The sequence below is a fragment of the Gossypium hirsutum genome, chromosome A03 (assembly GCF_007990345.1).
Source record: "Gossypium hirsutum isolate 1008001.06 chromosome A03, Gossypium_hirsutum_v2.1, whole genome shotgun sequence".
Taxonomy (NCBI): Eukaryota; Viridiplantae; Streptophyta; class Magnoliopsida; order Malvales; family Malvaceae; genus Gossypium; species Gossypium hirsutum.
Genome location: NC_053426.1, coordinates 109,222,524 through 109,366,702, shown reverse-complemented (window position 1 = coordinate 109,366,702; position 144,179 = coordinate 109,222,524). Strand labels below are relative to the sequence as shown.

Genomic DNA, 144,179 nt, shown 5'->3' with positions numbered 1-144,179 from the left:
AGTTGAATAATTAAAACGTAAATTTATTAATAATTTAGTGATATTGAGTGTAATTTACTCTTTTATTAGATTAATCCCTTAAATGAAATATATTTTATTAATATTATTTATTATTTATAATGTTGGAATTTAAAATTTATTAGAAAACTCTAGGAATTTTGGTGGAAATTAAATAATTGAGAAGGTGTTCAAAACATGTGATGAAATGATATATGGAAACATCAAAATTCAAAGCGAAGAAACAATGCATGTTCCCTCCCCACTTCCTCATTTGCTAGCCTTTACACCAACAAAATAACATTATTATATTTTAAGTTTAAAAAAGAAAAAAGAGGAGTGTTGTCAACGAGACGACGACGTCAAATGCACTCAATTTAGTGGAATCATTACAATTCTAAAAAAAGTTAACTTCTTCTATTAGTCCATATAGTTTGTGAAAGTTTTGGATTTAGTTTATGTGTTTTTATTTGATCAAATTGAGTCCTTGTATTTTTCGAATTATCTAATTTTAGTCTTTATGCATTTTAAATTTTGAAATTTTATTCCTGTTTAATGTTTGGTTAATTTTAATTACTAATCATATACTATTCATCCAGTTGTCGTCAGATTATTTTAAGTCCCTATACTTTTCAATCTTAAAATTGCAGTTTAACGCAAATGACAATTTTTAATCCATTAACTAAATTTTTAGTGAGTAATATCTAGTAATAGTAAGCTAACATGACATGACATCACACATATAATAATATATTTGGCGGATCAAATTTTGGAAATAATATAACTTTATTTAATGAATTTAAAAATTATTATTTGACAAGGATTAAAATTTTAAAACTTTAAAAATACAAAAACTAAAAATAACCAAATAAAAGTATAGTACAATAACTAATAACAAAATTTAACCTTCTAAAAGATGCACTTGACTTGATCTAGACCACCACGTTAGAAATCTTTAAAAATATATAAAAAATGTTAAAAGACAATTATAAAAATATTCAAATATTATTAAAAATATTAAAAATCAATAAATGGCAAATTAAGGTGACTAAATGATATTGGAGCATTTCAAAGAGAACTCACAATGTTGTTGCGCAACTAAGCATACTTGCTAATGGTCTTCGGTAAGTAAATTAATTAATATTAAAATGCTACTGATTACTTTTTTCATCGGACTTTTTTTTACCTCCATTTTGATCGAGAACAATAGCGCCTATCCCACGCTCCGATAACTGTTCGTGGAGATGACGAGTTGGCACCGTCGATGGGGACAGTGTTAGTGTTGCCATTTTTAAAAAATCAGATCACATTTAAGAATACCAAAATCTTAAGATCTAAATATAGAATAAGAGGATTAATTCACAAATATAAATACTATTATATTATATACGAATACAGTAATTGAAATCGCAAGCATAATACATAATTCATAGGCAGTAATATAGGTAATTGTATAAAATTTACCTTTATATAAAGAACAAAATTTCAAAATAAATCTAAGGAGAATACATAAGCTAAATTTTATTTATACTATCATCGAGAGAAGGAAGATCTGGATATGCCTACAGTACCATAGCGACCATCAACACTCCAACCGCAAGAGATCCAGCAGCACCAAACCTAACGGCACTATTCTCCGCTGGTCCCGGAGCTCCGGCAGGAGGTTCAGAAATTGAAGTGGGACTAGCATTCGGTGACAGAGCAGAAGGAGATGGAGGTGACTCAACAGTTGCTGGAGACGGTGTAGTCGCTGACGGAACCTCCGACGGAGACGGAGCAGATATTGTAGGAGGTGAAGAGACCGGTGTCGGAGATTTCTTCTGCGAAGAAACAGGGGACGGCGTCGGAGATTGTGCTATAACGGAGCAAAAAAGCAATGCCACCGTGATTAAGTAAACAAAACGAGAGAGAGCCATTGCCGTTAAAAGAAATGCAAAGAAGGATTTAAAATAATGGAGATTTTTAATTTTCTTCTTTTTTGCCTTAGAGTACGTACGAGGAAGGGGAAAGGACCTCGGGGGGGGGGGGGGTTATATAGATATCAGGATTCAATAATAACCGTTGGATAGTTTCTATCACGGATCTCTGGGAAATCAAACGGTTGTCATTTGCTGTAGTAAGAGGGTTTGCTTTTATGCTTTTATTGCTTTTGCTTTGGCCTTGACTGATTGGCTTTGGCTTCTTTACTACTTAGATTTTTTGTGCTTTTTAGTAACGACTACAAAGCACGGTCGTGGTTTGCATCTTGACCGTTGATGTGGGGCATTATGATTAAATCTGAACCGTTGAAGTTTTTGCTGAGTGGGTCTACATGTTTGCAACGGTCGAGAACCTGGAAGATCTAACGGTTCTAATCAACTGCAAAAAACAAGTACTGTACGGATCTACATGACACCACCTGGAAATAATATTTTAACGAATGATTTATATCTGCAAACGAATTTAAATTTGGATACTTGTAATTTCTTTCTATTGAAAATTTGAATTTTGAAGTTATAATTATTATCTTCCATGTAATTAACAAATGTAGATAAATAATAAATTTGATTTTTTAAAATTCAAATTCAAATTCAAATAATTATAAATATATTAATTTTAATTTTTCTCATGACATAAGTCTAATTTATTACATCGATATATTAATTTTATAGTTGATGCATTATAAATGATAAGCAAATAATTAAAATATTTTCCAGGCATATTTGAAAACTTAAATTTTAAAAATAGTGTAAATTAAGTAATAAAATATTTAAAAATATAACATTTATGACTTGTTAATAACTTATTCAATTGTGATTTTGAAAATTTTAAAATATTTTTAAATTTACGAGTTAAGTGATAAAATCTCATATTGTGATTCACTGTTAGTATATAAATACTTTTACAATCACCAAATATAAATTCTAGATTAAAATTCCATTGTGAAAATAAATGTAAAGTATATGCTAAAAGCATTTTTCATTTTAAATTTTATTAACATAAAATTGGAATTACAACACTAACAAATGAGAGACATGTTGTTTAGAAAAAGAATGAATGGCAATGGCTCTTCCTTTTGTATAGAAATCATATTTTCTACATGGAAGCATATGCCAAAGTGAATGCATAAATCTTCATATTTTTAACCAAGTTCAGAGATGTGATGTATTGATGTCAATTTGTAGCAATGGATCATGTCAACGAGTTGCCTACATCTAAAAGCAAGCCCAAAGCAGCAGCAGCAGATTCTAAGATTCAGATGCAGCATCCGTCGGAGCAACCGTGTTACCATTGCCGCCGATAATGAGACTGTTCAAACTGCCGTTAAAATCTAAGCCATATACGTGACCCAGTTTAGCTCTTTTTGTTTCCAAGTATCTCCTATTCTCCCTTGTAATAGGAGTTAGTAGTGGAACCCTGCTTGCTATTGTTAATCCATAACCCTTGAGTCCACTGTACTTGGCCGGATTGTTAGTCATCAGTTTCATCGTTCGCACGCCAAGATCCCTCAGTATCTGCAAAGAAGAGTCGGAGGTTAAGTTTTGACAAATATTTTTGAGAGGTAAGAAATAAGTAAAATCCATCAGAGCAAATGGGTAAGCCCACGGGTGTAAACCAGGATTCGGATCCTTCTCGATTTATTATTTACCGAACTTTGTTTTTAATTCCATTCATTATTTCTTCGTTTTTGAATTAGATATATACCTGTGCGCCAATGCCATATTCTCTTGAATCAACGGGCAATCCAAGTTCCACATTTGCTTCGACTGTGTCACGACCAGCGTCCTGAAGATTATATGCACGAAGCTTGTGGCCCAAACCAATTCCCCTGCCTTCATGTCCACGAAGGTATACCAAAACACCTCTGCCAGCAGCCTCAATCTGTTTCATTGCAAGGCCAAGCTGATTCCCACAGTCACATCTAGCGGATCCAAATATGTCTCCCGTGAGGCATTCCGAGTGAACCCTCACAAGAATATTTTGCCCATCTCCAATCTCACCCTGTTTACCCCCGAAAAAAGAATCATGCCATATTCTTCAGAATGAATGCTTTTGATCTAAGAAAACCCAAAGTCTAAAAGAATATATAGAATGATGATACATATGGAAATAGAACAGGAAATGTGATGAAAATAGATTAAAACATTTCTGACTTGACTAACCACAAGGAAAGTATTTATACAGGATTTACAGATAATACGTGGAAGTGAAACTTCCTATAAGAATTTACTATCCTCACCTTAACCATTGCTATATGCTCAATCCCATCCAATATCGACCTGTAACAATGGGCGGTGAATGGCCCCCACATAGTTGGAATCCGTGCAGCACCAGCAAGCTCAATTAATTTATCCCTCTTTCTCCTATACCTGTCAAATCATAAGTAGCATTAGAAGTAGTCCTTTCCTTTATTGTTCTTCAAGAACTCAATAGACAATTGATAATAGTTTTGGCAAATTCAACAAATGCAACTTAACCATAGGATGCATGAAAGATAAGTAGAAAGCACAGAGCTGGATATGATACTCATTTATTTACCTAATTAAATCAGCTATGGATATAATTTTCAAGTTCTCCCGCTCAGCAAATTGGCGAAGCTTTGGTAATCTAGCCATGGATCCATCATCATCTACAACCTCACAGAGAACTGCAACAGGGTCCAGTCCAGCTAGCACTGCAAGATCAATAGAAGCTTCTGTATGCCCAGCTCTTTTTAGGACACCACCTTCCCTATACTTCAGTGGGAAAATGTGACCCGGTCGGTTGAAGTCCTCAGGTTTGGATTCTCTAGAAGCAAGGGCCAATACTGTTGTTGCTCTATCATGAGCTGATACACCAGTTGTAGTACCATGTTTTGCATCCTGCAAATTTGATTTTCACGGAACAGAAAAGTTAAGACCCATTGAAATTGTTCAACTATATAGTCTTGAAGCCATCTTTCTGGAACTAAAAGTCTAAAACCAACTAGTCCTCAATCATACGTTGTTTAAAGTATTATAAAATGGTGTATACAAAACTGTTCTATGAACTTATAAAAAAAATATAGGCAATCACGATCATAAATATCTTCCACGCATGTAATATTATCAGCATTCAGATTCAGCCCCCAGTAGGTGGCTATAATTTTCAAAGCATTAACAGTAAGAAACAATTAAGCCTGAAGCTTTAGGTTAGCATCATTGAAGGAACTTCTTTCCAAATAGAAAGTGAAATTATTCATGTATTTGGATGTGGATATGAGACAAAATAACATACCACTGTAACTGTGAATGCAGTGCGGAGTTTCTCTTCATTTTCTCTTTGGTTCACCATCAAAGGAAGCTGCAACCTCTCCAGATCTTCCTCTAGCATGCTCACACAAACGATCCCAGTTCCATGCTTCACAATAAAGGCCATTGCTTCCGGTGTCGCCAACTCAGCTGCCATTATAAGATCTCCTTCATTCTCTCTGTCTTCATCATCTACAACCAATACCATCTGCAACATTAATTCAGATTAGTAAACGAAAGGACCAATATGCAGTAAAATAAAATACAGAAGTATTATCAGCTCAGGGAACAAAAAGAATCCAAGAAAACAACAAACCTTGCCCTGGCGAATGTCCTCGATTGCCTCAAGGATGGAAGCAAAACCTTCAGTTGGACGATCCAAATCAGAATCATCATTATCAATCGGAAAGCCATTACTTGTAGAAGCAGCATCGGCCGCAAGAGTTCCAAATGCTATTGCATCTTGTTGTGCTTCAATCCCTACCGATTTATCATGGAAGAGGGTACCATTTGTTGTAGCATTATTGCCATTCGAATAAGACAGGATGTTGCCTTCTCCAGATACAAGTGCAGCTCTAGTTTTGCCACCACTTTTAATAACAAAGGATGATCTACTATCCAACCGCGTCAAGGCCAAATCAGGTAAGCAGCCATTTGTTAAGAATAGATTTGTGCTGTGCAATCCATTAAAGAATTTGAAACTTTTGGATGACCTGAGCAGAAAGATAGTTCAATAAGAATTTCCAACAATCAAACTGTACTGATAATTGTAAAGACTGCATACAACATTGATAATGCATTAAACATCAATCACTTGGGGTGCGTCCGGACAAAATCCCCCCAAATATTTTCTTTGAACAAACTCTAGCAACTTCAGGCAGAAATTGAGCATTATTAGAATCCTATAAACATACCCAAGAAAGTTACCTTAAAAATTGTACGTAGATATGAGTGGAATGATCTGATGATTGCTTATCAAATTGATCAAATGTGAAATAGCAGCAAAAACAAATAAATTGCTTATCAAATTGATCAAATGTGAAATAGCAGCAAAAACAAATAAGCCTTGTATAGGTTATTCTTTTGTTTGGCTTACTAAAGTTGTACCTTTTATTTCTTTCTAGTTCTAGCCGTTTATTGAACACTAAACACAAAGGCATTTATCATTCAAAGAATTCGTAAATAAAATCGCCACATTGCTTTCCAGCCAAGGCTAAATTTGTATGTAAAGACAGGACATTTTTGACAAAATGGCTAAATTTTTAAGTTAATAGGTAACAATCTCTGGTTGCAAGGTATGGGACTTGGATAGCACTTTAGAAAGTATAAGATTCCCTTGTGCATTTATACAAACTTAGGCTCTCTTACCCTAATAGCTAGCTTTTCAGGTGCAATCCGCCAAACATTCACCGTATCTCTCAGTTGCTAATAAGCAACACTTGCGATGAGCTCAACATTGCAATGTCTGATCGAGGTTCGAATAAATAAAACTAGTGTCATCTGCCGCTCTGATGGTAATACCGGAATTACAGCATTTGTCGAGGTTAGATTAAGCCAGCGCAAAGTCAACCACCGTAAACACCAAAACTGCAAAAAAGCTTGGCGGACTAAAATATGCCTAATGGTAAGATATAGGACAAAGCGTGATGAACTAGTATATACCTAATCCCAAGGTATAGGACTTGGATCTCACATAAAGTACGGAATTTCCTTAAGAATATGGACCTAGGCTCTCTGATCCTAACGCCTAACTTTTGGGTGAGATTCTTCAAAGTTTCATATCACCAGCCATCGGAAACCTTGAGTCGTTTAAAATTAAAGTCAACGACCAATCAAAATAAAAGTGACAGACCAAATCCAATATAACCACAGCGTCTGTATCAGATCGAAACGGAACAATTACTCCCTAAAAATAAAAGTTGACATTTGATTCAAAATTTGAAAGGAAAACCAAATAATAGAAGGAATCCATATTGGAGCAAAAAAAAGAAATGCCAAAGAGAACACATAAGAAACCTAACTTAAAAATAAAGGATTAAAACAAGAATTTTAAATACAAACTATTAGAGCCAAACCCGTAAAAGAAACAGACAAGAGAGCTTACTGAAGACGAGAAAGATCTGCAGTTGAAGGAGAAGATACGTTGAAAGAAGCCATTAGCAGCCAAACGAAGAAGCTAAAAGAATTTTAATGGGAGGAATTTCGGTATTGTAATTTTAAATGTTTGGTCCTCCATTTTTATGTTTATATGTATATATTTATAGAGAGTGCGATGGGAAGGAAGTAAAATGGAAGGTAATTCACGAAACAGCGGCGAATTGTCGTTGTCTAGTTGAGGTCTCAGCCCTTACCTGCGGGTGAGGTAATGACAGCTTGATTGTTTTGATAGGTTTTTAGTCTTACGTGTGTATTTGACACGGTGGAATTCTTTTCAAATTCGTGTAATTTTTAAATTTTAAAAATTAATTAATAATTAATACTTTTTTATATTAAATTTCTTTATTTTTTTATTTTAATAGTTCATGTAAAATAGAGAATCAACATACTGTCTACATTCAATAAAATAAAAATAATATTTAGTCCACAAATTTAGAGTATAAATCTTAAATTATACATGAACTTCGATTTATTCAATTTAATGTATAATTGTATACATTAGCTTTAATTTAATGCAATTATACACGTGAAACTCTAATTGAGGTTCAAATGTATACTTGAAACTTTAATTTTGACATAATCATACAATTTAAATAGATAAATACATTAATTTATTTTTATATTAGATAAATATAATTTATTTATTATGCAATATATAATTATAAAATGACTTTATATCAATAATTGTATTAATAATTTATAATAATTGGATCAAATCAAAATTTTATGTATAAAAAGTACACAAAATCAAAATTCATGTATACATTTGCACATTAAACCTTGGTTTATATGTAATTTTGAGATTTATCCCATAAATTTAGTATTTTTTTTTCTAATTTGGTTAATGAATTTTTTTTGTTCATATTAATCCAAGAACTTGACAATTCTTTTCAATTTTGATCTTCAATCGTTAAGGTATGATTGTGTGGCATTCTGAGATTGTGTCATATCATCACTTAAAAATTCTTAAAAATATATATAATTGAAAAATGTATAATTTTTTAAGAAAAAAAAGATAATGATGTGACATAATATCAAACTATAACACCATCATACCTTAACCGATTCTGTCATCAATTAAAAATTCTTAAAAATATATGTAATTGAAAAATGTATAATTTTTAAAAAATAATAATGTGACATAATATCAAATTATAACACCATCATACCTACATATATAATTGAAAAATGTATAATTTTTTTTTAAAAAAATAAGATAATAATGTGACATAATATCAAATTATAACACCATCGTATCTTAACGGAATCTAAATTCATAGACTAATTTGGAAAAATCTATCAAATTCTAAAGTTAATATGAAATAAAAAAAAATCAAAGGACAATCTAAACAAAGTTATCAAGTATTTAAGGTGTTAGTAAAGACTTGTTAATCAATTCCCCAAATGTGTGTTATGTATATATTTTTTATAATTTATTTTCTTTCACTAATATTATATTTAAGTGTATAATTAAGTTTATATCCCGAGTCAATCAAATACTTATTTAATTGAGAAATGACTAAAATAAATATTAATTTGAACATAGAACACTACGATGATTTAAGCCTCAACTTCTTTCACTAATACTTTTTTTGTCCAAAAAATTCGAAGTCAATACTTTACTTAATAGATTTCGAATTATTTATCGCACCGCTATTTCCTTGAACTCTTTTTAAGTGAGATTAGAAATAAGTTCCAATTGTTGAAATAGGAATTTTACGATTATTTTTTTAATACAATCAGTCCTCTCTATAACAATATTTCAGTATAACAATCAAACTTTCAGTAGAATCGATTTTTTATATTTTATTTGAATCCTCTATAACAACTTTTCACTTATAAAAGCAACATCTATAATTATGAAGTATTTTATTTATTAAATTAATTTTCTACAACAATATATTGTCTGAAATTTTAAGTAAAATTACAACTATTTCATATAATCAACTCTATTAATTATAATTTATTCAATTAAAATAATGTTAATTAAAATATTATTTCAATAAAGTACTTAAATTTTATATGAAAAATATATATTAATAATTTTTTATTAAATAAAATAATATTCAATTAGTGGAATTAAAAGACATCAATTTCATAGACTATTAAGTTTCCTAATTAAATATTCTGCTATGGAAATGGAATATCATAAACTTATAAATTGATTACTTGAATTTAATAACTCATGATAAATTAATTACTTTAATTTGATAACTAATACTAATTAATTGGACTTATTAGATTTATGAACTCCATAATTAGTCAAGTGAAAGAATGTAAAATAAAAGACGTAATGATGCATGCACCCGATGTATGTATTTTAATTTTGTTGATTTGCTTCCCATTTTTTCTTTTTCTTTTTCTTTTTTAGTAGAAAAAGACAGCATTAAGATTATAATAGATAAACCATAATTAAGAGGAAATAGACCCATTGTGATCTCTTTCCAACAAGCTCATAACCGAAACCGGTAGGGCTCTAAATAAATGTATCAAAGAACTACCTATATCAGCACATTTAGTCATGTGATCTGTAACACCATTAAGAGTTTTCGGGATATGTCCGATAAGAATCTCCTAATTCTGACACAATACTTGATGTAACAGCCGCATTTCCACTTTTTTTTTTGAACATAATTCTCACTTTCTTAATTTGATAGAAATTCACGATATAAATTCTATGATAACTTTACAACAATTGACTTTCTATAATAGTGTGTTGTCATAGGTAAAATATTAGCAAATAACTGAAATTGTTATAAAGAAGGTTGATGGTATATAAAATAGAGGATGTGCATATTATATTAATTAATCGTGTTAACTATCTAGGATCATGCCTGATTGAATTATAATTCAGTCTTTTTCTTTATTTCAAATTCAGTCCTGAAAAAACTCAATTTAATAATTTCTTTATTGTTTAAATAGTATTAACATACTTTTTTATTCAACTAAGAAAAAATTTATTAAATGAGTCAAAATTTTAAAATTAGATATATGTTATATTAAATATGTTTAAATATATAATTATCCATTATATTATTCTTCTATGTTGAAAAAGGTGAAATTATTTTATAAACCTTTCTTATCATAACATTCATTGTTCCATTCTAATTATTTACTGACATTTCAACAAATTTTCCATGTTATTAGCACATAATTTTGCTAAATTTTTTATCTTGAACCCCGAACTCAAATTCTTAAACCCTAAACTCTAACATTGAATCGTGAACCTCGAACTCGAACACAAACCTCAAAGTTCAAGGTTCAATACTTGATGTATGAGGTCAATTTTAAAGTTTAGGTTTAGGGTTTAGAGGTTAAAATCAAAATTTGTGGTTTGGGTTTCGAGGTCCTAGGTTTGATGCCTAGAATTTAGGGTTTAAAATTTTTGATTTGGGTTTGAGGTTTAAAATTCACGATTCACGATTTGAAGGTTGGGTTTATAATTGAGGGTTTAAAAAATTTTGTTTGGAGTTTAGAATAAAAATTTGTCTAAATATGTGTCAATGACGAAGAAAAAATTATTAAATAATTAAAAAAAATCATTCACAATATTGTGAGAAAGGATGTATAAAATAATTGCGTAAAACATCAAGTGATATATAAAATAATAATAAATGTAATAATGAAATCGTGTAATTGGCCCACATGAAGATTGAGATGTGTAGCACCATCACCATTCACTAGTCAGCCCACCAACCCAACTGATTAATAAAAATAAAAAAATGCGGCTAGTTGGAAATACTAAATTCATGGCTGACGTTCTCCATGTCTTTTCATCCATTGAATGTTGCAGGAAAACATAAATTCAAGGAACCGGGAATCAATTCCAATAAAACTAAGATTATTCAAATTAAATCAGTATTTAGGGTAATTTACATTTTGGTACTTGAATTTATCTTCAAAGTTCATATTGGTACTTTTTTTTTGTTCAATTAGGTATTTAAACTTTTTTTACCCAATTAAGTATCTGAGCTTGCCTTCATAGTTAAAATTAGTTCAAATAACTAACTACTAATTTCAACAAAAAGAGTACCAATTTAAATCAATAAGCCAAGGTCATATATCTAATTGGACCTAAAAAAACCTTAGGTACCAATTTGAATCATGAAGCAAAGCTTAGGTACTAAAGTAAATATTTATCCTAAATTATTTTTATGTTATAAAAATAATATAAAAATATATTTGAAAAAACTATAAAATAAAATCATTTTATTAAAATAAAGCTAATATTAATATAAAAATTAAGCCTTCGAATCTAAAGGCGGCTGTTAAACTCCGCCCTACCTTCTTCTCCGAAGCATCTTAAGCTAAATATTATGTTGACTGCTCCCTTTTTTTTTCACATAGCCAGCCATCATTTTTGTGGTTGACTTTTACCGTTGACAAATGACCTTTGAAATGTTTGAACATTATCGGTTTTAATTCTTGGTTTTTTTAACACAGTTAAGAATTATCAAACTAATAAATTAAAATATAGGGTAAACTATTAAAATAGTCATTTTTATTTACTTCAAATTATAGTTTAGTCATTTATGTTTAAACTATTACGTTTTAGTCACTTACGTTATCGTATTGTAACATTTTAGTTAGTAAACCATTAATTGTTGTTAACAATGTAACCGTAAACTGATGTGACATGTTAAATCATCATTTCAAATAAAAATTTAGGTTAAATTCTACAATTGGTCCCTATATTTTTTCATTTTGAGCAATTTATTTTTTTCTTTTATGTTCTTTTAACTTATTTTCTTTTTTTTTCCTCTTTATTTTTCATTCTCTTCTGCTTTTTTCTCTGTTTTTCTCCCTTCATAATTTATTTTAATGCAGTTTTCTATGTTTTCTGTTTGTTAAAACTAATTCACAAGCTCACCTCACTTAAAAAAATAAAAGTATAAGGACTAGTTTTAACAAATGAAAAACATAGAAAAACTATGTTAAAAGAAATGGAGAAGGGAGGAAAACAGAAGGAGAAGTAGAAGAAATAGAAAATAAAAAAAAAGTTAAAAGAACATAAAAAAAATTAAATTGCTCAAAACGAAAAAATATAGGAACCGGTTGTATAAATTTTTTGTTTGAAATGATGATTCAACGTGTCACGTTAGCTTACCATTACACTGTTAATGGCAATTAACGGCTCAGTAACTAAAATGTTACAACGCGATAATGTAAGTGACTAAAACGTAACATTTCAAATATAAATAACTAAAATATAACTTAAGGTAAACAAAAGTGACTATTTTAATTGTTTACCCTAAAATATATCATATATATACATAACTTACATGTTATTTATTTGTATAGATTTAATAAAAATATTGTTTTTTTAATATAAGGTCAAAGCTAAAAGATTGTGTGAAAAAATTTATATTTTCACCCAATATCTTAATTAATTCTTAAATTGTGATTTTTATGACACTATTTGTCCACAAATTGTACCGAACAAGTTTGTGAAGTGTTATTTGTTTTGGAGTAGATGAATCTCTTAATAGATTGGTATTGTCCTCGGTCAAGTTGAGTTAGGGTTTGGTCTCTCAATTTTGGCATGAAACACTAATGCTTGAGACAAGGTTCACAAAGTGAAAGTGCTATGAGCTCAAATCCTACTATTTGCAGATGTTCACGTCCTTTTGATAGGTGACCAACGGATCCCTCACATGTTGGATTAAAATCTTCAATTATGAGCACATATGTATAATGTATAATGCATAATGTATAATGAATAATGTTATTATAAAGTGTGATATACAAAATTAAATGACCAATTATGTTATAAGTATCATATGTATTAAAGTGTTATGGAAATAATGTTTAGATACCATAAGTTGTATTTATAATTTGATGAGGGGCCAAATTATAAATACTAAAAATTGATTTAATAATCAGTTATTTAAAGAGGTAGTGATTCCCAAGAAATAGGGTTATCTATTATATTTTTCCATTCCAATAAGAGAAAAATTATTTTTTGGAAAATAAAAATTTGTAAGATCTGAACAAATTTTAATGAATTGATGAATTTATGTATGCTTCCGTATCTAGTTTTATTTATGATCTATTCTTGATGATTTTATTAAATTTGTATAATATTTTAACCATTCTAACATCACATCCTCTTTTAAGTAGTTAAATTTTCATCATAAACGAAAAAAAATCTTAACCGCTTAAATCGTAGATAATGCTAATTTATTAATAAAATGAAGAAACACCATGTAAACTTAAAAAAAGAAGAGAAACCGACCCCTCTACAAGTAGTATGTCTCTTTCATAAATCGTTCTTTGATGATTTTCTTTTGGTTCATTTTCATTGATGTTTGACCGATATTCTTATTATTTGGTAAATAATTGGCTGCTGCCATTAATGCATGTATTCATAATAAATTATTCATACGGTAGCAATTATTGCCCACATAACCCCACTAAAAGAACCGCTGAAAGTAACCATCGGATAGAGGAAATGAAACCCAAGGCAACCAAGAAGGGCTTTGAGTCATAGGCTTCAACAAGGAAGGGACTATCTTCGACCCACATGCACCGAGGCTGAGGTGCTGTCGCACATCAGTTTCGGCAAAGGTAAAAATGTCTGTTGATTGCTTGTTTTTCAGATCCCCTTATCGCCCACATATATAGTCACTAACGCTCGTTTGAATCTCTCTCTCTGGACAATGTCGATGTGCTCCAAAACAGGATCACCAAGTCTCCAACAGCATGCAGAGGGCATCCTTCTGAAACTGGGACATGACGGCGTCGGCATAGGTCGGTAAGTAACTGTTGAACCTTCACCATGTCACCAGTTTAACCTTGGTTGATAAATTATTATCCCATAAGCTATGAAAATTTTGTGTAGATGCATGTTGAGTATGAGATGCAGCACTCAGCATCTTGGCCCAAAATGGTAAAATATCATATAATAGTAAATTTTGCACTTTGAGTACCTCAGAATTTATAATTTAATTTTGATCTCCCATAAAAAAATTTCCGATTACTCCCCTAGAGTACAATGGTCATTCGCCACTATCCCGGTGCTACCAAAAATTTATAATTTCTTTCTTTTTATATAATTTTTAATAATTTTTTTCTATATTTTTATCTTTTATGATAAATTTATAATAAATTTTAATATTTTTAAGACTTTTCTATATTTTTTAAAAATTATTTTTTATATTTTTTAATAAATTTCCATTTTTATCTTTTATAATAATTTATAATAAAATTTAATAATTTTTTATATTTTACAAAGTTTTTTATGTTTTGATAAATTTTTAATTTTTTATATTTTCTGTATTTTCTATATTTTATAATAAATTTTAGTAAATTTTTATAGTTTTGTATACGTTTTCATAAATTTTAATATTTTTCTATATTTGATTTTTTCAAATAATTTTTTCTGTATTTCTAAATTGTAATATATGAATCCAAACCCTTGTAATATTTTGATCATTGTGGCTCAGTTTGGTCCATTTCATATTTTCTCATTAATGAAGCAAATCTTAAACCCTATCGAAATGGAGATAAAAAAGCCCATATCTCAAGTATTTTCTTTTTTCAGATTGTGTTATCTGAAATTGGGCCTTAGGAGCCTGTTGTTTTGTTGCCTAAAGTTATGGAGATCAAAATTTTACTTAATACTGCATATTAGATACTTAAATTTGACAACTAATCCTCGAGATGGACAGTTTGACAACTGTTAGTCTTATTGGTCAAAGGAATCCAGAGTCTTCTTCAGATGTTGTGATCCGTGCAATATACCAAATACTACAGAGAGGATGGATTGTTCGTCTAGAGCATGTTTATCAGGAGGCAAATGATGTAGCCGATCTATTGTCTAATAGTTCAAAAACAAAGGAGTTTGGATATCATTTCTTCAATGAACCTCTAGAAAAAGGCAAGTCAGATTTATATGCTGACAGAGTCGGAATTACCTATACAAGGATAATTAGGCAGTAGCGATTGTTGTTTTCCTCTATTATGTATAAAAAAAATTATATACCTAAATACAAAATTCTTTTATTAATATTGTTTACATAATAATTGGGTTTCAGGAATAGTTCATACCGGATACCGGTTGTGCCGAAAGTTGTAGAAAGAGATTTCCATAACAATCCTTTTATTGATGGGTTATTTATAGGCTTCTCCTCAGGGTTCTCGAGTCTTTATTTAAAGGTCCTTTTTTTTTTCTTCTATTGGGTTGATGAGCTTATAGTGAACCTTGTACACGTTTTCATACACCATTTGAAGTAGGTTTTAATGTCACCATATGACGGACGTCCACAGCAAAGGCTGTCCAATGGGCGAGCCATATTTACTTATGGTCAAAAGTGATTACCTAACAAATATTTTAAGATGCGCAACTTTTTTATAGTAAACGACAATGAGATAGAAACTACTATAAAAAGGTACGGCTTCTGACGGGAAAATTAAGCAAATATGTCTAGAAAATTAGGGAATTGGGTCGATTTTTAAGAAATTTAAAGAAATAGATCAATTTTGGGAGTATCAGTATATAGGTGGTGAAAGTACGTGTTATTGGATGCGTCTTCGTTTCTGTGACGGGCTTACAGGGTGTGCTTTTGCTCTGTAGGCCTGCTATGTTAGCATCTGTCAAGTAGGTAACATTAAGTTTAATTAAGGCCGTTATATAAAAAAAAAGGAAAACATACAATCGTCATATTGAAATTTGAAAAATCAAGAAAACTTCAATGATTTTAATCTTGAGAATCCTGAGATAACTTGTCAGTTTTAAGCTTTTCTTAAATTCTCTCGTCTCCTCCATCAGATGGCAGAGTCTTCATGTAAAATGGATGTTGGGAATTCTAGGCTGGAAACATCTTTTCTTATTTGTGTAGTCATATTCGATCTTTTCAAACGTTTTGAAAAATGTTTCATATTATGTGGTAGAGTTTTCCTATAAGATGAAGATGATATGGGAAGGGTTCTTGAGTTTAATTTCAAGCAAAAGATTTACATGTTGAGAAGGAAGCTGTTGATATTAAATATTTGAAATTATTTTATTAATTTGCTTGAACAAAGGTCATATTTGTTGCAGCAAAAGTTGGAAAATCAGCCAAACAAACTACATTATTTTGAGTAAGTAAATAATTATTTGTCGTTGTTATCTTGTTTAAATTTGGTTAATAACTATTTATTTTTCTATAATATTATAATTTTTATTTTTATTAAATATGTGAAACAATTCACAATTTTTTTTTTGCAAAGATGAGTAAAAAATTAAAATCATTTTTTATTACAACGATCAAACTTTTTACATATTGACATCGAAGTCATTTTTGTATTTGCTCAATCTACAGATTTAGCTTTCAACGAAAGCATCAAACTAACCAAACTTCTGTCAATAATTAGAAGAAAAGCCTCGGATTCAAGCTAGAGGAGAATTTCAAGCTTGAAATATAGAAACCTAACGTCAATGAACCTTGTATGATATGATACATTTAAGCTAAATGGCAACACGAATGTCGAGTTAATGCTTAATGCGCATTGCTCAATTGGGAACGTTGTAGTAAAGTTATGTGTCCAATTTGTCGATGTAAAGGAAGGTGGTCCAAGTTCGTCAACAATTCCAATTAATATGCTTAAGGTTTTGGCTAGGAATAAGAAGCAAAAAATCCAAAAACACGGTTGTGCGATGGTTTCACATTATTGTTGAAAAGCTCGTATTAGGGAATGCCAGAATCATCAATGAGAAGATATTCCTCGGTTGAAGCCTTCGATTGCAACTTTGGTGTACCATCAAAGTTAATTGTAACCCGAACACGAAATCCCGACACAACATACTATGGGCACCTTTGATTTCAACATCAATATGTTGATGTCCTATGTTGGAAACCGTTATGTGGGTGAGCCATAAAGTTATACGAGAGGACATTCTGTAAGTAATATTGGTTTTAATAGAGGGTTGTCGAAAACATATGATGTTCTCCTTACCATTTGCACCGGTGAAGGGACATCTATTCTGGTACATTATAACAAAGAGGAGGTAAAAGTGATAAAAACCGATAATGATCTAATCTAGGACTCTAACTATGATGATTCAAAAATTACATTATTTTTGAACCAGAGACCGTTCTTACTAAACCATATTTTACAGCGTATGAACCTCCACCCCACATGCTTATTGTTGACATTGATGCTCAACATAAGGTAGAATTTATAGAATTGTTTCATAGAAGATCGGGCATACAAGTTTTTCTACAAATTTTGGTAATTTACAAGTTGGAAGGAAGTTTTCCTCCAAAGATGTTATTGTTGCAGCAAAGCGATATAATATAAAAGACGGAGTCAATTTTCATGTTAAAAATTGTGAGTAGGAAAATATTAGATGAAGTGCACAAAGCGTGACAATAGATGTTTTTGGAAAATCATGGCATCAATGAAGAAGACGAGACCATAAATGGTAAATAAATATGACGCTCCATATACTTGTGTTGTTGGAGGTATGTCATGGGATCATTCGAGATTAGATTATGACATTATCTCTTATATTGTCTTACCTTTGGTGAAAGCAAATTCTAGGATTCTCATTCTGGTTTTGGTTGCTAATATTTGCACTGAGTATTATTACATTGTGACTTACTACAAAGCATGAGTTGCAAAATAGAAGACAATGGAAAAAATGCACAACGAGTGGGATAAATCACAATGAGTTACAAAGCATGAGCGTACTGAACTAATATGTCCCAAGTACCGTATTCGATTTGCAAATAAAGCCTACATATCATGAAGATCGAATTATCCAAGGCAAATGAACTTTCAGTCATCTTTTTTGGACATTCAAGCCATGCATTGATGCATTCTGATATTGTAAGTCACTTGCCTAAATTAATGTTACATTCATGTACGAGAGATATGAGCATCACTTGTTGTCGATCGTTGCACAAGATGATAACTGGAACATTATACCAATAACATTTGTAATTGTTGAATGAGAAATTGCGAATGTCTGGGACTTCTTCTTGACTAACTTGAGAAGACATGTCGTGTTGCAACCTGAGATATGCACCATTTCTGATAGGGCACCCGGAGAACAGGTTGTGATTGATCGAAATGGAAGCCTTTGAGATCATACACACTATAGATATTGTATATGACATATCGGGGCCAATTACATAGGTCAATTCCACAATGATGTGGAACATTGACATGTTAACATGAGCACATAGTAAATGTTATTTTTTATAAAATTCTTTAAAATATACATGATTTTAATTCATGGATATACTTTTTATTTACTTCGACAAGGTATGAGCTCGTACAACATTGATTCTATGACTTGATTACGACCTACCATTAGGAAGTCAATGTACTAACAAATTTGGTAGCAATTTTATAATGGGCAAAGACATGTCCCAATATGTTTCATTCTTCATTGGTGGAACTCATGTTTCAGAACATTGAAAATATGCTTAATTCTATACATACTGTCAACATATTCCATGTAAGCAAAAACACATGCTGCAACTAAATCTCCTAATCGACCACCTTTGAAGAATATCTACATAGTATTGCACGACAATATGGGACCTATATGTTGCCCAAAAAGACTCATACACCTAACCATCATTGATTTTTCTTTTGTACAATTAGCATCCGTAGCCCGTGTCAGTTTCTCACAAAATACGCGTGCTGCATTCATCATTGCAACTTGTTTTCTTCCCATCTTTACAAACAATCTCCTTGACCGATACATTGTCAGCATAAGGATCACTATATTTAGAAACATGGTCATTATCATGTGCAACATTCTCAGTTGTCCAACCCATAATGTTGAGTACCAGATGTCTTGCACTATTTGCTCGCAAACCAAATGTCGATAACCTATGTGCCAAAGGTTGCACGTCCTTAACCAATTATGAACCAAGTGCTTTGTACTAATATGTATTTTCAGGAAGATGAGATGCTAAATGCTGTTGGACATCGATGGTTTAATTGACTCACATGGATCCATCATCTCGATAGTCGATGGACTAAATTAAAAAGCAAATAAAACAAGATGAAGTTTTTTAAAGCCGATTTGCAGTCATCAATCAAATAGTCCTTTTTTTTATTGAATTAAAAAAATTAAAAAAAAACGAAATCGATTTGCTTAAAATTAATTTTCTGTGGTCACGATTCACATTACCTTACAATCTTACATCATACCATATTCATCCATCACTCCTTTTTATTGAATTAAAAATGAAAAAAAAAGTCAAAATTAGTTTTTTAGTAAATTGATTTCTCTTTATGAGAAAATGTGTATCGGTTTGGCAAATAATTAAAAAAATTGTATTAATTTAGTAATATTACTAATTTAAAATTTTTATTACTGGGATAAAAAAAATCCCCTTCTAACGTGACTATTTTCCACGCAATAATTGTTTCTTTGCCTAATGTAATGGCTACAAAAATTGGAAGATAAAAAAGATAAAATGTTCTTTTATCCATAAAAAAAAAGCCAAGAAAAAACAAAACACATTTGCCCTCAAAATATTTAGGATAAATTACACCAAGGTCATTAAATTATTAGTAAGCTTACATTTTGATCACCTAACTTTAAAAAATTATAAAATGACCATCGAACTATTTGAAATGTTTTCATTTGAGTCATTAGATTATTAAAATAATTGTTGTAAGGCATTTTTTGTTTGCATGAATTGAAAGCTCTCATTTCACTTCTTTTCTACAATTTAGTTTTTTTCCCTAAAACAAACTAAAATTTAAACAATTTTCTTCTCTGGTCTCCAACATTATTCGTTAGATTGACTTGAATCTTAAGCATGTTTTTTTACTTGTCAATTGTACGAATCCACCGTATTGATCGTCGAATTGTCACTTGGAGCTTGCTAACTAGACTTAAAAAAAAACTTAATAGCCGATAACTTAAATACAAAATTTTAAAATAAATGACTAAAATATAAATATATTAATAATTTAGTGAGGTTAGATGTAATTTATCCGAATATTTATGAAAATTTCTGTCTAAGCAAACAGAGCCTCAAATAAAAACCTCAAAAATATAAAAGCGAAAAAGAAAAAATGTAAAAAAACCTTCCTTCCGTAGGAAACTAGACAAACCCGACCCAATTCACCACCAATCACCAGTTTCAGATTCACCACTCACTTCGGGATTTCCGTTCCCTTTTCATTTCAATCAAAAGTCACTCTTAGTCGGAATCAGCCATCGTCTTTTCCTTTACTTGATTTTCAGCTTTTTTCCTTCCATTTTTTCTCAATCCAAACAATGGAGAGCTTAGCCCTTCAAGCTTTCTCCACTGTTACCACCACTCCCTTCTCGCTTTCCTCCCGGTCTTCGCTTCACCTCCGGTCTAGACCCATTACGAAAATTTCCCAGCCATCCATTTTCCCTTCATCTTCAATCCCCACCCTTCGATCACCGCTCAAGCCTCTCTTATTACTTCCCGAACGACCCAAGCCCCTCATTTCGCCTATCCGGGCCGTTTCTCGAAACGACAGCACCCCACCTACTGAAACGACCACCTCTCCTCCTCAAGGAGCCAAACTCTTCCCTTTGTTTCTCTCAGTTTCCATTGGTCTAATTGTTCGTTTTCTCGTTCCCAAACCGGTCGAAGTAACCCCACAAGCCTGGCAACTTTTGGCCATCTTTTTATCCACAATCGCCGGTCTAGTCTTAAGCCCTTTACCCGTTGGAGCATGGGCTTTTATAGGTCTCACAACTTCCATCGTCACCAAAACGCTGCCGTTTGCGTCCGCCTTCAGTGCTTTCACCAATGAAGTCATTTGGTTGATTGTCATTTCCTTCTTTTTCGCTCGTGGATTCGTGAAAACGGGGCTCGGGGACAGAATCGCTACTTATTTCGTCAAATGGTTGGGCAAAAGCACGTTGGGGTTGTCTTATGGACTGACTTTGAGTGAGGCCTTGATTGCGCCGGCGATGCCTAGTACTACTGCTAGAGCTGGTGGGGTTTTCTTGCCCATTATTAAGTCCTTGTCTTTGTCTGCTGGAAGTCGGCCTGGAGATTCGTCATCTAAGAAGCTTGGGAGTTATCTAATTCAATCGCAGTTCCAGGTTTGCCTTAATTTCTAGTTTATTACTGATGATCATCTAATTTCTTATAATATTAGTTTGAATTTATGGGTGGGAATAATTACTATTTAATTTGTATACTGTTAGATTATGGAATTAGACTTAGTTTACTCTGTTAGATTAATCTGGATTCTGGGTTTTAATATAGCTAGACTCTTGCATTCCTCTGTCCCATTTGAACTAGAGAATGCCCTTGGTTTATTTTGTTTATATTGTTAGCTTAGATTCATGGGTGGGAAACTGGGAATAATTAATTTTATACTGTTAGGTCCTGGAAATAGGCTTTTGTTACTTTATTAGAGTAATCTGGATTCTGGGTTTTCATATGGTTAGGCTATTTGATTTGTATGTCTCATTTGAACTTGTGATTATCTTTGTTCCTAGTTGCATTAGTAGTTTTGGGTCTTTGACTTATGCATTACTCGTGGTTGTCTATGACAGTCTGCTGGCAACTCCAGTGCTCTTTTCTTGACTGCTGCAGCTCAGAATTTGCTATGCCTCAAATTAGCAGAGGAGCTTGGGATTGTCATTTCAAGTCCTTGGGTTTCGTGGTTCAAGGCGGCTAGTTTACCAGCACTTGTTTCTCTACTGCTTACTCCATTGATTTTATACAAGCTTTATCCTCCCGAAACCAAAGACACACCGGATGCCCCTGCAATGGCAGCAAAGAAACTAGAGAACATGGGTCCTGTCACTAGAAATGAATGGATCATGGTTGGAACAATGCTTCTTGCAGTTGCTCTATGGGTCTGTGGGTAAGTCATATGTGGCAGTTCATCATACAAATTCACCTTTCTTTCCATTTGAGCTGAGAATTTGATGTCTTTGCGTCCTATGTTTGTGTGTACATGAAATATATGTTACATGAAATATATGTTTGTATAAAAATGGAATAAGTATATCTTGATTAACTACCTTGTTTGCTTTCCTGTTAAGCTGTGCTCAGCGAGGATACCATCTACTATTACCTATGATGCTTATTTTAAAAAAAAGAATGTGATTATAGAGGAAGTTGTAGATGCATCTATGAAATTAAACTCCAATCAGTTGTGTACTCCAATGTTGAGGGAATGATTTATTTCTAGAAATGAGTTTGAAATATTGAAGCATAATTGCCCTCCTATAGTTCAAGGCAATAAAAATGTTTCTTAGTAGTAACTTGCATGCACGTGTGCACTAACTATTTTTCTTATCATTTATGGTCAATGTCCATGCATGCTCATAGGCAGCGAATTTGTAGCTATGAATTTTGTGGTTTGATGTTTGTTTCAGAACATGTAATTTACAATTTCCTGATTTGTCGATATTTCCTGAACCATGTGCAGTGAGAGTCTTGGTATACCAAGTGCTGTGGCTGCAATGATCGGTTTGTCAATACTCCTTTTGTTAGGTGTGCTCGACTGGAATGATTGCTTAAGCGAAAAATCAGCATGGGATACATTGGCTTGGTTTGCTGTTTTGGTAGGCATGGCAGGCCAATTGACAAACCTTGGGATAGTGAGCTGGATGTCTGGTTGTGTAGCTAAGGTCCTTCAATCTCTCTCATTGAGCTGGCCAGCTGCATTGGGTGTTCTTCAGGCATCATACTTTTTCATCCACTACCTATTTGCAAGTCAAACGGGTCATGTAGGTGCATTATACTCCGCTTTTCTTGCCATGCATTTGGCCGCTGGAGTACCTGGCATATTAGCAGCACTGGCTCTTGCTTACAACACCAATCTTTTTGGTGCCCTAACACATTATAGCAGTGGTCAGGCAGCTGTCTACTATGGAGGTGTGTCTCTTTTTTCCTCTCTTTTTACACATGCATATGAGTACCGTGCCTTTGCCCAAACAAGGCCTACTTTTGTCCACTCGGATTTTGCACCGGCAACTGATGAATTCATTTGTTTTTGTTGACAGCCGGATACGTAGACCTTCCCGAGGTATTCAAAATGGGATTTATAATGGCTTCCATTAATGCCATCATCTGGGGTGTTGTTGGAAAATTCTGGTGGAAATTTTTGGGCCTCTACTGATTGAAACTTACTCCTTCAATGTCATTCTTCACTGTCGTAAGAAGTAATATTTTTTGGGAACACAATTGAGCTCAAATTGAATTTACTTCCATAGAAAATTTTCATAGTTACAACTTTGCCTAATTTTTTGACTGCTCTATTTTCAACTGTTTGTTAACATTTCAGCAGGTTTATATTGCTTATTCAATTCAGTCCATAACTGTTGTCCTCCCATATCTTGTGTGTTTATGTTTTTACTGGAGATTGAGACCTGTTCTCTCATGATATTTTAGTGGCCTTGTAGCATTAGCCCCCAATCCATATGTAATAAAAGGAAAGGACTGTTCACATGACTATGAAGTTTTCCCTTTTTTGGGATCCGTGAGACCAACTCCTTGGGTTTCCGAAATAGTGTAAAAAGATAAAAGAACTGCTTCGAGTAATTGCTATTTGAGCCGGACTTGTTTTCAGTTGAATTGGAAGACTGAAAATTTGAGATTTCACTTCAAAATAATTTTTAACAGAAATATTAGGGTTTTCATTATGTTTTGTAAGGAACAAAACCATTTCTTCAAATTTTCAGAAGATGACCTATTATAATTCTATTTTGTTTTTTTATTGTGACCAATTAGAGACAACCAACACTGTCGATCTCCATTAGGGTGAGCATTTGATCGAATCAAGTGAAAAAAAGTTCGAGTTAATCAAGTTAACAAGTTTTATTTTATCATTTTAATTTAATTTGAAATTTTTTTGAATTGAGTCAAGTTAAATGAAATTTGAGTCGAGATGAATTGAGTGAAGTTATTTGAGTCAAATTAAAACCTTGTTTACAATATAATTAATTTCATGTTAGGCACTTAAACTTGAAACCATTATTTAAAAATTTTTTCAAAGCAAAATAAGAAAAAAATACTTAGCATCATAAACTTGAACCATTTTATAGGTCTCAAAATTATTATTTTAGAATATTTTTAAAATTTTAACTTTATTTATATATTCTTTAATTTTTTAAAAAAATTTTGTATTTTTTTTAAAAAATAAAAATTTGGATTTTTTCTAAATGTTTTGAATTTTAAAAAATATAATGAATTTTAAAAAAAAATTGTTGAGAGAAACCAATTAGCTCATTTTCAAAATTGTCAGGGACCAAAAATATATTTATACCAATTTGTTATTTGAGTTATTTGTAAATATGCAAGTTGACTAGAAAAAATTGAATAACTCAATTCGATTAACTCGAAATTTTTTCTGAATCGAATCAAGTTTTGGTTAGCCCTAATCATCACATCTACCTTTTGTCAATGGTCGGTGAAGTGGTAGAAATAGTATAAGTTATATTACACATCACAATGAGCATAGATTAAAAATTAATCAACTAAAGTATCCAAACTTATAATTTATGAAGAAATGAACCCAAAGGGTTTTTTACCTACATAGTATTAAAAAAAACTAAAATAATACAACATTAAAATTATATACGAGAATGATATAGGCAGGGTGGTGCCGCCTATGGCAGAGGCAAGACCACCCTGCCACTGACACAATCTGTTAAAAAAAATTGAATCTGAAAAAACTGTTAAAAAAATGAATTTGAAAAAAAAAATATCGGTCTTGCCTCTATCAGAGGCGACACTGGTCTTGCCTCTATCAGAGGCGGCACCAGTTGATGATGTGGCAGAGGTGGCACCCACTCCCCAATCCCCTATTTAAACCCCTCAGTGTTAAAACGAAACACACAGCAGTGAAAAAGAAAAACTTCCAGAAGAAGAGAGGGAGGGAGAACAGAAGAAAAAAAGAAAGAAGAAAAAAATTCAGTAAAAAAAAGATTACAGAAGAGAAGAGAGGGAGAAAGAAGGAGAAGAAGAAATTAAAGGTATTTTTTTGTTATTTTTAAATACAACAGATTTTCTGAAAAAAAGAAAGAAGGAAAAAAATTTCAGTAAAAAAAAAGATTACAGAAGAGAAGAGAGGGAGAAAGAAGGAGAAGAAAAAATTAAAGGTATTTTTTTGTTATTTTTAAATATAACAGATTATAATAAGAAAAAAATATTTTGTTAGTATTAATATAGTTTATTTAGTGTTATTTTTATGTTTTATTTTGTTTATTGTGATTTTTTAGTAAGTTTTGTATTTAGATTACTTATGCGTTTTGTGTGAATGTTATGTTTTATTTTAATATATTTAAAATTGCATATTGATTAATTAATTTTTTATTTAAGTAATTTATTTGCTGTTCGAAATTGTTTTGAGAAATTTTGTTTATTTTTTTAACAAATTTAGTATTGAATATGGATAATCAGTTTTTCGTATGCGTTTATTTCGATTGAATTATCTTGACAAAAACCGTTGGATGCATATTTGTATGTCGGCAACAAATAGCAATGAGATTTAATAGAAATGTCTCGTTGGATGATATGAAGGGAATGATTAACGCAAAAATTGTTAGATGTTGTGGGAGAAGGATCTCGAAACTTTTTTATAAGTTTCTAATTTCGACAGATCCCATCAAATTCACCGAAATGGAACTTGTAGACGACGAAGACGTGGAGACGATGATCGCTTTTTACTGTGGGAATGAGAGTGACAAAAATGCACCGATTCACTTATTTACTGAGTTAGCCGGTATGGAGCAAAATGATGATCTCAATGCATATGTTGAAGAACACGGAGCTCAAGAACTGTGCATGGTGGCTCTAATATCGTACGTTGAAAGTGAATCGACTATACGTGGGATCGATATCGATCTTAATGTTACACCCGATATTAATGTGGTTGGTGATGATGGATACGATAGTAGTGATCCTTGTGATCAAGAGGTCGATAGTGATACTGATCCCAATGTGGACGATGTCCCCGATGATATTGACGATGAAGACGTGAATGACGATGAAAACATTAACGCATCATCAGTCGGGAACCAGATGCGACGCATTGTGATACACAATAATCCTGGGCCACACATGTCGCTCATAGACCCCGATACGGCGCATGCAGCTGAGTTCCCGGAGTACCCTGAAATATTTCCTGCTCACCGGCTGGCCGTAAGTTCGGAACCTGAGGAGTTGTTGGTAGGCCAGAGATTCGAAAGTAAAGAAGAGTGTGTTTTTGCTATTAAGTGATATAGCATGAATATATCAGTGGATTACAAAGTTGCAGTGTCTAAACCGACATTATATATTGGGGAATGTTGGAAGTCGGCGGAAGGTTGCAATTGGCGGGTATGAGCTGCATCTATTCAAAATTCGCAGATGTGGGAGATACGCAAATTTATTGGGCCTCACACATGCACATCAACACGTATGTCAGAAGATCATCGAAAACTTGATTCCAAAACTATCTGTACGTGTATCATGCCAATGGTGAATGACATGCCGACAATTAAAGTTTCAGTACTGATAGCTGAAATACAGGCACGATTTCAATATCGAGTATCATATCGAAAGGCGTGGATAGCTAAACAGATGATAATGGAGCAATTGTATGGGGATTTCGATGCGTCGTATAACGAGCTACAGGGATGGATAGCCGCTATGCAAGAGTACGTACCGGAGACTGTAATGAGTTACAGACACGACCTTATTACAGCCCGGATGACCAATTACAGTCAGGAAAAAAAATTTCATCGGATGTTCTGGACTTTTGATCCATGTGTGTGCGCATTTTCCTACTGCAAGCCGTTTGTGCAAGTGGATGGGACCTGGCTATATGGAAAATATACACAGATCTTACTTCTTGTGGTTGCTCAAGACGGTAACAGGAACGTGCTCCCGATAGCATTTGCCATCGTAGATAAAGAGAACATGAAATCGTGGGAATTCTTCCTTACCAACCTGCGGAGGTATATTATTAGCAACGATAATATTTGTATCATCTCCGATAGAGGGAAAGGATTAATTGCTGCCATTAGACGTTTCGGTGTACCATGGAGATCCGTTTATTGCATTCGACATATCGCAGCTAATTTCCATCGAGATTATAAGAATGCAGACTGGAAGAGACAAGTTTTGAAAATGGGTAAATGATTACCTTATATTTTCAATATAAGTTTTAATGTTTTAGGGCAATACTGTAACTTATCTTTTCTTTATACATATACAACCCATGAGCTAGAGCCACACATTTTCCGCCAAAGAATGATTTGACTTGAGAGTGACATGGAGGGTCAAACGAATACATCTTTTCGACAGTGGTTGGGTACTATGGAGCCATGGCTCAAAGTTTTGACTAGGGCTTTCGTTATGGTCAGATGACCACAAACTTAGTGGAGGGGGTCAACGCTGTGTTGTTGAAAACACGACATCTTCCAATTTCATCTGTCTTCTCGACTACATTCTACAGGTTGGCTACTTTGATGCCAAGAATGGGTCAGCAACAAGTCAACCAGATGGAGGTAGGACACGTGTTTGTCGAAGATGTTAGAGATGCAATGGTTGTAAACCATCGGATGGTGAGGTCGATGAATGTAGAGATATATTCAAGACGCCTTGAAACGTTTCGTGTTACGGAGACCATTGGTCGTCGACCCGACATACTACCTAGGTCCTATAGAGTTGATCTCCGGAACAGACAGTGCGATTGCAAGAGATTCCAAATACTTCATTATCCATGTGTGCATGTCGTGGCAGCGTGTGCTAAAGTAAACCTTAATATTGAACAATTTATCGATGATGTATACACACTTGAGCGTACGTTACGTGTCCGGGAAAATGAGTTCCCCGTCTTGCCTGACCTGTCTACGTAGGAGTGCCTCTGACGACTTTTGAGCTTGTCTCAGACAGAGGGCTACGCAGGAATCCGAGAGGTCATCCGCAATCATCCAGGATTCACAATGAAATGGACATTAGGGAGAAATTTGACGGTAAGCGTTGTGGATTATGCAGGTTAGCTGGTTATTCCCGGAACAAATGCTCGCAGCGAAACTATCATGTTGGACAATAATCACGATCCGGTAGGAATTGAGCTTATGTTGTAATGTATTTAATTTATATAAAAAAATTATATTGCAAAGTTTGTTCCAATTTGATTAATGTTGTAAGCTATTTAATTTATATTAGTAGACTAGATTTGTTGCAAGTTTTAGTGTTTTAATGTTAAAAAATATCCAAATTAATCTAATTTACATTATGGTCAAATATTGTTCCACTTTTCAAAGTTCCAATTAATCTAATTAAATATATCAAAAAAATACAAACTTTTTTTAATATCAAAACCCCAAGAGACCCCCTAAAATTGATGGTGTGGTCCTAGGGGTATATTTCTGCGGAGGTCGACATTCACGTTATGGGTGATTGTGACGACCAACATCCTCTTCAGTCGCAGGTGAGGGTGTCCGATACATAGAACAAAAATCATATGGATCGAATGGCATCGATGAACTTGAGCCGGGAGGAGTGCCATGCTACGGTGGATGCAACCCAATAGGAGTGGAGTACTGCAGCGGATAGGGGCCAGGGGTAGTGCTATAATGAGGTGGATATGAGCCGGGAAAAGTGCTATCCTGCGGTGGGTACGACCCAAAGATATTAAACCCGTAATGGTATCCGCCCCCTGACGAGCCCGGGAAATAGTTATTGTCCAATAAATCTGGATGATAAGAAGTATCGGCCGAATGTGAATGCGATGACGAGCCCGGTAAATAGTCATTACTCTGGAAATCTGGATGATAAGAAGTATTAGCCGAATGTGAATACGATTGCTCAGATTCGGCCTCCGGCTCTGGGTCAAGCTCGGGATCTGGCTGTGGATCGGGCTCTATATCGGCCACTGGCTCGTATGCCCCAAATCGCTGCACGTGCAGGGGGATTATAGTCGACTGCCCACCAAGTAAATATGACTTCCCCATACTCGAGTACCATTGTATGTACTCTAACGATGGTCGCAAATCGGAACAAATATCCATCCGAGGTCTTCGAGCCATCCGATTCTTCCACACCGCAACAAAGCTCCGATGCGTAACCCCTTAATGCTGTCCATGTTTCCATCTCTTGTTGATGCCGTGAACCTCCCCCACCTACATTGGCAGATCCGGGATATACTGGATGCAACCAAACTGTCGTAGTACTCGATCCCCGTGGTACCATTCGACTACATTGAAACTGGTAATTGGTGCATTAATACACCACAATTGAGAATCAACGTAGGCAGACGAGGGTATAATAGCCTCAATTTCTGGTCTACGATATGGTATCCATATAAACTGTATGATTAATACCATGGTTAAAATTTAACACCGTTCGAGTAAGATATACAAAGCAATTACATGTCACGAATATTTGAATAGCTTACCCCTTCATCGGCATGTTGTTCAATCATTAAACGATATATCGGGACAGTGTACGACCTCCCGATACCCTGATAAATACTCCATCTATGAAAATAATTTTCAAGTAAATATAGTATCGTTAGAATAGTATCATTATAAAGAAATTGTCAATTGCTAACAAGTTAAATTTTATCACATGTTAACTAGCGGGAATACGTATGGTTGGTGACTAACCGATGCCAAGAATGGCATCCGATAAAGAGCCCATGATTGCAACAATACAAAGCATCCACCCATGTCTACGGTATCAGACTTTGTCGTCCGAAAAAGCTCACGATACAACATAGCGAGAACTGCGGAACCCCAACTATATGAGTGAACATTACGCAAATCAGCTAACAGAGGTAAATACTGGATACGAACCTTGTTGTTGTTGGAATTGGGCATCAATACACCCCCTATGATATGCATAATGTACGCTCGAGCTGCGCACACCAATTCTTCTTCAGTGGCATTAACCGATAAATGCTGAAAAATGGCTTTTAGCTATGTAAATTTCAACTCCAAAAAAGTAGAATCAGCATCGCCGGGTGAGGCTCCTAGTAGGCTATAACAAAGTGCAGCCGGCTCAGCTATCGCACTTACGCCCGTGACAGCATCCCCGTCGATTGAGAGCTTAAAGTGCAATGCAACATCCTCCAGAGTGGCAGTGCACTCCCCACACGGCAAATGAAAAGTGTGGGTCTCCGGTCGCCAACGCTCGACCAATGCGGATATTAAATCATACCGCAAATCAAACGTCCGGGTCAATGCTGCTGACCCGAATCCAGCTAGCTCCAAGTACGGCATCAGTCGTGCATCTGGTGGATATCGTAAACCATTCACCCGGCCCCTTAATACGTGGTACGAGTCCTGACAGTGTTAAATTACAAAAAATAGTTATAATAATATAATTTATTTCCTTAAATTACGTAGATCTTTTTTTAATGGAACCCGTGATTAACAAATAACAATATTTTACCGTCTTATTAACAGTGTCACATATGTGAGGAACATCCTTATTGATCAATGAATCCATTGCGATGCCTGCAATTTCAAAATAAATTTCGATTATTAATTTTAATATTTGATGGATTTTAAATATTTATTAGTACATAAATTAAATTGAAATATTAAATAAGAAATAAAACAATATGCTATTTGGAAAATAACTATTATTGTAATGACATACATGTTTTATTAGGTATAAGTATTTAAATTTTTGTTTTTGTAATGTGAAATATGTGTAAATATATATATAATCATATTAGTGAATCTGCTAATACATACTTTACCCGGGTAAAGTGTTCATTATTAAAATTAAATTGAAATATTAAATAAGAAATAAAACAATATGTTATTTGGAAAATAACTATTATTGTAATGACATACATGTTTTATTAGGTATAAGTATTTAAATTTTTGTTTTTGTAACGTGAAACATGTGTAAATATATATATAATCATATTAGTGAATCTGCTAATACATACTTTACCCGGGTAAAGTATGCATTATTAAAATTAAATTGAAATATTAAATAAGAAATAAAACAATATGTTATTTGAAAAATAACTATTATGTTTTATTAGGTATAAGTATTTAAATCCCATAAAATATGGCTTTTTGACCAATCTTGTCTCCCTTAGCCGGCCACCTCAATAAAAAGGGTCTAATTGCCATTTAGAAGCCCCCAAGAGTAAATACTTAAAATTTGAGAGATTAAAGTGTAAATATAAAAAAGTTGAAGGACTAATAGTGCAAATATTTTAAGGGTGGAATGATCTAGAAACCAATGAAAATTGATGAATTAGGACCAAATTGAATAGGTGTATTTCTAAAATATTATGAATTTATTTTTTAAAATATACTATTTTAGTATTTTATTTTTTTATCTTATTTTAGTACATAAATGTATAACTTTAGTGTTTTTTTATATAACCCTAATTTTGTCCCTTTATTATTTGTATTTCTAAAATATTCGAATTTTATTTTTTAAAATATACTATTTTCGTATTTTATTTTTTATCTTATTTTAGTACATAAATGTATAACTTTAGTATTTTTTTATATAACCTTAATTTTGTCCTTTTATTATTTGTATTTTTAAAATATTCGGATTTTATTTTTTAAAATATATTATTTTCGTATTTTATTTTTTATCTAATATTTTAGTACATAAATGTATAACTTTAGTGTTTTTTATATAACCCTAATTTTGTCCCTTTATTATTTGTATTTCTAAAATATTCGGATTTTATTTTTTAAAATATACTATTTTCGTATTTTATTTTTTTTATCTTATTTTAGTACATAAATGTATAACTTTAGTTTTTTTTATATAACCCTAATTTTGTCCCTTTATTATTTGTATTTCTAAAAGATTCAGATTTTATTTTTTAAAATATACTATTTTCGTATTTTATTTTTTATCTTATTTTAGTACATAAATGTATTACTTTAGTGTTTTTTTTATAACCCTAATTTTGTCCCTTTATTATTTGTATTTCTAAAATATTATGATTTTATTTTTTAAAATATACTATTTTCGTATTTTATTTTATCTTATTTTAGTACATAAATGTATTACTTTAGTGTTTTTTATATAACCCTAATTTTGTCCATTTATTATTTTTATTTCTAAAATATTTAGATTTTATTTTTTAAAATATACTATTTTCGTATTTCATTTTTATCGTATTTTAGTACATAAATGTATTACTTTAGTGTTTTTTTAAATAACCCTAATTTTGTCCCTTTGTTTATATTTTTAAAATTTTTGGATTTTATTTTTTAAAATATACTATTTTCGTATTTTATTCTTATATTATTTTATACTATTTTTCTTATTTTATTGTATTTTTTTCATATTCTATTTTTTCATTAAGATATTTTTTTCATATTTTCTTTTTTATACTATTTCTGTAAAATAGTATAAAAACCATATCATATAAAAATAAAATAAAAAATCAGAATATAACATGCCAAAGAAATTTTATAAAAAATATATCTAAAACATACTTAACAAATAAGTTACATAAAATAATAATGATAAAACGATCTTTACATATAACATACATAAGTTTTTTGACTTCAATAAAAATTAAAAATAAATTAGAAATGAATGAATAAAAATATAAAATAAATACAAACATACCTTAATATATATCTTTTTAATCAAATAACAACACCTTGCAAAAAAATAAAATTAAAAATTAAATCTAAATTAAATTAAATTAAAATCAACAATAAATACTTGCTTTAAAAAAAAGCCCTTTAAAACCTTCTTTTTCCTTCCTTCCCTCTTTTCTCCTTCTCTTTTTCTTTTTCTTTTTCTTTTTTTTTTTTCTTCCCTTCCTTCATGTCTGTTTGGTTGCTCCTTCTTCTTTTCTTCTTTCTTTTCTCCCCTTTCTTCTCCCCAAATGAGTTAGGGGACCATAATATATAGTCCCAAAGGGGAACAAGCCAAAACCCCCCAAACCCCCCGTCACCGAGTGGTCACATCCGGCCAGCGGTGTCGCCACTGGCACTGGCACCACCGGTGCCGCCTGTGGCAGGCACACCACCAGTGTGTTTCAGCTTTTTTGTTTCAACTTTATACTAATTTTTTACTTGTTTTATACTCTTTTTTTACTTGTTTTTTTAACAGATTGTGTCAGTGGTAGAGTGGTCTTGCCTCTACCATAGGTGGCACCATCCTGCCTATACCATTCCCGTATATAATTTTAATGTTATATTATTTTAGTTTTTTCTTTAAATACTACGTAGGTAAAAAACCCGAACCCAAATGATAGATGATGTAAACATACCTATTTGACCTATTGATCAATGATGCAAATAATTTACGAAAATTCTTGCTTTTTTTTTTCGTTAAATTGTTTAACCAAAACCTATTGAAAAAAAAATTAAGCCTAAGTATGGATTGGAAGTTGGGAGTGGAAAAAAAACGAAAATCCTTTCCCTCGATTAGATAAAGTAAGGGAAGTTAAGTATTCCTTGTTTTTCCTTGAGAGTTAAAATTTCTATTTATCCCAATTTGGGGGGACTAAGGAAAGAAAAGTAAAATAAATTTTAAGATAATAGTTTTATGAAAAGAATATAATTAATCATCTCTTTCTTTTATAAATAGTTTTACGAAAAGAATATAATTGTAAAAATTCATTATAATTAATCATTTATTAAATTTTCTTGATCCCTCGCAATATTTTTTCCCTCTTCTTTTTATCACAAATACCGAAAATTCAACCACCAAAACAGCCACACCTACATCAGCCACCAACATTAACCAAACCACCGTCAACCCCCCATCAATCATCCCTCTGTTCTACCCACTTCCTATGTTGTCAATCACTTCACGCAAATTGGTTCGTATATTTCTATTAACATGGGGTTCCAATTACCCATTAAGTTGATCGGTAGTGCCAACTGCCTTGTTGAAAAGCCCAAAGTGATCTACTCTTCCTTAGTTACGATTTATTGTCTTACATTGAAGGGATTCTACCATGTCCGCAACTAACCGATCCAGAGTACCAATCTTGGCTGTGGCAAGACAGTCTTGTCTATCATGCTATCATGGCATCTGTTGATTCAACGATCGTTACAATCATAGCCACGTCAGAAAATGCTCGTTGAGTCTCGGGTATATAATTTGCATGAGACTCTCAAACAAAATTTTAAAGGTGCTAACCCTATCACTCACTATCTTAATGAGTTACACACGATTGTTGATGAGTTAGTTATATCAAATTATCTTATGCAATTTGAATATGATCCCATAAGTATTAGCAGTTGAGAAACAATCATCTCTTTTGAATAATTTCATGAAAAATTTTCTATTCATGAACTAGATTTGGCAATCTTTTTTTATGCAACTCCTCTGCTATTCCCATGGTTCTTTCTTGTTTTAGTTTTAAGTCATTACTAATGTTTCAAGGAGTTTATTAAAGTTCTAATATGCTTCTAGTTTAGGTAAGATATTTACTTTAAGAGCAATTGTCTGGAACTTTTGCTGCTGCAAGCCTTCAACTTCAGTTCGCCTGCAAGTCGAAGAACACATTTTCCTATTGCACCAGTCATGTACTAAATCCGCTTTTTATTTTCACCCAAATATATATATAATATATATAATATATATTCATTCAAAATTCCAGAAAATAACGCACCATAATTTTTTCTTACTTTTTAGTTGACAACTTACGGATAACCAACACACTGTCCATTGTCATATGCCTTTAGCCAATGGTGGGTGGTAGGATAAGTAAAACATTTTTCAAAAGTAATTTTTATTTTTTTATAATTTTTATAATTTTATAATATCTGAATAATTTTAAATTTACAAAATTTAAAAATTAATTAAACTATTTATATTATCATATTTTTAATTCATCTGCGCCATCAATATAAATTTAAAGCTTAATATAATATTTGGTTTTTAAACTTGGTAATTTTTCTTAATTTGATACTTAAACTTTTTTCGGTCCAATTTGATACTCAAATTTGACACTTTTTCTTTAAGTTGGTACTTAAACTTTTTGAGGTCCAATTTAGTACTTGAACTCGACTCTTTTTCCTAATTTGGTATCTAATATTTTTTTAATATTAATTCGTTTAATGAATTTTCTCTAAAACTGACTACTTTTGTAGCATAACAAAAAAATTTCAACACCGTTATTGTTTTGCGTAATTTTTTTAATATTTAATAAATTTAAGTACCAAATTGAATCTAAAAAAAAAGTTTAGGTACCAAATTAGGAAAACATGCCAAGTTCAGGTACTAACTTGGGTCCAAAAAAAATTTAAGTACCAAATTAGGAAAAATATCAAGTTCAGGTACTAATTTGGGTAAAAAAAATTAGGTACCAAATTAGGAAAAAGTGTCAAGTTTAGGTACCAAATATTATTTTAAGATTTAATGGCAGTAAAAAATTAGATGAAAAATGACTCACTCAACTTATTGTTGAATTATTTTGAATTTTGGTTATATTAAGCCTCCATATGACGGAAGTAAAAAATAATTAGATTTAGGGTAAAACTCGGTGGTGTAGTTCCATTCGAGTTTAGAAATCTGCACGCACTGGAATCCCTCTCTCTCGCAAACACCAGCATTAATAATATATCCACAGCACTTGAGATACTACAACACTGCAAAAATTTGACTACATTGGTCCTTGGTTTGAACTTTTACCAGGAAGAAATGCCTAGTAATGTGAATCTGCAATTCACGAGTCTTAAGGCACTTATTATTACATTTTGTCACCTGAGAGGTTCTCTTCCAATTTGGTTGAGTAGTTCTAAAACGTTGCAATTGCTGGATCTGTCATGAAATTCATTGGGAGGTTCCCTTCCTTCTTTGATAGGCAAGTTCGAATATCTCTTTTACTTGGACTTGTCTAACAATTCCTTTTCCGGAGAGATACCGGAAAGTTTAACTGGGCTAGAAAACCTTGTCCACAAAACTGCTCTACTGAAAGAATCATCTGAACAGTTCACACTGGTGTAAAGCAAAGAGCAAGGTAGGCCACGTTTGGCATACAATTATATATGGAGCTTCCCGCCGACTATTGATTTAAGTCATAACATGTTTAGCGGACCAATCTGGCCAAGTTTTGGGAACTTGAAGAACCTTTATGATTTGAGTTTGGAAGAGAACAACCTTTCAGGAAGCATTCCAGATAGCATATCAGGGATGACAAGCTTGGAAGTATTGGATTTGTCTCGTAACAATCTCTCTGGCGAAATACTCATTCTCTAGCACGTCTCAGCTTTTTATCTGTATTCAAGGTGTCATACAATAGGCTTTACGGGGATACACCCTCAGGAGGTCAATTCATGACATTCCCTGAATCAAGCTTTGACGGGAACCAGGCTCTTTGCCCTAGATTACTGGCACCATGTCAAAGAAAACAGATTCCTCCACTTGTGTCCCCTGGTAAAGAGATGAAGATTGTGGATTGGAACTTTGGAATTGGAGCTTATTGAAGCAATGGTTAGCATGTAGCAATCACATGTTTTATTATTATTATTATTATTATTATTTGGATGTAATGATGTAACTTAGTTGTATTCCAACTAAGTTTGTTAGTGGTAGTAGGTGGTGATTTATTTTAAGTGGATGTAATGATGAAACTTAGTTGTATTCCAACTAAGTTGTCAAGTTGTAAGCTTGTATAAATAGGCTTTATGCCATTTTAAAAAAAAATGAATGAATTCAATCAAGATTTCATCCATATACTCTCTATTTTAGCTTTGCTTAAAATTTATTTCATTTTTCTTCTTTGTTTCTGCCGCAAGTCTCGATTCTTGCTCGGCAAGCTTATTGTTGAACCTTGCTATTTGTTGCACTTAGCTCCAACAATTGGTATCAAGAGCCTATTTCTTAAGGGATCTGTTATACAAATTCATGGCTTCATCAAGCTTTTCACCAGCTGCACCTCAAGTCTTCAATGGAGAAGGCTACCACATATGGGTGGTTAAAATGAAGACCTACCTACAAGCTTTCGATCTGTGGGAGGTAGTCAACTCAGATGTTGAACCAGAGCCACTTAGAGGCAATCCAACAGTGGCTCAAATCAGGCAGCATGCTGATGAGAGGACCAAGAGGCACAAAGCCATGTCTTGCATCCAGAACTCAGTGTCAGATGTGATTTTCACAAGGATTATGGCCTGTGAATCACCAAAACAAGCCTGGGACAAGTTGCAAGAGGAGTTTCAAGGGACAGAGAGGACAAGGCAGCAACAGTTGCTGAACTTAAGGAGAGATTTCGAGAATTTGAAGATGAAGGAAGAAGAAACTATCAAGCAGTACTCTGACAGGATTATGGCTGTGGTTAACAGCATAAGGCTCCTTGGAGAGCAGCTCAAGGAAGCTAGGATAGTGGAGAAGGTTATTACAACTCTGCCCGAGAGGTATGAGGCAAAAATCTCATCTCTCGAGGACTCAAGGGACCTGTACACCATCTCCCTGACAGAGTTGATCAATGCTTTATATGCTCAAGAGAAAAGAAGAGCAAGCAGACTGGAGGAGCATCAAGAAGGTGCCTTTCAGGTAAGAACAAACACTGCCTACAAAGGCAAGAAGGCCTGGAGAGACAAGCCAAGGACTGATGTTGCAAGAAAAAAGGGTCAGACTTGCAAGCACTGCAGAAGGGCTGGTCATCCAAAAGAAAAATGCTGGTTCAATCCAGATGCTGTATGTCAGCATTGTAAAAAGAAGGGTCATGTTGAGAGAGTCTGCAAGAGCAAGGCCAAATCAAGGCAGAGTCAGTTTCAACAGAAGAAAGCTGAGGCTCAAGTAGCTAAGGAGGACAGTGACCAAGAGGAGCAAGTCTTTGCTGTGTTATGCTCAGCTGCTCAAGAAAGGTTCTCATCTGGTTGGCTTCTAGACAGTGGATGCACCAACCACATGACACCTGATGCTGCAATCTTCAAGTCTTTAGACAGAAGCTGCAGAACTAAAGTCAAGATAGGAAATGGACATTTTATTCAAGCTGAAGGCAAGGGTGATGTGCTGATATGCACCCCCACAGGTGCCAAAGTGATTTCAAATGTGCTTTTGGTGCCTGAAATTGACAGAAACCTGCTCAGCATAGCTCAGTTGCTAGAGAAAGGTTATTCTGTTGTGTTCAAAGACAACCAATGCCAAATCAATGATCCAAGTGGATCCAAGCTGATGGCAGTTCCTATGGCTAATAAGAGCTTTGTAGTTGACTGGACCAGGGAGTCAGACATTGCCTACACAGTCACATCAGATGAATCCAAGCTTTGGCATCAAAGACTGGGACATGCCAACTTCAGATCGATGGCTCGAATGGTCAGAGAGGACTTGGCTGAAAACTTCATCAACTCAGTGGATCATGATGATGTGTGTGAAGTGTGTCAGCTAGGAAAGCAAGCCAGACTCCCATTTCCCTCGAATCAAGCCTGGAGAGCCTCTGAAAAACTCCAACTGGTGCACACTGATGTGTGTGGCCCTATGAGGACTGAGTCATTAAGTGGAAACAGGTACTTCATACTGTTCATTGATGATTTTTCAAGATATTACTGGCTTTACTTCCTAAAACAGAAATCAGAGGCGGCCTCAGTGTTTTGGAAGTTCAAGACTGCTGCTGAGACTGAAACAGGTTGCAAGCTGAAGTCCATAAGGTCTGATAATGGGACTGAGTACACCTCAGCTCAGTTCCAAGCCTTCTGTGATAAGGCAGGCATCAAACATCAACTTACCAACACATATACACCTCAGCAAAATGGTGTAAGTGAAAGGAAGAATAGGAGTTTGATGGATATGGCCAGGTGCTTGATGATTCAGAAGAATCTGCCTAAAGCACTATGGGCAGAGGCAGTTAACACTGCAAACTACATTCAAAATAGGCTTTCAACCAAGGCCTTGGATCAGAAGACTCCATTCGAAGCCTGGTTTGGATTCAAGCCATCACTGGCTCATCTGAAGGTCTTTGGATGCATCTGTTATGCTCATGTACCTGCTGTCAAAAGGGACAAATTGTCTGAAAGGGCTCGACCTGGTATTTTGGTGGGCTACAGCACTGTTAAGAAGGGCTATAGGATCTTGGATCCTTCAACAAAGAAAGTGTTAGTCAGTAGGGATGTGGTATTTGATGAAAAGTCATGTTGGAACTGGGAAAAACATGAACCTGAGGAAGTTTCAGAAGGACTTGCAGCAGATCAAGCTGAGCCAGATCAAAATGTTCCTGAAATGGACATTGATGATGAACCAGTTAGAGGAACAAGACCATTGACTGAGATTTATGAAAGAGCTCATGTAGCCATAGCTGAACCAAGCAATTTTGAAGAGGCTGAAGCTCAGCAAGAGTGGAAGCAGGCAATGGCTGAGGAGATTAGCATGATTGAGAAGAACCAGACCTGGGAATTAGTTGAAAGGCCAGTCAAAAGGAAGATAATTGGGGTGAAATGGGTGTACAAAGCCAAGCAAAATGCTGATGGTACCTTGAACAAACTGAAAGCAAGGCTAGTTGTCAAGGGGTTCAGTCAGAGGTATGGCCTGGACTACCTGGAGACCTTTGCACCAGTGGCCAGGCTAGACACCATCAGATTACTGATTGCCTTAGCAGCACAGCTCGAGTGGAAGATCCATCAACTCGATGTGAAATCAGCCTTTCTGAATGGTTTCTTAGATGAAGAGATCTATGTTGAACAACCACAAGGGTTTGAGATAGCTGGCAGAGATCATATGGTCTACAAACTGAAGAAGGCCTTATATGGCTTAAAACAGGCTCCAAGGGCCTGGTACAGCAGAATCGATGGCTACTTGACTAATTTGGGATTCGATCGAAGCAAGAGTGAGCCAACACTGTATGTCAAGAAGCAAGGGACACAAACACAGCTCATTGTATCCTTATATGTTGATGACCTGCTTGTGACAAGAGGAGATCGAGCAGTGCTGGTCGATTTCAAGACCAAGATGCAAGAAGTATTTGAAATGTCTGATCTAGGGGAAATGTCTTATTTCCTTGGAATGGAGGTGACTCAAGCACAAAATGGGATATTTCTAAGTCAGAGAAACTTTGCCACAAAGATTCTGACCAAGTTCTCCATGCAAAACAGTAAAGCAACTAAAACACCTGTTGCTGTTGGAGAAAAACTATCGAGCCAAGGTGATTTTGAGAAGGTTTGTGAAACAACCTACAGAAGTCTAGTTGGTTGTCTGTTATATTTAACTGCCACTAGACCAGACATAATGTATGCTGTAGGATTGCTCTCAAGGTTCTTGCATTGTTGCAATAAAAAGCATTTACAAGCTGCTAAGAGAGTGCTTAGATATGTCAAAGGCACTTTGAGCTATGGTTTAAGGTACAGCAAGGAAGGAAATCTGAAGCTGGTTGGCTACACTGATAGTGACTGGGCTGGCTCGATAGATGACATGAAAAGCACCTCAGGGTATGCTTTCAACCTTGGTTCAGCCATGTTTTGCTGGAGCTCGAAGAAGCAAAGTCTCGTGGCTCAATCTACTGCTGAAGCAGAATATGTGGCAGCTGCAAGTGCTGTCAACCAAGCCATTTGGCTAAGGAAAATCTTAGCTGATTTGAAAGTGCATCAAAAGGAAGCTACTGAGATCTTCTGTGACAACCAATCTTCAGTTGCAATTGCTAAAAATCCAGTGTTCCATGGAAGAACAAAGCATTTCAGCATCAAGTTGCATGTTGTTCGAGAAATGGAGCAAGCTCAGGAAGTGAAGCTGATCCATTGTAATTCTGAGGATCAACTTGCAGACATTTTGACTAAAGCCCTTAATGTTACAAGGTTCGAATGTCTAAAAAGGAAGCTAGGTGTTTGCTCCATGCAAACCAAGGAGGAGTATTGAAGCAATGGTTAGCATGTAGCAATCACATGTTTTATTATTATTATTATTATTATTATTATTTGGATGTAATGATGTAACTTAGTTGTATTCCAACTAAGTTTGTTAGTGGTAGTAGGTGGTGATTTATTTTAAGTGGATGTAATGATGAAACTTAGTTGTATTCCAACTAAGTTTGTTAGTGGTAGTAGGTGGTGATTTATTTTAAGTGGATGTAATGATGAAACTTAGTTGTATTCCAACTAAGTTGTCAAGTTGTAAGCTTGTATAAATAGGCTTTATGCCATTTTAAAAAAAAATGAATGAATTCAATCAAGATTTCATCCATATACTCTCTATTTTAGCTTTGCTTAAAATTTATTTCATTTTTCTTCTTTGTTTCTGCCGCAAGTCTCGATTCTTGCTTGGCAAGCTTATTGTTGAACCTTGCTATTTGTTGCACTTAGCTCCAACAGAGCTGCAACTGGTTTTCTTCTCACTGTCTTCTTTTGCTTCAAATTAGGCTGGGTTTTTCCTAAAGGAAGGATATGCAGATACTGAGATTTGAACTGTAATATCTGCAGGATGCCATTTTTTAAGGGTGATTGCATGTACCAATTGAGATAAGCCTCGGGCTAATAATGCAAACAAGCATATTTATAGACAAGCTTGAGAAACTAGATTTGAAAATCTTTTTTCTGCAACTCCTCTGCAATTCCCATGGTTCTTTCTTGCTTAGTTTTAAGTCTTTACTAATGTTTCAAGGAGTTTATTGATCAATGAAAACCTGTAAAGCAGGCTATTAAAGTTCTAATATGCTTCTAATTTAGCAACTTTATAAGAAGAGGTAATATATTTACCTTAACAGCCACTGCCTGGAACTTTTGCTTCTATCTTGTAACTTTCACTATTTTCTTCCATCTCATGGCTTTCACAATGCTCAGTCAGATACATTTCTTTTTACTCTTCAAGGGGTGAATTATGTTGTTTATATATTGAAGTTCGTTCCAGTCTAAAATATATCAAAATTCGATCTATCGTGAGCTTGTGTTCAAAGGTGGCAACTACAGCAGCATGCAAACCAACATGCAGCCATGCACCAGCATGCAAGTGACCAAGCAAAAGAATCAGCAGCATGCTTTTGTCCAGAATGTAATTCGATTGATGGATTTTTTGTTGTAGTTGACTTTTGTTAGTTTGGATGTAATCATTTCTTCTTGTTCAGCTAAGGTTTAATTATGGAATTAGCTGTTTTTTAGTACTAGTTTTAGGTTGACATTTAGCTGATTTTACAGCTTAGACACTTGCACAAGCAAGCGTTGTTTTCTTTCAATCTAATCCTTCTACTTATGTATATGTAATTTGAACTATTCAAGGAATGAGAGTTGCCAATTTGTTCTCTCAATTTGTTTATAAGATTTGCTTCTGTTTTTGAGCTTTCAAACACAAATTTCTTGTAACAGCCTAATTTTTAGTGATGTCGGAACAGTGATTTGAGATTACTAAATCCGACAAATGAGTAGGAAATATTATTAATTTAGTGAGTATAAGTTAAACGTGAAATTAGAAAAAAATTTAAAATAGTGAATAATGTACTAAAAATATATATATATTAAATTTTGAAATAGTCAATTAGAGTAATGCTATGAAGCCTACTTGAAACTTCTGCTTTGCGTGTCACTGCAACCTGATTTCATCTTTGGAATCTCATCCTCTAACCTTATTTAGACTTTTCAAGAGCTAACGTTTTATGCTTGGCAGTTGACTTGAAAACCACATCAATATAGCAATATATTGCTCCAGGGTAACATCATCATCATCAACATCATCCTGTACATGTTACATTTGTAATAAAGAAGCAACAGCGATGGATCGTCCGAGCTCTGAAAAAGTCATGGAGCTTTGCCTCCTCAAAACATTACGTGGGAAAGCCCCCAAAAAATAAAGGAAAACATAAGTTGATTCAGTCAATGCAAGGTCAGAGTTGTAGCCCCATCCATGACAAACATGTGGCAAGCTTAGAAGACGCTTAAACAGTAAATTTACCACAAGGAAGTCCGGTGGTCACATGTGAGATCACCCTCTTAGTAGACTAACCGGACAATAGATGGTTTAATTTTAATTGGAAACATGAATAAAAAGATTTATCCTATCGTAGATATCCTTGTCCTATCAAAGATATCTCTTTTACGATTCCATAATGAAGTGGGAACCCTTCAAGAACAGTAAGCCTAAACTCTGTTAACATTCTTCCAGCCCTCAACATTCAAACTCTCTTCATAGTTATTCTCCATAATCTCCAACTCTTGGTCTCGACTGGTGAATCAACCTCCTCAGCAGTCATTCTCTTTCCTCTATACTTTTATATTGTTAAGCCCTGTATCAACATTAACTAAATAATAATAGATACCATACCTTCATCAGGACACAGTAAAAAAAACAATAATAGCTCCTTCATGGGCGTCCCAACTATGTCTTTGGTTTTCATTTTGTTGGCTGTCATGCTTCAGCAGATGATACAGGCATCTCAAGAACCAGCATGCCATATGAATGACTTAACGGCCCTCAAAGGTTTCACCAAATGTTTAGAACAGGATATTGGCGGGTGGAACTGGAGCAGCTCCAACTGCTGCTCATTTACAGGCATCACTTGTGACAATTCCTCTGTTATATATGGAAGAGTGGTCGGGTTAGAGCTTGGGAACAAAAGACTTACAGGCACTATATGTGAGAGTTTGGTGGGATTGGAGCAATTCAGAATCCTGAACCTCTCGCTTAATTCTCTCCATGGTAAAATTCCTGCCAACTTGTTTCGTTTTCGGAACCTAGAAGTCCTTGACTTGAGTAACAATTATCTCGTCGGTCCACTTCCTTCTGCAATTCATTTACCATCAATTAAGTACTTGGATCTCTCAAAGAATTATTTCTCTAGCTTCATCAGCATGCAATTCTGCACAAGTTCATCTCATATCCAATATCTTGATCTTGCACGTAACTTCTTCGGAGAAGGTTCGATATATTTGGAGAATTGTACTTCATTGCAGTATGTTTTCCTTAATGGAAATGGTCTGTCAGGAACTTTCCCTGAGAATTTGTTCCGGCTACAACATTCCGAGTTCTGCACCTTCAACAAAATCAGTTTTCGGGGCCACTGAGTTACGGACGGAATTGGGAACCTTTCTAACCTTGTTGAATTGAATATCTCCTTGAATGACTTTAGTGGAAGTCTTCCAGACGTTTTTGGGAGACTGAGAAAGCTAGAATCCTTCTCTGCCAGCTCAAATAGATTAACTGGATTATTGCCTGCTTCTTTGGTGAATTCGGCTCCACTTTTGAGGATCGATCTGCACAACAACAGTCTTGACGGTCCAATCAGAATAAATTGTTCTGCAATGGCCCAAGTCACCTCACTTCATCTCGGTTCTAACAATTTCCAGGGGCCAGTTCCTGCTAGTCTATCCTCTTGCCAGAGCTTGACAGTTCTGCATCTTGCACGCAACAAACTCGGTGGTGTAGTTCCATTTGAGTTTAGAAATCTGCATGCACTGGAATTCCTCTCGCTCGGAAACACCAGCATCAATAATATATCCACAGCACTGGATATACTACAACACTGCAAAAATTTGACTATATTGGACCTTGGTTTGAACTTTTACCAGGAAGAAATGCCTAGCAATGTGAATCTGCAATTCACGAGTCTTACGGCACTTATATTCCATTTTATCACCTGAGAGGTTCTCTTCCAATTTGGTTGAGTAGTTCTAAAATGTTGCAATTGCTGGATCTGTCATGGAATTCATTGGGAGGTTCCCTTCCTTCTCGGATAGGCAAGTTCGAATATCTCTTTTACTTGGACTTGTCTAACAATTCCTTTTCCGGGGAGATACCGGAAAGTTTAACTGGACTAGAAAACCTTGTCCACAAAACTGCTCTACTGAAAGAATCATGTGAACACATCTCTCTCATAAAAAGCAAAGAGCAAGGTAGGCCACGCTTGGTATATGACAATATATGCAACTTCCCACCGACTATTGATTTAAGTCATAACAAGTTTACTGGACCAATCTGGCCAAGCTTTGGGAACTTGAAGAACCTTCATGTATTGAATTTGGAAGAGAACAACCTTTCAGGAAGCATTCCAGACAGTATCTCAGGGATGACAAGCTTGGAAGTATTAGATTTATCTTGTAACAATCTCTCCGGTGAAATACCTTATTCTCTGGTACATCTCAGCTTTTTGTCTGTATTCAATGTATCATACAATAGGCTTTACGGGGATACACCTTCAGGAGGTCAATTCATGACATTCCCTGATTCAAGCTTTGATGGGAACCAGGCTCTCTGTCCTAGACTAGTCGCACCATGTCAAAGAAAACAGATTCATCCAGTTGTGTCCCCTGGTAAAAAGATGAAGATTATGGATTGGAACTTTGGAATTGGAGCAGCAATTGGTTTTCTTCTCTGTGTCTTCTTTTGCTTCAAATCAGGCTGGGTTATTCCTAAAGGAAGGGTATGCAGATGCTGAGATTTGTTATACCGAATGTCATTTTTTTAAAGGTGACTGCATGTACCAATTGAGTTAATCCTTGGGTTCATAATGTAAACAAGCATGTCTAACAAGCTTGAGAAAATATTTTTTTATGCAACTCCTCTGGTATTCCCATAGTTCTTTCTTGCTTGAGTTTTAAGCCTTTACTAATGTAAACAAACCTAAAAGTAAATTTTGAGAGAAAAGTAACGAGTGATAGAAGAAAATAAATGGATTAAGGATTTTTGGATTTTAATAGGTAGAAAGAGATTCATTTATTTTTATATAACATAATTTGTTTTTTAAAGATTTTGGTAGAAAAATAATGTTATTTGATTATGAATAATAAAAAAAAAATTTGAAGTCATGTATTGACTTTGGTGAATTCTGCTTCACTTTTGAGGATTCATCTGCACAACAACAGTCTGGACGGTCCCATCAGAATAAATTGTTCTGCAATGATCTGAGTCACCTCGCTTCGTCTTGGTTCTAACAATTTTCAGGGACCAGTACCTGGTAGTCTATCCTCTTGCCCGAGCTTGAAAAAGCTTCATCTTTCACACAAAAAAATTTGGAACTAAATTGGTCCTTGGTTTGGACTTTTACCAGGAAGAAATGCCTAGCAACGTGAATCTGCTAAGGCACTTCTACATTTTGTCACAAGAGAGGTTCTCTTCCAATTTGGTTGAGTAGTTCTAAGATGTTGCAATTGCTGGATCTGTCATGGAATTCGTTGGAAGGTTCCATTCCTTCTTGGATGGGCAAGTTCGAATATCTCTTTTACTTGGACTTATCTAACAATTCCTTTTCCGGAGAGATAACAAAATGCATCTCACTGGTAAAAAGTAAAGAGCAAGGTAAGCCGCGCTTGGCATACAATGATGTATGGAGCTTCCCGCCGACTATTGGTTTAAGTGATAACAAGTTTACAGGACCAATCTGGCCAAGCTTTGGGAAGTTGAAGAACCTTCATGTTTTGAGTTTGGAAGAGAACAACCTTTCAAGAAGCATTCTAGATAGTATATCAGGGATGACAAGCTTGGAAGTATTGGATTTGTCTCCTAACAATTTCTCTGGTGATATACCTCATTCTCTGGTACATCTCAGCTTTTTGTCTGTGTTTAATGTATCATACAATAGGCTTTACGGGAAGACACCTTCAGAAGGTCAATTCATGACATTCCTGAAGCAAGCTTTGAAGGGAACGAGGCTCTTGTCCTAGACTACTGGCACCATGCCAAACAAAATAGATTTCTCCACTTGTGTCCCCCGGAAAAAGAATGAAGATTTCGGATTGGAACTTTGGTAGTGGAGCTGCAATTGGTTTTCTGCTCACTCTTGTCTTTTGCTTCAAATCAGGCTGGGTTCTTCCCAAAGGATGAGAATCATATCTGAAACAGGAATTGCTGCATCCAAAATTGTGTATTTGGTAGTGCAAAGCATATTTTGTTTTGTGTACAAAGGAGACCACTACTTGAAGAAAATGGAAGTGTATGCAAATGTTGAGATTCAAACTCTAAATCCGCTGGATGCCACTTTTAAGAGATGACTGCATAAACCGAGTTAAGCCCTGGATTCATAATGCAAAGAAGCATCTATTGACAAGCTTGTGAAACTAGATTTGACAATATTTTTTTGTATGGTTCCCATGGTTCTTCCTTACTTTAGTTGGAAATCTGTGTAATGTTTTCAGGTGTGTAATGATCAATGGAAAGCCATAAAGCAGGCTATCGAAGTTTTAATATGCTTCTAATAACCATTGTTCTTGCTGCATTTTATATTATGTGCGTTATGACACAACTGCATCCCTGTCAGGGTTCTTTGCAGCCGAGCGGACTAGGACAATACCAAACCTGCTTAGAAGGAACCAGAGAGTGCCATATCGACAGAAACAACTAGGTTCAGTTAAGGTTAAGAACAGTAAGTATATTTATAAATAAGAGAAACATTTAAGGAAGATGAGAAACTGGTTCTGTAAATTGAAGTATCAAGATCATAGTGTCCTTTTGGATTTGTTGCACCAAAGACAATTGTCCTGGTACATGTACATTAAAGCAGGTCCATATATGGACTGAGACAGATTCAGGGTTGAGGGTGAAAATAAGGAAAAGGGATAAAAAATGAGAATGCCTTTCATTTTACAGTAAAGAGAGAACTTCATAATACAACAAACCATCTGTAGTAACAAGGAAGCAAACTTTCTTAGTCAATAATCAACCTTAGTGTACAGTATCCCTCAGATTTATCTGGTGTTTTTCGACTGTGTTTTTGTTTCTTCCCCTACTCCGAAGTGAGTTGTAGCAAAAATTGTGTGGCTTTGGTAAAAACATTTCAGTGTTGCTTACCACAGAAGCACATGCATGCTTCAGACCTCGGTGAGAAATGAAGTCATCTTCTGATTCACTTCCAAAAATGGTTATATTCACCATCTAGACTGACCAAAGTTTCTGCTTTCCAGTTCAAAACATACAATCATTGTCAGCACCGTAGTCTCTAAGGTCCAGAGTCGGTCGTTTCAATCTCTGGAAAATATCATCAAGGGATTCAGACGAGGAAGCGACGGAGGACAATGTGTTTTCTTCTGTCTGACGTAAAGGGAGGTAGTTCTTCACTTCTAGGATAGATTTGAAATTTACAAGACTGGACATCATTGATTCCCATTTCAAGGATAATTTCTCGGATGTCGGTCTTATTACACTCTTGAACGAAGTTGATTCTTCTAGTGTTGACGTCGTGTTAGATGCTTGCTTTTTCTGGTGTTCTCTTGTGCTAGAATGATTCTTAATGATAGTTTCTCTGCTTGTCACATGTTGAACCTCTTCATTCAGTGGTTTAAATTGTTGACTCATCGTTCCAATTACTGCACTAGTCATCTGCTGGTACCGCACATGTATCGGATACGAATATGATTTTCAGACACAGGTACCTCAATAAAAAAAAATGAAAAGTTCAAATGCAAGAGCAGACATACCGTGTTGTTGCTTCCGGGTTCAATGTCAACATTCATGCTGCTGAAATTCCTTGCCAATGGAATAATATGTTCACCAACTCTATGTCCTCGCTCGAGCCAAGCCCGTTCTGAACATTTTACAATTTGTAGATTGTAGAAAACAAAGAAGATGACATTTTAGCAAATGCTGATATAGCCAGGTGTAGTAAATTACCTTTCTGCAAGATAATTAGACCTGATGAGTCGAATCCATCTGCATCATCGTCTTGATCTTGAAACTTGAATATTCTCCAGTTTCCGAAATAATCAATGACACGGTCAAAGAAGTTTGTCACATGTAACAATGTGTATATAACCATAATGAGAGGATAGATTTTGTTGAATCCTTTACCAAAGAAAGGGACAGCATCATCTATGTTCCCCATTCTCTGCAATATAAGTTGATGTTTACATGAGACTAACTCAAACCACATTTTTTGTATATATCAATAGACTAACCTTCTCGAAGATTGTTTTCCCATTATCAGGGATACGGATAAGGTTGAGAAAGTTGTACGAAATCGGAGGAGCATATCGTGCAACCATCCTAATAGAGATATTTATGAGTAAGACATACTAGAAAATGAGAGAACAAGTAGAAGCTCTTTAAGATGGAAGACAAAAGGGAGTATTACGAGCATATCATAAGCAAGCTGACTGAGCTTGTTTGTCTCGGTGTTAATGAATAGAACATCAACATTCCGATTTTGAACAAGGAAAAATAGGTGCAGATGCACATATACAACAGAGGGACGAAAGCAGCAACCTGCAAACCAACACGATCATTCGATATCGATACCACCAAGTCCTATAGGCTAATTGTGGAAATATAATTTACCTGGACAAGCATTTCCTGCTTTCCCACCGAATTTATGAGAATGGAAAATAGAGATAAATCAACACCAGCGGGCAGTATGGTAGCTTCTGCTAAAAGAATTGCAGCTGATATGCATCCCAGAATTATTGCCAAGAGTTTCTCTAGTTGCTTTCTTACAACACAACGCCATATGAACTCTGCAAGGAAAAAATATTACCTGAGTTAATGGTAAATGCATAACAGATACTTAACAAAGAACCATTAAGGATAAAGTAATTTACCCATCATATCAAAAGAGGGTCCTAGCTTGCCTGTTCGTTCGGGCTTGATACTTGAAACGAATTTCCTACAACACCTTAAAATGAATCTTGGGCAAACTTAAAAAAACAGAGGACAAAAACACTTTTAGCGATGCTGTCCTGCATATAGCTTGATATGCAAGCAAGGTTTGTATGAGTGCAAAGTACACACCATCCGGTTATATTACGGCGTTCGTAGTTTCTGACAGTATCTTCCAGTTCAAGAGCTTCCAACACAAAGCTTGAATATTCACTGCAAAATTCTAAGAGTTAACTTCAATGAGACAGAATCAAGCAACAAATAGTCTATACCTTCGGTACCGACAGTATTCCTCTCTAGCTATCCTAAGTCGGCGTCTAAGCATCGCCATTGATTTTTTATCAGTATTGTAGTCCATATCATTCTCCCCAAACCTTCCACCTTGAGGTTTGAAGGAAGGATCTTCTTTTAACGGCAAAATAGAACATATAATGTATTTGAGGGAACTACTTGGAAACTCCATTTTTGACACTAAACAAACCTCATAGACAAAGTGGGGAAGTACCATTTGATATAACATGTTGTCAATGATATTCATATAGGGTCTTAGTGGATCATGGTTCGTTATCTGATTCGATGTCACTTGAGCAACCTAAATAAATTGCACCTTCATTAGTTTGTGCAGAGGCAAAAAGATGATACCACCAAGTCTTGATTGTGATTTACTTACTACAATAGCACTAGAGAATTCTTGATGAGCATCATCAAGTTTAACAGCCATTTTTGCAACTTTGTGTGAAAGAACTTTATGGCGAAAAGTCCAATCCACATTCTTCCAAATGCCCTTTGGGATTTCACTAAGACCAAAGCCAAGGAGGAATGCACCAGTAACAAGTCCAAAAGTATTTGAGCAAGCCATGGCAAAACCAAGAATGTCTCCGCTCCTTCCCCCCAGAAGAAAAGAAAAGGGTCAGTCTACACAAACAAAATAAGGAACAAAGTATAAATAAAAAACACAAAAGAAAAAAGAGCAATCAGTAAGAATAGAAGGGACACATGCCAATTTTTGCTGAAAATAATGAATAAAATGAGTCCAAGAAGTCCAATAGAACCAACACATAGGTAATAGACCAAGTTTTCATGTAAACTAGTCTTCAATCTTTCTACCACAGTGTAATCTCCAGCATCTTCATAACCCTGAATAGTAGGCACCACAACCCTGTTTAGGAAATAATTTAATATAAATCAATGAGAATACAATGCATCTATTAAGCATTAATCTTCTAAAACATTTACTCTAGACCTCAAGCATGATAAACAAAAGGTCATGAAAGCATATGGAATGACCAAATTTCATTTTGCTCCCTTTACTAAAAAAAAATGAGCAAATTAGTTGAGGAAACAAAATGCAATATGACTTCTAGCCTCTATAGTACGTTTACCCAAAGGAACTTATCGTGGGAGAAAATATTTTGTTGATAATAGTATATTTACCAAGTTAGCAAAAATGTACTCCAATAGGTTAGGCTCCAAAAGAAAGATATCCCACCACTGTAATTACCAAATATTGTCTGCATGATGAAGAGAAGAAAAGCAAACAATCAATAAAAGTACGTGCATAATTTCTAGGCAAAAGCAAATGCCTACAATCATATACTCGTATTGATCAAATAAAATTCAGCTTTAAATTTCTACCCAACATTGATCAAATAAAAACAAAATAAGGGTAACCAAGAAAATATAAGTATGATGGGAAGAACTGCAAGATGGAATTAAGGTTGTTAATCTAAAAAAAAAGAAAAAGGTACCGTCCAAATATCGGCAGGGACGAGGATGATAATGGAGAAAGAACAAAACCAAGTATATCCAACGGTGAAAAGAACATAATTAGGAACGTCTGGACTCGAGAAATATTTCAAAGTCAAAATCACCATCCCCATTGTTAAAGGCAACGAGATCAAATAGAAAAACAACATCTTTCTTTCTATCTCCTCCTTTATACAATACTATGACAATCTAATCTATTCTATTTCGATCTAGTTTAAATAAAGTACATATATTATCTGGGTAATTCCTCTTATTTTCTCTTCCCCACGAAAACAGTAGGGAAGAGAAAATAATGGTTGGTTTTGCATTTGCAAAGAGCTTTTGATTTCATTTGTTCTTATATTACGCTTAAACTTAAAGCGCAACTATATTAATGCAAAAATTTGCGTAACGGGTCTAGAGTATACCTGATAACGGGTGGGGTTGAGGTTTGAGGGATGTAAAATTTTAAGTTGGTTTTTTAAGGTTACGTTGACCAAAAAAATGAGCTTAACTTCACCCACTGACTCGATCTGTGTATTCAATTTTTTTAAATTATATTTTATATAAAATAGATTTAAAAAATATAATTAATCAAATACATTAAAAATATTAAAATAACAATAAAACAAGAGTTATACAATATTCAAATAATAACAACAAAATAGTAATAATATAATAACGAAACGATAACAAAACAACAGCGGAATGACAACTAAGGAGCAACAAAACAACTAATTTAAGTTGGGCTTGAGCTAAAGAAATCTTATTCAAGGTTCGACCTGTTTAAAAAACAGGTCTTACTTTTTGTTCAAGCTCACTTTTCGAGCTTATATTTTTGTCTAAATCCTCTTACTTTTCAAGTGGAAACTAAGTGAACTTACTGAAATAAACATACACTACAAATAATTTGTCATATATCAACGCACATTTTTTATTAATAGTTAAGTTATATTAGTAAAATTATTTCCATATCAACGATTCTATTTGAACACTGGTTAGCCATATTCTCTTTTTTTTTTCTTAAACATGTGATAATTTCATTTTTTAGGTAAAATTAATTTTTTAAACAAAACACCCTATATCGTCCTATAGTTATTTTAATTTCTTTTAAGACAATTTCATTATAGATTTTGGTTATATTTGTTCTTATTGACACAATACTTAGAACTATTCATAATCTCTCCCCAACCCGTATATAGGAGGATAATGCGCTTCAACACACTTCAACCCACATCTTCTTACATTGACAACAATATCCATATCAATTGAGCTAAGACTCAACCGGCTTCTTTAAATTTTAATTCCCAGACACATAACCCATTTTAACTTTCCCCTTTCTCTTTTCTTAGCCACTTCCAATATCGTTTTACTTATGCTTTATTAGTTTGTTGAAGATAATTTAAAGTTCGTTTATCGTGGATAGTGTAACATCTTACATCCGATTCAGAAGATGATCGGATGCAAAGTGTCACATTATAAACATATTTTTATGTAGAAATACCAAAATTTAGAATTAAAACAAATTCAAACAAAGTGACACAATTTAAGTAGGATTTAACTGTCAAATGAACTCAAATGGACCCACATATGATAATTCACAATGAAATACAAAGTCAAACCACAAATTCAAATTCATATTAAAAAAATACAATGTTATATCTCGAGACAATGAAATCATGACTTAAGGCCTGTTTTTCCTATTTCAAATTTTTTATTTTAAATTTTCGTGTATCGAGACAATAGTACCATGTCTCGAGACTTAACCTTTATGTCTTGAGACCTTGATATCAAATTTTAAGCTTTAAGCTTGAATGTTTTATGTCTCGAGCTTTAAAACCTCATATTTCGAGACATGCACTTGGAAATGCATAATCTCATATAAAATGTTCATGAGATCTTGAGACTTTTACTCAAAAATACAAAAATTTAACTATTCAAATTATTTTCACATGTGGTTAAATGATTCCTAAACATACCCAAACATATACAAAAGTTCTAAACATGTCAATCCAAGTCCAAAACACAAAATTTCTCATTCGATAATATACTTCACCAAAATTTAGCCACCTAAGTGAAATTGCATGCATAACATCATTTTGCATATCTCCAAATTCGATAATATAGTTGATTTCCCCTTAAATTAACATTACTTGAGCTCTAATATGGATTATAAATCCTCGAGATTTGTATATGAAAAATAAATCTTCATATTGAATTAAGAAAATTCATTAATACAAAACATATTTCCAAATATACTATACCCTAAAACTAAATTGAAAGTCATTCTAAATAACAACATTAGATTTAAAATGAACACAAATTGGCATCATAGCATGTTTAGAAGATCCACCAAGTGTAAAATTTCACAACGAAGCCAGCATATCCAATTAGTTTAATATATCACTAAATAAAGTATTCACATTTTCAATTCCCATTAATACTCAACCAATTAGTTTAAATCGAACTTATAATAGATATACGGATATCTAATCAGTTCTCCAACAAGATAGTATGTGTGCATAGATAAAAAGTAAATAATAATAAATTTGTAGTGCGTGTGTAACTTAACTTACCAATCAAATTTATAAAGTTACACAAAACGTCATAAATCAAATCTCTCTAACATACAAGAGCTAATTATACTCGATATTGACATAAATTAAATTAATTAGTTTGTTTTTCCTCTCTTTCAGGATGCATTGCCATCTATACCGACATAGCTCCATCAACATTGAATTTCAAATGACCAGTGGGTGGGGGGCTTCCAATATTGGGTTATCTTCACATGTTGCTGCTCTTGATCAATTTGGATGTACTGCGGAAAGCGAAGGATGTTGTCATAGTGCAAATTACACCACCAAAGTTACCCAGGCAAGGATCCTTTAGGAGATCATTTTGTTTCTATGGTTCCACAAGGACCAAGCAATCACAATGAAAGCGATTCTTCATAGCTTGTCACACCATTTCTTCTCAAGTGCAAATTGCCATGCCATAAACCGATCCTTCCACTTAAACATATGCAGCTTTTTCCTCGAAGAGACAAAATAGCTCATAATGCTATTGAGACGATTATAGACATTCACAGGTAGTTGAAACACTGAAATAAAAAAGTCGGCAGCCTTATCAAGATTGATCTAACAAGAGTGACCCTTCTTGGTTTTGAACCCTTCAATGGTAGACTTCTAAATGGTTGGAATTTTCTTGGTGTCTAGGGGTCATCCAAGATACTATGATGGGAGGGAATCTGCAGCATAATGGAGGTCACTTGCCCACTAAGCTATCCAATCCCACTCCAAACAACTTGCTTTGGCACAAGTTGAGCTTGAGACCAGATAAAGCTTGGAACCTCCTAAGCACAAATTCAAATTCCAAATAGAGCATTAACCCTAAGGATTATAGATTTTTTATATGAATTTTATAATATATTAATAGTCTATATTATACAAATTTTGATGTGTACTTGTGTAGAAAATTAACCAATCAAGCTTCCCGAGGATAGTTGAAGCACTACGAATGGTTCCGCTAGACGTCAGATTTTGTGTGGTTAAAGTGAACGAGACAGATGGCATAGGTGGGCTCGACCATTATTTGTGCAACTAAGCAGTGGGATTCCAATTCCTATTCCTATTCCTATTCCTATTCCCATTCCTAACCAAGAAAAAGACAAGTTGAAAGCGATCACAAATTGATTGGTACCTTCTTCCCATGGCTTAATAATTAAGTCTCTGACTATGGGCCATAGCATAAAGTTTCCCATTTATTTGTCATAATCAAATTGCAAAACTATTTGAATTTTGGACCATTCCTTTGAAAATTGCAACCAAAATACAAAGAGGGAGAAGATAGGGAGAGGCATGGATGAAACTAAGGACCAGCAAGCAAAGCAAATCTACAATAATAACCATAAGATTAATTGATTCAAAAATTGCATTAAAAACCCATGAACACCTGTTTTGCAGCATGTTTTAATCTCCAGGTAATCAGCTTTCATGGTGCATACTCGACCAAGAAGAATCTCGAGACAAGCATATAAGTTTAAAGCAAGCTAGTAGATGATGCCAATGACAGATATATATTGGCATCAACTGAAATATAAGGGACAAGGGAATAAAGAGATGCAAGCATATTCCATGTGGTAAAACAACAAAAGTTATATCAATATCGAACGGAGAATTCGAAGAAAACAAATTTCAAACCTTAACCATAGAAAATATCTCAACCATCAGCTCCATTATTGTCATGAAAACAATTAAGCATGTGTGCACATAACTTCACTGCCATTAGAAAGCTAGAAGGCTTCAAACTCAAAAACAATAACCAGTGAAACACTAAGAAATTCTTAGGAGTACTTCCAAGGTTCATAAATTGAGGCCTGATCTACTAAAAACAAGTAATTGAAGACGATAGTAGGACCAAGCGACTTCTCCATACAAAAACAACCAGAGAAGTAAAACACTACCATGAAGATTAGAGACTTCACGGTTGTTTCTCATCCTCTTGTTTGGGAGCTTCTTTGATTTCATCTGTCCCATCATCCTAAAGTAGATAAAGAAAAGGTATTAATAATTAAAAAACTTAAGGTATAACAGAAGCAGAATATAAAGGTCAAAAAGAAAAAGAAATGTGTGGGGTCTAACCTGCATGTCTGAGGTCCACAAAGTGAGGTTATCACGAAGAAGTTGCATTATCAAAGTGCTGTCCTTGTATGAATCCTCTCCAAGTGTATCAAGCTCGGCAATGGCTTCATCAAAAGCCTAAGGAAAGAAACAAAATATGTTGACTAATGGAACTTTAAGACAAATTAATGACACTCCAAAGGATGAACAAAAAAGAATTTCTTAATACCATTCAAAACACGAGAGCGCACACCAACGTTTTTCAAAGAATAAGATTAATATAAAGACTAAACTAAAATTCTTAAGTCCCGTTATCCTACCTGTTTTGCGAGAGTGCAAGCACGATCAGGAGAGTTCAAGATCTCATAGTAGAAGACAGAAAAGTTGAGAGCCAATCCTAATCGAATAGGATGAGTTGGGGCCAGCTCAGCATTCGCAATGTCCTGAAAAGAACACAGAACAAAAAAGATGCAGATAACATCGAAAAAGGGCCCGAAATTATGGACAAAACACAAGTCATAATCACTTTAGCAAAGGTAAATATCTTCTATTCAAATGTAAAGTGTGAAAATACAAATAATAACAGTATATTCAGATCCAGACTGATTGCAAGACTTTAAAGAAAAGAGAATAGCAGTAAAAATGTCAATATAAACAGGAAGTGCATCAATTTGTGACGTGACCTGAAAAGGCCCAATAAAGAGAAGAAGCTAATAGTAATATTAGACTGTGTTAATTGAATTAATACAAACAACCAAAATGATTTCGAATTTTAGGTTGTTGGGGGACCAAGTAAAGGGGTGACCTTTGATCAGTAGATATAAACAATTTTTCTTGGCTTTAACAAGATGAAGCTATGCACATCACACATAAGTGATAGTTTTAAATTTAGATACTTTATATGCTTCTCTACTCATAGATTTAGATCTCTTGTAATATTTTAAATTGTGAATTTCGTTGATTTTATACGATTTTTTTCCTTCTCCAAGAAGAATTTTAACTCTTAATTTAAGTTGAACATTTGAGATACTCATCGTAAACTAATGAAACCCAAAAAATAAAGCAAATCAACACAAGATCGAAAAGAACGTGACGAAATAACCACAAACCTGAGCAGATTTATACGCAGTGAGCGTATTCTCGGCAGCCGCTTTCCTGTCATCGCCAGTCTTGAACTCAGCCAAGTACCTATGGTAATCTCCCTTCATCTTCAGGTAAAAGACCTTGGAATCACCGGTCCCGGCGGCCGGAACGAGCTTCTCGTCGAGAAGCTTCAAAATTCCGGCGCAAATCTCGGACAATTCGGCCTCGATCTTGGCCCTGTACTCACGGATGACAGAGACGTGGTCGGCGTTGCCACGTCCTTCCTCTTTCTGCTCGATGGAGGAAACGATCCGCCAAGAGGCACGGCGAGCGCCGATCACGTTTTTGTAGGCGACAGAGAGGAGGTTCCGTTCCTCGACGGTGAGTTCGTCGGGGGCAGGGACGGCGGAGACGACGTTCTCCATGAACTTGACCATTTCCTCGTAGCGCTCGGCTTGCTCGGCGAGTTTCGCCAGGTAAACGTTTTCCTCACGTGCGGAAGGGGTGGCCATGACTTTTGGTTTAGGGCGTCGTTTGGATGGGGAAATGAAAACTGACAAAGATTTGAGAGGTTTGAGTCGTGGGTAAATGAAATGAGAGTTTTTGCCTTGGATGTTACCAAAAGGACTTTAATGGAATTTTTAGGTTATAAATATAATATATTTTTGGATTAATTGTATCAGATGTCTTAATTTATCACTTAAATTCCAAATTAATCCCCAAACTTTAAAATATTTTAAATTAAGTCTTAAATTATCAATATCTTATCAATTAGGTATATATTAACACTAGGCTCAATTATATAACATTTTAAAGTGTAAGAATCAATTTTATGCTTTCTTTCCAATTCCATTTAAAACAATATTTCATCATGTATAATTTTATTTATTGTTTTTTTAAATAAAATATTATTTTGTGCGTTAGTCACAAACATATTTAAAATTTCCAAACTATAGTTGAGTTTAGATTTTTTTTTTATGTTCATTTTACAATCTATATTAGTTATCCCAATTAACAATGTTGTCTCCAAAATTTCAACCTACGTTTTTCCTTAAAAATATAATGTATTTGCTATTAAAAATAAAATCATTCGTAGTAATATAAAGTTCATAATATTAATTAATATTAGTATGGATCCTACCACATTTTACGTTGGGTTAATTATTAATAATTTCTAGGTTAAATTCTAAAGTAAATATTTGAATATTAAAATATACTTAAAGTTTGTATACTCTTTATATATTTAAAATTTAATATTTTTATTTTTATTTTTAAAAATTTAGTCCCTCTATTTTTAAAATTTAAAAATTTTGATTTAATTTTTAGCACTATTACATTCTTTTACTAAATTCATTGGCGTAATATTTTTAAATTAGAAAAACTCACTTATTAAAAAAATTACATTGCAATGGATTTGAATTAAATAATTAATAGTATTAATAATTCTTAAAATTACATCAGCATTTTAATCAAAACAAAGTATTTGAACTAATCAATAACATTGTAAAAGAATTGAGGTACCAAATTATATCAAAAAATTATAGTATAAAGATTGAATCTTAAACTAGAGCATAACACAGGGACCAAAATTGAAATTTAAATGTTATTATATAATCTAAAATTTGAGTGTAGCATAACATTAAAATTGAAATCTACCATTCTTCCATAAAATACAAAAAAAAAATGGAGAGAGGTATTCCACTTGTATATAGTTATATAGATTAAAGAAATTAAATTAAATATTCCTTTTTATAAATGGTAAAATATAAAATAGTAACTAAACTGTTTATTTTATTTTATTTTGATCACTTAATTATTAAAATTTTTTAATTTGGTTACTAAAGTTTTTAAAATTAAATCTTTTGGTTTTAGTTGCTGTTAAATATTTTACTAAAAACTGACTTGAAATTTTTAGAATTTCTTTTTCTTTTTCTTTGTTCTTTCTGACTTCCTTTGCAGCTCAACTCTCCATGTTTTCCCATTCTTCCTTCAACCTCTGTCTCTCTGTTACTACCAAACAAAACTTGGGGAAACGTAACAGCATGTTTTGTGACTACCAAACATCCATTTCCTTAAATCTTTGGGCTTTAATGAAGTTGGTGAATGTTAAAGAATTATATTTCGTTTGCCATCTAGGCATCAACGTTGTTGGTAATATATATTTAGGCTAATTTGATTTGTGTTGTCTAATCATACATGACTTGGTTATTTGATTTTCTTTTGCCTTACCATTATGATCTCTATTTCTTGGTGTCTCACTTGGAATCTAGGTTTTTGCCTTCATGTCTTCATCTGCAGAATTGGAGCTTGATTGCGTTTATGGTGCTTGAGCGGGTACCCCTTGCTTCTGAGGACATGGGAGGCATAATGGGGAGAGAAGAAGAAAGTTTGTTCGTGGATGCATTGTTAGCCATGACTTGTCTGTTTTGAACTTGGTTATAGTGAAGAAGGGTGAGAATGAATGCTTGGGCTGACTGACACTGGAAAGACAAGGATGAGAGCTCCAAAGAGGGCATCCAAGATTAGGAAGCTCTTTAACCTGTCTAAAGAAGATGATGTCCGGAAGTACGTCAACACTTACAGGAGGACTTTCACAACAAAATCTGGTAAAGTTTATTTTTCCTTTGTAATAGATGGCCACAAGATGTAAGAGACTAGGTGGCTGTTTTATGTTACTGTGAGAATTAAGTGACCCGAATCCTTATTTAAATAAAATACAGTGGTAAATTAAATAAAAGAAGAATCCATATAGAATTACACTTCTTTTATTTTATTTTAGAATAAGGTTTTTTAAACATTATTAAATTCCATCTATTTGATATTGATTAGAATAAGATGTTTTAGTCTTATTAGAATATAGCTTTACAAGCCTATAAATAGACATAGTCTATTCCTCTTGTAATTATTCGAATTCGACATAGTGAATTTTCTTCTCCTCCCTGGGGTTTTTTCCCAAAAGGGTTTCCATATAAAAATCTTTGTGTATTTTTTATTTTATTTTTTTATTTTTCACAAATTGGTATCAGAGCTTCCGGTTTGTTCATCTCGATCACTGTAATGGAGTCTTTAAAGTATGAAATTTCGCTGTTGGATCGCAACACCAGATTTGCGTTGTGGCAGATTAAGATGCAAGCAGTTCTTACGCAGATGGATTTGGAGGATGCCTTGCTAGGGATAGATAAAATGCCTTCGACATTAACAGATGAAGAGAAGAAGCATAAGGATCGAAAGGCGTTAACACAATTACATCTGCATTTGTCCAACAAAATTTTGCAGGATGTGATGAAAGAAAAGACCGCCGCTTCATTATGGAAGAGGCTAGAACAATTATGTATGTCGAAAACTCTAACAAGCAAGTTGCATATGAAGCAACGTCTTTATGCTCATTGTTTGGAGGAAGGTGCGTCTGTACATGAACACTTAACAGTGTTTAAAGAAATTCTCTCAAACTTGGAGGTCATGGAGGTTCAGGATGATAAGGAAGATCTAGGGTTGATTCTACTTTGTTCGTTGCCCCCGTCTTATTCAACCTTTAGAGACACGATTTTATATAGCCGCGAGTCTCTCACAGTTGATGAGGTTTATGATTCTTTGACCTCATATGATAAGATGAAGCATCTTGTGGTTAAACCTGACTCTCAAGGAGAGGGTCTCATTGTTCATGGGAGACAAGATTAGAATGTTGATAATGATAGTGGAAGGACACAGGAACGGAATTCTCACGGTAAATCTAAGGGTAGATCAAAGTCTTCAAACAGAGGTAAAACTAGGGCACATTAAATCTGAGTGCTACAAGATACAGAATAAGATTAAAAGGGAGGCTGCAAATCAAAAGGGAAAACAACCAGAAAATTCTGGTGAAGCTGATGTTGTAGAAGACTACAGCGATGGTGAACTTCTAGTCGCTTCTGTCAATGATTCTAAAGTAAGCGAGGAGTGGATACTTAATTCAGGTTGTACCTTCCACATGAGTTCTAATCGGGATTGGTTTTACAACTTACGAAACACTATCTAAAGGTATTGTCTTGATGGGAAATAATGCTTCGTGTAAAATCGCAGGTGTTGGAACAATTAAAGTTAATATGTTTGATGGAGTTGTTAGAACACTTAGTGACGTACGACATGTTCCAGAATTGAAAAGAAATTTAATTTCATTGAGTACTCTTGATTCAAAAGGGTACAGATATACAGCTGAAAGTAGGGTTTTAAAGATTTCCAAAGGTTCCCTTGTTGTGATGAAAGGTAGAGAAAGATTGCCATGTTATATATTTTGTAGGGTTCTACTGTTACTGGTGATTCAGTTGTCGCTTCCTCTTCCTTGTCAGATGATGATATTACTAAACTTTGGCATATGCTCCTAGGGCATATTAGTGAGAATGGCATGGCAGAATTGAGCAAAAGAGGACATTTTGATGGGCAAGGAATTTGCAAACTGAATTTTTGTGAGCACTGTATTTTTGGGAAGCAAAAGAGAGTTCGATTCACCAGAGGAATCCATAACATGAAGGGAATATTGGAGTATATTCATTCTGATCTGTGGGGGCCATCTAGAGTGCCTTCGAAAGGTGGAGCTAATTATATGCTAACCTTTATTGATGATTTTTCCAGAAAAGTTTGGGCGTTCTTTCTGAAACAGAAAAGCGATGTGTTTTCTGCATTTAAGTCTTGGAAAATTATGATTGAAAAACAGACGGGAAACAAATAAAATACCTCCGTACAGACAATGGCTTAGAGTTCTGTTCTGATGAGTTTAATAAATTGTGCAAGTCAAAAGGGATCATGAGACACTTGACAGTTCGCCATACTCCACAGCAAAATGGCGTTGCAGAACGAATGAACAGAACGATAATGGAGAAGGTTTGATGTATGTTGTCAAATGCCAGCTTACCAAAGTCATTTTGGGCAGAAGCAGCCTCTACTGCATGTTTTTTGATCAACCGATCTTCATCCGTTGCCATTGAGAAAAAGACTTCACAAGAGTTATTGTCTGGTAATCCTGCTAATTATTCTGATTTAAAGATTTTTGGGTGTCCTGCGTATGCTCATGTTGATAATGGAAAATTAGAATCGAGATCCATTAAATGCGTTTTTCTTGGTTATAAAGCTGGTGTAAAAGGGTATAAGTTATGGTGTCCTGAAAATAGAAAAGTTGTGATTAGTAGAGATGTTGTTTTTGATGAAACTGCTATGCTACCTAACTTATCTCTTAAAGACTCTTCCAATAAAGAAAATAAAAAGCAGGTGGAGCATCAGATTAATACAGAGTCAACTCCTCAAGCCAGTACAAAAATTGAGAATAGAGTTGCTTCTTCACCACAATACTCTATCACCAAAAACAGAACTAGAAGAAAAATTAAACCTCCAAAAAAGTATGCCGAATCTAATTTAGTTGCTTGTGCTTTAAATGTGGCTGAAGATATAGATGCAAACTGTAACACCCTTCGCCCGTATCCCTCGCCAGAACAGGGTTCGAGGTGCTACCAGATTTAAACTCATCCATTTATATAAAACCAGACCGTAAAAATTTTTGATCAATTTTAAACTTTTCATACACACGTATATTATCCTTTAATCGGGCTTACAAGGCCCAAAATATTCATGAGGCATTATCAAATATTTACCAATATCTTAGTCTTGTATCATTTACTTATTCAACTTTACAACCCTATACATGCCATAGACTCGAAACGCTAAGATTTACTTACGCCGATAGCATAGACTTGACAATGTGATAATATCTCTGACGGCCTCCAACCCGAGCTAACCTGGCAACCCTAGGGAATATGGGAAAGAAAAGGGGAGTAAGCTTTACGCTTAGTAAGTTCATAAGAAAACAATAAGCAACTCATTAACAAGTTTTATCAATGTTTACTACATAATCACAAATTCACTACAAGTTGTCTTCCTGAGCAATAGTCACTAAATTATTTATAACTGGAGCTAAAAAACTCCAAATCAATTGCCGTTAATTTTCCCTGAAAATAGACTCACATATCTTCCATCCATAAAATTTTCAGAATTTTAGGTTTGGTCAATCAATACCAGATTTTTCTTAAAGTTTCCTCTGTTTCACTGTTTGACTAATCTAACCACTCTTCACTACAAATCAAATTTCTCATTGTACAGAATTCAAAATATGTTATATTTGATTTCATTTGAAACTAGACTCATTAAGGAGTTTAAGAATATAAATTTTATCTTATAACCATTTTTTTACAATTTATAATGATTTCCTAAAAACAGAACAGGGGACCCCGAAGTCATTTGACTCTATCCCACGCCACTTCAAATATCTCATTATCAGCAATTCTTTTGCTTACACGGTTTCTTTTATAAGAAACTAGACTCATTAAGGTTTAATTACATAATTTATTCAACTTCTAACTCAACTCCAACAATTTATGGTGATTTTCTAAAATCACGTTACTGCTGCTGTCCCAAGCAGATTTATTACAAATTTACTCTTTCACACATTCTTTGCATTCACATTATTTAAACATGTATATCACCAATCAATTTCATCACATATCTATAATTTCACTCAAGCATAATCTCAATACAATACATCATGCTCAATGATTCGCACACAACCGTTCAAATTAGCAATTATAAGATGATTCCGCACATAGTCCACCCTTATCGATAATTTACGATGGTTTTGCCCTTACTCACTTATATGACATAGGCATTTTCACCTATGCTTCTCATTTCACACTCATGATTCAATTCCAATCGATCTAACATGCATAAGAATATATCACATACCTGGCCAACTTAATGCATTGAACAAATTCAATTGCCGATTTAACACAAGGTCTCATAGTCTTAGACTTTTATCAAATCGCCGGCATTTAGCCTGCTAGGTTTTAAACCCGATAATTTTATTCACCAGCTTAAAGCTTGCTAGGCTCAAAGCCCAAATATCACCATTATAAAGTCGTCTCATAAACAATTCATATAATATAGCATGTATACCTGTTCACTTTGCTCTATTTAATCATTCAATCACAATTTATAATTTCCCTTTGAATCATTCGATATTTTGCACACTAAGTGTCATTCTCAATATCTCGCACACTAAGTGCCATTCTTAATATTTCGTACACTAAGTACCATATTTGATTGCCCCGCACACTAAGTGCACATTTTGTTGATATGTCGTCAGACATTAAAATATTCACGTCTATACAATTTATACAATATTAAAGCATTAGAAACATCAATTTAACAATGCTTATTGCATATGAACTTACCTGGCTAAATTGTAGAGATACCAAAGTTCAGGGGCATTTTGGTAATTTTCTCATTTTTCTCGATTTTCCACCCGATCTTGATCTAAATTAATAATTTCATTCAGTATATTAATTTAGACATTAAAACACCTCATTTCATACAATTTGGTCATTTTTGTCATTTTTACAAAATTACCCCTAAAGTTTTACTTTTATTCATTTTAGTCCCTGAGCTCAAAACATGCAAATTAACCATTTTTAACCATAATTAAGCTTAGCAAAATGTTCATGGTATCAAAACAGTCCATAATTCACTTTATGGCAAAATTATAGTTTTGCCCCTAATATTTCAACTTCTTTACAATTTAGTCCCTATATCATAAAAATGCAAATTCATGAAATTGAGTAAAATTCTACTATAGAAGAATATCACTAGTGTCTCTAGCAGCCCACACATTTCATTTATTTGACATTTTAACCACAAATTTTTCACATTTATCAATTTAGCCCTTAATTGTCAATTTCACAAAAATTCACTTAACAAAAAGTGTTTAACTATCAACAAGGACTCATATTCTTCCATTAAACTTCAAAGCCCTATTATACTCATCAATGGAAAATATCAAACTATTCAATGGTTTTTCAAAATAGTCCCCTCATTAGATAGATTAAGCAACAACGATCCCGAAAATATAAAAATAATTAAAAACGGGACTAGAAATGCCTACCATGCATTAGCTGAAAGTTGGAAGCTTCTTCCATGGCTTCTCAAGCCTTCATATTCGGCTGGTAAAAAGAGAATGAAAAAGATGACACCTTGATTCTTTTATTATATTCATTTTATTATTATTTTTAACCAATCTACAATATTAACCTTTATACACTTTATTTATTACACCAAATGCCAAGCCATCATATCCCACTATCTCTTTAATGGGCTAATTACCAAATAAGGAATTCTACTTTTAAGTTCTATATCTATTTAATACCTTTAGGTTATATAACACAACTTTTGTACTTTACACAATTTAGTCCTTTTTGTTTAATTAACTATCGAAACGATAAATTTTTTCAACGAAACTTTAATACCATCTTATTGCCACTACGTAAATATTTATAAAAATATTTACGACTCGGTTTATAGAAACAAGGTCCCGATACCTCATTTTCTAAACCCACTTGACCTTAGGGTCATACCACTTGAACTTAATAAATCGCTTATAAAATAAAAATCACAATATCAAAAACATTTTTAAAATCACAATTAACTCGTAAATATTAAATATAATATTTACCAACCTACTCGTTCGGATTTGGTGGCCCCGAAACCACTGTTCCGATCAACCGTAAAAAAACGGGTTGTTACACAAACCAAGAGCCATCTAATTATTCTAAGGCGGTTAGCTGTGAAGACTCAGAAAAATGGATGTTTGCTATGCAAGAGGAGATGGAATCACTTCACAAAAACAAAACATGGGATCTTGTGAAACTTCCTAAAGGTAAGAAGACTATTCGTTGTAAATTGGTGTTTAAAAAGAAAGAAGGGACTCTAGGAGTTGAAAAACCCAGATATAAAGCAAGGCTTATTGCAAAGGGTTACAGTCAAATTCCAGGAGTGGACTTCACAGATGTGTTCTCCCTAGTTGTGAAGCATAGTTCGATTCGAGCTTTACTTGGTATTGTGGCCATGTTTGATTTGGAGCTTGAACAGTTAGATGTAAAAACTGCATTTTTGCATAGAGAACTTGAAGAGGATATTTACATACAACAACCAGAGGGTTTTACAGTCTCAGAAAAAGAGGACTATGCTTGTGTAACACCCCTAACCGGTATCCGTCGCCGGAACAGGGTCGTAAGGCATTACTGAATTAAAACACAATCTCAAATGAACACATGCATATATATGCATAATTAATCACAAACATAAGTCTCAAAGGTTAATTAAAACTTATTTCATAAATTAATACTACTTTTAAATTAGAACATTTCACCTCATGTATATGTGAATAATCATATTACCCACATGAAACAACAATATTAAATATAATCTATATATTGCATTATACCCATTCACTACTTACACTTATTTACCAAGTTCCTATAACTATATGTATACATGTAATAAGCACTCATAATCATAAAAAAAAAAAAAAAAACTTTACATACATAGACAGTATGCGAAAACCAAAAATAACATAACAAGTCTAATTATCATGTACGCATGTCTCAACCTAATTCATAAATAAACTTCAAAATTTGTAATAATTCAATGTCTTTAATAATGGAATATGTGACCGAATGTGCATACTATTAAAGCAAGTCAAATGTGTATTATGATTACTCCCTTGATGTAGACTTAATATAAAACAAAACATTTATATTTAACTTATTCATCATAAATGCATGCAAGATACGCATTTACCCAAAAGTCAAGGCTATACCAAACATTTAAACATCAATTTTGTATAACAATTAATCAACTAGGTTAATCATGAATTACATACATTATTTGCCGCCTATTAATCAAACTGACCAAGCTAGAACATAACCACCCATCATTGAAACAATGTTGTATTTAATGTTCACCATCACACATTAATAAACATTCTAAACGCACGTTGAACTAATGCACTTCCATGGCCGAATCTTGCTGTTTAAATAGTCACTTACACATCCAAATTTTCCAACATCAATTACTAATAGACAAGGTCATTAAGCATTTGACTAAGAATTTACACAACCTAGTTTAAAATAATACGCAAGCCATTATCAAAACATATGGTGCTCATCACATATATTATGCATTTAAGGCACACAACTAAGTAATCAAGATTAATATAAGTCTTACCTATCATAACCGATCACTAATATAATAATTTAGCCATTTTCGCACAGCTTATATACATAACCAACTTTCAACATTTTCGAAATAAAAACCAGCCTATACATACCATAATACGGGTGGCTATTGATAGTGTGATAGACTTTGCTGACGATCCCCGAGCTTGCAACTTGAATTAAAAATCTATAAAACAAAGAATCATATACACAAAATAAGCTAACATAGCTTAGTAAGTTTAAAGCAAATAAACAATTCCAAAATATAATCAATTCATTTCAATTTAAGTAGTACTGTATTAATAAAGCCAACTTTAGCTTTGAACTTACAAATAAAATGGATAATAGCATTTTCTTGCATAAGACTAACATAGCCGAATGCTATGACGTCATAATAACCAAATGTAAAATCAATGTTCTAGATTAGATTATCACTATATGATCCAACACATATATAGATATCTATTCGCATAACCATAAGAATCCAACTATTATTATCATGTGCCTTTACTACTAGTATGAACAAATATATATATGATTATATATATATTGATATCCAAAATTTATTTCATAATATTCATAACATTCGTTTGAATCAAATAAACTTGTTCATTTCACATAAATTTGTCTTTTGCATCACCTAAAACTTGTCAAATTTCAAGTTTCACACATACCTTAATATCAATAGCTAACAAGCTAAATCATACCTAGCTTTAACTTAGTTACACATTCGATCGCGATTTACCTTTGCCCGATGAACCATTCGGAATTGGATAGGACACTCGAATAATCACATAAATGGTACAATGCCAACATCCCAGACGTGGTCTTACATGTAACCACATATCGATGCCACTGTCCTAGACAGGGTCTTACTCGTAAACACATATCGGAATCACATATCGATGCCATGGCCTTACTCGTACACATATACTAGAATCCTATGTCATGACATATGTATCCTAGCTATTCCTAAGGTTCATACGGGGCTTTCGGACGTCGTAACTTGGTCGAATTGAACTCGAAAGTGTAATAGTCAAATTTAATCATTTTCGGCCATAGCATATTAAAATTCCACATTTCATAACAGCATATAAATATAATATTTAATTACCAAATAAATATGTCTATTTGCTTATAAACTTACCTCGGATATCGTAAAACAGAATGGGGTTGCTAGTCGACAACTTTCGTTTTTCCCCGGTCCAAATTCGATTTCTTTATTTCTTGATCTAAACATATTCAAATTAAGCTCATTCAAACATATTTTCATTCAATTTAATCCAAAAAACATAAATAGGCAAATTACCATTTTACCCCTAACATTTACAATTTTTACAATTTAGTCCATATTGCACAAGACACAAAATACACAAAATTTATCAACACCCATGTTAGGCCGAATAGTACCCATGATCATACAAGTCCATATATTTTATCAATTTCACATTTTAGTCCCTCAAATTATTATTTTTGAAATTAAGTCCTAATTACTCAAAATCATCAAAAACTCCAATACAAAATATGTTAATCTAAAACATATCTTTCATTTTTCATCATCAACAACAAAAAATCACAAGCTATCAACAATGGTACAACTCAAAATATTCATCAAAATAAAAAAATTCAAGCATGGGTTTTGTAGTGCTCGAAGCAACAATCTCAAAAACGTATAAATTATCAAAAACCGACAAAGAACGAATCTTGATTTTAGCTTGAAAGATGGCCGAACCTCACTTCTCCTATTTCTTTTGTTTATATTCGGCTATGGTTGAAATAATAATATGAGCACTTTGTTTTATTTATCATAAATTATAACATATATATTATTTTTTTATTATTTTACTTTTTAACCTTAGTTAATAAATTATAAAATCACATATATCATGCCCACTACTGTCCACTTCATATATAATGGGCTAATTTCATCACAACTACTCCCATTTAGAAAGCCATCAACAAATAAGCCCTTTACAAAACAAACTACCCACTTTTTAATTTACGTGATTAAATCATTTTATTTAATCGGACACCTAAACGACAAAATTAAATCAAGAAATTTTCACAGACATAAATTCATATAGAATAAACACAGAAAATAATTTTAAAATATTTTTCCGACTCATATTCGTGGTCCCGAAACTACCGTTCCGAGTAGGGTCTAAATCGGGCTATTACAACTCTCCCTCCCTTAAGGATTTTCGCCCCCGAAAATCTTACCAGTGAATAGGTTCGGATAACGTTCTCTCATCGTATCTTCTGGTTCCCATGTTGCTTCTTCAATACCGTGTTTATGCCACAATACTTTAACTAACAGAATCTTCTTATTTCGTAACTCTTTAACCTCATGAGTTAAAATGCGAACCGGTTCTTCTTCGTAGGTCATATCAGACTGAATTTTAATCTCAGACGGACTAATCACATGCGAAGGATCAGATCGATATCTTCGAAGCATCGAAACGTGAAACACATTGTGGATCTTTTCTAACTTAGGTGGAAACGATAATCTGTAAGCAACCCGTCCGATACGCTCTACAACTTCATACAACCCAATAAACCTCGGACTCAATTTGCCTTTTCGACCGAATCTAATTATTTTCTTCCATGGTGACACTTTCAAGAAGACTTTGTCTCCAATCTGAAACTCTATATCTTTTACGTTTCAAGTCTGCATAAGATTTCTGACGATCTGATGCTGCTTTTAAACTTTCACGAATCACTTTCACTTTCTGTTCAGTTTCTCTGATCAAATCAACCCCATGTATCTTATTTTTATTGAGCTCAGTCCAGTACAATGGCGTACGACATTTACGACCATACAAAGCCTCATAAGGTGCCATTTTGATACTTGATTGATAACTATTATTATATGCAAATTCAATCAGAGACAGGTATCGTTCCCATGTACCTTTGAACTCGAGAATGTAACATCTCAACATATCCTCAAGTATCTGAATAATTCGCTCAGGCTGGCCATCTGTTTGCGGATGAAAAGCAGTACTGAAATGTAATTTCGTACCTAGTGCATCTTACAGTTTCTTCCAAAACTGTGATGTAAACCTCGGATCTCGATCCGAAACAATGGATATAGGCACACCATGTAATCTCACAATCTGAGAAACATACAATTCAGCTAGCTTATCAAGTGAGTAATCCGTACGTATTGGAACAAAATGAGCTGATTTAGTCAATCTATCAACAACAACCCAAATTGCATCTTTCTTACTCTGTGTCAATGGTAAACCAGATACAAAATCCATCGTAACTCTATCCCATTTCCACTCAGGTATCATGATAGGCTGAAGCAATCCTGAAGGCACCTGATGTTCAGCTTTTACTTGTTGACAGACTAAACATCTTGCAACAAAGTCAGAAATGTCTCGTTTCATACCATGCCACCAATTAAGCTATTTCAAATCATTATACATCTTTGTACTACCTGGGTGGATAGATAACCGACTACTATGTGCTTCATTCAAAATCATCTGGATCAACTCTGTATTCCTCGGAACACATATCCGGTCCCTGAATCTCAAACAGTCATCAGCATCAACTTTAAACTCTGAATCAACATCCGTCTCACACTGAACTCGTTTTGTGATCAATTCATTATCAACCTTATGGGCATCACATATTTGTTGAACAAATAACGGTCTAGCTTTCAATTCAGCTACTATCGAACCATCATCTGACATAGCCATATGCGTATTCATTGCACGCAAAGTAAATAGTGATTTTCGGCTTAAAGCATCAGCAACAACGTTAGTCTTTCCTGGGTGATAGTCAATGTAACACCCCTTAACCCCGAACCATCGCCGGAACAGAATTACGAGGCATTACCGGACGTATCGAACGATTTACAACAATTCTTAAATAAATAACCAATATATTAAAATAATTCATAAAATTTATTAGTTTGTTTACCAAATGACTTCATTTTTTTATAAAAATTTCGGCAGCATTTCTGCTTATTTTTACATAAAACCCCCTGCAAATTAAAACCATATAGTTCCCAAATATCACCAATTCAACCAATTCATTTCACATTCACATTTTCTATTCTAAATACTTCTAATCAAACTCAATCTACACAATATCAATTTAAAATTTAACAATGTACTAATTAGATAAAATAGATAGACTTCTTTCATTAAAATCCATAAACTTTTAATACTAACATTTTTAACCATTATATAATAAAACATAATAACCTTTATACACAATCTATGTACATGCCACCTTTACCAAAGGAAAAACATACCAAGTTTTGCCGAAGCCGGGATTAATCTGGATGCTGAACCGGGACCTTTGACTTCTATTGACCTGCGCACGGAAACAACCGTACGCTGAGTAATTCATACTCAGTGGTATTACCATAATTCAAATTATAACAATAATGTACATGTAATGCATAAATCGTATATACAATTTAAATTAAATATTTCAACAATAGCAATTCATCAACCAATATCGTATATCCACAATTTGAGTTTGAATAATTCACGAACCTTAGGTTCATTTCTCAATCTCATTTCACATTTCAATTCACAATTCAACTTTTTCATATCATTTCAATAGCTCGTTTGACCAACTCGTTCGGTTTATCATTTCATCATTTACCCTATTAACAAAACTCGGACTTTGGCGGATACACGGATCCAACCAAACACACCAGAATGGCACCCAATGCCTCATCGGATAGTTCGAAGCAATAGTTGACACCCAGTGTCTCATCGGCAAAGCCGAAGAAAGTTGGTACCCAGTACCTCATCGAATCTATCCGAAGAAATATAGTGACACCCAGTGTCTCATCGACTCGAGGTCGAAGTATCCCTGAACTCTTCCAATCCTATGGCATGCCAACTATATCCGACTCAGCCCGACTAGTTAATAGGGTATTTAAATCACATATATTCTCAATTCAATTACAATTTTTCACACTTTCAATTCAATCATTTTTCCACCTTTCAATCAATAATTATTTCACAACTTCACACATTTTCACAACTCAATACATTTCCATACAATTTAATACCATTCACAATTCGATTCAAATTCATTTCCCGCTTTCAATCAACAAACAATTCAAATATTATTTCATATCAACTATTCAATTTAATTCCCACTAATAATAATAATAATAATAATACTAATAATAATACTAATACTAATATTAATACTTACCTCACATTTCATTTACTAGACACATAAATTAAAATTTAACATTTAAAAATAAATAATTTGAATTATAGTAATACAAACCGTTATTCTCCCGTTTTAGTCCTCGATAACTTTCTCCTTTCCTTTTGACGCCGATGCCTCGGGTTCTTTGTTAGCTACGAAAATAATAATAATTTGTAATATTAATTACAGCACTAATTATAATTATAATAAATAATTGAATTTCTATTCAATTTCTTCCTAATTCTCAATTTAATCCTAACTAAATTCACTTACTTTCCTAATTCAATTCACACTCTATTTCTATTCAAATTTCATCCAAACTAAAATTTAACTATCAAAATTTCAGCATATTTTGCTAATTTCGAATTTCCCTCAATTTAGTCCCTAAAACATAAAACTTATAGTTTCTTTTACAATTTAATCCCTTTTTCAATTCTAACTTAAAATTCCTTCAAGTTAATCCCTAATTCATCTCTTTTGTTCAACATAAACTATACTTGAAAACCTATGAACTTACAAAATATCAACTTAATTCCATCAAAACTTTGTTTTAAAGCTTTTAGAACATTAGAATTAAGAGAAAAGGGCTAATTTGACTTACCAATTTAAATTTCAAGCTTCAAAAACCCTATTTTCCCTTTTTTCTTCTTTTTCTTCTTTCTCCCCTGTTTCTCCCCTGTTTCGTCTCTTCTCTTCTGTTTCTTTCCTTTCTTTTGCTTTGTTTTTATTTCTTTTTATTTCATTTACTTTATATTATATTAATTAATTATAAGTATTACAAATGTATGTATTTTATTAGTACTCTTGCATTAATTCATCACCATACACTTGTCTCAATCTAACTAATTTATCAATAAAAATCTCATAATATTATTATTTAATTAACAATTACCTTTTACTTAATTTTCAAGTAAATAAATAAATGTAATACACTTGTATTTTATTTTTACCACACACTTGGCAAAATCATAATTTATTATTACCCAAAAATCTTATACTAATTATTTAATTATTAAATATCTTTTAATTTAATAATAACTAATAACTAATAATAAATAATAAATATCTTATACTAATTAATAAGCAAATTAAATCTATAAACTACAAATATATACATACTTTAATTACACATGTATTACTTTATCATGTCTTTATTTTAATTTATTTAATAATAATAGTAATAATATATTTAATATTTTATAATTAATTGTCATAAAAATCTAAGATTTTTATGCACATTTGCCGCCTCATGTAATAAAATAGGCTTAATTACCTATTTGGTCCCTTATGATTTCTTTTAATCTATAATTATGCTTTCACTCTTTATTCAATTTAATCCTTTTTACTAATTACTCATAATTAAACTAAATTCACCTATCTAAAACTTAATTAAACACACAACTAGTCTCGTAAATATTTCTAATAATTATTTTCGGACTCAATTTACTAGGACGGAGGCCCGATATTATACTTTTCCGATGCCCATGAATTTTGGGTCATTACAGTCAATCACAAGCTCGTAGTCTTTTAACAGTTCTAACCATCGGTGTTGTCTCAAATTCAGATCTTTCTGAGTCATCAAGTACTTCAGGCTTTTATGATTAGAGTAAACATGACATTTCTCGCCGAACAGAGAGTGACGCCAAATCTTCAATGCGAACACAATGGCTGCCAATTCTAGGTCATATGTCGGATAATTCTTTTCATATGGCTTCAACTGTCTTGAGGCATAAGCTATAACTTTGCCTTCCTGCATCAAAACACAGCCCAAACCATTCAAAGATGCATCACTATAAATAACAAATTCTTTACCCGATTCTGGCTGAACTAGTACTGGAGCTTTGGTCAAAAGGGCTTTCAACTGATCAAAAATTTTTTGACACTTCTCTGACCACTCGAACTTAACATCTTTTTACAGTAGCTTTGTCATTGGAGCTGCAATCATAGAGAAACCTTTCACGAAGCGTCTGTAATAACCAACAAGTCCCAAAAAGCTTCAAACTTCAGAAACATTCTTCGGAGGTTTCTAATCCAGTATAGCTGATATTTTGCTCGGATCAACCCGAATACCTGATGCTGATACCACGTGACCCAGAAAACTGACTTCACTTAACCAGAACTCATATTTACTGAATTTCGCATACAACTGCTTATCTCGCAACGTCTGCAATACAAGTCTCAAATGTTCGGCATGTTCACCTTCACTACTAGAGTAGATCAGAATGTCATCTATAAACACAACCACAAACCAGTCCAGAGACGGTCTGAAAATCTGATTCATTAAATCCATGAAAACAGCTGGTGCATTAGTGAGTCCGAAAGGCATAACCAAAAACTCATAATGTATGTACCTCGTTCTGAAAGCAGTCTTTGACACATCTGAATCTTTAACTCGCAACTAATAGTAACCTGATCTCAAATCTATCTTCGAAAATACTGTGGCCCCCTTCAGTTGATTAACAGATCATCAATCCGTGGCAACGGATACTTATTCTTTATAGTCACCTTATTAAGCTGTCTGTAATCAATGTACATTCTCATAGTTCCATCTTTATTTTTCACAAACAACACAGGTGCACCCCACAGAGAGAAACTCGGTCGCGCGAAACCTCTATCTGTCAATTCTTGCAACTGAGCTTTCAATTCTTTTAATTCTGTAGGTGCCATTCTGTACGGGGCTATGGATATCGGAGTCGTCCCTGGCACTAACTCAATACCAAACTCTACTTCCTGAATAGGTGGCAAACCTGGTAATTCTTCTTGAAACACATCCGGATACTCACATACAACAGATACTGATTCAATGTTTCTTTCAGTCGCTTTACTGTCGAGCACGTAGGCAAAGTAAGCTTCACACCCTTTTCTCACATATTTCTGAGCTAGCATCGAAGAAATCACTGCTGGTAAACCGTACAAATCGCTCGATTCGATCCGATTAACTTTATCTTTCTGGCTCCGTAGATCAATGGTCTTTCTTTTACAATTCACAACAGCATCATGTAAAGTCAGCCAACCCATACTCAGAATTATATCGAACTCATCAAATGGCAACAACATTAAATCAGCCGGAAAGCACAGATCTCGAACCATCAAGGGATAATTCTTACACACTTTATCAACCATAACACACCGGCCCAAGGGATTTGACACTTTAATCACAAACTCAGTAGAGTCTTGCTGAATACTAATGTCTCACATACATAAGAATAAGTAGAACCAGGATCAATTAATGCAATTACATTAGTATCGTAAAGAGTAAATGTACCAGTAATAACATCAGGGGATGAAGCCTCCTCTCGCGCGTGAATAGCATAAGCTCTGGCAGGTGCACGAGCCTCAGATCTAACTGCCGTATCTTTAGTCCCTCTTTGACTGCCACTCGTATTACCAGCATTTCTGGGTGGTCTACCTCGAGCTGTAGTATTACCTGATCTCGTATTCTACACTGGATTTTCTTCAGCTAACATTGGCAATCTCGAATATAATGATCTGTAGATCCACATTTAAAACAGGCCCGATCATGAAATCTACAACTGCCGGGATATCGTTTACCATAGTGTTTACACTCGGGTTGATTTTATCTGACGTTACCCACACTCGCTACCGAAGTAGCTCTCGAGCTCACTGGTGGTCTATTCTAATCCCATCTAGGATAACCTGAAGGGGCTTTAGAACGGATGAAATCATCTCAGAACTTCTTTGATACCGTCTGGAATGACTTACCGGGTGTTCTTTTGCGTGCATCTCTTGCTTCAAAGTCAGCTTTTCTTTTCTCTTTCCCAAGCTCTTCAGGTTTGCAGGCTCGCTCAACAAGTACCACAAACTCTTTTATCTCAAGTATGCCAACTAACAATTTGATATCTTCATTCAATCCATCTTCAAATCTTTTACACATTATGGCTTCAGTAGAAACACACTCTCGGGCATACCGACTAAGTCTCACAAATTTCCGCTCATACTCCGTCACTGTCATCCAACCCTGTTTCAGCTCCAGAAATTCTCTACACTTCTGATCTATAAATCTCTGACTAATATATTTTTTACGGAACTCAGTCTAAAAGAATTCCCAGGTTACCTGCTCTCTCGGAACTACTGATACTAGGGTATTCCACCAGTGATATGCTGTGTCTCGAAGTAAAGATATGACACATTTCAAGCACTCATCTGGTGTACATGACAGCTCATCAAACACACGAATGGTATTATCAAGCCAAAACTCGGCCCGCTCAGCATCATCATCATCGGTAGCTTTAAATTCTTCAGCCCCATGTTTCCTGATTTTATCAACAGGTGGCTTATATAATCTCAACGGATCACTTACTTGAGGTACTGCAGGCATCAAAGATGGATTAGTCGGGGGTAGAGGTTGTTGTGCAGCTGGGTTAGTCCAAATATATTGAGTAAACCAATCATTTATCATCTGATAGAAGGCTAGTTTAGCCTCACTTTCTTGATAACTCGAAGTCGGTTGAGAATCAGCCAGCGCTATCTCTTGCGCGGGAGCAGGTGCTACACTCTCGACATCATCTGCTACAACTCTATCAGAATCCATTTACTATATGAAAACACATTTCAAATGTCAGAAGTCATCACACTATCACAGTAAATAATTATTGCATGTATAGCTAAACTCACACACGCTACGTTTGTAACACCCCTTAACCCTAAACCATCACCGAGTCAGGGTTACGGAGCATTATCGGACATATTGGACAACTTAGAAATAATTCATAAATAAATAACATTCATAGCATAGTTTAACTTTTAAGTCTTTATAATAGACCCTCAAGGCCCAAAATACGTATTAGGAGTGGAACAAAATTTTTTTTTTTAAATTTCGGCAGCATTTCTGCTTATTTTGTATAAAACCCCCTGCAAGTTCAAACCAAAAACAACCAATACCATATATACTATATAAACTTTTGTACCATTTCATTAGTATAAACATTAAAAATACTAATTACCATTTTTTTTACAACAAAAGTCTTGTAACATTCTGATGTAATCAAAATAACACCTTTGTACATGCCACTTTTAATTCAAAATATGGTACCTACTTATGAAGCTCTTGAGGATGTGATGAGATGAGAGATCTTCTAGTCGACGCTACCTCTTCGAGTCTAATTGTACCTACGCGTTAAAATTAAACGCGTTAAGCCGGTGAAGGCTTAGTAAGCACTACAAGAATAAATAGGCAAATAAATCCCATTTAAAATATTATAATCCATTTTGATCAATATATATTTATATGCATATAAGTTTCTTTAGTTGTATCTTATAATAACAAAATTTAATTTATTATTATATAAGTTATAAAACTTACCTTAGTACATTGATAATTCGCTTTGATTCACAACTTATAACTTTAGCCCAAAGTAGACTTAATAGAACACACTGGATATACGGAACAAATACAGAAGTGCATTATTATGCACAAACGAACAAAGAGCACTAAAGTGATATACAGAGAGCACAGATGTGCTAAACAGAGAGCACTTAACGTGCTAATAATAGAACATAGAGCACTAATGTGCTAATAATCAGAGAGCGCGCTAGAGTTCCTTAATGGCATGCCACTAATATCCTAGTAGTTCTAGATTCATCTACTTGGGCATTAAAACTGAATTTCATACATTTAAATACTTTACATAAATATCTCGAAAAAGATTTTTCATTTCTTCATCATTACAATTTAGTACATATTACACAATTCACAAATATCACATCTTTTTCACACATATACTTTTGTCACAACATTATTACTTAATGTTCAAACAATATAATTTCTTATATTCTCCAATTATAATTTTCTTTTCAAATTTCATAATTCCATAATCTATTATTATTATTATTATTTATTTACTTATAAATTTAAATATATACATATATATTACATTTTTATTTCTAAATAATTCTATACTACAATATAAACATCTAAATAAAATTAATTTAAAAAAAAAAATCTTGTAGTACTTACAACAAAAAGATTGGGATGATGTCTTCCTTCACTCCTTAGCCTTCCCTTTTCCTTTTTCTTCAATTAGGTCCTCTCCTTTCTTTTCTTTCTCTTCAATTTCATATAAAACATATAACATTTATATGTTAGAGAAAATAATTAAATGACTTTCCTATGCTATTAAAAAATAAACATGTATGATATAATAAATTCATCATTTCTTACATTAATTTACATTTCAATTTATTCCATAACTAAAATTATTTCCATTTCTATTACAATCTATGCTTTATTTTTATTTAAATTCTACTTATAACTTAGTTTAACTCCCAAATTTTCTCTAATAAACCCCAATTTCAAACTTCTTATAATTTACTCCTTATCGCAATCTATCTCACAATTCAATCTTTTTTTTTTCTCAATTCTAATTTGAATTTTTCATAAGTTCAATCTCTAATTTATCCATAAATTCAACAATAACTATATAAAAAAATCTAATAACTCTCAAAATTTCAACATATACCTAATAGTATTTTGTTCTAGGATCATAAAAACTCAATAATTAGAAGAAAATGAATTAAATTGACTTACCAAATTGAATTTGAACCCTTGAAATCCCAAATTTTCTTTTTTTCTTTTTTCTTTCTCCCTTTTTCTCTATTTCGTCCCTGCTATTCTGTTTGTTTTTTTTTTCTATTCTGCTTCTTTACTTTTCTTACGTTTTATATATTATATTATATATAATATAATAATATAATATATTATATATTAATACTTAAATATTAAATTAATATAATATATAATATATTTTTATATAAAAAAATATCTTAGATTTTTTTTCTTTCAACATTAAACCGCCTCATTTAATAATAAGGGCATATTTACCTATTTAGTCCTTTATATTTTCTTTAATCTATAATTAAACTTTCACACTTATTTCAATCTAATCCTTTTTCCTAATTACTTCTAATTAAGTCAAATTCACCTAATCAAAACCTAATTAGACACACAACTAACTTTGTAAATATTTGTAATAAATATTTACGAATCCGATTTATCGGAATGGAGTCCCGAGAATGTATTTTTTTCTTTCTTTTCTCTTTTTAACAATTTAACTATATAATCAATAAAATTTTCCTATCAAAATTTTCATGCAGTATTCCTATCGTAATATAGACTATGCCACAATATTAAAATAAATTTTCTTTCTAGATCGGATTTGTGGTCACGAAACCACTATTCCGATTTTTACTGAAAATGGGCCATTACAATATTAGTCCTAGAACCGACTAAACCGTAGCTCTGATACCAATAAAATGTAACACTCTTAACCCGTATCCGTCGCCGGAACAAGGTCGTAAGGCATTACTGAATTAAAACACAATCTCAAATGAACACATGCATATATATGCATAATTAATCACAAACATAAGTCTCAAAGGTTAATTAAAACTTATTTCATAAATTAATACTACTTTTAAATTAGAACATTTCACCTCATGTATATGTGAATAATCATATTACCCACATGAAACAACAATATTAAACATAATCTATATATTCCATTATACCCATTCACTACTTACACTTATTTACCAAGTTCCTATAACTATATGTATACAGGTAATAAGCACTCATAATCATAAAAAGAAGAAGAAGAAAACTTTACATACATACACAATATGCGAAAACCAAAAATAACATAACAAGTCTAATTATCACGTACGCATGTCTCAACCTAATTCATAAATAAACCTCAAAATTTGTAATAATTCAATGTCTTTAATAATGGAATATGTGACCGAATGTGCATACTATTAAAGCAAGTCAAATGTGTATTATGATTACTCCCTTGATGTAGGCTTAATATAAAACAAAACATTTATATTTAACTTATTCATCATAAATGCATGCAAGATACGCATTTACCCAAAAGCCAAGGCTATACCAAACATTTAAACATCAATTTTGTATAACAATTAATCAACTAGGTTAATCATGAATTACATACATTATTTGCCGCCTATTAATCAAACTGACCAAGCTAGAACATAACCACCCATCATTGAAACAATGTCGTATTTAATGTTCACCATCACACATTAATAAACATACTAAACGCACGTTGAACTAATGCACTTCCATGGCCGAATCCTGCTGTTTAAATAGTCACTTACACATCCAAATTTTCCAACATCAATTACTAATAGACAAGATCATTAAGCAGTTGACTAAGAATTTACACAACCTAGTTTAAAATAATACGCAAGCCATTATCAAAATATATGGTGCTCATCACATAAATTATGCATTTAAGGCACACAACTAAGTAATCAAGATTAATCTAAGTCTTACCTATCATAACCGATCACTAATATAATAATTTAGCCATTTTCGCACGGCTTATATACATAACCAACTTTCAACATTTTCGAAATAAAAACCAGCCTATACATGCCATAATACGGGTTTAACTATTTAAATACCGAGGCTATTGATAGTGTGATAAACTTTGTTGACGATCCCCAAGCTTGCAACTTGAATTGAAAATCTATAAAACAAAGAATCATATACACAAAATAAGCTAACATAGCTTAGTAAGTTTAAAGCAAATAAACAATTCCAAAATATAATCAATTCATTTCAATTTAAGTAGTACTGTATTAATAAAGCCAACTTTAGCTTTGAACTTACAAATAAAATGGATAATAGCATTTTCTTGCATAAGACTAACATAGCCGAATGCTATGACGTCATAATAACCAAATGTAAAATCAATGTTCTAGATTAGATTATCACTATATGATCCAACACATATATAGATATCTATTCGCATAACCATAAGAATCCAACTATTATTATCATGTGCCTTTACTACTAGTATGAACGAATATATATATGATTATATATATATTTATATCCAAAATTTATTTCATAATATTCATAACATTCGTTCGAATCAAATACACTTGTTCATTTCACATAAATTTGTCTTTTGCATCACCTAAAACTTGTCAAATTTCAAGTTTCACACATACCTTAATATCAATAGCTAACAAGCTAAATCATACCTGGCTTTAACTCAGTTACACATTCAATCGTGATTTACCTTTGCTCGATGAACCATTCAGAATTGGATAGGACACTTGAATAATCACATAAATGGTACAATGCGAACGTCCCAGACGTGGTCTTACATGTAACCACATATCGATGCCACTGTCCCAAACAGGGTCTTATTCGTAAACACATATCGATGCCATGGTCTTACTCGTACACATATACCGGAATCCTATGTCATGACATATGTATCCTAGCTATTCCTAAGGTTCATACGAGGCTTTCGAACGTCGTAACTCGGTCGAATTGAACTCGAAAGTGTAGTAGTCAAATTTTATCATTTTAGGCCATAGCATATTAAAATTCCACATTTCATAACAGCATATAAATATAATATTTAATTACCAAATAAACACGTCTATTTGTTTATAAACTTATCTCGGATGTCGTAAAATAGAACGGGGCTGCTAGTCGACAACTTTCGTTTTTCCCCAGTCCAAATTCAATTTTTTTATTTGTTGATCTAAACATATTCAAATTAAGCTCATTCAAACATATTTTCATTCAATTTAATCCAAAAACACATAAATAGGCAAATTACCATTTTACCCCTAATATTTACAATTTTTACAATTTAGTCCCTATTGCACAAGACACAAAATACACAAAATTTCTCAACACCCATGTTAGGCTGAATAGTACCCATGCTCATACAAGTCCATATATTTTATCAATTTTACATTTTAATCCCTCAAATTATTATTATTTCAATTAAGTCCTAATTACTCAAAATCATCAAAAACTCCAATACAAAATATGTTAATCTAAAACATATCTTTCATTTTTCATCATCAACAACAAAAAATCACAAGCTATCAACAATGGTACAACTCAAAATATTCATTAAAATAAAAAATTCAAGCATGGATTTTATAGTGCTTAAAGCAACGATCTCAAAAACGTAGAAATTATCAAAAATCGACAAAGAACGAACATTGATTTTAGCTTGGAAGATTGCCGAACCTAACTTCTCCTATTTCTTTTTTTTATATTCGGCTATGGTTGAAATAATAATATGAGCACTTTGTTTAATTTATCATAAATTATAACATATATATTATTTTTTATTATTTTACTTTTTAACCTTAGTTAATAAATTATAAAATCACATATATCATGCCCACTACCATCCACTTCATATATAATGGGCTAATTTCATCACAACTACTCACATTTAGAAAGCCATCAACACATAAGCCTTTTACAAAACAAACTACCCACTTTTTAATTTACGCGATTAAGTCCTTTTATTTAATCGGACACCTAAACGATAAAATTAAATTATGAAATTTTCACAGACATAAATTCACATAGAATAAACACAGAAAATAATTATAAAATATTTTTCCGACTCGGATTCGTGGTCCCGAAACCATCGTTTCGAGTAGGGTCTAAATCGGGCTGTTACAGTTTGCTTACTGAAAAAGTCCCTTTACGGTTTAAAACAGTCACCAAGGCAGTAGTACAAGAGGTTTGATTTCTTTATGACTTCTTATGATTTCAAAAAAAGTAGTTTTGACAGTTGTGTTTACTTTAAGAAAAACAGTGATGGTTCTTTTGTGTATGTACTTCTTTATGTTGATGACACATTGATAGCAGCAAAAGATAAAGGAGAGATAAGAAAGGTCAAAGCCCAACTAAGTTAAGAATTTGAGATGAAAGATTTGGGAGTAGCAAAGAAGATACTTGGTATGGAGATTCTCAGAGATAGAAAAGCAAGTAAATTGTACCTAAGTCAGAAGGGGTACATTAGAAAGTTCTTTCAAGTTCAATATGCAGAGTGCTAAGCCTGTTAGTACCCCTTTAGCAGCCCATTTCAGACTTTCATCGGCTTTGTCTCCATAATCAAATAATGAGATTGAGTACATGTCACATGTTCCATACTCTAGTGCAGTGGGATCTCTCATGTATGCTATGGTTTGTTCACGTCTAGATTTATCATATGCAGTTAGTAGATATATGGCGAATCCCAGTAAAGAACATTGGAAAGCAGTTCAGTGGATTTTAAGATACTTACGAGGTACTACTGATGTTTACTTACAGTTTGGAAAAACTAGAGATGGAGTCATTGGGTATGTTGATGCTGATTTTGCTGGAGACCTTGATAGAAGAATATCTCTCACAGTTATGTCTTTACAATCGGAGGTTGTACAATCAGTTGGAAAGCCACTTTGCAATCTACAGTCTCTTTGTCTACCACTGAAGCTGAGTACATGGCGATTACTAAGGCTTGTAAAGAAGCTATTTGGTTGAAGGGACTCTTTAGTGAACTCAATGAAGATCTTCAAATCAGCACAGTATTTTGTGACAGACAGAGTGCCATATTTCTTACAAAAGATTAAATGCTTCATGAGAGAACAAAACACATTGATGTTCGGTATCATTTTGTTTGAGATATTATTGCTCGTGGTGATATTGTTGTGAGCAAAATTAGTACTCATGAAAATCCTGCAGATATGATGACTAAGTCACTTCCTATAACCAAGTTTGAGCATTGCTTAGACTTGGTTGGTGTTCATTGTTGAAGTTAAACCCTTAAGAGGTTTTATGGAAGAGGTGGTGAACTTGTTCGTTGAGAGTTCGCGATGAAGAACTTGTTCATTGAGAATTCGTGTCAAGGTGGAGATTGTTAGAATTAAGTGACCCGAATCCTTATTTAAATAAAATATAGTGGTAAAATAAATAAAAGAAGAATCCATATAGAATTACACTTCTTTTATTTTATTTTAGAATAAGGTTTTTTAAACCTTATTAAATTTCATCTATTTGATATTGATTAGAATAAGGTGTTTTAGTCTTACTAGAATATGGCTTTACAAGCCTATAAATAGACATAGTCTATTCCTCTTGTAATTATTCGAATTCGTCATAGTGAATCTTCTTCTCCTCTGCCCGTGGTTTTTTTTCCGAAAGGGTTTCAACGTAAAAATCTTTGTGTTTTTTATTTTATTTTATTTTATTTTATTTTTCACAGTTACGATAGCGAAGTAAACATTCTCCAATTATTTTCTTATGATGAAATGGTCTCTTCTGACGTATAAACTTATTTTCTAGACCATAATACAGTACTTAATGTGCAAAGAAATAGGGTAGAATTTTGTGAGGGTTTCTTCTGTTATCGTCACTGTCTGTTCCCGATGTTCCTGTCAGTGTGCCCAACCATAGCTTTCTAACATTGTTAAAGTTGAGTATGCACATAGTATTTGTATGCTTCACTTGCCACACCATTGCCAACCTTTCTTATGGAGTTAAAACAGGTTTTGCTTTACCATTTACTCATACGTGGTGTATGCTGGAAGTAGGATATTGGATTTTGAGTTTCAGCTGGAATCATATAGGCTTAGTGAAAATGTTGATTTCTTGATTGTAATTATTACTTGTTGATAACCATTTCTGGTTTCGCAGGCAAGAAGGTCAGTAAAGCTCAAAAAATCCAGTGGTTGGTAACTCCATTGACACTCAAAAGAAGCGAGATGGAATTGTGAAAAAGAAGAAAAGAATTACAAAGGCCAAGGAAAAGAAATATTGATTGTAGAAGTTAGTCAAACTAGTTAGTTGGTTCAGTTGTTATGTAGTTAGTAAGTTTACCGTAATTTACTGATGTGTTGTATTAAATACTTAGTTGATATCTCTTTGGATTAATTCAGTTTCACTCCTTAATCTGCGTATTTTAGCATGGTATCAGAGTCATGATTTTCTTGGCATAAAGTTTTTTTCCTTTTCTTCTTTTTCTTTTTCTTCTTCTTCTTTCTCTCGTATTCATGGCTACTGACGTTGTGCCCACTGTTGACACATCTCGACATTCTACCAACTCTGATGAAGCAATCTATCAACCTAGTGTTCTTCCCTCGACCAGTGTTTATTATTTTGCCAAACATGATACTATTAAACTCAGTGAAAAAAAACTTTTCTTTTGTGGAAGCATCAGTTGCTGTTGATTATTGAAGGCTATAGTCTTGAAGGTTTTGTCTTAGGCACAATTCTCCCTCCCCCTGCTTTTATATCAGGTGCTGATGGTCATCTTGTAGCCAATCCTGCGTTTCTGGTACATAACAAGTAGGATAAGTTCTTGGCCTCGTGGCTTCTATCTACAGTTTCTGATGAAGTCTTGGTGCATCTAATAGCGGCTAAGACCAGTCTTGAAATTTGGATGACCCTTGACAGAAGATTTGGTGCCAGGTCTACTATCAAGATCTCCAGTATGCGTCATGAGCTATACTGGATCAAGAAATCCAGTCTTACCGTTAAAGATTATCTCTCCAAGGTCAAAAGTTTAAGTGATAGTCTGACTGCCGCTGGTAGCCTGGTTATGGAACAAGAACAGATCAGCGTTATCTTGGCTGGTCTTCCCATCGAGTTTGAATCCATTCGGGTTCTTGCTTCTGCTACTCCAATGAGTCTTGAGCTGGTCACTAAGATGCTTCTTAATTGTGAAGCACGACAATTGGTTTTCTTGACTGACACGCCTTTGCAAGCCAACTTGGTGTCTCGATCACAGTAATGTCCTCTCGATAAGACTAGTTCTGAGTCTAATCGTGGTTCTAATCATGGACACAATGGTCAAACTCGTGGGTGGTCTCGTGGCCGTACTTGTGGTTCGGGTCGAGGGTGGTCTCGTTCTAAACCATAGTGTCAATTATGTGGTAAAATAGGACATTTGGTGCAAACCTATTATCACCACTTTGATAAGAGTTTTTCAAGTCCTGATTTGAGTTCTTTAATGCCAGTAAACTACCATTGTCTTGGTGAAGCTCCTACATCCCATTGCTCCTCGACTCACTGCTGTAACTCGTGTTCAACGCCTTCCTCTCTGCCCTCCTATCAGGCTTTGCCTTCTTATGTGGCTAATCAGACTTGGTATCCTAATTCGGGTGCTACCAATCACATCACCCTAACTATGACTAGCCTTAGTAGTGCTGCTCCTTACACAGGTACAAGCCAAGTCTCCCTGGGTAATGGTGAGTCCGTTTCCATTGCTAATATAGGCTCTTCTACCTTTACTGCTGGTTCTCGACTGTTACACCTAAAAAATGTTCTGCATGTCGTGCAGTTTGTAAAAATTTGATCTCTGTAGGGCAATTTGAAAGAGATAATGCGATGTTTTTCGAATTTTATCCTTTTTTGTATTTTGTGAAGGACATTCAGACAGGGAAGACTCTACCGGAGGGCCACATACATGATGGCTTGTATAGGTTTGATTTTTCTCGGTCTACCTCTCTTAAACCTAGTCTTGCTTCGAGCTCCGGATATCCTCTTGTATGCAATGTTCAGACTTCTTTATCCGTTAAACTTTGGCAAGACAAACTTGGCCATCCTTGTCATAATACTCTTGCTCGTATTTTGAATTCTTGTAATGTTTCTTTCAAGCATAGAAACTTACAATTTATGTGTACATCTTACAAGATAAGCAAATTTCACAAGTTACCTTTTGGTACCTCACAAACAGTGTATTCAGTTCCTTTTGAATTAGTGGCATCAGATGTTTGGGGTCCCTTACATGTGTCATCCAATGGTTTTTCATACTACATTTCTTTTGTGGATATGTATAGCCGATATACATGGTTATATTTTCTTAAATCCAAGTCAGAAATAGCTCGCTATTTTCTTCATTTTCACAAGATGGTTCAAGTACAATTTGGGGCATCTATCAAAATACTACAGACAGATGGGGGGTGAGTATCGTTCCTTATTCGTTACTCTCTCTTAACTAGGAATTCAGCATCGACTAATGTGTCCATATACCTCGGAACAAAACGGGGTCGCTGAAAGGAGACATCGACATGTAGTTGACATGGGTCTCACTTTACTAGCTCGGGTGTCAATACTTTTGGAATACTGGTCGTTTGCCTTTTCTCATGCTGCGCATCTTATCAACAGATTACCAACACTTGTTTTGCAACATAAAACTCCTTGTGAGAAACTACATAAGGCTCAACCTGACTACTCTCAGCTGAAGGTGTTTGGGAGTGCATGTTTTCCGTACCTGAGGCTTTTTCAGCAGCATAAGCTTCAATTATGGTCCCAGAAGTGTGTTTTTCTCGATTTTGGTTCTAACCAGAAGGGTTACAATTGTCTTGCGGAGGATGGTCGTATTTTTGTTTCTCGTCATATTTTGTTTGATGAAACAAATTTTCCATTTTAGGCTGGTTTTTCTCTGCCAACAGTCGTGCCTCCTGTCCGGTATCATCATCAACACTCTCAAGTTCCTGTGGTGGCATCACCGAATCCCACTGGCTCCTCCACACAGCCACCTGTTGTCCTTAGTTCTCCTAGTCCGGTCCCTCCGGTCCCTTCACCAAGGAAGTCAGTTTCACTGACCAGCTCGTCTACATCTAGTGCTCCAGGTACTGTTGTCGGATAGCCACCCTTTCCTGTTAACAGTCACCCAATGCAAACCCGTTCGAAGAATGAAATCTTTAAACCAGAACTATTTTCCTCTACGTTCTATGAAACAGAGTCGTCCACCATTGTCAAGGCTTTTAAAAGTCCTGTCTGGACTACTGCTGCACAAGCTAAATATGGGGCTTTATTAGCTAATCACACCTAGGACCTTGTACCGTTACCTGCAGGTTGTTGTGCTGTTGGTTGCAAGTGGATTTTCAAGGTTAAACGACATGCAGATGGTTCGGTAGCCCGCTACAAAGGGAGGTTAGTTGTTAAGGGCTATTTGCAAGAAGCAGGCATAGATTTTTTGGAGACTTTCAGTCCTGTGGTCAAGCCAACGGCGATCCGTGTAGTTTTGGCTCTCGCTGTGTCTAGAGGATGGTCTCTCCGACAAGTCGACATCAACAATGCCTTCTTGAATGGGGACCTGCATGAGGAGATTTACATGCAACAATCGCCTGGTTTTGAGCGACACCACCCTGATGGTCGACAGCTTGTCTGCAAACTCCGCAAGACGCTTTATGGCCTTAAACAGGCTCCTCATGCATGGTTTCATAAACTACGAGATTTCCTGCTGGCTTTGCAATTTGTCGCTTCCAAGGCTGATAGTTCTCTCTTCATTTGGCGAATAGGGTCTCGGTTTATCTATGTCTTAGTTTACGTTGATGACATAATAGTCACTAGCCAGGACTCTTGTGGCATTGATCAGTTTGTCAAGGATCTTGATGATCGATTTTCGTTGAAGGATTTGGGTCGGTTAAACTATTTTCTTAGCATTAAGGTCACATATATTCCGAGTGGATTTTTTTGAGCCAGAGGAAGTACATAGTGGATTTACTTCAACGAGCCTCCATGGATAAGTCGAAGGCCTCTCCTACACCAATGGTGACCATTAGCCGATTGTTTGTTCATGAAGGAGATCCAATAGAGGATGAAAGCTTATTCAGAAGCATTGTGGGCGCCTTAAAGTATGTAGTCATCACAAGACCTGACATTGCATTTTTTGTCAACAAGTTGTGTCAGTATATGCATAAGCCCCTGGATGCTCACTTCAAGGCTGTCAAATGAATTCTCCTTTACTTACAAGGAACACTAGATTATGCATTACAATTTACTCGCAGCTCAAAACTTCTTCTCGAAGGCTACTCTGATGCGAGTTGAAGGTCTAATACTGATGATCGCCAATCCACCTCCAGTTTTTGTGTGTTTCTTGGAGGAAATCAAATTTCCTAGAGTTTCCGAAAGCAACAAGCAGTGTCGAGATCCACAGCTGAGGCTGAATATTACAGCCTCGCGCATGTCACTGCAAAGATGGTTTGGATACAGTTGTTGTTGTCGGAACTAGGTGTTTCTTTTCATAATAAAGCACTGGTTTGGTGTGATAGCTCAGCCACTGTCGTTGTAGCAAGCAACCCTGTCATGTATTCCAAATTCAAACACGTTGAATTAGACTTATTTTTTGTCAGAGAAAAGGTGGTAAACGGATCGCTTCGAGTAGGCCACATATCGGACAGGAACAGATTACAGATATCCTGACCAAGCCCTTGTCCATTAGTTTGTTCGACAAGTTCAGAAGCAAACTTAGAGTGATTTGCTTAGGAGGGGATGACATGTAGGAACAGAGAAAGTCAAGAAGCAGGAGCCATGTTATGGAATAAAAGAAATATTAATTGTAGAAGATAGTCAAACTAGTTAGTTGGTTCAGTTGTTATGTAGTTAGTAAGTTTACAGTTAGTTATTGATGTGTTGTATTAAATACTCAGCTGATATCTCTTTGGATTAATTCAGTTTCAGTCCTTAATCCGTGTATTTTAGCAAAGGCAGAGGCAGCTGAGTACTAGATATTGCTTGCCATGAGGTTGAAGGAGCAGAGGGAGCGCGTAGTGAGAGTTTAGCAAAGAGGAGTCCCAAGCTCTCTGCTGCTTCTAAGCCTTCTGTTGTGGCTTAAACTGCTTTTAAGTTTTGGTAAACAATCGGCCTTGTCAGTACTTGGTTTTTGTAGTGTTATATGCTGATCGTTTTGCCTAGTATTAGATATTTTGAATAGTGAAGACCCATAATTTAGGCTTTTTTGTGAATGCTGAGTTTGGTATCCTATATGTTATTTTATGTGGTCTACGCTTACTGCCTTGTGGCTGTGCTCCTTTGGCATGGCAGATCTGTTTATTGTGTTTAAATTGTAGCCTTATAGTATATATATGTTATTGTGTCGTAAGCATGCCGTCCCCAATATTGAGTTTTCTCTCATCAGAACTCTACGCCTGATACCTGAGTGATTCTTTTGTCCAATATTTGAGTACTTTCACTTCTGACCTCTTTTTGAGTAGGCAATGGCGAAGCCAAAAAAAATTTTTAGGGGGGCCGGATGAAATTTTAAGTTTTTATAGTTTATATTTTTATAATTTGTAAATGATTAAATTAAATTTTTATAATTTTAAGGGGGCCAAAGTGCAATTTTACCTTTACTAATTTAAAATTTTTAAAAAATTTCAAGAGCCTAAAATGAAATTTTTCATTTTAGGGGGGCCCGGGGCCCATGCCAGCCCCCCTGGCTACGCCCCTGTGAGTAGGGCGAGAAAAGATAAATGATTTTTGATTCTCCTGATTGCTTCAGAGTACACAGGTTCCGGGTGGCAAAAAGCTCCTAATGTCGAGCCTTGTTAGAGTTGAATGCAACCAAAACTACTTATGTGAGGAGTGATGTAAGGAAAAACTGAATTGGAAGCTGTGAACATATCATTTAACAAGTATCCTAGCTGAGACCAACCCTGCAGTCATTGCAGCTCCAAATAAAGCATGCAACCTCACACAATAATATTTTGCCATGAAGATCATCCCTTTGTCCTGTAAGAAAGAATTTCAATCAGAATTTTCGGTTGTTTAATGTTAAGATGTTCAAATCTCAGCATTCATTAGGCTTACGGTTCAAACCCCAGCATCCAACAGGTCTACGATTTTAACCACAGTATCTGCAACCCTTTCTCTATTCTTAAGGTAGGGTTTCCTTTTTTTATTTTTTCAAATTGAAGAGGGGGGGGTGGATGTTGCCAAGACTTAAACTGTAGACCTTAAATGCCAATGCAAACTTTTTAATCTCTTTGTTTTATGAATAGGACCCGTGGTCGAAACAGTTTTCGGTTCCACTGCCAGTTTGGTTTCAAGTAAATAAAAAACTAAAAAATAAAAATTACTAGACAACTAAAAGAGTATGACCCAATCAGTTGAACCATTGGCTCAATTGATTTTTCTTTTTATCCTACTTCAATTGATTTGTACTAATTCATGGATCAAATCACCATCCAAAGACAAGGTTTGTTGAAATCAGTAATCTTTATCAAGCAAGTTTAACAGCATACCTTGTGGTTCTCTTCAACAAAGTTAACCACCAGTTTCCCTATAGGTAAGGTCAAGGCACAAAGAACCTAGATAAAACCAACACAAGCGCAAACAGTTACAATATGCATACTTATGAACCATCAAGTATTTTAGCATCAAGCAGATTAAATTCATTTTCTTAAATCAATTTTAACCTTTTACTTACAATGCAAGTTAGTGGAAGAGCTTTGCATAGACCAAGACCAAATAAAAGAGAATAGAGTGTTAAGACTGCCCCTTTCACAACCATTGAACCTCTCTCAGTGCCCATCTTTACCTGCAATCCAAGTGATAGAAATAAATTTCTTTTTTCTGCCTCTGCAACAGAGAAAAAACCACAATACTTGATGGAGTGTATGTACCAAAGGTGACATTTTCCCGACGGCGATATCTTCTTCAACCTGAGATAAACGACAATCATGTCATTCATATAAAACCTATGATGAGTTTGTGAATTGTCCCACACAAAAAGACGGAGAAATATTAACCTGATGAAAATGGCTACAGAACAGAATAAGGGTAGTCGTCAAGCCTACGAGCACGGATGCAGAAAGAACGGTGTGTGTCAAGGGGACGAAGATTATCTCCCTGCCAAAATCACCCAAAATTAATGTATTGAAGGAAAACAAAATTGAAATCTAGAAATTCTGCATTAGTTTTCAGTAAGCAACCTTGTGCTGCCCAATAACAAGTAGAAAGCAGTTGTAGCAAATGGGCCAAACGCTGCAAAGCACAAGGGCTCTCCCAATCCTTGGTAACTTAACCGAAATGGTGGGCACTGTTAAGTATGTATCGGGATCTCATAAATGTTATAGTATCTGGATAGAAGTGACCATTGAAAAAAACCATATTGCCCCTAGTGTAAATGAATGAAAATTCACTCTACCTGATATACGTAACCACAAAAGATTGCACAACCAAGTAGCAGCAATGAACGCATATTTCTTGCATCTGCAGATGCCCATGTCAACCCAATGAAGCCAAGGGCAAGTGATGAATAGGCAGCAATAAGGGGCCCTGACCGGCTTTCACAAGCACAATACAGAACATTTTATGACCACGAAACATAGTAGAGAAATAAAAGAAGATACACATTGGCAATAAGATTACCTGCTAACCAAATTTACTACTGATTCCTTTTTGTTCTTGTCTGCTCCGGTATCAAAATCATAGACATCATTGCTGCACATGCACAAAACTTCAATATTTTAACTAGCATCCTAAACATTGCTCTGATTACTAGCTTTGCCCCCCCATAACTCACCTTAAATTGAGCCAAGTAATAATAAGAACGGAAGAAGCCAAGAGTGTCATATAACGCCTAGCTGAAAACAAGCCTGTCTGCAAATAAGCAACTGCACCACCTACCTGCTCAAAATTATAAACAAATATTTCACAAAAAGTTATTGAATGAGATTCTAGAGACACACATTGGTGAAAGAGAATAAATCAATAATACAAACGTTTCGTTTGACCACTGCAAGATATTGGCTAATGCTCCATAACACTTCTGTTTTGAGATCACATTAGAACTAAGGAATCAAGTGAATTCTGTCAAAATTAAGCTATCTCCATAATCTAGTTCATTATCATAAAACTTCCATATGTTAAAAGAATCTCACAGTCAAAGGAACCAAAGCAACAGAGTAAATCGGCAACTTAATTGCCCTCCATATCAATGTTGCTTTAGAAACATCATTTTGGTCTTGATGAGTGCCATCAGCTGAAATGTGTGCTATATTGTTGGGAAATACATGTTGCTGGTGCTGGCACCTGGTTTTTAATCTTCCAATTCGGGAAAAACTTTGTTCATCAGAATTGAAATGCAATGAACCTTTGGAAGTTTTTGTAAAACGAGACCCTTCATAAGACCTGAGGGAAAAAATATTCTAATTCAAGCGGGGAAGGAGCATTTTCTGTATTTTAACAGGTAATCCATAAAAGATTCTAAGATTAAACAAAAACCATCAATTATATGAACAATATTGCATCATTATAGAGAAAAAAAAAACTCACCTGATAAGGTCACACTGATTTGTGAAGTACACATGGTGTATCCGTACACCTAACCCTAAGCACGAGGAGCTAAGCGTTGTCGTCAATGGCTTCAACATGTCTCAATCTCTACAAGAAGATGGCGAAAACGAGAAAGAAAACGAAAATGGGTCATTGGTTTTCAACTCTCCGATGACCGTTAGTTGAGTTCATTTTCCCAGTGGCTGGATAATGGTATGAAAGATCAACTGAAAACCGACAGAATCTTCACTACTTACCAAATCTTATCCATCCATAAAAGATGTTAATTACATGGGTCTTGTCAGCCACTAAGCTCATGGTTTTGGCCCGATGGGCCTTTAAGGCTTTGCTTAGACTCCATTTCTACCGCTCGCAATAATGGTGGCGTTTAAGCGTGTATTAGTTCACTGTAATGAAATAGAAATTTGATGAGAATGGAATAGAGTGACAGTAGAGACTATTTTATTTGGTTAAATGAAATAATATTACGGAATAGATGAGGAATAAATAAAAAATGATAAATTTAATTTTTCTTTTTTTTTTTATTAATTAAATTGCTCTGCGTTTTATTCAAATAAAAAGTAAAGTGAAAAATAATTACCTAAACTGAAACAAAGGCCCAAAAAGAACCAAAACTGGCCATATTTCAAAATCCTAAAAAAGCCCTATCCCTAAATAAACAACTATTCCTAACAGAAACCTAAGAAAACCATCTCGCAGCCCGTCTTCATATTCGACGGTCACTCATCTTCTCAGTAGATCTTCTTTCCAATCTACATAAAAATGGGTCAAGGCGATTTTTTTAATGGATATGTAAAGGTTATAGTAATTGTTTGTATTGCTTCGTTATTTGAAATTTACATTCGCGCAAGTATAATATAAGATTAAAATGTAAAAAAAGTATTATAAAAAAACCTAACAGCACGTTTGGTTGGTATGAATGGCTATTCCATTCTTACCTTATTCAGCACAATAGTCCTACTCCATTGTTTGGTTTGACTGAATGAATGAAACCACTGTGTAGTATTACGGCCTCATTCCGGCCTCTCATGGAATAGCCATTCCATGCTACCACTAAAGAATAGCCATTCCAGCCTTTCACAGAATAACCACCAACTTTTTTTTTCCAAAAATACCCCAAAACTAAAAACATCATATTAACCACAATTTCATGGATGAATTATATTTATGGAAGAAAAATCAAGAAGAAATATAAACTGGAACCCAATCATTAAACAAACTTCCATTCAATGCTTTCTCAACTTCGATTTCATCCAACAATGTTGTTTTCACAACATCAACACAAGGTCTCCTCCATAGCATCAACAAAACAAAACAATCCAAAATCTCTACACTAGAAAATGCAAATTAGACTTAAAACCCAGTAATGAAATTTAGAAAACAAAATTAACAACCCAAATCAGAAAAAAAAAAATTGTGATGGACGGTGGGAGATCAACAGAGGAGAGATTTGCATGTATGGATCTATATGTTTTGGTGGGCTTTTAAGACAAACTAACCAAAAAAAATGAAAGAGGAGGTGAAAATAAAGCTTTGGATGATCACTTTAAAGAGGTGGAGATGAAGCTTTGGAGAGAGAGAGAGAGAGAGAGAGAGAGAGAGAGATGACCAAAGAAAAAAAAGTAGAGAACTAAATAGTACTCCAGAGAAAAGAAAGAGATGAAGATGATCGACGATGGGTAGAGACTCCAGATTAAAGAAACAAGATTAAGGTTGAGGATGGGAGGAAGCAAAGATTTTTGGAAAACTCTGTTTGATGCTCAAAAATGAATCTAATGGTCATTTTTTCTCTTGATTTTGTTGTTCTCAAGTGTCAACAATTTTGGGATTAGTCTAGGAAGTTCTTGTTTTTTCTAGCTTTGAGAGACAATCTAGCCTTGGGCTCGGTATAAATATTATATTATTATACTATTAGATATATTTATAATATATGTTACTAAATTATTATATTTAATTATAATATTACAAATTTCAAGATATTTTATTTTTATTATTTTTATGAATTATATTAATTAAATTATATTTATATAAACATTTAACAAGAATTAAATAATAAAAATACTATTATTAAATTGTATTTAATAACTATTGTATTAAAATATAATTAAATTATTTATTTTTATTAAATTATTTTTAATAATATTCTTATTAAAATTTAATAACAATAACAACAACCATTTCAATTTTTTTCACTAAACTGTTCTTGGCTGATTCAGTGATAAATAGTCATTCATTAGTTTGGTTCACTGAATCCTTCATTCAACGAAATCTCATTCATCCCCCATTCCATCTTCTCCCGTAATAGTCATTCCCTACCAGAACCAAAGAATAGCAATGCAGAGCCTCTACCGAATAAAGAAAAAAACATAACCTTCCATTCTTGTCCTTCACCACTTTCCCTCAGCAAACACCTCAAGCCACCACACCCCCATCCCTGTCTCATCGTTTCCATTCGATTATTCTCATCCCACAATAGATTTTTTGCTTTTGAGCTTTGAATCAGTTACAGAGATTTTGAACAGGAAAAAGAAAAAGAAAACAGAGATAGGAGAGATGAGGAAATCATTCAAGGATTCTCTCAAGGCACTTGAAGCTAACATTCATTTCACCAATACCCTGTAATTTCTTCTTTCTTTTTCTCTTCCTTGATTTTTTGTGGATGAACATCATGATTTTTTTTTCTTTTTGTATATAGCAAGGGATTTCAATTTCAGGTTGGGATTGTATCTACAAAGACTACAATATTTTTCTATTCACTAATTGCTCTATCAGTGCATTAGTGATTTCCCTTTGGATTTTTCTCTTGATTTGGGGTTTCTTTTGTTTTGGTAAGTTTAAATTTTCATTTTATCTTTTTTTGAGGGGGGGTTGTGCGTTTATGGCAATTTGTTAGAGCTTTGCTGCTAATTAATTTACTTTTTCCTTGCAGGTGTTCTTATTTCAAAAGACTGCCCTCTACAAGTGTAATGTTGCTGGAAAGCCTGCAGTGGTCACTCGTGGATTGTACCCTGTTGAAACCATTTCTACTGTTGGCAAAATTTGTGCAGAGGTAAATTCAGTCTCAATGTGCATAGTTGAATCTTTTGACATATGCAGCTCCAAATTAGATACCTATGGCCTTGATGCCCTTTGAGTGACTATGATATCATCCTTTTGCTTCACCTGTGGAATTTGTTTTTGAATTTTATAATATTATGATTCACGTACTCTATATTTTTTTCCTAGAGATTGTGTATATGCATATATATATTAGCATCAGATCTTTTTGTCTCACCTGTAGAATTTGTATTTGAACCTTACAATACTAGAACTTACATTTAACAATGACAGGACTATCTGGCAGCACCCTCAACAACTAACCAGTCTTACATTGTTATTTTAGAGCATACAATTGCAGAGAGAGAACGCAGGTAATTTATTTGCATAGTGTACTTATATACCATAATGTATTTTAGAGAGAGATGGGTTTATGAACTTGTTTGGGTGCTAAATAGATTGGAGTTACAGATTTTAAGTGATTGTGAGGTAATGCCTATTTCTGATAAATGATAGTGTGATGTTAAATTTGTTGCACCAGTTGTTGATGTTTTGAAAGCTTAGAATGCTTCATCCATACGAGACAGTGTATTGACTGTTGTTCCAATAGGGTCGGAAGCGTGTAAATTATTGTACTAAAAAATCACACAAAGTTCAATTCCCAGGGAAGAGAGGTGGATCACATGGATCTCTTAAATACCAAGTCTTTCCTTAGACAGAATATCCCTTCTATAGTAATTTAATAGCACAATTAAATACTACTATTATACCCTCAAATATTGAAAGAAAAATAGGACAAGAAAGAACACAAGAGATTTAACGAGGTTCGGTAAATTATACCTACGTCCTCGGGCACTAACACCAGATGATAACTTTACTATCTCCAAAGTATTACAAACAAATAGAATTCCTTAAGAATTCTCAAATGGGACAAGAGAGAAAACTAAGAGAGAAAGATTGGTTGGGATGAATTGAAATGAGAAATGAGAAGGCCTATTTATAGTTGAGGTTTAAGGACCAAACAATAAATAGCCCATTATCTCAAGGACCAAAAAAAAATTATCCCATGCCACTTTTTCAAAGTCAACTTTAGGGTGCTAAACTTGCACCACTTTGTATTGTAATGTTGTCTCCCATTAATGTTAACATTGACACCATATTTATGCAATGCAATAGTCTTGTGTAACTTATTTTAGAAACACCCATAATTTGTGTTTTAATGTCTGGAAATTTCATAAAGACGACAACAGAAGTATATTAAATTATTAAACACTTGAATGGAATATGATATTGCAAAGGAAAAAATAATGCATGGTTTTTATAAATAATAATTATTGTCAAGTGTATAATTATTTTACAGTTAATTATCGATTTGCCTATTCTTGCATGTCACCCTTTACTGAAAGGTAATTGATTTTGCAATTTGCATATGCTTATTAAGTGTTCAAATAGTTCATATTGGCTTTATTACTTCTTCCCTTATACGTATTCTAAGTCTCTGGTATGTTCTGGCTATTAATACCGTTCTTCCATGTATTCCATTGCTTCTAAAACAAATTTAACATTTGAAATGTTCTATATTCAACAAACAGTGACCACTCTGCGTATGTGCAAGACATGAGTGCATATAATTTCTTAGAGATAGGAGCAGCTACTTTACTTGTTGGAGATATGAAAGCAAAAATGAATGGCCAGCCCTGGAAATATTTTGACACTCCTAATATGCCTTATCTTGATTAACTCTTACAGCCTTCACCAGTCACAACAATTGCCAATTCTACTTCTACTCGTTTCCATTTGAGAGCAACCATAGCATTGAAACGCAGTAAAAGAGGACCTCATCAAATTTGGTATGTTCTTCACTTGCTCTCAGATTATTGCTTTGATGACTTTATGTTTAATATCACTTACCATTATATTATTTGCACTGTTCCTAAGGATCTATTGTGCTGTGATAAACTTACATGGTTGTGCTGTCAAACTGATCTTTGCAATTTGATGGGTGGGAAATGTCATAGACTGTTAGCTTTTAAGGCAATAATTTCAAGCTTCTTTCCCAGTTAAATGTTTGGAGTCTTGTGGCTTAAGGTTCTATTTTTTACACATCTTTTTCTGTACCTAATTGTATTATGACCCATTTTATGGAGTTTGCAAATATGATTAAGTTGGAGGGGACATTGAAACAGTAGATGAACTCTGCATGTTTTGGTTTGTTGGTGCCATATTACATACAACCAATCTGATGTTTACTGTATTCTGGATTCAAAAGAATTTAACCAATTGTGTTAGAAAGATATGTGTGTATAACTTTTGTTTCATTCTAAAATTCTTTGTTGCTTTCATTTGGTTATGACTTCTTGGTGTTATACCATGTATGACAAATTTGATGTTAGCCATAATCTGGATTTAAGTGAATTTAGCCAATCCCGTTAGAAAGATATATATTTCAGTTTAAGAGAAAATTAACATGATTATCTAGATACTCTGAAAATTAAGCTTCTTTAAATGGCAGTATAAGTAGTAAGGTAGAGCTGTTTGAGTTTAAGAGAAGATTAACTGTGCATAGTTTTAAACCTAAATTTTGAATAAAGTTGTATGGTTACAGTTTGGGTTATTGGATATAATTTGTGTAGGGCTGATTCTTCTGCAAGCACATTCAGCATTGAAGGAATTGTTCCATTTTCGTCTTTTGTTTTCTTAGTTTTCCTTTTTATCTTGAAATATCTACATAAAGCTTGATGGTCTACTGGTACAATCGTTGCTAATAGTGCTTGGTAATTTTCCTCAAATAAAATTACTCCCTCTACAATTGTTGTAATTTCAGTGTGCTACATGGATGACTATAATTGTTCCGACCAGTATGACAGCATATCTTTATCTCAACTCTAGTGGAGAAGTATCATTGGCTGCCACCCAACCAGTGTAATAGATTAATTTAACCATATATTAATTTTTGAGATCAAAATGTAATTTATCATATATTAATTTTTAATTCCATCTTTTTTAAAGGTACTAAACATATTTTTTTAATATTTTGGGGGCTAAAGTTTAATTTTACCATAAATCAATTTGTAATTTTATTCTTTCTAAAGGGACTGAATTGAAAATTTTTTATTTCAAAGGCTACGAGTTTTGATTTTTTTTAATTCACATATGAAAAGAACTAATGTTACTAAAATTTAGTAATTTTTATGTAAAATTTGAAGGTTTTTATTTCACCAAAAGATTGCTATAAATAAATAATTTATTAAAGAGTATACCTTATAATTAATTGTTGTTATCATGTTATTATAATGGATAAAATAAAGTATAAAAAATATGTTTTCTATTAAAATTGACTATTAAAATAAAATATTATTAGAGGATTATTATATTGCATGTTAAACTCATTTTTATATTAGCGATTATGACCTAAGAGAACATGTGAGAGGCTAGGCAAATATATTAGGCATTGAAATATTCTTAATAATAATTTTATATTAAGAATGCTATCAAATTATATATTATTTTATTAAATTGTATTTAATAATAATTATGTTAAAATATGATTAAATTATTTATTTTTATTTTTATTAAAATATATTTAACAATAATCTTATTAAAATTTAATAACAATAATTATTTACCTACAAAAATTCTGCTAAGGGTACTTTTGTCATTTAAGCCTTTTTCCTTATACTATTACAACATCTATTCCATTCAACCAAACACAAGAATTTTATTACAGCTCTATTCAATTCCATTCAACCAAACAATTGAATTACTGATTACAGCTCTATTCAATTACAGCTCTATTCAATTGCAGCTCTATTCAATTATAGCCTTATTCAACCAAACCTACCCTAAGTTCTTTAATTTTTTCATCCTTAGCCATAATTTTCAAATTTGAAGTATAAAATAAGAATATTAAAATATTCACTTAATTTTAAAAAAATTGAAAATATTAAAATAATTAGTAAAATTGAAATTGAGACAGGATAGGGTTGGATGTATCTAGCAGTCATGAAGTTGATAGTGTTTTTGAACACTATACGTTCATAGTGGATCTGGCGGAGAGCCTGATTGCCTAAAGTGGTTTGTTCAACAAAGTGTGAGTAGAGGTCTGCATGGGTCGAGCTGGACTCAACTAAAAATTTAGATCCGTTTGTTAGCCCTGGGCCAGACCAAAAAAATGGGCTTAAAATTTTGCCTAAGCCCGAGCCGAATAAAATTATTAAAACTCGGGCCCGATTCGGTCCGCCCATATTAATTTTTATATTATTTATATATAATTTTAAAATATATATAATACATCAAAAATACTAAAAAAATCAAAATAAATATTTCCCAACAAATTGAAAATAAATTTTAAAAAATATATATACTTAAATAACACTAAAATTGATGCAACTTAACAAGCAAATGCCTCTAAAATAATAACAAAATTAACAATAAATAAGTTTTATATAATATCCTAACAATAGCAACAAAATAGTAGCAACATAATAGTAAAATGGTAACAAAATAGGGAAAAACAATAAGAAAATAATATTAAAAAACAAAAAAATAATTTTTTTGTCCTTTAGTGAATTTGGGCCCAGGCAAAAAATGCATTACTCGAGGCCCGGCCCATTTTTAAATAGACCTTATTTTTTTGTCCAAGTCTATTTTTCGGGCCTATATTTTTGCCCAAACCCTCCCACATTTCGGGCAGGTCTTCGGGCCAAGTCGGGTGGCCCGACCCATGAATAGGTCTAAGTGTGAGTGCTTCGTGAATATGAACTGTGAGTAGTGCACGTGTAACACCCCGTACCCGAGACCGTTGCCGGAGTCGAACGTGAGGTGCTAACAGACTTAATTACTTTGTTTTCACAGTCCATTAAAAAAAATTCCAGACAGGCTGGCTAACCGCGTCACTGTCGCCTTAAAAATCATATCTCGAGTTCCAAAACTCGAAATCTGATTCTGTAAATTTTCCCTGAAATTAAACTCATATATCCATCTGTGGATTTATTTCTAGAATTTTTGGTCAGGCCAATTGGTACAGTTTATTAGTTAAAGTCTCCCCTGATTCTGGGTTCGACAACTCTAACCTTCACGTATTACGACTTGGATATCTCCCTGTACAGAGCTTCAATACTCATGCCGTTTGTTTCTAATGAAACTAGACTCAAAGGGGAATCTATACATATAAGGCATGACTTCTAATTATCTCTGGATAATTTATGGTAAATTTTCAAAGTCGAAACAGGAGATCCAGAAACCGTTCTGGCCCTGTTTCACGAGAACTTTAATATCTATTAATATACTGTTCATATGATTGTTTCGTTACTTTCATATGAAAATAGATTCATCAAGGTTCGATTACATAATTTATTCACTATTTAATTCCATTCCTACAAATTTTAGTGATTTTTCAAATCCACACCACTGCTGCTGTCAGCATCTGTTTTCAAGGTAAACTTTACTTATTTCGTGGTTACCATGGACCAACTAGAGTTTTGTCATACATAGGTCCACATATGATCATATTTAGCCATTCCAATGGCTGATCATTTGCCCAACACTTCCATTCCAGTCCATAGTCACATCATGAAACCATATATATATACATAAACACAAATGGTCTAATGCCATACTCCACTTCTACGAGCCATTTTCGCATGGCTGTACACACATACATCACAAAAAGTACTTGAAAAACAACAAAGGGTAGTCCTATACATGCCATATCCAGAGTTCAACTAAAAGAGTACCAAAAGGGCTTTGATAGTGTGGATGACTTCGACTTCGATGATCCCGAATCCGATATCTAACGAACAAAATCTATAAAACAGAGAGCCAAAGCAACGGGGTAAGCATTTTAAAGCTTAGTAAGTTTCAAGTAATGAAATCGGCTTTGACTAAAGTATTACATTCACATAGCTAAATGGATCACTTTATTAATACACATTCTCATAAACATCTTACTTCACACTTCATCAACATATACACACAAGGTATTAACCTATCTAAAAGCCGAAAGTTCGTTAGTCGATTGAACGAATACTATTTAAAACGAATCGACTTTTCCGATGCACACGCAAACATACCTTATCCTTTGGGTTTTTCGAGCGTATTAATTGAATTTATTACAGCACAACACGCTCACCTTCGAACCCAAGTTTCTTCGGAATTTAGCCGGATATAACCACAAGCACAATTGCCTTCGGGTCTTAACCCGGGTATAGCAACTCGCACAAATGCCTTCGGGTCTTAGCCCGGATATATCAACTCGCACAAATGCCTTCGGGTCTTAGCCCGGATAAAATCACTAGCACAATTGCCTTCGGGTCTTAACCCGGGTATAGCAACTCGCACAAATGCCTTCGGGTCTTAGCCCGGATAAAATCACTAGCATAAATGCCTTCGGGACTTAGCCCGGATATCATTCAAATGCTCATGCACACATATATCAATAATCATGACACATCCATATTTCATTTTCGTTACTAAGGCTCAAACACAAAACATTTATTAAACCTTTCCAATTTCGGCTCAATAGCCACACACAAAGAGCATGATTTCAATTGGCTTTATAACATAGTCTCTATGCACATTCGGCTATCCGTCATAGTATGACTAATCATTTCAATATAATTCAAGTAGGGTCATTACTCGAAGACTTACCTCGGATGTTGTCGAACGACTTCAATGGCTATTCAATTACTTTTTCCTTCCCTTTATCGGATTTAGTTCCCCTTTGCTCTTGAGCTTAAAGAATACAAATAGGAGTATTCAATATTTAAACCAATAATATGAATTTATTAATCACATTCGGCAATCACATATCAAACTCATTATATATATTTTTTTATATATATACTTTGGCTATTTTTTTTTTTTGCCGAATGTTCATCTATCCTAAATAACAATTTATCATTAAATTTTCAAACCAAAATGTCATTATATGACCACATATACACATATCCATATACTTAAGCTCAATAATTATAATATAATATCATGTACTCACTTTAATTATATTGCCGAATATACTTAATCATACATACACCTAACCAAAAATAATTTCTAAAATCTCTTTATATCATTTATACACTAAGCCGAATACTCTTACCAAGTTCACCTATATTCTTCAACAAATTCTTCATTGATCAAACACATATTCGGCTAAAGAAATGGCAATTTTAGCAACTTTTAATTTAATACTTAATCAATTATAATACATCTAAATATTCTTTTCATATTATTAACTCAAATCACATACATTATTTAATATAACATTTTCACATTCGGCATTAGTATCAACCATAGTAGCCGATTCTTCCTACTTTGTACCTATGCATCTATTTGATCCTTAGTTAGTTCAAACACTCACACACTAAGATTCATCCAATTTTAACAAGAAATAAAATCCTTAATCCTCAAACTACCATGGCCGAAAGTTCTAGTCATCCTAATATCAAAATTTCTAACATGGGTTACCTAAAGAACTTGGTAATTAGTTCAAATTTATCTAACATTTCAAAAATTCACATGAATCTCATACCTTAAAGAAGATCTAAGTGACCGAATGGTTCCTTCTCCCCAACTCTTCTTCACTTTCGGCTTTTGGGATGAACAAGGTGATTACTTTGTTATTTTCACCCACTTTCTATTTTAGTTCCTTATTTTATTTCATTTATTCATGGTATTATATCATTTAACTAAATAAAACTAATAGAAAATTCATATTTTATAACATAACTAGTACATGGCCGGCCACTATCTAAAAATGGGCAATTTAACATGCAAAACCATTCCTTTAAACACATGCATTATTTACTCATTCTAAATTAACCTATCACATTTCAAAAGTGTCACATTTTAGTCCTATTGAATAAATTCACATGCAAATGACCAAATCAAAGCTTGAAATTTTCACACTTGTATTTACTCACTTCGAAATCATGAAATATAACTTATAATTATTTTTATAACTCGGTTTTGTGGTCCCGAAACCACTTTCCGACTAGGGTCAAATTAGGGTTGTCACAGCACGACCTAAGGTAGTTAATAATATAGTGGTGGTGCACCGTTTTTTTTTTACTGAAATTGATATGTATTGGAAATGGTTTACTTTTGCATACCGTCTTAAACTTATCAATATTATTAAAAAATAATTTAATATGTATATAAAAACATTTACAAATATCAAATAAACGAAATTAAATAAATTTTAAATATAAAATATTCATAAATAAATTTCAATAATAAAAACCCATCATTTAACAAATTCAAAATAAATAAGGGAAGATTATCATCCTACACATTAAACAATAAAATTATCCACAACAAAATCATCTCATTCTAAACATATAAGATGATAATTTTATAAAAATGTACACATAAAATTGTGTTCATGAAACTTTTAAGGATTTTTTTTTTCCTTTACATTTGCTTGTTATATAAATTCTTTACTTTTTTATTCTTTATCCCATTTTCTACTTAAAAATTTAAACCTTAAAATTGAAAGTCGGCAAACTTTAATGATTGAAGTTGAAGTTTTTAGGGTAAACTATAGAATTAATCACTCAACTATTAGCATGTTTTTATTTTGATCACCTAACTATAAAAATTAATTTTCTCACTAATGTTTTAAATCGTTTTTATTTTGATCAGTTTCCTTTAAATAGTTAACAAAAGCAATGATGTGGCCTTTTTCTAACTAGTATAATAATACATTTAGTCCTTAATACTAACAAATTCTATCAACTTAATCCTAATTCTAGATAATTTAATAAATTTAACCATTCACATTTTCAAATTCTATCAATTTGAACCTCAAACACATATAATTAAATATTATTATAATTATAATTATAATTAAACTCATATAACTAAATCTTGATAAACTTATATGTAAACTTGTGATTTTGATAAACCTAAAAATTCAATAAATTTATGATTCTTAAAAACTTCATCCATGATAGTGTTAATAGCATAGAGGAACCCAATTTTTCCTATGAAATTAACCTATCAAATAATTAACAAATAAAAAAAAAACAAGAAAGCTTCCTATAAGCCTTTTTCAAATCATCATCTTTTATATCATCTAAGCATTACTTTTATTGTAAATTTTATCTTCATCTAATTTGTTTGCAGTTTAATTAGAAAAAGATGTAACTTTTTTGGGTTTTCTATTTTCCTAACTTGAATTGAAGAAATTTTTTTGTAGTATTTTTAAATTAAATACATATATTTTTATATTTATAATTTCTTTTATATTTTAAGAAATTTATATAATTTTATATATTTTCTTTTAAAATTTTAAATATTTTTATAAAAAATTAGATTATGGAATCATTAGTGCCACGTGTCACAACCTAAGAATGTCACGTATCCTATATTTAACATAGTTACAGAAAAGTATCAAAACCCTTGATGAAATGAAAATTCAAGTACCAACTTGGGACAAAAAAAATCATAAATACTAACTTGGGAGAAGGTGTCAAGTTTAGGGGGCTAAATGTATATTTGAGCCTTATAATTATAATTCAATTTAAACACATATAATATTATTTATATAAATATTTTTTTTACTTTTTCATAATATATAATTTATATTTAATTATATGTGTGTGCAGATCAAATTAGCGTGCAAGTATTGATGACTAAATGAGTTATTATATCAGTTAAAAGAAGGTCACATCATCAATTCCGTTAACCGTTTGACGAAAAGTGACCAAAATAGAAACGATCTAAAACGTAAGTGACCAAATAGAAATGATCTAAAATATTAATAACTAAATTGAAAATTTTTATAATTGGATAACCGAAACAAAAACATACTAATAGTTGGATAATTAATTCTATAGTTTTCTCAAATTTTTATTACTATAAACAATAATAAAATAAAATGTTTATATTTTTTTCAACATTATTTATGCAACAGCTAGACCTGATTATGGGTCGGGCCACCCGTCCTAGTCCGAAGGCCCGCCCGAAATGTGAGAGGGGTTGGACAAATATATAGGCCCGAAAAATGGGCTTGGACAAAAAATAAGGCCTGTTTAAAAAATGGGTTGGGCCTCGAGTAAGGTATTCGTTGCCCGGCCCGAATTCATTAAAAGACAAAAAAATATGCTCTTTTTTTTTAATGTCATTTTCTTATTGTTTTCTCCCTATTTTGCTACCATTTTACTATTATGTTGCTACTATTTTATTATTATTATTTAGATATTGTATAAATCTTATTTTATTGTTAATTTTGTTATTATTTTAAAGGCATTTGTTAATTTTGTTATTATTTTAGAGACATTTGCTTATTAATTTTTATTTCTCTTAGTGTTCTTTAAGTCTACATATTTTTTAAAATTTATTTTCAATTTGTTAAAAAATATTTTTTTTGATGTTTTTAATATTTTTGATGTATTATATATATTTAAAAATTATATAAGAAAAATATAACAAATTAATATGGGCGGGCTAAGTCGGACCCAAGTTTTAGCATTTTTATCTGGGTTGAGCTTGAATAAAATTTTAGACCCATTTTTTAACCTAAACTAAATCTGAACCTAATAAATGAGTCTAAATTTTTAATTTATCCTCCTCAAACCCAATACATAACCTCCACCAACAGCTAATGTCTATCAATTTGAAATACAGATTTGTGTATTCCAGTTTTGTGCTGAAATGGTACGCATTGGCGGATATTGCTGGAATCAAGGCGGAACTGACTAAAACAAAAGTTCCTTTGCCCGAAAGAAATTCTATATAAGCATCAACTCCTTCATCTGCATTGCTGTTATAGATAAAGTGTTGACCGGAGAAACATTAAATGTGAAGTATAATCAATGCAAATTCTAACAGATCTTGTGGGATTGCCTTATCTGGTTTTCTAATGTAAACTCTCTTTTCCCACATCAAATAACAACAATCCAAACTCATCTTCTCGCCATTGATATAAATATTTGATGCAGTTGCAGCATGCATGATAGACCGGAGATCGAGGCTGTATTAGAAATGGAATCCATTAATTCAACGCCAAGGATTCATACAGGAAAAAGTAGCAGCACGGATGCCGAGGATGGCGTTTTCTTAACATGGAAGGATTTGTGGGTCACAGTTGTTAATGGTAAAAATGGTCGACCAATCCTACAGGGCCTGACTGGCTTTGCACGTCCCGGTGAGCTCTTGGCTATAATGGGTCCTTCAGGATGTGGCAAGTCCGCCCTTCTTAATGCCTTAGCAGGTTGTAAGCCATGCATTTTTATAATCTCAACGAAAACCATTTCAATGTAAAATGTTTTTCACTTCATTATTTCATTTTCCAGGGATATTGGATCCTCATACAAGGAAGGCAGGAGATATTCTTATCAATGGGCATAAACAGACCATGGCTTATGGAACATCGGTACGATGACATTCAATGTATCAAATCCAAAAATCAAAATCAAACATTAAACCCCATCTTGGTTTGTTCTCATTTTTTTAACAGGCATACGTAACACAAGATGAAGCACTGATTCATACCTTGACCGTAACCGAAGCCGTATACTACTCGGCTCAGCTCCGGTTACCGGATACAATGTCGAGGTCAGAGAAGAAACAAAGAGCTGAAACGACGATCAGAGAAATGGGACTGCAAGACGCCATGAATACAAGGGTCGGTGGATGGGGAAATAACGGGCTAAGCGGTGGTGAAAAGAGGAGACTTAGCATTTGCATTGAAATATTAACACGCCCTAGGCTTTTGTTCCTTGATGAACCCACCAGTGGGCTTGATAGTGCAGGTTCGTATCATGTGATGAGCAGCATTGCCAGCCTGAATCGAAGAGATGGGGTTCGAAGAACAATCATTGCATCCATCCATCAGCCTAGCAGTGAAGTGTTTCAGTTATTTCAGTCTTTTTCTTCTATCTGCAGGCAAAACTGTGTACTTTGGTACACTTTCAGCTGCGAACGAGGTAACCCCATCTTTGTTTTTCGCATTATTTTGTGATTTACCCGATGGAACTAGAAGAAGAATGAAGTTTAGAATCACTTATTTTGAGTTTGAATGTGTAGTTCTTTGCTTCCAATGGATTCCCTTGCCCGACTCTTCAGAATCCATCGGATCACTTCCTCAAAACCATTAACAAGGAGTTCGACAAGGTACGTAGATGTTTTCTATAAACTCCATTAGAAATATTTTTTAGCATTAAATAAAGGGTTAATTCCACCTAATCAAATTCTAAATCTTTAAGTTTTAAAAAGTTGTAATAAATTACTTAAAATACCAATATGTTTCAATCAAATCTTAGTTTAACTACGCGTATACTTATTTCATGGGTAACTAAAAAAGAAATAGATCTATTAAATTCTAAATTTTTTTATCTTTAAACACATTAGATTCAAACCATTAATAAATTAGATATATATATTTAGAATTTAATTTGCATATTGTAAATATGTTCGGTATCATATTTGAATTAACATTTAATGTTTAAATTAATGATTAGGTGTTGATTAGACATCAAAATCTAAAATCTAAATATTTGATGAAATTAAAATATATAAACATTGTATGCTTCTCTGCTCATCAGGATATTGAGGAAGGCTTCGTTAATGAAATCCCCACTGAGGAAGTAATCAACATTCTGGTGAACTCATACAAGTCTTCTGATATATTCCAACATGCTCAGACAGAGAATTTGTAAACAGGTTTGCAATCTGTCTCCAAAAAGGCACTTTCTGTTCTTTTGGGGGAAAGATTACAATAACACATGTTGGGTTCTATGGATTTCACTTCAGCACAGCAGAGCAGTGGAGAAGGAGAAAAGACATGTAACCACCAGTGTCATGTTCTTACTAGAAGATCATTCATTAACATGTATCGAGATCCAGGTTACTATAGATGGCGTCTAGCTGTCTATATTGCATTGACTTTAACCCTTGCCGTCCTGTTTAACAACCTCGGCCTCAGCTATGGTTCAATCCAGGTAACCAGAAACCAGCTGCAATTCTACTCCTAATGCTAAATTTCTACGGTAGATATGCCAAAACTCTTCATAAACCCTAAACCCTAATTTTAAAAGTCACCATAATTTTAAAATGCTTTTGTTTTACCTTGACAAATAAATGTAAGGTTACACTTTTTCAAATTTATGGTTCGGTTTGAGAATGACGGACTGTTATCCTAAAACAGTAGTTTTATAAATTTTGAATATTCAGGCAAGAGGTGCATTGCTTTTGTTTGTAACTGCAATTCTGACCTTCATGACCATAGGTGGATTCCCTTCTTTTGTGGAGGAAATGAAGGTCTGTAATACCTAAACCCTAAATAAATTCTCTTCCTTTTTTTAAAGCTATTAACTCCACTATTATATGTATATGTTTGTGTTCAATATTCAGGTGTTCGAACGAGAAAGGTTAAACGGGCACTACGGTATCATTGCTTTCGTCTTAGCCAACACCATTTCGGCTATTCCCTTCCTGATAGTAATTTCACTAATCCCAGGCACCATATGTTATTACATTCCGCGTCTTCAAAAAGGGTTTCAACACTTCTTTTTCTTTATATCCACCTTATTTGCTTCTATAATGCTGATCGAGAGCTTAATGATGGTCGTTGCCAGTTTGGTACCCAATTTCCTTACGGGAATCATAGTGGGTGCTGGGATTCAAGGTATAATGATGTTGGTCGCCGGATTCTTCCGATCACCGGCCGATCTTCCCAAGCCGGTGCTGAAATACCCTTTACACCACATTGCTTTCCACAAGTATGCTTACCAAGGATTGTTAAAGAACGAGTTTGAAGGGTTGAGATTTGAGAATGATCATAATAATAATAACAATAATGTTGGAAGTGGAGGGGCGAGGCCGATGATCTTAACGGGAGAAGATGCGTTGAGGGATATATGGCATGTGGAAATGGCGACCTCGAAGTGGGTTGATCTTGGGGTACTTTTTGCCATGGTTGTTTTTTATAGGGTTTTGTTCCTCGGCATCAACAAGTTAAAACCCAAATGTCACTATTGATGCTTACATATTTTATATTTGTTCAAGTTTGATTCAGCTTGAAATATTGATTTAAAATATTATTCGTATAACAGTTTATTTTTTAGTGGTATTGAAAATAGTGGTTTCAAAATCTCGTTTTTCAATGATCGAGTCATTAATATTATTATTTAATATTTACAAGACTATTTTAGTATTATATTGAATTTTGGTACAATTATTTATTTGAATAGATAGTTAATTAAGGTACAAGACTAAATCGTAATAATTGTAAAAGTTAATCGCTATAGATTTTTAAGTTTTCAAGGGATTAATTAAGCAATTAGACCAATGTTTAGTAATATTTGGTGGATGATGATGTTGTCATGCATATTAAAAGATTTAAACATGATTAATAATAGATTAATTAAGATTAAACTAAAAGATCTTAAAATTTACAATTTTACTAAGCTTTATAAGTTAAATTAAAACAAAAAAATTTATTATCTTCCATCTATTTTCATCTCCATTACCGTCCAAGGGAGAAAGAAAGGGTCTTTAATTTTTCAAGCTTTTTTCTTCAAATTGGTAAGTGATTTCAAGTCTTTTTCTTGTAATTTTTATGTTTTTGAGATCCCAGAAGCTTGATTTAACTAACCTAGGGACTATTTTGAAAAAATGTTAAAGTTTATAAAAGTTTCCATTGTTGAATCTTGAAATTTTTTGTACTAAACTGGTAGATTTTGAGCTTAGATATGAAAAAGGACTAATTTGTAAAGTGAAAGTTAGTTTTGAATATAGAGATTAAAGTGTAAATATTTTCAAATTAAGATTAAATTTATGTAATTTTAGATATTAGAGAGCTATATAAGGATGAAATTGAGATCGGTTTCGAAATCGAAACTCAAATTTGAAAGTTATGGAAAATTTGATTTTAGGGACTAAATTGAATAAAATAAAAAACTTGAAGGAATATCTAAAAATGAAATTAAACTGATATATAGCTATAGTATGCTGTTAAATGATGTTTGGAATTGATAATTGAATTAAATTATGATTTAGATTGAGATTTAAACCAATCGGAGGATATTCGTAGAAAAAGAAAAATTGTGGATTAGTCTTTGACACCTTATCGATGATTGTTTTTTCCAAGTAAGTTCATATGGTGTAATTATGTTTTAATCCTTATGGATATTATATTATGGACATATGTATGTTTTGTTAAATTTTGAATTAATTGTAACTTAGTACTAAATGGTAAAATTTGGATTGAATTGTACAAGAGTTGAATATGAACTTACATGATGGAATTACCCCAACGAAACTTTGTTAATGTATTGTATACATGGTTACATGTTGATTTTTGATGATTTCGAGATCCAACATTTATTGCAGACTTAAAGATACAAGTGACACAGGTTTAGCTCGGACAAGTAACCTGATGTCGTTTTATAGGTTTAGCCCAAACGGGTAATCTTACATGTATGTACAACTTTGACCAACTATATGATGTGTCGATAAAGGTTTAGCCTGGACGGGTAACCTGACACTAATATACATTCAGCTTGGACGAGCAACCTGAGGTCATTTAAAAGGTTTAGTTCGGACGAGTAACCTGACTTATACATTACAACTTTGGCCAATCTACTTGACGTGCCAATAAAAGGTTTAGCCTAGACGGGTAACTTGACACAAATGGATATATATATATGTTTAGCTCAGACGAGCATCAAACGCAATTGATATCAGTGTATTGAGTTCTTTTACGATGTTTCATCGGGTAACTTATATGATATGAAAAGGGAAATTATGTGTTACAAACTAAATGATCAAATATGGAAAAGTAAGAGATTTGATAACAAGTTTAAGTATACTTATGTAATTGAATATGAATCAAGCTCATTGTATTGTGATTATGTTTTGATATGTTAGGTAAATTTTGGTTATACACATTAGTTTAACCTATGTACTTATTATATGAGTTAAGTTAACTGTTTATATTCATGTGAGCTTACTAAGCATTTTGTAATGCTTACCTCGTTGCTTTTCCTATTTCTGTAGATTTTGGCTTTGGAATGTGTCGATCGAATCCTCGAAGAGCTTACACTATCCATCTCCTAATTCAGTGGACTTTTAGTCGTTGAACTTGGTTATATGTGGCATGTAAGTGTCAAGTTGTATGAAATGTTACTTATGTGTATGACTTAGTTGACCTTGAACACGTATGGTAACTTATGGTAATATGATTTGTTCATGTTTATAATTTTGGCATAGTGACATGCTCATATGGATTTAACAAATATAATGAGTTTGGTATGCTTAAGTCAACTTATTGTTTTGAAAGGTTAAGTGACATGAAATGGTTTAAGTAGATGGAATGGTTTGGAATGGTTTGTGTACACTTGCTGTGAATTGGTGCAAAATGTGACATATTGGTTTCGTAGATTGATTATGTGATTATATGTTATGTTTTGGTATGGAATTGGCACGTTTTGAACAGGTATAAATGATGTTAAAAGCATTTCCTTAGCCTAATTGAATGGTTTGAAGCAAGTATCAAATGAACTTAATGTACCAAAAACATAATTCACGTCACGACGATGTATAGTGGTCGTCTTGATGAGAAAATGCCTATAATGTCACGTTGAGATGATGAACTCCATCGTCTCAACGAGGCCAAACAATGAATGACATTCTGACGTCGAGTGGATTGACACCATGACGTGATAAATTGTTCTGGTGATGTCACGACGAGGAACTCCCTCACGTCACGACGTCATTTTGAACTTTTGAAATCTTTGCGGTTTTGTTGTTATTCGATCCCGGGTTAACTTTAGAGCTCACTCAAACTTGTATTAAGCTTGGAAAGGGTTTAAATTTGTGCTGAATGACTTATATCATGATAAATAATGATTTTTTATTTGAATTATCTGTTAAATATCTATAACTGTTCCATTTTGTAATGTACCATTTTGTAATGTAGCATTTTGCAGCTCAGTCCCGACGATCGAGATGAGCAAGGGGTGTTACAATTTCAATTTGTCCATATTTATAAATGGTTAATCTAAGCCTATTTTAAATTCGCCCATTTTATTTGTTTTGATTTTTTTTAAATGTTATATTTTTAGGGGGTAAGATCTACTTACACCACTAAACTAGTAGTTTTACACCCTTTTGTATATTTTTATACTATATATTTTAATGATCCGAACTATCATATTTCATTCATATAAATTATACATGTCAAATTTGCTGTAAATTTAAAATTTTTAACTATTTATTTTAAGTAAAAAAAAGCCTTTCAAATGTTTAGTAAACATTAATATATAGTATTTTAGATTGATATGATAAAAATATCAGATTAGTTCAAAAATTTATATGCGTAATAACTACAATTATATCAATAAATTCAACGTTTGGATTGTTAAAATATTAACTATACAAAAAGAACATAAAACTATTTTAATCTTACACCAGTATAACTGGATTCCTCCCCTTATTTTTAATATGATATTTAATAATTTTATTATTATAATATTATATATTATTATAAATTTAATATTTATGCGTTATATATTACACAATATATAAAAATTATATAATCTATTAGAAAATTAGAAAATAGATGGCTCAAAATTTGAATACTCGAACTTAACCTTAACTTACATTTTAAAAACTTAATTACACTTTCTCAAATTTCCAGTAAACCTGAAAACTTATTTGTACTGTTCATATATTATTATAACATGTTAATATCTTAACTTTACTGTTCTGGGTTACCATAGTGTTACCTTCAATTATGGATAGCCATGTAAGATTCATCCATCAGTTTGGTGTCTATGGAGGAGGTCTCGTTTTTGGCAAAGCTCAAGGACTCAGTATGGATACACTAATGGATTCATATGTATTGAGGGCTGAATTCTTTAAGAGAAATATTTAAAGTGTTATTTATCGGGTAATTAATCGGATCCTTATTAATAATTGTATTATTTTTATGTATAGTTCAATTTTTTAAAATATTTTCTTTACATGAGTTGAAAATATCACGTCTAATCATATTGAAATTAAATTAATGAACTTGCAAAATGAATACGAAACTGTTCTTAATTGCATGTAAAAGTATCCACATTTCACTGCCTAAATTCTTCGTAGTTATAGAGAGAGTCGGGTATTATTATATTTCTTGTTCATGAAAATATAAGACCGAATGCCATGTATATGTACAGCACCTTACACGATTGCATGTAAAATGGCCGACGGCCATTATTTAACTTTTTTTGTTAATGGCTTTATGCCAATACCATTAAAATGGCTACTGCCATTAATGATGGCATAAAAACCATTCCTTGCGTGAAAATTGGCCATTGTCATTTGCCCATTTCATTAATTAGACTTATTTTCCTTTTAATGGCGAAGAGCCATTTTTTTTTAAATGGCAAAATGCCATTCATTTTTTACATTGCGGCATGGCGATTATTATTATATTTAGGATATGTTTGATTACACCTGTTAATGGACAGGTCGGGTTGTGATTGAATTCAGGTTTGTTAAAATTTTAGACTCATTTATTATGTTAGGGTTCAGTCCAGTTTAAAAAATAGGTTTAAATTTTTGTTTAAATTTAGTCGAATAAAAATGTTAAAACTTGAGCCTGATTTACTTTTTTTTATATTATTTTTATATAAAAATTTTAAAATTATAATACATCAAAAATATTAAAAATATTAAAATAAATATTTTCCAACAAAACATAGTTATACAATATCCAAACAACAAGAAAATAGTAATAACATAATAGTAAAATAGTAGTAAAATAGTGAGAAAACAATAAGAAAATAGTAGCAAAATAGTAATAAAATAAATTTTTTTTGTCTTTTTGTTAATTTAGGTGTGGGCAAAAAAAACTTTATTTGAGGCTTGATTCAATTTTTAAACAGGTTTTATTTTTTATCCAAATTTATTTTTTGAATATATATTTTTATCAAAATCTTTGCACTTTTCAAATAGACCTTCAAGTCAAAGTTGAGTGACCCAACATATGAACAATTCTATGTTTGATACTAAGTTTTATTTTACAATAACCGTAAAATATAAATAGTTTTTCAAAGCATAATTGCCTTTAATATGTTAATGGGTTTGGGTTCTGCCCCATTACTATTTTATATTTCTAACATGAAAACTCGTTCATCGCATGTTAGTTCTCAGTGGAGACGGATGATAGAATTCCAACACAATTTGAGGGCAATGTCGATATTTGTTGGGCTCTAACTGATTGCCCAGTGAATGACACCTCAAAAACTTCTGATGGAGTTTGTCTTTCTTTCTTTTCTTTTCTTTTTTTTTCTTATTATTTATAACAAGATGAAGCAAACAATCAAAGAAAACCAAGTGGTGCAGACATTTGCAGACAGTACATGTACATAGTTTTTAAGCAGCATCCAAGGCCCAAGAATTGGCTTTTCAAAACAGTGTAATGCAACATCCCTACTAGCATCGAGCTTTGCGATATTATAATCAGCCACCCTGTTGGCATCACTTGAAATCTTGCTATCCTCACCTCCCAATCCCGTCAGCATAGATCTTTAATATTACGGATCAAAACTCAGATTAATAAACTACAACTAAAGTAAAAATTTTGGTTTAGTGAAAAAGAAAATAAAGCGAAGCAAAACTATTTTTAGATAAAATTACCTTATCTTAAGAGAGAGTATTCGATCGAGTTGAGTTGAATCGAGTCAAAAAATTTTGAGTTAGTTAAGTTGACGAATCCTATTTTAGCAGCCGAACTTAAATTAAATTTTTTTTTGAATCGAGGCAAAAAATGTCGAGTCGAGTTAGCGAATCATATTATTTATATACTCAATATTGCATTTACATAGACCGATTAGTTAAGTAGTAGACGAAACACAAGACTATTCAATTACATAAATAATATAATGATTTTACCTTTTAACTTAATGGTTTTCACTTTTAACTTTAGAAAAGATAAACATTTATCAAAACAATGTAGTTTTGCCTTTTCTTATTCGGATTTTCTGGTAATTCGAATTGTGTAATTCATATTCGAGTTAAATCGAAAAAATTAATTTTTTTTATTCGAGTTGATTCAAATAACTCAATTAACTCAAATAACTTGAATTATTTAATTCAAAATTTAAATTTTTTATCGAACTTTCCGAAACGAATCAGATTTTGCTAACCTCTGATCTTAAACAGTATTTACCAAGTTAAATGGATAACCCAATTTGCAGGGGTGAATCCAAAGAGGAGTAAGCAAAGTGTATTATAATTTTAGTACCTCATGTTATTTTATAATACAATTTAATCTTTTTAACATAAAAATTTTAAAATCTAACCTAACAATTTATAATTTTATCTTAACCCCAAACAAAATTTCTCAAGTTGTTCTTGCCGACTAGAGGTGATTATGGGTCAGGTTGGGCCTCAACATAATTTAGGCTTGTTTTTTATACCCTAGCCCCGGCTTGAAAAATTAGCCTAAAATTTTGTCCAAGCTTGACTCGGCCGTAATAAATTTTTTTATATTATTATTTTTATGTAAAAATAAATTTAAAAAATATAATACATCAAATACACTAAAAACAATAAAATAAATATTTCCTAAAAAATTAAAAATAAATTTTAAAAAAAGTGTTTAATATTTATGCTTAAATAACACTAAGATAGGTGCAACTTAGTAAGCAAATGCCTTTAAAATAGTAACAAAATTAACAATAAAATAAAAGTTATACAATATACAAACAATAACAACAAAATAGGAGCAATATAATTGCAAAATGACAGCAAAATAGTGGTAAAATAACACCAAAATAATGGAAACAATAACAAGTCTTTCTCTGCAAATTTGGGCCGGATTGGGCTCGAGTAAAAAAAAATTTACCTAAGGATCTACTTGTTTAAAAAACAGACCTTGTTTTTTGCCTAATAGCATTTTTCGAATTTATATTTTTTGTAACACCCCCTACCAGTATCCGTCACCGGAATAGAGTACGAGGCATTACCGAGGAGTACGAAACACTTACAGATAATTTAAATATATTTTCATAACTTGTCTCGATTTCATACTAATTCATATTTAAGCTTTACTCACCAAAGTATTTGAAATTTCATCTTTCTGCAAATAGCACACATGAGGTATATAATTCCATAATTATAAATTAACACATTTATCAAACATATTCCATATTCATATATCAGTGTCTCATGTCTCCATGTATCAATAACCATCATTTTTCTTGTTTTTTAGATAAATATGTGTAACCATTCATAAGCATGCAATTTACTGCTCAGGTAACCAAAGCTACCACTTCTCACTGATCAGGTAGCTAGAGCTACCACTTCTCACTGATTAGATTACTTATTATCAAATTAGAAAACGTCTTACGAAATTAAGCACATCGTTGCTCAATGCCACGATTCACAACTTAGTATGGTTTTCCTCATTGAAAATACCATACCTACATTTCACAACTCGGTATGGGAAATGCCATACCTACGTTTCTTAACTCAGTATGGATAATAACATACCTACGTTTCACAACTCGGTATAGATGATAAAATACCTACGTTCCACAACTCGGTATGGATGATGCCATACCTACGTTCCACAACTCAGAATGGATGATACCATACCTACGTTTCACAACTCGATATGGTTAATACCATACCTACGTTTCACAACTCGATATGGTTAATACCATACCTACTTTCATAACTCGGTATGGATGATACCATACCTATTGTCGAAACCATTTTTATTTTGGAAAACGGGGATCGACTTTTAAACAAGGTATAGAGTCGCCACCAATCCTTTTTGTTTAGGTGTGATCGGGTCACCCTGTGGTCGATCATTTTAATAAAACATTTTGGTTTATTAAAACAATGTTTTTGGTTTACGAAAAACTAGAAGACAGATTCGGATGCCATACCTACGTTCCACAACTCGGTATGGATGATACCATACCTACGTTTCACAACTCGATGTGGTTAATACCATACCTACATTTCACAACTCGGTATAGATGATACCATACCTACGTTTCACAACTCGGTATGGATGATACCATACCTACTTTCATAACTCGGTATGGATGATACCATACCTACTGTCGAAACCATTTTTATTTTGGAAAATGGGGATCGACTTTTAAACAAGGCATAGAGTCGCCACCAATCCTTTTTGTTTAGGTGTGATCGGGTCACACTGTGGTCGATCATTTTAATAAAACATTTTGGTTTATTAAAACAACGTTTTTGGTCTACAAAAAATTAGAAGACGAATTTGAGAGTCAGTTATGCGCGAGGAAGGATTAGCACCCTCGCAACGCCCAAAATTGGTACCGTATTGATTGATTAACGTCCTAATGTTGAAAATTTGAAAATATTTTAAAATACAATCTTTAAAAACGTTTGGATAACTTGAATTGGATATTGAGATTCTTTTGCTTAGAAGGAATAAAATATTATGTCCAGCACGATTGGATACAATATTTCGAACCTTCGACACAAGATCATCTCAGGATTTTCCAAAACACATGCACTTAAAACTTTTAAAAAGGATATTTGGCTATTCGGCCCAAACGGTAAATCGAAACCCAGCACGACTGGGCACGATTTATCGAATTTCCAAATACGAAACATTGCCTCATTTTAATTTGAGAAAACATGGATGAAATTTCAAAAGGATATTTTGTATTTTAGTCGAATGGAAAATTGAAGCCCAGCACGATTGGGCACGACCTCCCAAACCCCCCAAACACAAAATATTGACTCGTTTTAATTTTTTAAAAAAAACATGGATGAAATTTCAAAAGATATTCCGCATTTTAGTTGAACGAAAAATCGAAACCCAGCACTATAGGGCACGATTTCTCGAATTCCCAAACATGAAATATTTCCTTATGTTGAGAGGGTTCTTTGAAATGCGGGTGATTATAAAAGCAATCTAAAATATATAAAATAATTTTTAAAAAAAATTATTTTCCATTCAAGATAAAATAATATATAAAACTCTTTAAAAATGATATATAAACAATTCAAAATATATAATGTGTAAAAAAAGTTTGAAATACATAATATATGAAAATATTAAAGTAAATAATGTGTAAAAATTTAAAATGAGCGTTGTATAAAAAGTTAAAATAGATAATAACAAAAAATATAAAATAAATAAATAAATAAATAGAATGTTAATAACAAGAGTAAAAAACATATATAAGAAAAATAATAATGAAAATAATATTAGTATATAAATAGAAATAAAAATATAATAAATAGAAATATAATAATAGTAGAAATATAAATAGATAAATAATAATAGTATTAGAATAACAAAATAAATATAAATAGAAACATAATAGTAATAGTAATAGTAATAATATATTAAATTAGCTAATTTGATAATAAAATAGCGAAAATAAAAAAGGATTAAATCAAACCTTAAAGCAAAATTCTGGGTCAAATCAAAGATAAATAAAAGAAAATGGACCAATTTGAACGTGCGAATAACAAGGAGGGACCAAAAGGGAAATAATCTCCACCCTCCAAAACACACAGCTTCAAGGAAGACCAAAATGTAGTCAAAACAAATTTTAGGGCCAAAATTAAGAATAATGAAAACTTAATTGTAAAACAAATAAAAAACATAATGGTTAAAAGCAATTGGACGAATTTGGAAAAAACAAAGAAATTGAAATGAAATGGACAAAATTCCCACCTAATAGAAAGGGAATAGAAAATAATTCAAATCCAATGAAAATAGGAAAAGAGAGAATAATCCAATTTCAAATTGAAGTAGGAATACCAAAAGTCCTCCAAAAGTAAATTCCCTTTCAAAGAACAAAATACCCTTATTTATATACATGAGGTTTACTAAAAATAGTCTAACTAATTTAATAATAAAATAAATTAAAATAAAAATAATATCTTTTTATTTTTAGCTTTTCACCAAGTCAACAAAATTTGATAACCCTTTGACTTTCTCCATTTTTTTGATTTGGCCACAATTTAATGATTGTCTTTCAATTTGGCTCTTTTTGGCTTGTTTTCGACCGATTGCATATTTGGCTTCGGTTATTATTTTTTCAGGCCCAGGCCAAAATTGGCCTATTACACCTACGTTTCACACGTTGCCATGGACCAACCATTGTCTTTTCCGTCAATTCATCTTGTCACTAAACTGAAGTGCTTAATTTGATCATTTATTCAATTTTCATGCTTTTACATTATTCACGGTTTTATCATCAATACATATGAAATTAACACATCATAAAATTCATAAAATTAACAAATGGTCACTAAAATTTAGTTATACAAACTCACAAGTTCGATTTTTGTATTATAACGATAATCATAATTTCATAATAAATATTCCAAATAAATATTTATCGATTATAATCGGGCATGTGATCAATTTACACACAAGTCATTCATATATATATATATGTATATTTTTTTTCCTCCTCCTCCTCTCCATTCACATCCTTGGTATAAATAACACTCTTGTAAGTAAGCTTATCCATAATTTTCACTAATTACTTATGTGAATATTCAATCTATTCACCCGTGTCATAGTCACTAAATTATTTATATCTGGAGCTACGGAACTCCAAAGTAAGATCCGCTAATTTTCCTTGAAACTAGACTCACATATCTTCTTACCATAAATTTTTCAGAATTTTTGGTTTAACCATTAAGTACAGTTTATTCTTTAAAGTCACCCATGTTCTGTTGTCTGACAGTTCCAACCCTTCTTCACTAAAAATTAATTATCTCCTCGTACAGGATTCGAATGATGTTCCCGTTTGTTTCTATTGAAAATAGACTTATTCAAGATTCTATACATATAAATTTAAGCCCTTAATTATTTTTCTTCAATTTTTTTATGATTTTTTTAAAATCAGAATAGGGGAACCCGAATTCATGTTGACCTTGTCTCTCAAAATTCATTATATCTCATGATTTACAAATACATTGCTTACATCGTTTCTTCTATGAGAAACTAGGCTCAATAAACTTTAATTTTATATTTTGTTCATCTTCTAATTCGATTTATACAATTTATGATGATTTTTCAAAGTTAGTCTACTGCTACTGTCCAATATTGTTTTAGTACAAGCTGTTTATTACCATTTTTCTCCTAAGCTTTTAATAAATAACAATTTCGTCCCTACTCAATTAGCCTCTCAATTGAGCTAATTTTTCTCAATTAACACTTTATTCTATCACTTTAGACTACTTTACAACCTTTGGAAATCATAATTTCAGCACTAGACTTTAATTACAAACGTTTTCACAATTTGGTCCTAAAATTAATTTCCATCAATTTTACTTGATAAAATTATCATATATCAAAATTAAAGCTTCAATTCTATGTTTATTCATCATATTCTTCCAGCACTCATCCATAAAAAATTTAAAAAAAATTAACCATGAAACCAAAAACTAATGAAATAGTAAGTTGGACCTAATTGTAAAAGTCCAAAAACATAGAAATTTCAAGGAGAAAGCAAGAATTAAACTTACATGTAGCTAGAGAATGAAAACCAGCTTGAACCCTCTTCCATGACTGTTTTTCAGCTGATCAAAATAAAGAAAAATGAAGAGAATTCTAGATATTCCAATTTGGTCCCCTTTTTATTTAGCTAATTTTGGTAATTTTCCAATTTTACCCTTATTTCACCCCTTTTCCTGATTTTTCTCAGCTATTGCCGCTCAAAATATCTCTTTTGGGATTATTTTCACTTTATATCCTTCATCATTTGAAAATTGAGCTATTTAACCCTTTTGCAACTTTTACACATTTTTAATTTAGTCCTTTTTATTTAATTAACCAACCAAACGACAAAATTTTCTGACGAAATTTTGATAATACCTCACTAACACTCCATAAATATTTATAAAAATATTTATGGCTTGATTTATGAAGTCGAGGTCTCGATACCTCATTCTCGACCCAATTTACTTAATTAATTCTTTTAAATCACTCACTTCACTAATTCAAAAATACTTCTATATTCACACTTGCCTCGTAGGTAATAATTTATTAAATTTTTGACTCACTAATCGGATTTAATGATCTCAAATCACTATTCTAATACTACTAAAAATTAAGCTGTTACATTTTTACTCAAATCTTATTACTTTTCGAATCCACCTTTAGTCCACGATTAGCTATAGTACCGACCTATGAACATGGATCACTGAATTCCATTGTACCCCCCTGGCCATGGTGAAATAAGTGTTGGCGTTGGTTACCTACAAAACTATCCGTTGTTAAACGTCGTCTTCTTACATAAACGCAAGGGAAATAGACTACCTATTTCATTTTTTTTTCCTTTTTAAAGTAAAAACAAATTAAGGTTTCTTTTTCTTCTTCTGAATCAAACATTTTTATATTTTTTAAAAGAAATTATTATACCAAAAAGTTACGTCTTTTTTAGTTTTCGAAACATCATTTTCTATCATTTGTTGTAGGCCAATTTTAGCCCATTTACATCAAAACCCAATTTAGCCTTACCTAACCCACCAAAATTAAACCCAAAACCCAAAATCTTAACTACCCAAAGCCCAATTTACATCAAAACCCCAATGGCCCAAATTCTAAGCCCAAATCAAAATAAAAAACCTAGCCCACAACTTAAACTTTTCTCAACTAGCCACTCCTTTTCCACCACCAACTCCACTAGCCACACCTTTTCCACCACCAACTCCACTAGCCACTCTTTTTCCACCACTAACTCCACTAGCCACACCTTCTCCGCCACCACTTGTACCTACAAATAAAGACATAAACAATAAAAAAATATTTTGTAAATGGCTATATAAGCCTTCTCATATTTTGTATATAGGGGGAGATTTTTTTGGAGAGTTTTTGGGAGAGAAAGTTATTGTAAAGGACTTTTGGAGAGGTTTCTTTTTAAAGTAATCAAGGAGAAGAGTTATTGTGAAGGCTAGTTTTTGGAGAAGCTAGTTTTTTTGGAGATTAATCAAAAATCAAAGCAAAAGAGGTTTCTTTGTCTATTCTCATTTTAAGTTCTTTGTTTACTTATTGTTTTCCTTTCAATCTTATTTTGTTTCTTTTATACGAAAGTAAAAAATAAAAGGAGGAAGCTTACCCATTTTTACCGAAAAAGTTTTTTTGAGGTCCGGCTGCTGTGTACGGTGGCGCCGGCGGCGGTCCGGCAACCGGACGATGGCCGGCCTTGTGGCCGAAAATCACCCACCCTCTCCCTCTCTTTTTTTTTTGTTATTATTATATTTCTTAATATTATATTATATATATATTCTTTTAATATATTAGGTATATTTTAAATTTTATATTACGTATATATATATTTTATACTATTTTATTTATATATCTTTAATATTATATTATTTATATTTTTTTTTCTACATGTTATCTTATGTATATATCTTAACTATATTATGTATGTATTTTTAACACTATATTATGTACATATTTTTAATATTATCATGTATTTATTTTTTATATATGTACATATTGATGTAGTATTATTAATAGTATTTTTTTTAACATCATTATTATTTCTAATATATATTATGTACATCTTTTTTATTTCTATTTTATTTTTTATTTGTCAATATTAATTATTATTCTAATATTTTGATATTTTAATATTTTATATTTTATATATTTTATTATTCCCATCATTGTTCGCATTTTTTGACAATAATATTCTTGGATTTTTTTTTACTATCATTTTAAAAACTTTTTACATTTTAATTTTAAGAATAAGGCAATGTACCAATTTTAACATTAAGTCATCGATTTCACCGCTATGTTGGGTGAAATTAATCGGCTCGTGTTAAAAACGGGACGTCCTTCTAAAAAACAAAAAAACTTGCAACTTCTCATTTCCTTCAATCGGATCACACTTAAATGTCAAATTGAATTCGTATTTTTGAAAATCAAGACAACATGTGTTTAATAAGATACCAATTTTGGGCGTCGCGAGGGTGCCAATACCTTCCTCGTGCGTAACCGACTCCCGAACCCTAAATTTTCTCTGGATTTTAACGTAGACCTAAACTCAGCCTTTTATTTGTTTTAATAAAAGATCTAATAGGTGTCCGATCACACCTAGGAAAAAGGATCGGTGGCGACTCCCTATTTATTTCAAAAATCAAACGTCAAATTTCAAAAAAAATTTCAATAAATCGCCACAATTAGCGACCAAGCTAAGCTAAAATTTTTACGTCGCTACAGCTGGCGACTCCGCTGGGGACAGCCTTTTTGAGAGTCGTGTCTGGAATTAAACACGTTTTGTCAAAATTTTCAAATTTCCTTGTTCACAGTAAATATTTGGTCGTGATCCGAAAATCTCGTTTTCAAAATTCATGCATTTGTATCGTGCTGTAAATATTTCTTCTAACTTGCTTATTTGGTTGTTTTTCAGTTTTCAATTTTTATGGTTTTAATTTTGGTTTAGTTTCTTTAAGTGAAACGTAAAGGTTTATGAGTTGTTCCCCACACACCGTGCACTTGCATTTTCGCATAACATGAGCTCTCTACCCAGGCTCCGTCCGTTTAAGTGAAAGTAAACGCTACGCCTTCGTGAGTTAACTCGTCCCTCCGCACAGGCTAGTGAATACTTTCGGGTTACATATGACTTATGCTTTCGTGAGTTAACTTGTCCTCCGCATAGGCATAAGTAAATGTAATCCCTCGAATTGAACTCGTGAGCCTGTGATAGGCTATGACCGAGGCTCCGTGTTAATCTTAGCAGATGATAGTACGGGCAATTCAAGTACCTATCTAGAACCAAAACCGCATATAATGAACCATACGAGCCACCTAACTAGAGCCATGCTGAACCTCCGCTCGTTTAGTAGTCACCGAAATAAGTACACGGGAAAAGCACATCTTACCTTCTATTTCTTTTACATTTGTGCTTTCTAAGCAAGGGAATCGAGTCCACTGAACTAAGTAGCTTAATTTGTTAGATTTTCTACAGTTTTTCTCTGTTTATATGTGTTGCGCTAACCAAGGTCATTTGTCTGTATTTTTATTTTTCATCATGCATCGAAGGCATCTTGTTAGGAAGGTGTTGATTAGAGATTGGTTGCCAAAAACGGGTTTCTAATGGAGGAGTCAATTATACGGGTGACCGAAACGTTATGTAATACTCCTTTGATTAAGGAAATGCCTAAATAGGGGCTATCTTGAAATCAACACCAATTTTTTGCATTCCTTGCATAACTAACATTTTGACATTCATGCATTCATTCATGCATTCATTCATACATTGCATATCCCATACTCGGTCGCTGAATATAAAATATATAATTCGCAGTTGTAATACCACAAGACTGGAACCACGTCATCCGTATAAAACGCGCCGACAAGCTAGAGTAATGGAGGCTGAATTCAATGAGAGAATTGAAAGGATGGAAAGGGCTCAAAAGGAATTACAAGAGCAACTGGCCAAATCGCAACAAGAGACGAGAGATCTAATGGTGAGATCTCGAGAGGAATCACTCGAGCAAAGAGATCAGATGGCCAAAATGATGGAGATGATGACAACTTTGGTCAAAGGAAAAGGACCCATGCAGAACCCCGATGCTATGGAACCTCAGTCAAGAATTCACCATGATCAGGATCCACTCTATCCCCCGGGATTCACTCCACTGCATGCCCACGCCACACAACGAGGGTATACTCAAGGGGAACCCACTAGTTCCAGATCTGGACGACCCAGCAGAGGTAGCCAGGTTGAAATTGAATAATCATGATGCAAAATATAGAAGTCTAGAGGAAAGACTCAAAGCAATAGAAGGCACTGAAGTCTTCTCCGCACTAGGTGCCAAAGAACTCAGTTTGGTACCTGATCTAATCTTGCCTCCGAAATTCAAGGCGCCTGATTTTGAAAAGTATGATGGGACAAGGTGCCCAAAAGCACATCTCATTATGTTCTATCAAAAAATGACCGGTTATGTGAACGAGGATAAGCTACTCATACATTGTTTTCAAGATAGTCTAACAGGGTCAGCTCTTCAGTGGTACAACTAACTCAGTAGAGAAAAGATTCGATCCTGGAAGGACTTGGCGTCAGCATTTTGCGAGCAGTACAAGCATGTGTCGGATATGGTGCCAGACCGGATGACCTTGCAAATGATGGAGAAAAAGCCATCAGAAACCTTCAGACAATATACGCAGAGATGGAGAGACGTCTCGGCCCAAGTGGAACCCCCACTAACAAAAACGGAGATAACCGTTCTCTTTATCAACACCTTAAAGGCGCCGTTTTATGACAAATTAGTGGGAAGTGCCACGAAAGAGTTTGCGGATATTGTAATATCTGGTGAGCTCATAGAGAATGCCGTCAAGAGCGGTAGAATGGAAGGCTCAGAAGGTTCAAAAATGGCAGCACCTATGAAGAAGAAAGAACCAGAAGCCCACATGGTGGGAATGGGAAGCCGTTATGCCTCTAATCTATATCCGAACCAACCCCGAACTCGAAATTATCCACCTCTAAATTTCTATTATTCCCCTCAAAACCCTTACTACCAAGCACCACCTCCTTCCTATCCCGTTTACGCCACGAACAACCAAAGACCCATCACGTCATTCCCACAAAACACTATACCCGCTCAAAGCCAACCCAGAAATGAACCAAGACCAGCAAGGCCTAATCTCGAGAGACCGCAGTTTACTCCCATCCCTGTGTCGTATGGGGAATTGTACCCAAAACTTTTGGAGAAACAGTTAATATCCCCTCATTACATGACACCCCTTAAACCTCCATACCCAAAATGGTACGATCCAAACGGTAGTTGTGCATACCATGCTGGGAATCAGGGGCATTCTACGGAGAACTGTCTTGCCTTCAAAAGGAGAGTTCAAGGACTCATTGATGCGGGCATTTTGCGATTTGATGGTACTGGCGGTACAACCGGGAATCCATTCCCAAACCACACCGAAGGGAATGTGAGCGCAGTAGGAGAGGAAAACGAACGGCAAAGTAGAAGATGGGTTTCTGAAATAAGAACACCTCTGCAGAAAATCTGGGAGGTACTAGTTGAAAAAGAGTTGCTCTATCGTCTTGACGGAGTATTCGAAGGAAAAGATGCAAAAGGTCACAGTCTTTGTGAGTTCCATGGTGTTGAAGGGCACGACATTCAGTCCTGCGATGAGTTCAGAGGATTACTGCAAAGTATGATGGATAACAAGGAGATTGGGATTTTTTGTAAAGCCAAAGAGGCCGATAGTGGAGAAATATGTGCCTCTGACAATCAATCATCAGGTTTCCCGTATAGCGCCGACCGACCGTTAATAATTTATTATGACGCAAAGAAGGAGAACGATAATCGAAGTACCATCTCCTTTCCCTTATAAGGACAATAAAGCAGTACCATGGAATTATAATGTCAATATCATCGCACCTGAAGGGGAAAAGCCCGAAGCCACAACTGAAGACATTGGGGAAGTAGGTCATTTTACCCGCAGTGGGCGTTGTTATTCGAAAGAAGTCGAACCAGTAAAAAAGAATAGTGATTGGAAGCAAAAAGGGAAAGCAGTGATGCACGAAGTCGAAGTCAAAGTCGAGCAAGAAATTCCACCCGTGCAAGAAACCAAAAAGCCTGTGAATGAGGAAGAAGCTCAGGAATTCTTGAAATTTATCAAGCACAGCGAGTATAGTGTGGTGGAACAATTGAGTAAGCACCCAGCACGAATCTCAGTTTTATCTCTACTATTAAATTCAGAGCCACACCGGAATACTTTATTGAAGGTGTTAAATCAAGCTTATGTGGCCAACAACATATCCGTTGAGAAGCTTGATAGGTGGGTAAATAATCTAAATACGGACAATTTCATCTCTTTTAGTGATGATGAGATACCGCCAAATGGTAGAGGCTCGGTGAAAAGCGCTACATATCACAACTCGCTGCAAGGGCTACATAATACCGAACGTACTCATCGATAATGGGTCAGCGTTACATGTTATGCCATTGGCCACGCTTTCCAGAATACCGATGGATTTGTCCTACTTAAGGCCCTGTCATTCCACGGTAAGGGCATTCGACGGGACGATGCGCGAAGTCATGGGAAAGATCGAAATCCCTTTGGAAGTAGGCCCTTACATTTATGATGTCGAGTTCCAAGTCATTGACATTACACCCTCTTGTAACTGCCTTTTGGGAAAACCCTGGATCCATTCTGCTGGAGCAGTCCCATCATCCCTCCATCAAAAGGTGAAATTTATCATGGACGGTTGTTTGGTCACTGTCGAGGGAGAAGAAGACATTGTCGCATCTGTCTCTGCCGATACACCGTACTTGGAAGGGAACAAAGATGCATTGGAATGTTCCTTCTGATCCCTTGAATTCGTCAATGCCACTTTTATTGTTGAGGGAAACAGAATTCCGGTGCCAAAACTGTCGAGAAATACTAGAATGGGTGTCAAATTGACCGTAGGAAGGGGAGCTCGAGCGAGAAGAGGTTTAGGAAGATATCTGCAAGGAATAGTCAGGGCTTTAAAACCAGTGCACCATAGGGCCCGATACAGTTTGGGGTTCCAGCCTGATAGGCGTCAAAGAAGAAGACAGTGGAAGAAGGATCAAGAGAGAAGAATTGCAAGAACTTTGGGCCGAGAACCAGAATGGGAACCAATAGAGTACCCTCCTTTGTCAAAAATATTTACATCTGCGGGAATGATGTACCCTGGACAAGATGATCTACGAAACATGCTGGGGTTAATTGAAAGGAGTTTTCAGAATGTCAGTATAAATATCATTGACAAAGGGGCTGGTGTAAGTAAAGATGTCTCGAGGATACGCCCTTGCCCTCCTGGTTTCATGTTGAACAATTGGACTGTCGAGGAGCTTCTTGTAGTTTATAAGTCTTCAGAGTAATGCTAAACATTAACCTTCTATTGTGTCCTTAGATATAATAGAATTCTTTTGTAAGAGTTTGCATTCGCTCTTTATCATTTAAATGAATATCAATGAAGATGCATTTTGTCACGATTTTTCGCATTATCACTAATTTCATAATCATTTTCTCATTTCATAGCCTATCCTTACATTTGCCTCATTGCCATGACATAACATTTTGTTTCCAATACTTGGATGTCCCTCTATAGCTTCCTTTTCCATTCAACTTTCAGGTGCTCAGATATTGACGACATGAATAAGCCCGTTACGAATCTTGAAATTAATTGTGAGAAGGCTGTTTGCTTAGGAGAATTTGAAGCCGAAGAAAATGCTGAAGATTATGTCTCGTCTCCTGAATTATTAAGAATGGTGGAACAAGAGGATAAACAGATTTTGCCTCATGAAGAATCTGTGGGAACAATAAATTTGGGCACTGAAGAGAGGAAACAAGAAGTGAAGATTGGGACTTCTATTTCAGAGAGTACCAGGCATAGTTTGATCATTTTACTCCGTGAATACAAAGATGTATTCGCATGGTCATATCAGGACATGCCAGGATTGGATGAAGATGTAGCGGTCCATAAGCTCCCATTAAAGCCAGAATGCAAGCCTATTCAACAAAAGCTAAGACGGATGAGGCCTGAGATGTTGTTGAAGATAAAAGAGGAAGTCAAGAAGCAATTTGACACTGGCTTCCTACAAGCCTCCAAATATCCAGAATGGGTGGCTAACATAGTCCCGGTACCAAAGAAAGACGGCAAAGTACGAATGTGCGTGGATTATCGTGACCTGAATCGAGCAAGTCCTAAAGATAGTTTTCCCTTACCACACATTGATACGTTGGTGGATAACATAGCAGAACATTCATTGTTTTCTTTCATGGACGGATTCTCGGGGTATAATCAAATCAAGATGGCCCCTGAGGATATGGAGAAAACTACCTTCATAACAATGTGGGAACATTCTGCTACAAGGTGATGCCATTTGGGCTAAAGAATGCTGGGGCAACATATCAGAGGGCTATGGTGACGTTATTCCATGACATGATGCATAAAGAAATAGAGGTCTACATCGACGATATGATTGTTAAATCTCGAGAGGAAGAAGAGCATGTAGTGAACCTGAAAAAGTTGTTCGACAGACTGAGAAAGTTCCAGCTAAAGCTCAATCCGACCAAATGTACGTTTGGGGCTACCTCAGGAAAATTGCTTGGCTTCATTATCAGTGAGAGAGGCATTGAAGTTGATCCAGATGAAATAAAAGCCATTCAAGAGTTACCACCTCCGCGCACGCAAAAGGAAGTCAGAGGCTTTTTAGGGAAGTTAAACTACATCACCCGATTCATCGCTCAACTTACCAACCAATGCGACCCAATCTTTCGGGTTCTTCGAAAACATAACCCGGGAGAATGGAATGAGGAATGCCAAGTGGCCTTTGATAGGATAAAACAATATTTGTCTAGTCCTCCAGTGCTAGTACCGCCAACTCCGAGAAGACCATTGATATTGTATTTGACTGTGTTCGAAAATTCAATGGGTTGCGTACTGGGGCAACACGACGAGTCAGGAAAGAAAGAAAAGGCGATCTACTACCTCAGTAAAAAGTTCACTGAATACGAGGTAAAGTATTCGTCTATTGAAAAATACTGTTGCACTCTAGTTTGGATAGCTCGGAGACTTAGACAGTATATGTTGTATCATACAACATGGTTAATTTCAAAGCTGGACCCAATAAAGTACATGATGGAATCACCTGCAGGAAGAATGGCACGATGGCAGATTTTACTGTCGGAGTATGACATTGTCTATGTGAGTCAAAAGCCCATAAAAGGAAGTGCAATAGCTGACTTTTTAGCAACCCGAGCAATGGATGAATATGATCCATTGAGATTTAATTTCCCGGATGAAGATTTGATGTGCATTACAGAAAAAAAGGGCGAGTCATCAAAAAGAAAGTCATGGAAGATGAGCTTTAATGGTGCATCGAACACATTGGGGCATGGGATTGGAGCAGTCTTAGTATCCCCAGAAGGGAGCCATTACCCACTCACTGCCAGGCTGAACTTTTTCTGTACTAATAACATAGCGGAATATGAGGCATGTATCATGGGACTTCGTGCAGCTATTGAACGAAACATCAAAACTTTAGAGGTATACGGAGACTCAGCCTTGGTGATTTACCAGATCCGTAGAGATTGGGAAGTGAGAGATTCGAAACTGGTTAAATAAAGTGATCTAGTGGCAGAGTTGATTAAAGAATTCAAAGAAATAACTTTTAATTACCTTCCACGAGAAGAAAACCAATTGGCTGATGCCCTAGCCACTTTGGCTTCAATGTTCAAAGCAAACAGAGAAACGGAAATAATGCCTCTTCAAACGAGCATATATGAAGTCCCTGCACATTGTTTCAGCATTGAAAAAGAGCCAGATGGACGTCCATGGTTCCATGATGTCTTAGAATATATCAAGAATCAAAAGTATCCCGAACAAGCAAATGAGAACGACAAAAGAAAAATCAGAAGAATGGCAGCGGGATTTGTTCTCGATGGGGACATCCTGTACAAAAGAGGAAAAGATCAGGTGCTATTGAGATGCGTAGATACTGTTGAAGCTAGAAAAATACTTGAAGACGTCCATGAGGGAATTTGCGGGACACATGCCAATGGGTTCACTATGGCCAGGAAGATTATGAGACTCGGATATTACTGGCTGACGGTGGAAAGCGACCGCATTAATTTCGCATGAAAATGCCACAAATGTCAAATTTATGGTGATAAAATTCATGTAGCCCCTTTGCCTCTTCACGTCATGACTTCTCCGTGGCCTTTTTTTATGTGGGGCATGGATGTTATAGGGCCAATTTCCCCAAAAGCTTCTAATGGACACCGATTCATTTTTGTGGTCATTGATTATTTCACAAAATGGATAGAAGCCGCTTCGTTTGCCAACGTGACGAAGACTGCAGTTTGCAGGTTTTTGAAAAAGGAAATCATTTGTCGATATGGTTTGCCTGAAAGAATCATTTCAGATAACGCCATGAATCTGAACAACAAGATGATGAAGGAGGTTTGTGAACAATTTCAAATAAAGCATCATAATTCATCACCCAATCGCCCGGAAATGAATGGAGCTGTTGAAGCGGCCAACAAGAATATTAAGAAGATTATTGGGAAAATGACCGAGACATATAAAGATTGGCACGAGCAGCTACCATTTTCTTTGTATGCATATCGTACATCTGTGTGGACATCTACGGGAGCAACTCCTTTCTCTCTGGTATATGAAATGGAAGCTGTGCTACCTATCGATGTTGAGATCCCCTTTCTACGAGTCTTAATAGAATCGAAACTAGAAGAAACAGAATGGGTTCGAGCTCGATATGATCAATTAAACCTCATCGAAGAAAAACGTCTAAAGGCAATTTGTCACGGACAGATGTACCAGAAGAGAATGATCGTGGCCCATGACAAGAAAGTACGGCCAAGAGAATTCCACGAAGGAGAACTTGTACTGAGAAAGATTCTCCCAATACAAAAGGACCTCCGAGGAAAATGGGCCCCAAATTGGGAAGGACCATACGCCGTAAAGAAAGCATTCTCGGGTGGAGCTTTGATTCTCACTGAGATGGATGGGAAGGAGTTATCGAATCCAGTGAATTCAGATGCTGTGAAGAAATATTATGCTTAAAAAAAGGAAAATCAAGATGAAAACCCGAAAAATGGCATCTTAAAAAAAAGAGAAAAGAAAAGAAAAAAGAAAAAGAGAGAGGGATCAAGGTGAAAACCCGAAAAGGGCGTCTTGATTAACACAAAAGATTAGGATGAAAACCCGAAAGGGCGTTCTAATGCAGCAAGCACTGGCTTAAAAAGCAAGGCGTTTTGAACGGTGGGTCAAACAGTGAGACTACAGTATTTGAAGCATTTCTGAAAACTCTAAATCTCTTACGCAAGAAAGCCATGCTCGAAAAGATTCTTGATTGAGGAACGTGAAAGAGTTCATGTGTTGAATATTTAGAGCATTTGTATTTGTTGAAATGCGATCCCCTTTCTCTTTATGACACTTTTTTTACTATCATTGATTAACTTTCTTTGTTTGCTACATTTGAAATGAATAAATGTGAGGTATCCTTTTGTCCCCTACCTGACCATTTTCATGCATCTCATTATGTGGTTCATTTACATGATAAATAGTGAAATGACATACTCTAAATAAAAGAAGTGCTAAGCATTACCCGGATAAGAATTTGATAAGTACAAGAGCCTCAAAGCAAGGACAAAGTTCAACCAGGGGCAAAAGAGCGATATCTGAGAAACGCAGATTAGTCATGAAGCTAGAGGACGGGTACATGGCCTGAAGAGAAAGTCAAGAGTCAAAGCAATGAATGCAGATCATCAAAAATCATGACGGAAAGGGACATATGACAAGTAAGCCCAAGGCGCATAGCATGATCATGTAGGCATAAAGGCATTTAAGGCAAACATGTGCATATCATGATAACATCATGCATGACATATACATGTATTTCAGCAGAACAAGAGGTTTCAATGATAGCTGGACTGAATCAAAGGAAAGGACACCTGAGTTCCACCAGATGACATCTTTTGGTATTTTGATGTTTTTATTTCTGTCTTTCAAAAAATCAACTCATATTGCGAGAGGTGAGTTGGGCCTCAGGTCACACGCTGAGGTATTTTCAATTTCCTTTTTTTTCAATTTATGCTTTTCAAAAAAATCAACCCATATTGCGAGAGGTGAGTTGAGCCTCAAGACACGCTGAGGTAATTTCAATTTATGCTTTTCAAAAATCAACTCATATTGTGAGAGGTGAGCTGAGCCTCGGGGCACGCCGAGGTATTTTTAATTTCTGTTTTTCAATTTCTGCTTTTCAATTTCTGCTTTTAATTTCTGTTTTTCAAAAATCAACTCATATTGCGAGAGGTGAGTTGAGCCTCAGGATACGCTGAGGTATTTTCAATTTCTGTTTTTCAATTTTTGCCTTACAAATTCTGCTTTTCAAATCAACTCATATTGCGAGAGGTGAGTTGAGCCTCAGGACACGCTGAGGTATTTTCAATTTTCGTTTTTTTAATTTATGTTTCAAAAAAAAATCAACTCATATTGCGAGAAGTGAGTTGAGCCTCAAGACACGTTGAGGTATTTTCAATTTCTGTCTTTCAAAAAAATCAGCTCATATTGCGAGAGGTGAGTTGAACCTCAAGACGCTGAGGTAATTTCAATTTTTGTTTGTCAAAAATCAACTCATATTGTGAGAGGTGAGTTGAGCCTCAGGACACGCTGAGGTATTTTTAAATTTCTGTTTTTCAAAAATCAACTCATATTGCGAAAGGTGAGTTGAGCCTCGGGACACGCTGAGGTAATTTCAATTTCTGTTTGTCAAAAATTAACTCATATTGCGAGAGGTGAGTTGAGCCTCGGCTCACATGCTGAGGTCTTTTCAATTTCTGTTCTTCAATTTCTGTTCGTAAAAAAAAATCAACTCATATTGCGAGAGGTGAGTTGAGCCTCAAGACACGCTGAGGTATTTTTAAATTTTTGTTTTTCAAAAAATCAACTCATATTGCGAGAGATGAGTTGAGCCTCAGGACACGATGAGGTAATTTCAATTTCTGTTTGTCAAGAATCAACTCATATTGCGAGAGGTGGGTTGAACCTTTTAATTTCTACTTTTTCAAAATCAGCTCATATTGCGAGAGGTGAGTTGAGCCTCAGGTCACGCTGAGGTATTCTTAATTTTTGTTGTTTCAAAAATCAACTCATGTTGCGAGAAGTGAGTTAAGCCTTTTAATTTCTGTTTGTCAAAAATCAACTCATATTGCGAGAGGTGAGTTGAGCCTCGGGACACACTGAGGTAATTTCAATTTCTGTTTTTTAAAAATTAACTCATATTGCGAGAGGTGAGTTGAGTCTCGGCTCACATGCTGAGGTCTCTTCAATTTCTGTTCGTAAAAAAAAAATCAACTCATATTGCGAGAGGTGAGTTGAGCCTCAGGATACGCTGAGGTATTTTTAAATTTATGTTTTTCAAAAAATCAACTCATATTGCAAAAGGTGAGTTGAGCCTCGGGACACGCTGAGGTAATTTCAATTTCTGTTTGTCAAAAATTAACTCATATTGCGAGAGGTGAGTTGAGCCTCGGCTCACATGCTGAGGTCTTTTTAATTTCTGCTTTTCAATTTCTGTTTTTTTTCAATTTATATTTTTCAAAAATCAACTCATATTGCGAGATGTGAGTTGAGCCTTGGCTCACGTGCTGAGCTATTTTCAATTTCTGTTTTTAATGTCTAGTTTTACAGAGTCAATTCATATTGCGAGAAATGAGTTGAGCTCAGGATCACATGCCGAGTAAAGAATCAATATTAGAGCTGATTGAAGACACCAGATTTTGTCTCCCTGAAGTTGCAGTGGAGTTAATCGAGGATATCAGATCTTGCCTTTCTAAACTGGCAGAAGAGAAGACCCAAAACCTTATCTCACTGAAGCAATAGAAGAGCATATTGAATTACATTGGAACAGATTGAAGCTACAAGGCATATCTCCGAATTTGCACTAGATTGAACCAAAGCTACAAGATGCGATGGACTGGAAAGAGACTACCTGAATGAGAAGAGCACCAAAGAAGTCCATACTTAGCAAGACCGGGCAAAATTGGTCTTTCTTTATATCTTTGCTCTATTCTCGTTACACGATAATAAGCAAAGAGGGGCAGCTGTTGTAGGCCAATTTTAGCCCATTTACATCAAAACCCAATTTAGCCTTACCTAACCCACCAAAATTAAACCCAAAACCCAAAATCTTAACTACCCAAAGCCCAATTTACATCAAAACTCCAATGGCCCAAATTCTAAGCCCAAATCAAAATAAAAAACCTAGCCCACAACTTAAACTTTTCTCAACTAGCCACTCCTTTTCCACCACCAACTCCACTAGCCACACCTTTTCCACCACCAACTCCACTAGCCACTCTTTTTTCCACCACCAACTCCACTAGCCACACCTTGTCCACCACCAACTCCACTAGCCACTCTTTTTCCACCACTAACTCCACTAGCCACACCTTCTCCACCACCACTTGTACCTACAAATGAAGACATAAACAATAAAAAAATATTTTGTAAATGGCTATATAAGCCTTCTCATATTTTGTATATGGGGGGAGATTTTTTTGGAGAGTTTTTGGGAGAGAAAGTTATTGTAAAGGACTTTTGGAGAGGTTTCTTTTTAAAGTAATCAAGGAGAAGAGTTATTGTGAAGGCTAGTTTTTGGAGAAGCTAGTTTTTTTGGAGATTAATAAAAAATCAAAGCAAAAGAGGTTTCTTTATCTATTCTCATTTTAAGTTCTTTGTTTACTTATTGTTTTCCTTTCAATCTTATTTTGTTTCTTTTATACGAAAGTAAAAAATAAAAGGAGGAAGCTTACCCATTTTTACCGAAAAAGTTTTTTTGAGGTTCGGCTGCCGTGTACGGTGGCGCCGGCGGCGGTCCGGCGACCGGACGATGGCCGGCCTTGTGGCCGAAAATCACCCACCCTCTCCCTCTCTTTTTTTTTGTTATTATTATATTTCTTAATATTATATTATATATATTCTTTTAATATATTATGTATATTTTAAATTTTATATTACGTATATATATATTTTATACTATTTTATTTATATATCTTTAATATTATATTATTTATATTTTTTTTTTCTACATGTTATCTTATGTATATATCTTAACTATATTATGTATGTATTTTTAACACTATATTATGTACATATTTTTAATATTATCATGTATTTATTTTTTATATATGTACATATTGATGTAGTATTATTAATAGTATTTTTTTAACATCATTATTATTTCTAATATATATTATGTACATCTTTTTTATTTCTATTTTATTTTTTATTTGTCAATATTAATTATTATTATTCTAATATTTTGATATTTTAATATTTTATATTTTATATATTTTATTATTCCCATCATTGTTCGCATTTTTTGACAATAATATTCTTGGATTTTTTTACTATCATTTTAAAAACTTTTTACATTTTAATTTTAAGAATAAGGCAATGTACCAATTTTAACATTAAGTCATCGATTTCATCGCTATGTTGGGTGAAATTAATCGGCTCGTGTTAAAAACGGGACGTCCTTCTAAAAAACAAAAAAACTTGCAACTTCTCATTTCCTTCAATCGGATCACACTTAAATGTCAAATTGAATTCGTATTTTTGAAAATCAAGACAACATGTGTTTAATAAGATACCAATTTTGGGCGTCGCGAGGGTGCCAATACCTTCCTCGTGCGTAACCGACTCCCGAACCCTAAATTTTCTTTTGATTTTAACGTAGACCTAAACTCAACCTTTTATTTGTTTTAATAAAAGATCTAATAGGTGTCCGATCACACTTAGGAAAAAGGATCGGTGGCGACTCCCTATTTATTTCAAAAATCAAACGTCAAATTTCAAAAAAAATTTCAATAAATCGCCACAATTAGCGACCAAGCTAAGCTAAAATTTTTACGTCGCTACATCATTAAATCAATACCATAGATAAATAATTTTTTTTAACTTCTTTTTTTATAATTTACATATTTTTTAAACTATTTCTATAGAATTCAAACGTTTTTTTCCCAAAAATAAAAACCTATAAACGTTTTTTAAAAAGTTAAAGTTTACTTGTAATTAACAAAAGTTGTTTTTTAATCTGATCAATTTTAGTCTTTATATTTTTAAAATTTTGATTCTACCTTAAATAGTAGCAATTTAGCTTGTTTAGTTAAATTCAATTACTAGTCATGTACAATGCAAATAGTTATAGATTTTGTATATATTCTCAAATTGGACCATTCTAAGTTCTTATGCCTTTCAAATCTCAAATTTCAGCCCTGACGCAAATGTCAGTCGTTAATCCATTAATTATACTTTTAATGAGTAAAATTTGGAAATAATACATTAACGTAACACTACATATATGATAATATGTTTGGTGCATCAAATTTTAAAAATAGCATAACTTGATTTAATGAATTTAATAGTTATCGTTTAGTGAGTATTAAAATTTTAAAATTAAAGTATAAAAAGTAAATATATTAGATTTAGTACAATTTAACCTTTAAAAGAATTGATTACCTAAAAGGCTAAAACTTTACACTTTCCAAAATAAATAATTACCTAATAAGCCTGTGCCCCTATCTCCGCCCCTTAAAAAATCATACACGTGTTTCTTTTTTTTTGAGAATGTGTCTTTAATTTTAATTTGTGCCCGCTACAAAAATTCGGTTAAATTAACAAAATAAACAGGATAAATTAAAATAATTTGATTTGTTCGATTTTCGATTCAATTTTTAATTTTGAATATTCAAACTGAATAATCTATAAGCTGATTAAGCATTAAATCCAATTCAATATTTTCTTTAAATATTAATTTCCTTTTCTTATCTTATTTACTCTTTTTGATACAATACTTAAAATTACTCATAACCTCTCATCAATCTTTAAATAAGAGGATAATGTGTTTCAGCTCATTTGAACCCATGTCCTTCTACACTAACAATAATATCAATACCAATCGAATTAAGACTCAATCGATTAATCTAACTCAATATTTAAATATACAATACCTAGGCCTGTTCTTAACATTTTTAGGGCCCTAGGCAAAATAATAAAATGGGATTCTAGATTCCCTAAAAGTTGAAGAAAAATATTTTCAAGTTCCTTAAAAGTTAGTAAAAAAAATTTGGATCCTTAAAAAAAATTGGACCCTTAAAAATTGAAAAACAATATTATAAACCCTTCTCAACCTTTGACCTTGGACGGCTGTACCTCCAAACGACCCCAGGGCCAAACTTACAATGCCCAATTACTTATATATAAATCAACCCAAACATAACATAACAAACCCAACTACTTATATTATTATATTAAAATTAAATATTATAAACATATATTATTATAATATAAGTAATTTTAAAATAAAATAAAATGTTTGGTTAATTTGATTTAATCAACTATCAAATCTAAAAACTGATAATCAATGAACTAACTAGCTAAATATATTTTTAAATTCACCTAAATTGAACCAAATAGATAGGATTGATCACTTTTGCTTAAAATATTAACGTTCACCCTATTGATACGATGGTACTTATAAGGTTTCACTTCGAGCTCGAGCTATTTAGCGAATAAAATTTGAGACTTTGTTGACCTGAATCTATAACCGATAATTAATTAAGAAAAGTGGAATACGTGATCCAAGTGATAGTGAAAGTGGATACTCCTGATAGTATTGCATAAAACAAAATAAAAATAAAAGATAAAAAAATTATTTATACATATCAGTTTTTTTATGTTTGAGTGAGTAAATTCGTTATTTTTAATCCCAATACAATAAGTAATGTAAGTCTTTATCACATCTCGTACAATAACTTCACTTTTGTAGCTAAAAATTTAAATCACTCGCCTCTAAATATTTCTTCCTCTACAAACTTATAGTTACAGAACCAAATAACAAATTTGTTTTTACACTCTCAATAAATTCTCAAATACAAATTCCACATTGAACAAGTAAGTTCTATCAACCATGGTTACTTCTAACTTGCACAAACTTCAAATATATAAGAGTTTTAAACTTGTTAATAGAAAGACCAATTACAATCAAAGTCTCATAAAAAGGCTTTACAAATACCCCGTAAAGTCTAGAATAAATAAAAAATCTACAAAGTAAGTCCATTTTAATTTGCTCAAATCAATCATCATTAATAGAATGATACAAAAGATCATAAAATCAACGTGTATATTTTTAGATTATATATATCAATATATAAGGTAAGTAAAACATGTAAGAATCCTTGAAAAAAAAATTTATTTGATCCAATCTCTTGTCCGATAATAAACATGAGATTAATTGCACAAAATCTAAAAAGATGAAAATAAATAATCAAAATATTTCAGTCAATTAGGTGAAAATTAGGTGATTATTGAGTTAAATATACACTGTTTAACAATTAACCTTTTCTATGATGGGACAGGGGATTTTTGACTCCTAAATTATTGTGAACTTGAATGAGTTAATATGACGAGAGTTTTCTATCTTCCACAATTTCTTCAAATTAAAAGCTATCTTTAATATATAAGAAAATAATCAGATTTCAATTTCGTCCCTCTATGATTAAATTTAGTATTTAAATTTTATACTTTATTTGCTAATATAATTTAGTTTTTATATTTTATGTTGTTATTAATTAGTTCAAATAATTAAAATAATTAACTAATTAGATTAAATTTTTTATTGTATTTTTTAAAATATTATTTTAACAAAAAAATATTTTAGCCTAATAAGTTGGAATAAGTCATTTCTAAAACGAATTTATATTAATTACCAAAATTATTAAGTGTGCTAACTATTTAGATTAACTAAAAGATACGGCTCATTTTTCTCTTTTTTTTAATCATTATAAGATAATGGTAAAATTGCAATTGATTGAGTCTTAGCTCGTATTGTTGCTAATGTAAGAGGACGTGGGTTTGAGTGTGTTGAAGCGTATTATCCTCTTATTTATGGGTTAGGGAAGAGCTATGGGTAGTTCTAGACAATGTATATAGAAAAATACATATAGATGATGGAATTTGAATCGGTGACCTAATTGCATTTATAAATTCAACTTTACCGTTTCAATTAAAATCACATTTAATTTTCATTTTAACTTTTCATAAATTTTGTTACATAGTTATTTTTACTCACATCGTGAATATGTCATAATCTAATGTTATATTATATAAATGAAATTAATACGAAATAGGGGCGAAGCCAAGAAAAAATTTTAGGGGGTCGAAATTAAATTGTCTATATCTTTATAATTTTTAAAGGATTAAATCAATTTTTTATCATTTTAGGAGGGCCAAAGTGTAATTTTACCTTTACCAATTTAAATTTTTTAAAAATTTAAAGGGACTAAATTAAAATATTTCCATTTTAAGGGGATCGAGGCCCTGCCAGCCTTCCTAAATCCGCCTCCAATAGAAAATATATTAAAATTAATCCATTTAAGAAAACGTGACTTTAGAAAAACACATTTAACTACCGATTGGCTAAAATTTTTTAACTTAACGATGTTAAACTTACGTATTATTTTAGACTAAAACAAAAATTTACAAGTACCACGTTAGACTTTTATACAAAAGTTAGGTAACATTTAATATATTCACCTAAAATATGTACGACATGAAAACATGGTATAGTCTCCCTTACAAATGTGGTGTCTTAATCAGGTTTATCACCTTGCCTTTTATCACACTTTTCTTTTCCATGAATTTGTATTTTATGTATTTATTTATTTAGTTTATAATAATAATTGAAATTTCAAAAATTAAATTTCAAGAACAATTAAAAACATGTGAAAAGCACTAATATTAATGTATGACTTCCATAAATTAGATGTTGTCAGTTTAATAAATATAGAGTTATTTGTATTTTTATACTTTTTTTTTAATAGATTGATATGATTTAATTTTGTTATAGTATAAATAACTTTATTTCGTTGTAGTTACTTTTAATAAAAAAAAATTGGTTTACTAGTTTTTTCCATTATTCATTTTTCACTATGATATAAATATTAAAATATGTCGGTTAAATAGGTAATATATGTCGAATTTTTTTAATTAGTCAAATAAGTCATTTTTTTAAGATTTAAGGAAATAGACCAATTTTAGAGACAGTGTGTGAAAAAGCATCCGGTTGAATAGGATTTTTGTTGACATATCAGAAAGCACGCTCAGCTGAACGAGCTTTCCTGTCAACTGTACAAAAAACGTGCCCAGCTGGACGTATTTTTATACACCCTCTCTAAAATTAACCTATTTCCTTAAATATTAAAAAAACGACCTATTTAGCCAATTAAAAAAAAGCAGTATATATGGTGTATTTAGCCGATTATGTCTGCAATAAGATGTAAACTTTATATATTATATATCACACTTTTAGTGAAAAATAAATATTTTATTTACAAAATTATACACAATTAAATAACCTATTAAAGAAATTAAAAAAAATGCTAGATAGCTGCTTTTTTTTTATTGATCAAAAGCTTAATTAAATTTTCTTTTAATACATCTAATCAAAAGTTGACTTTTCATATATTACCTAAGTCTAACCAGTTAGGTTGTAGAGGTGACGCACTTACAAGTAATAAAATTAATGTTTTTTTAAGTATGATCAATGACTTTTTTTTTAATTTCGATTCAATTAATTTTTTAATTATTTTATATTGAAATTTTATAAAAAAATCGATTATTAATTTAATCAGTCAGTTGAATCTAATTCAAACAATATTAAAAAAAGTTTTTTTTCGTATACCTTCTACGAATCATGTGATTTCATCTTATGTGATGCAATATGTAACGCAATATGTAACACAATGCCTTCATGATTCTCTTGATGAGGGTGTGAGGTTGACATAACCCTTTGATCTTAAACGTTAGTGGTCTGATAAATGGTATCATAGGGAGGGTATAATACTCTTATTATATGATTTTAAAATTTAATAATTTTAAAAAATAAAATACCTAATTAGCTTTTGATAAGAGTTGGATAAAATTCGAATCCTAATAAATTTAATTTCTTTAATTAAATTGAATTGAATTAAATTTTAAGTATAAGTTTCCGAATTCGAATAGAGATTGAGTGGATTGAGATTGATTGACGACACATTAAGGACCTCAGGAGGTTTGAAGCGCAATTAAAACATGGGGACATGATGAACAGTTTAACCTCCCTCAGCCCGAGGCGCTACTCTCAGCTACTCTTGTCCTCTCACCGTGGAAAACATGGCCACGAGAAACACGAGTTGCTTCTTTAATTTTCTCCTATTACTTGCATGTACAATGTGACAGGTGAATCAGTTATAACCAGTAACCAATTAGGTTTTATAGTACCTTTACAATTTGACTTGTAACTCATTAGAAAAAATCAGTTTGGCTCCGCCTGATTTTATGTTCATAATTCAAAGAATATTTAATGTAGCCAAAGATAACCTCGTCCGTACATTCGTATGGTGAAGGGATGTTTTGATATTTGAATAAAAATTTCATTCGGGCCACAACTTTATTAAAAAATTTATTTTAATGTGGTTTAAAATAAATTATATTATTTGACAATATTTTAATTTTTTAATTTTAAAAAAAATTAATAAAATTATGTATATGATAAATTTGGGCTTATACCAATTGGATTAACAAAATCTTCAATTTATCATTCAATCAAAGTTTTATTCCAATATATCTCTACATTTAAATTTTATTATGCACATTTTATTACCTTTATCCAAAGGCAAAGCTAGAGGGTTGTCAGGGCCTTGGCCCGGCCCCCTAAAATAAAAATTTTTTCATTTATACTCTTTAAAAATTTTAAAATCTTAAATTAATAAGGGTAAAATTACACTTTGCCCCCTAAATATATAAAAATTTATAGCATTTTTATTATTGTAAAAATTACAATCTAATTTCAGCCCCTAAAATTTCTTTCTAGTTTTACCCTTGCCTCTGTCAATTTTATATCTGTACCATTATTTAAGCCCCTAAGTGAGTTGGTGTCATGAGTCAATCGGGCACCAATTCAATTAGAGAAATTACAAAAAATACCCTTTCATATTATATTATTCAAGGGCACTTTAGTCTTTTTTTAATATACTTATGGTTGGATTTGAACCCATATCAATATGTATAACTTTAAATTTACCACTTAACTAAAATTTTATTTTGAATTTTTTTATACATTTTAATTTTATTATGCAAATTTTATTACCTTCATATATTTTGTTAATTATTGTATGTTATTTTTAAGCACAAATATGTGTTCTAAACATGTGGTTTTATATGCAGACATGTGTGATAGAGTTTCTAATCTATACTATTTATAAAGCCCTTTACTAAGTAACCGGATCTCAACTCAGTTAGGAAAATTAT

The 144,179-nt window shown here is 33.5% G+C and overlaps 9 protein-coding genes, 2 long non-coding RNA genes and 2 pseudogenes across 18 annotated transcripts; 8 read left to right on the top strand and 5 right to left on the bottom strand.

Moving 5' to 3' along the window:
* Window positions 1–1,355: 1,355 nt before the first annotated feature.
* LOC107908939 (classical arabinogalactan protein 1) lies at window positions 1,356–2,177 on the bottom strand. Its single transcript, XM_016836251.2, has one exon. It carries the CDS (start codon window positions 1,911–1,913, stop codon window positions 1,560–1,562), a length of 354 nt encoding a protein of 117 aa, XP_016691740.2. The 5' UTR covers window positions 1,914–2,177; the 3' UTR covers window positions 1,356–1,559.
* Window positions 2,178–2,940: 763 nt separating this feature from the next.
* Window positions 2,941–7,599, bottom strand: LOC121221463 (bifunctional riboflavin biosynthesis protein RIBA 1, chloroplastic). Its single transcript, XM_041101864.1, has 7 exons — window positions 7,351–7,599; window positions 5,563–5,959; window positions 5,233–5,454; window positions 4,516–4,838; window positions 4,217–4,346; window positions 3,682–3,978; window positions 2,941–3,491 (listed from the first exon to the last, which is right to left on the bottom strand). The coding sequence occupies exons 1-7, from the start codon at window positions 7,401–7,403 to the stop codon at window positions 3,225–3,227; spliced, it is 1,689 nt and encodes a 562-aa protein (XP_040957798.1). The 5' UTR covers window positions 7,404–7,599; the 3' UTR covers window positions 2,941–3,224.
* A 6,109-nt stretch (window positions 7,600–13,708) lies between these two features.
* Window positions 13,709–15,411, top strand: LOC121221447 (uncharacterized). Of its 2 annotated transcripts, none has more exons than XR_005918849.1 (3): window positions 13,709–13,970; window positions 14,085–14,292; window positions 15,104–15,411. It is a non-coding gene; the product is annotated as an uncharacterized lncRNA (long non-coding RNA). The 2 variants fall into 2 exon arrangements; XR_005918843.1 differs by having other exon boundaries at window positions 13,773–13,970; window positions 14,085–14,157.
* Window positions 15,412–20,383: 4,972 nt separating this feature from the next.
* LOC107887433 (dicarboxylate transporter 2.1, chloroplastic) lies at window positions 20,384–23,809 on the top strand. Its single transcript, XM_016811677.2, has 4 exons — window positions 20,384–21,441; window positions 21,901–22,214; window positions 22,785–23,233; window positions 23,362–23,809. The coding sequence occupies exons 1-4, from the start codon at window positions 20,635–20,637 to the stop codon at window positions 23,475–23,477; spliced, it is 1,686 nt and encodes a 561-aa protein (XP_016667166.1). The 5' UTR covers window positions 20,384–20,634; the 3' UTR covers window positions 23,478–23,809.
* Window positions 23,810–36,334: 12,525 nt separating this feature from the next.
* Window positions 36,335–36,735, top strand: LOC107887931 (phytosulfokine receptor 1-like). The gene is made up of 2 exons (XM_016812147.1): window positions 36,335–36,457; window positions 36,538–36,735. The coding sequence occupies exons 1-2, from the start codon at window positions 36,335–36,337 to the stop codon at window positions 36,733–36,735; spliced, it is 321 nt and encodes a 106-aa protein (XP_016667636.1).
* A 6,804-nt stretch (window positions 36,736–43,539) lies between these two features.
* Window positions 43,540–44,799, top strand: LOC121218422 (phytosulfokine receptor 1-like). The gene is made up of 2 exons (XM_041095604.1): window positions 43,540–44,183; window positions 44,289–44,799. The coding sequence occupies exons 1-2, from the start codon at window positions 43,540–43,542 to the stop codon at window positions 44,797–44,799; spliced, it is 1,155 nt and encodes a 384-aa protein (XP_040951538.1).
* A 35-nt stretch (window positions 44,800–44,834) lies between these two features.
* On the top strand, window positions 44,835–45,593 carry LOC121221416 (phytosulfokine receptor 1). Its single transcript, XM_041101863.1, has one exon. The coding sequence runs from the start codon at window positions 44,835–44,837 to the stop codon at window positions 45,591–45,593; it is 759 nt and encodes a 252-aa protein (XP_040957797.1).
* A 1,966-nt stretch (window positions 45,594–47,559) lies between these two features.
* LOC107887434 (LMBR1 domain-containing protein 2 homolog A) lies at window positions 47,560–51,826 on the bottom strand. Its single transcript, XM_041101862.1, has 15 exons — window positions 51,490–51,826; window positions 51,176–51,252; window positions 50,742–50,900; window positions 50,412–50,625; window positions 50,247–50,333; window positions 50,192–50,198; window positions 50,014–50,146; window positions 49,874–49,954; window positions 49,684–49,748; window positions 49,424–49,599; window positions 49,221–49,351; window positions 49,045–49,132; window positions 48,761–48,974; window positions 48,568–48,674; window positions 47,560–48,472 (listed from the first exon to the last, which is right to left on the bottom strand). Exons 1-15 carry the CDS (start codon window positions 51,655–51,657, stop codon window positions 48,056–48,058), a joined length of 2,124 nt encoding a protein of 707 aa, XP_040957796.1. The 5' UTR covers window positions 51,658–51,826; the 3' UTR covers window positions 47,560–48,055.
* Window positions 51,827–55,701: 3,875 nt separating this feature from the next.
* LOC107887435 (14-3-3 protein 6) lies at window positions 55,702–57,851 on the bottom strand. The gene is made up of 4 exons (XM_016811687.2): window positions 57,216–57,851; window positions 56,427–56,549; window positions 56,128–56,244; window positions 55,702–56,026 (listed from the first exon to the last, which is right to left on the bottom strand). The coding sequence occupies exons 1-4, from the start codon at window positions 57,699–57,701 to the stop codon at window positions 55,967–55,969; spliced, it is 786 nt and encodes a 261-aa protein (XP_016667176.1). The 5' UTR covers window positions 57,702–57,851; the 3' UTR covers window positions 55,702–55,966.
* A 1,021-nt stretch (window positions 57,852–58,872) lies between these two features.
* On the top strand, window positions 58,873–90,347 carry LOC107887933 (40S ribosomal protein S6-like; annotated as a pseudogene).
* Window positions 90,348–90,534: 187 nt separating this feature from the next.
* LOC107887436 (2-carboxy-1,4-naphthoquinone phytyltransferase, chloroplastic) lies at window positions 90,535–95,176 on the bottom strand. Of its 2 annotated transcripts, XM_016811688.2 has the most exons (13): window positions 94,254–95,176; window positions 93,552–93,701; window positions 93,295–93,402; window positions 92,901–93,150; window positions 92,543–92,646; window positions 92,389–92,460; window positions 92,165–92,303; window positions 91,950–92,056; window positions 91,767–91,866; window positions 91,641–91,679; window positions 91,445–91,555; window positions 91,260–91,325; window positions 90,535–90,747 (listed from the first exon to the last, which is right to left on the bottom strand). In XM_016811688.2, exons 3-13 carry the CDS (start codon window positions 93,390–93,392, stop codon window positions 90,640–90,642), a joined length of 1,194 nt encoding a protein of 397 aa, XP_016667177.1. In that variant the 5' UTR covers window positions 93,393–93,402; window positions 93,552–93,701; window positions 94,254–95,176; the 3' UTR covers window positions 90,535–90,639. The 2 variants fall into 2 exon arrangements, with proteins under 2 accessions (XP_016667177.1, XP_040957795.1); XM_041101861.1 differs by having other exon boundaries at window positions 93,295–95,176.
* Window positions 95,177–95,506: 330 nt separating this feature from the next.
* On the top strand, window positions 95,507–99,378 carry LOC107887437 (uncharacterized). Of its 6 annotated transcripts, none has more exons than XR_005918752.1 (6): window positions 95,507–95,933; window positions 96,011–96,143; window positions 96,245–96,364; window positions 96,646–96,725; window positions 98,101–98,201; window positions 98,985–99,378. It is a non-coding gene; the product is annotated as an uncharacterized lncRNA (long non-coding RNA). The 6 variants fall into 6 exon arrangements; XR_005918750.1 differs by having other exon boundaries at window positions 95,508–95,933; window positions 99,176–99,378; XR_005918749.1 differs by having other exon boundaries at window positions 95,510–96,143.
* An 8,013-nt stretch (window positions 99,379–107,391) lies between these two features.
* LOC107887934 (ABC transporter G family member 1-like) lies at window positions 107,392–131,432 on the top strand (annotated as a pseudogene).
* Window positions 131,433–144,179: the final 12,747 nt, after the last annotated feature.

What these genes read in the sequence shown, in the direction of transcription:
- LOC107908939 (XM_016836251.2), bottom strand. Translation starts at nt 1,913, where the DNA reads ATGGCTCTCTCTCGTTTTGTTTACTTAATCACGGTGGCATTGCTTTTT.
- LOC121221463 (XM_041101864.1), bottom strand. Translation starts at nt 7,403, where the DNA reads ATGGCTTCTTTCAACGTATCTTCTCCTTCAACTGCAGATCTTTCTCGT. An exon ending in TCCATAGCTGATTTAATTAG is followed by an intron (nt 4,347 to 4,515) that starts GTAAATAAATGA and finishes ATGATTTGACAG; the next exon opens with GTATAGGAGAAAGAGGGATA. An exon ending in AGCATATAGCAATGGTTAAG is followed by an intron (nt 3,979 to 4,216) that starts GTGAGGATAGTA and finishes GGGGGTAAACAG; the next exon opens with GGTGAGATTGGAGATGGGCA.
- LOC107887433 (XM_016811677.2), top strand. Translation starts at nt 20,635, where the DNA reads ATGGAGAGCTTAGCCCTTCAAGCTTTCTCCACTGTTACCACCACTCCC. An exon ending in TAATTCAATCGCAGTTCCAG is followed by an intron (nt 21,442 to 21,900) that starts GTTTGCCTTAAT and finishes TGTCTATGACAG; the next exon opens with TCTGCTGGCAACTCCAGTGC. An exon ending in GGCAGCTGTCTACTATGGAG is followed by an intron (nt 23,234 to 23,361) that starts GTGTGTCTCTTT and finishes TTTTGTTGACAG; the next exon opens with CCGGATACGTAGACCTTCCC.
- LOC107887931 (XM_016812147.1), top strand. Translation starts at nt 36,335, where the DNA reads ATGTTTAGCGGACCAATCTGGCCAAGTTTTGGGAACTTGAAGAACCTT. An exon ending in CAGGGATGACAAGCTTGGAA is followed by an intron (nt 36,458 to 36,537) that starts GTATTGGATTTG and finishes TCTGTATTCAAG; the next exon opens with GTGTCATACAATAGGCTTTA.
- LOC121218422 (XM_041095604.1), top strand. Translation starts at nt 43,540, where the DNA reads ATGTCTTTGGTTTTCATTTTGTTGGCTGTCATGCTTCAGCAGATGATA. An exon ending in TTCCGGCTACAACATTCCGA is followed by an intron (nt 44,184 to 44,288) that starts GTTCTGCACCTT and finishes GAATGACTTTAG; the next exon opens with TGGAAGTCTTCCAGACGTTT.
- LOC121221416 (XM_041101863.1), top strand. Translation starts at nt 44,835, where the DNA reads ATGTTGCAATTGCTGGATCTGTCATGGAATTCATTGGGAGGTTCCCTT.
- LOC107887434 (XM_041101862.1), bottom strand. Translation starts at nt 51,657, where the DNA reads ATGTTGTTTTTCTATTTGATCTCGTTGCCTTTAACAATGGGGATGGTG. An exon ending in CGCCGTAATATAACCGGATG is followed by an intron (nt 49,749 to 49,873) that starts GTGTGTACTTTG and finishes AAGGTGTTGTAG; the next exon opens with GAAATTCGTTTCAAGTATCA. An exon ending in AACCCGGAAGCAACAACACG is followed by an intron (nt 48,473 to 48,567) that starts GTATGTCTGCTC and finishes GTGCGGTACCAG; the next exon opens with CAGATGACTAGTGCAGTAAT.
- LOC107887435 (XM_016811687.2), bottom strand. Translation starts at nt 57,701, where the DNA reads ATGGCCACCCCTTCCGCACGTGAGGAAAACGTTTACCTGGCGAAACTC. An exon ending in CTGCGTATAAATCTGCTCAG is followed by an intron (nt 56,550 to 57,215) that starts GTTTGTGGTTAT and finishes TGTTCTTTTCAG; the next exon opens with GACATTGCGAATGCTGAGCT. An exon ending in CTTGCACTCTCGCAAAACAG is followed by an intron (nt 56,245 to 56,426) that starts GTAGGATAACGG and finishes TTCTTTCCTTAG; the next exon opens with GCTTTTGATGAAGCCATTGC.
- LOC107887436 (XM_041101861.1), bottom strand. Translation starts at nt 93,392, where the DNA reads ATGTTGAAGCCATTGACGACAACGCTTAGCTCCTCGTGCTTAGGGTTA. An exon ending in GTAGTAAATTTGGTTAGCAG is followed by an intron (nt 92,304 to 92,388) that starts GTAATCTTATTG and finishes TGCTTGTGAAAG; the next exon opens with CCGGTCAGGGCCCCTTATTG. An exon ending in TTGTTGAAGAGAACCACAAG is followed by an intron (nt 90,748 to 91,259) that starts GTATGCTGTTAA and finishes TCTTTCTTACAG; the next exon opens with GACAAAGGGATGATCTTCAT.